Consider the following 135,291-nt stretch of genomic DNA (forward strand, 5'->3'; position numbering starts at 1 on the left):
AGAATTTGGCACTTGGGACGGATTCTAATCCCAGTTCCAGGCGACTCTTGCACAATACCGGGCTGCTTGGATCTGTGCCAACTCTTTAGGTGGCACAGATCCAAGTAGATTCACTGGCACTGCTGCCATGTTACCCATAGTAAGGGGAACAAATTCCCCTTGCCCTGGCTAAGCCGCAGGCAGCCACGACCCCGCACGGGATATGGGGTAGGCCAGCTGGCTTGCCTGTTCCAGTGTGGGTTAGGATTGGGCTACAACTAACTCACTCACTCACTCAAACTAGCCCAATCTTGAGCTATTCAGTGTCAGCTGTACAAGTGTACCACTGGCACTGGGTATCGCAAACATACCGTAAGGCACACCTGTGACACCCTGAGCTGATTCAGTGCCGCTTGCAGCTAGGTAAATTAAATTGTGTGTATATGTTGAGAGAGTGTATTTTGGTTTTGTTCCGCTTTGTCCACTATGGTGCCAGGGGACAGTGGGGAACAGCATTGACGTCGCACACCCAGGAAGCAAGAAAAGGACGAGAGAAACAGGGAGACATTATAGGAGAAGAGAACTTTGTGTGGTGGAATGGCGGTTGGGGAAAAGCAGTTGGAGGAGCAGTTAAAAGAGGCAGTTGGAAAGGAATGTGGGGGACACAGTGGCTCTGAGGAAAAGCTGCTGAGCAGATGGTTGGATGGGTTGAGGTACATGCCTTACGCTGTGCCACACTGCAGTGACCCCAATGGGTCTACCCAGATCTGGGTGACCTGATGAGGTGGCTCAGATGCTAACAGAACGGAGCAGCCACAGAGAATGGGGCTAGGATCCAGCATAATTGCCGGGCCCTGCCCGGCCTCCTGCTTCCCACCTGCCTGCTTTCCCCACACCCCAAAACGCCTCCCTCTCGCCTCCTCCCTGCCCTCCCCACCCCCACCCCCATCAGACCCCTGCATCAGCCGAACTTGGCCATTGCAACTCACATTCCCCCCAGGGCCTGTGTTGACCCAGGGAGGCCGGCACACATCCATGTGCCAGCCTATCTTCCTTCAGAGTGGTGCAAAAGTGCTTTATAGCACTTTTGTGACACTCCTGGGCTGGTGCAAGGGACTTGCGTCTGCCCAAGTAGTTGTTAGGATAGCACTCTTAGAACGCAATCCTAATCCGCACTGGAGCAGGCAAGCCAGGAGGCTTGCGCTGCATCCAACGTGGGTTACTGGCCAGCAGCAGCTCAGCCAGAGGCAAGGGGAACCTCTTCCCCTTACCCCTGGGTAAGGGCTGCTGGCGCCAATGGGTCTCCTTGGACCTGCACCACCTCTGGACGTGGTGGAGGTCTGAGGAGAATGGAGCAGCTTGAAGCCACTCCGTTCTCCCCGGTGACAGGGGTTGTGATGTGGCATAACTGCCGGGTCCCAGCCCTGCCCCTGGCTCCCTGCATGCCCATCACCCACCCTCCCCCCACCCAGAAACTCCCCCTCCCCGCCCCCCACACCTACCTTCGCCACTTGTGTTGGTGCAGGTGCACTGGCACAAGTGGCGGGGAGGAAGCCACCGCGGAGGCTTCTGCCAGCCTCTGTGCATCAGCAACATCTGGATGTGCTGATGCAGCTTCCTCCCACGGAGGTGCTAACGTACTTTACGGCACGTTTGCGACCCTCCCAGGGCTCCTATACTGGCATAAGTGCCGGTTAGGATTGCGCCCTTAATCCCTTAACTTTATAACTGTTAGGGTGCAATCCTAACTTCCACTGGAGCAGGCAGGCCAGTGGGCCTGAGCTACATTCAGTGCAAGTTTGGGGCCAGAATCGGCGCAACCTGAGACAAGGAGAAAACTCTCCCCTTACCCCATGTTGCACAGCACTGGGGTCTACTCAAATCTGAGCCACCTCAGGAGGTGATGCAAATCTGAGTAGACCAGAGAAGCCACAGGTTGCTCCACACCACTCAGGAACAGGGTCAAGATCTGGTATAACTACCGGATCCTGGCCCTGGCCCCCGCTCCCTGCCTGCCCACCCTGGGACTGCCCACCACCTGCTCTCCTCCCACCCAAAATGCTCTTGGTTTGCCTGTTCCAGCACAGGGTAGGATTACGCCCTTAATCTTTTAATTTTATACCTGAAGGATTCCCTGAAAACCATATGGAAAGTCCCATTGAGGAGCAAACCTCCTGTAGAATGTATGTTAATACATACCTCACTGCTGAAAAGTTTTTAGTAACATTATTTAGAAGAAATCCTACTGCATCAGCACTAACCTGCCAAGTCTAGTGTTATAGAAATTGACCAAGGTAACGTTACCAAATGGAAAAAGGGGGTTCCAGAATCTCTTTTGCATGAAAGTACATTTTCTTGAGATGCCCTGTATTATCAGATCATTTTCAGGACAAATTACTGACATGAGCCATAATTAATTATTATCTGATTGGGTACACATGTCTCTCCAGTTTATTACAAACTGAACAAAACATATCACCAAAAATGTTGCTTGGCATGGAATTTTGAGCAGGATTTTGAACATCAAGACACTACATCCTTGAAGAGTTTTGGTGCTCCAATATCATAAATGGGCCTATACTTGGTATAAGGCATTCATCTAGGCAAGGAAATTCTGACAACATCATTCCACAACTTTGAACTCTATTGCAGTGTTTCTCAAACTGTGGATCGGGACCCACTAGGTGAGACAATTTCAGGTGGGTCCCCATTCATTTCAATATTTTATTTTTAATATATTAGACTTGATGCTACCATGATATGTGACTGCATTTGGGGAAATGTCATGGACCTGTACTTTTAATAAACTACTATGTATATTCTTTTAACAATGATAGTAAAAGAAACTTACTCTTGGCTAAGTGTGGGTAAGATTGCAGCCTAGGACAGTTCAAAATTTTCCTGCTTGATGACGTCACTTTCGGTCATGACATCACTTCCGGTGTGTCCCGTCAGATTCTTTTTCTGTCCCAGTGGGTCCCGGTGCTAAATATGTGAGAACCACTGCTCTATTGAGATAGTAATAGGCACATTTTTCTCTTTCAGTTCTTTCTTTTTATGAGCTGTTGCCTACTATTCAGATCCGGTCTCAAAACAATAATATAACATTTTGGGAAAAAGATGCAACTTAGCAATCCAGCACTGGATACCAAGATAGAGAAGATCTCCACAGCCACCATGTACTTCCCTTTAGTGCTCAGGTATGTTGGCACGAAGGATAACCAAACACTGCAAAAGACCAACATGCTGAAAGTGATAAATTTGGCTTCATTGAAGCTGTCAGGTAACTTTCTAGCAAGAAAAGCCACAGTAAAACTGATAAGAGCAAGGAAGCCCATGTAGCCCAAGACACAGTAGAACAAAGTGACAGATCCCTCATTACATTCCAATACAATTTTTTCAATTACTGAATGCATATCAACATCTGGGAATGGGGGAGAGGTGGCCAGCCACAAAGTACAGATGCCTGCTTGGAGAAGAGAGCCACAAAGCACAATGGAGTTGGCCAGTTTTTTCCCCACCCATGTTCTTAGGTTGGATCCCGGCTTGGTGGCCATAAAAGCGAGAACCACAGTGATGGTTTTTGCCAGTACACAAGAAATAGCCACTGAGAAGACAATGCCAAAAGTAGTTTGTCGGAGGAGACACGTCACTTTCTTGGGATGGCCGATGAAAAGCAATGCACAGAGGAAGCAGAGCAGGAGGGAGATGAGGAGGGTGTAGGTGAGGTTGCGGTTGTTGGCTTTGACAATTGGGGTGTTGTGATACTTCATAAATATTCCTAGCACCGGAGCTGTGATGAAAAATAAGGAAACGGCAAAGCTGGCTAAACTAATCCCCATAGGTTCTTCATAGGACAAAACGTTTTTTTCCTTTGGAATACATACATCCTGTTGTTTGTTCGGATAGTTTTCATCAGTGCATTTAAAGCAGTCATTCATGTCTGGAAAATAAATTAAAATGCATCTCAATCTCTAAAATAAGCTATGTTTGTGAGTTGTTGCACTATTGTGACTAAGACCCAAATCCTAACCAACTTTCCAGCTCTGACATAGCTCTGTCAATGGGGCATGTGCTGCATCCTGCAGTTGGGGGGCAGTCACAGAGGCCTCCTCACGGTAAGTGAATGTTTGTTCCCTTACCTTGGAGTTGCATTGCCCTTAAGTCAGTGCTGGAAAGATGGTTAGGATTGTGCCCTAAAACAGTGAAAGCCATGCCTCTGGAGCAGGTGTGTTGTCCTGCAAGGAGAGGAAGTCCCATAGATTCGAGTAAAGGAACATTTGTTGCTAAATCTCTGCTGCTTGAATGGGTTTACTCAGATGTGTCCCAGAACTTTTGCTGATGCAAGACCGAGTGGACCAAGGAAGGTGGATTGACACAGGGGAAAGGGATCTGAAATACATACATATATAGGTATTTATATACCGCCTTTGTTTTTTAAGACAGACTTCAAGTCGGTTTACACAGGCAGGCTAATCTAAAACCACCATTTTTCAGTGAGGTTTTTACAATATGTTCTGTGGAAAGACTCACAGAACCCTCAACCGCCAGTTGTGTTCACAGTGTGGTTATCTCCTCTGGCTGTGTGCCATCAAGCTTCAGAAGGCAATCATAAATCACACTTAGACCTCAAATTCTTTGCCAGTTGACTTTCTCACACACTCTTTCGCTCTCTCTGCAGTGGTTTATCAACTCATCAGCGACTCCATTCCACCTCAGTGGGTACAGCAGCTTCTGACAGCCTGGCATTCTGTCTCCCATCCAGAAACAAGGCCACGATTTCTCGTGCTTAGCTCATCAGGCAGTATGGCAGCTCAACCATCAGACCACACGTCCTGCTCTGTCGCTGATACACCCCCCCTTCCGGGTGGAACCCTCCCTCTTCCTCAACCTAGTTTCCACCCTGCTTCCCCTCCCTGTCCCTTTCTGACCATTGTGCCTCCTGCCCAAGTGGCTTGAAGGAGGCCCTGAACAAGTTTCCAGAAGCTGTTTGGCCCAAAGTTGCAAGCTGATGATAACTCTGCCTGGGCTTGCAAAGCCTACTTAAAAACAAAACAAACAAACAAAAAAAAAAACTTAGCAGTCTGGGAAGAGCAGTACAATCCAACTTCCTTCACTCCTTATGGGGTTAGCAATCAGATGATAGGGTTATCAGAAGCTTTTTGCCAGGGACAAAACACTCAATGGGGGAAGAGACAATAGGCAGCTGCTTCCCCTAAGGTTTAAAGTTTAGGGTGGAAGGCTGGAGTTATCCCGATCGCCTAATTAAAAGGGTGATTGGAGTTTGTTTGGCCTGGCCTGGGACATGAGAGTCCCTCCCCAAGGGGGAGTGGAAGGGGGCTGGGTCTGGCAGCTACAGCGGGCCTTTTAAAAGGCACAGGACCCAGCCCCTCTTCCTCCTTTACACGTGGGCACCATGGGAATACCCACCCGCCCACCCGCCCTAGAGGCAGTCTGAGTCTAACTGGTCGCTGTTTGGGGACAGGTAGGAATTTTTTGCTGCCTGCCAAGATTGGCTGATGGGCAGGCAGTTTTTTCGCCTTCCCCAGACTGTCATGGGCCAGGGGGTTGCACCCCCCCATTTTAAGCTGCCATTGGTCATTTTAAGAGGGAAGGTGGTGCGGGTTAGGAGGTGTGAATGGGACTCTGGGTATGCACCTTCAGGCGGCATAGGCAGGGCAGAATCCTATTTCAGTCCTCAGGGGCTCGGCGGCATGAGGACGTAGATGGGGCCCTGACCGGGACCGCGGGGCACACCTCAGAGGCTCAGCGGCTCGAGGTGGAGCAGTCCGCGGTCCGGCTGCCTTCCCCTTAAGGGACAGACATGGATGAGACACACTGCCCAGCAGCGGGGCACGACTTGGAGTTGGGTGCATGCCTGCCTGGGGCAGAGGTTTCTGGTACCGCCCAGAGGTCCCAACCTGCACCACAGGGGCTTTCACTGCCTCAGATGCTGCAGGTCTCAGCCTCCTCTTCTCTTGTTAATGTGAAATAAAATGGCCCTTTCTCCCATATCTGTTGTCTCGAGTGTTCATTGGACAGTGTGGAAACAAAGAACCCCTGCAGCTTATAGTTGCATTCCCACAGCTTTGTGTCATGTTTTATTGAAGGGAGTGATGACAAATGGAAATTTCTTACCTTTCTGATTTGAAATCTTCCCTTCTGGGCATGGGATGCAGTCATAGCAGCAAAAGGGCTCTCCCTCCTTCACTTTCTTGCTCCAACCAGGAGGGCAACTCTCACTACAGACAGAAACAGGCCATGTCTAATAAATGCAGAACAAAAGGATCAGTGATTATTGCAAAAGTCATGCAATTGGGATGCATTCAGCACCAAAAACACATGTATATGCATCCATGTGCCAGTAAACCCTCTGTGAGAGGGGCACAATCAGCTTCTCCAACATGGGAAGAAACCATGTGAGGAGCACAGAAATCTGCTGCCCCAAGCAGATGACAACTCCGTTATACCTGGTTAAACCAGCGGTGCCATATGATAGCAGCCTCGTTGATGGAGAGCACTTGGTCTAGAGGAGCCCAGGGATCCACCTCCCCAACTTTGACTCTCTGAACGGAGTTGTTTGAGTAAACAATCCAGTTGATAAGATCAAATCCTGCCACCAGTTCCCCATCCTCATTGAAGGAGATCTGGTACCCAGCACTGTTGTTAAATGAGACACCTCTCAGAAACTGATGGAGCTAGATGGGGGTAAGGGGAGGAATTAAAAAGGCTAAAGTGAGACCACCTGTCTGGGGGATTTTTCAGTATAAACATTTTCTTTGCATGACTACATTATTTTGCTTGACCTGAGCACACTTTCAATTTTTAGTGTGCAGTCTAGACCAGTGGTTCTCACACATTTTGCACTGGGACCCACTTTTTAGAGTGAAAATCTGTCAGGACCCACCAGAAGAGATGTCATGACTGGAAATGACATCAACAAGCAGGTAAATTTTTAACAATCCAAGGCTGCAATCCTACCCACACTTACCCAGGAGTCAGCCCCTTTTATTATCATTGTTAAGAGTATACATAGTAGATTGTTAAAAATACAGGTCTGTAACATGCAGTCACATACTATGGCAGCATCAAGTCTATATAGTAAAAAAAAATATTGAAATGAATGAGGACCCACCTGAAATTGGCTTGTGACCCACTTAGTGGGTCCCGACCCACAGTTTGAGAAACACTGGTCTAGACTATTGTGAAAAGTTCATTTTCACTTCTTTTAGAAGTCTCACTTTTAATCATTCTTTTTAAATTTCTAATTTCAAATGTATACACATTCAGTGTTGTTAACTAGTATATTGATCACACCTCAGTGCAAACCACCAGACAATATCTGCCAGTGATTTCATTGAGATGGTTAAAACCATCTCTGATATGACCCTGTAGGGCACCAAGGGCCAAATGTCATAATTTTTAGCAGCAGTCTCTCAGCATCGACTTCTTGCATCTACCCATCAGGAAGGAAGCAGGAATGACTGCAAATACATGCCCAGCAGTGCCATCACAGCTAAGTTAACCAAAGGATATTAAGGTTGATAGCATGGAAAATGGTTGAGAGGTTCACACACTCAAGAGGGATTAACTCTCCAGTTCCCAGTGAGGATCATTGATAAGAGTGGCCAAGACAATTTCATTACTGAACTTAGGCTTCCAGGCACATTCAAAAGGATCCATAAAATCAGATTCAAGAATCTCAAGAGCTGAGAAGCCTCTACAATGGGAAATGGTACACTGTCTGGAAACTGCTGATGTGACAGGACAAAGGGGAGACCCTTAACTGCTGATTTTAGAAAGGATAGAACAACCGCTTCTGCAGCAAGAGATCTTATCTGTGAAATGTTTTATAAATTGGTCACAATGGACAATCAATGTATCCTCCAAGTCAATCTTGTTGACCATGATATATCAGCTCCTGACTCAAGAAGAACACCTCCACTCGACAGCTTTCTTGCGACACAATGGAGGCAAATGTCACCTTCTACATCAGGGGTCTCCAAACTCTTCAGACCCAGGCCCACATCATATATTTTTACATGGTGCTGAGGGCAAGCTGTGGCCTGCAGGGTGGGGTTTGCAGATCCCTGTTCTACAGTATTATTACCTGCCACAGCTTTTCATTCTGGAGTTCCAGTCGATCTCCACGCAACTTATCTCTGTGTTTCACTCGAGATGTGAACATGGCATGTAAAGCATGGGCCATAACATAGGCAGCATTGTAGATGCAGTAACTGTGCCCACTCATGCTTATTTCAAAAAAGCATCTAGGAAGGCTCTCCAGCTTCTCTTCCCCCGTGCAGATATTCCGATCTACATTGTCAACAACAGTGTTTGGGAATTCACAGGCAAAGGCTTGTTTCCAGAAATCCAAGATAAAAGTATCTCTTGTTATGCTGAAAGGTTTTGTATTCTTGACAAAGAGATGAAATCCTGGTACTTCATTGAAATGAGTTTTAAAAGATATGGTGCCGTGGAACAATGCTACGTCCCAATTCCTCTGAAAGACAAAGGACGAGACCTCCATCTGGGCTGTTGCTATCCATACTTTTCCTTTTGCTGTATTTGTCTCATTTTCGATTTCTGATAAATGAGGCAAGAATCTAAAATATGCCATGGAATAAGATTCTCCATAGGCTACCACCACACTGGCGGTGCTCTTCATGATTCTATAATTGATCTCCCCCCCATTTTGCAATGCGTCCATAAGTTCAGAAAACACAGGGATTCTTTCTATGAAGGCAAAGCAGATTCCACTCTGGGAAAACTCTGGAACCACCATTTGCACAAATCTTTCTCCGTTGTCATTCTCCATAACAGCAAGTCCAATCCAAGTCCAGCCAAAATGCAGAAGTAAAGAGAGGATCCCTGCATATTGGAGGGCTTCCTTGGGGGAGATCTGATAGAAGGGAAGTCCTGGGGTCTTCTCATTCATAACTGGTGCAGGGCCATAGATGAGCTGACAAAAGCCAGTAGAGACGGGAGGCAATGAGAATTTTAATTTTGTCTGTAAACTGCTTCATGAACATGTTGTTGAAAAGTGATATATAAATATAAGTATATGTGATATATAAATATTCTTTAATCATATTATTAATAATAATAATAGCATTTAAAAACATCTTCAGCTACTCAAAGCACTTCACAAGGCAAAAATCCTAGGGACAGTTCATGGCTTGCCTAAGTCCATGAAGCATGTTAATGGCTAAGAGTACCACTGCACTGTAAGACTACTTGGCTTACAATTCTTTATTCAGTACCCCTCATAAGATGTCTCAGAAAGCATTGTAATAAATAATGTTATTATGCTGGTAGTTATTGGCCTTCCTGAGTTATAGTCAAGGATTTTCTTTGCTATGCCTGAATATTCCAGACATTGAACCTGGAACCTTCCACACTCAATGCATAGGGTCTAGCACTGATACAAAATGTATCTACCTGTGAGATTTTGTAGATATCCACAACAGTTGCCACATAACGGGAGATTGGGGGATCCAGTCCCCCAATTACTCCTATCACTTGATCCTGCAAGTCACATTTGAAATTAGGAACAAATCTTTTTACTTTGAAGATCAGTAGAAGTGTAGCATAATACGTTGACTTGGCGTTGAAATAGCTGTCATAGACATGGACTCCCAAGGAGATGTTAGGTAAGAGCTGAGGGTTTTCATTGATCTCTTTGACTGCAAATGCCAAGGCCAGGATATGCTGAAAATTATTTGTCAATATGCTAGAATGAAATTTGCATTTTGCATCAATAGGGTTTTCCCAACCATGTCATATCATAATATTATGTGCTTGCATTATGATACTGCCAGTTGCCCATGTTCGTCTTTAGCATATTGTTCATTACAACTATATTCGGCTATATATTTTGTTGACCAACACAAAGATAATACAATCAAAGAATATCAACATTCATCTTTGGACTTTGACAGCCCCTGAATGTGGTGGTCATGAGTTTAGTTCTACAACAGTGATCAGATGAAAAATAAAACTACTGTATATGAAACTAAGGGTGCAATCCTACTCTGCGCTGGAGCAAGCAAGCCAAGAGGTTTGCACTGTATCCAGCGCAGGATAGGGGCCCAAAGCGGCTCAGCCAGAGGCAAGGGAAAACTTTTCCTCTTACCTCCAGGTAAAGCATGCTGACCCCTATGGTTCCCCTTGAACTTGCGCAACCTCCTAAGGTGGCACAAGTTTGAGGAGAGTGGAGCGGCTTAAAGCCAATCTCCCTGGGAACGGGGGTTGGTATCCAGCATCAGAAGTTAAGGATGTCATGAGTGCCCTCTTCCAGGTTTTGCCCAACACCACCCAGCAAACAATATCATTGAGCTTGATGATCTGATGCAGCATATCCAGCTTCATATAATTCTCTGAGGGCCCTGCTCATGAAAAATACTTTTATGGAATTTGGCAGAAGCTATAGGAATGTTGATAAATCAAGCATGACCCGCACAGAAATCCCTACAAATCTCCAACTTTCAGGGCATGGAAAAAGAGATCCATTCTTATAATTCTTAGGCACGCTAATAACTGTCCCATAGAGATGGCAAAGGTGACTTTGTAAATAATGAATTTTCCCTGTACTGACATTATATAATCACTATGAAAACCAGATGAATTTTTCAAGAAGAAAGAGAAAGGGAGCAGTGCAATGGCAGATTCAGACAGCAAGGCATAAGATGAGCAGGAGAAAGAACACGACTCAATCTGGCAAAGAAAAGTGTTTATCCATTGTAGATATATTCTTTTTTTCCATAAACCGTTGCTTCAATAAACCACTTTAGCTATAGTTTCAAGGACAGACCATGCAACAAAGCAAAATAACAAAGATTAATTTTGTTTCCATTCTTACTCCTTACAGAATTTCTTCAAACAAGGCAAAAAAAAATGGATATGGGAAACACAAAGGATTGGTAATCTGAAATAACTTACCCCAGGTCTTCGAATGAGGTTGGAGAGGGTTGTTCTGTGAAGTCTATTAAATTGTGCATATCGAAGCTTAGAGAAACAATGCCACCAAGAATGGCATCTCCTGACTGATGGTACTCATGGAGGGGAGGATGTGGATCACGGACCCTGCATGTGATTACATGAGGCTTGCATGCTGCTTGTGGGAGAAATACCAGAAGCAGCACTGCTATGATGATCATCATAGGTATAAACCTATTTTCTAAAGTCAAATTACCCTACTGTTAGCTGTTCATGCATGCTCCGGAGGATGGAGCATGAAATGTAAAGTGGTAGTGGTCATACAGACAGAACCTTATCTTATCCCACTCCCCAGACCTGTTTCTGACCCCTAGAGAGGATTTTTTTAATAACATCTTTAGCAGCCAGTAATTAGTTGCCTATGTGAATTATGTATCTCTGTAATACGTTTTGTTAGCAGTTGGAATAATTATGGACCTTTGGATAATTCAAGGTAAAGGTAGTCAATTATTCAAAGATAGAGATTCCCCTTAGACTTGCTGAACAAAACACGCTTGACACATCTGAAGAGAATTTTTCTTTCTTTCACTTAATTGGAGAGTGACTGGGCATGTGAAGTTCTGCAGAGAATCAGGAAATGGGACAGGCCTGTCAGAGAGCATGGCCTAGATCAGGGGTGCTCACGCTTTTTTGGCTCAAGAGCTACTTTGAAACCCAGCAAGGCCCGGAGATCTACCAGAGTTTTTTTACAATGTTCGCGCCATCATAACATATAACATTTATGTGTACAATGTATGTTGGTGTACCTTGCATAACCGCATGAGCCAATATTGCACAACACAACATAATTAACTATAAACATTTTTTGTAATTACTTGAGTTTACTTTGATGACTTGCACTGAAGTGAATCAGCCAAGGATGCATAGTCCGGACAGTAGCTGCTGACAGCCAGCCTCAAGCACACTTCCAAATGTTCATCAGTCATGGTGGGATGGTACTTGGACTTAATGATCTTCATGTAGGAAAAGGCTGACTCACATAAGTAAGTGGAGCCCTTCCTGCCTCAGGTGCTCTTATATCCCTGAGGGCCCTATTGCCTTCAAGTGGCTGCAGCTGTGGCCTTACCCTTAAAGGGGCCACTGCTGACACCACATCTACCTCCTCACCAGATCTTCCTCGATTCCAATACAAGTAGGGGGGGGGCAGATCTCTATACAGACCAGTCCAAAAACAGGGGAAAGGTGTGGGGGAGGGAAGATCTCTATATAGACATCACAGCAAGACCAGTGCAAAACCCCTTGCACACAGAACCAACAGATGGAAATTGGGGGGGGGGCAGATCTCCATACATACCAGTGCAAAAACAGGGGAAAGGTAAGTCAGCCCCAGTAGAGTCAACGGGGCTCACTCCTAGGGATGCGTGGTCAGGAGAGAAGCCTGCCAGCGGCTCCTCTCCTGGTCTACTTACAAGTCAGCCCCAGTAGAGTCAACGGGGCTCACTCCCAGGGATGCGTGGACAGGAGCTCACTCCCAGGGATGCAGCACTCCCAGGGAGGGTCACTCCCAGGACGGGGCTCACTCCCAGGGATGCGTGGATGGGAGAGAAGCCTGCCAGCGGCTCCTCTCCGGGACTACTCACGAGTCAGCCCCAGTAGAGTCAACGGGGCTCAAACCCAGGGATGCGTGGACAGGAGCTCACTCCCAGGGATGCGTCACTCCCAGGGAGCTCACTCCCAGGATGGGGCTCACTCCCAGGGATGTGTGGATGGGAGAGAAGCCTGCCAGCGGCTCTCTCCAGGTCTACTCATGAGTCAGCCCCAGTAGAGTCAACGGGGCTCACTCCGAGGGATGTGTGGATGGGAGAGAAGCCTGCGATTGACTCATTTTGCCTCACAATCGACCGGTCGATCGCGATCGATGTATTGAGCACCCCTGGCCTAGATAGATGCAACTTCTGTAATTGTTTGGAAAACTTTACCTGGTGTTTCAAACTTTACCTTGGTGTTCCATCAAGCACAGGAGACCATTGCTCGAACAGATCTTTTTTATTTGTTCTTCAAAGGAAAAGAACAATTAGGCCCCAATCCTAAGCCAGAGCAGCACTGGCGGCCAGCATGCTGCCCCAGCAACCACCATCACAAAAGGGCCACAAGGTACTCCTAAGTTAAAAAGTGGTTTGCCTTTTTCATGCCAAACACATCAAGCCACAGCATCCTTAGACAGTTTCTGTGATTTCAGTGTCCTAGGGCAGCATTCTACTGATATGAGACATTGGTTTAGGAAAAGGAGCACCTTACAAAGAATATCTCAGAAAAGTGTGGGTAGACATCTGTCTATATTTATGAACTCTATAGAAATGGACACATACACACTTTTTCAGTTTTTTTTTTTTCCTTTCAAGCAGTTCCTTGTTGTTTAGCTCAGGCCTCAACAACAAAATAGATGGAAGGCTATATGAAAAATAACAGATTTTTCAACCTTTTCTTCTTATAAGCTGTTCCCTCTTGTTCAGCTCTGGCCTAAACACAATAATGTAACATTTGGGGAAAAATATAGAACCAAGCAACCCAGCACTAGAGGCTAAGATTGAGAAGATCTCCACAGCTACCATGTATTTCCCCTTAGTGCTTAAGTAGGTTGGCACAAAGGTTAACCAAACACTACAAAAGAGCAACATGCTGAAGGTGATGAACTTGGCTTCATTGAAGCTGTCTGGTAGTTTCCTGGCAAAGAACGCCACAGTGAAACTGATAATGGACAGAAAGCCCATATAGCCCAGAATGCAGTAAAACATAGCCACAGAACCCTCATTGCATTCCAGTATAATTTCTTCCACCACTGAGTATATGTCAACATCTGGGAATGGGGGAAAGGTGGCCAGCCACATAATGCAAATTCCTGCCTGTATAAGGGAGCAAGAAAGAACAATGGAGTTGGCCAGTCTTGGCCCCACCCATTTCCTCATCCTGGATCCTGGATTGGTGGCCAAGAAAGCCAGAACCACAGTGATGGTTTTTGCCAAAACACAAGAAATAGCCACTGAGAAGATGATGCCAAAAGCAGCTTGTCGAAGAAAACATGTATACTTCTGAGGTTGGCCAATGAACAGCAGTGCAGAGAGGAAGCAGAGCAGGAGGGAGATGAGGAGGGCATAGGTGAGGTTCTGGTTGTTGGCTTTGACTATGGGAGTGTTGTGGTGCTCCATAAACGTTCCTAGCACTGCAGCTGTGATCAGGGAAAAGGAAAGAGAGAAACTGGCTAAACAGATCCCCAGAGGTTCTTTGTAAGACAAGAAGCTGACCACCTTTGGAATACAAGAGTCTTGGTTTTTGTTTGGATAGTTTTCGTCTGTGCATTGAAAGCAGTCGTTCATGTCTGAAAAAGGTATGTGATCTCAGTTTCAAAACAATACCATGAATCAGTCCAACATTCCACAGCTATGCATCCAATCTTAGAATATTCATTCAAAACAGAGGATTGATTCAATCAAGGCACAATCCAAAGTGCACTTTTGGCTGGTGCAAGCTGAAGAGTGTCGCAAAAGTGCCATAAAGCACTTTCCCACCACTCTCGGATGTGTGCGGGCCTCATGCTGATGTGAGCCCTGGGCCCAATACGTTCGTTCCGGCCAAGCTCGGCTGAGGTTCTGTAGGTGAGGTTGGGTGGGGGGCATGAGGTGGCAGGGAGGCTTTTCAGGGTGGGGGAGGGTGGGTGGCATGTGGTTCTGTGGGTGGGTGAGTGGGTGAGGAGTGGGAAGCAGGGCCAGGATTCAGCTCACATACCAGATCCTAACCCTGTTCCTGGGTAGCCTGGGACAGCTCTGAGTTGCTTGGATTTGCACCACCAATTTATGTGGTGCAGATCCAAGTAACCCCATTGGGGCTGCTGTGGCGCGACACAGGGTAAGGGGAAAAGCTTTCCCTTGCCTCAGGCCAAGCCTCAATAGCCCAAAACTTGCACTGTATACTGTGCATGCTTGCTGGCCTTCCTGTTCCAGCATAAATTAGGATTGGGCTGCCCACAATATGTAGCACCTGAAAGCCCAATCCTGTGGTCTGCGCTGCACCTCCGTGGCGCAGACCACAGTCACAAACGTGCCATAAGGCACATTTGCGGGACTTACCACTGAGCCAGCGCGCGGCGGGTGCTCGTGTTCCACGACTTGGTGGTCTCTGTGACTGCTGGACTGCAGAATGGGAAATGGGGGCATGGTCAGGGCTGTGGGGGAGGCATTCTGGAGAGGGGGGAGACATGGTTGAGGGCATGGGGGGCATTCCCGGAGGCTGGAGAGAGGCGGGTTCATGGAGCCGAGCTCTGCAGGATCCAGGGCGCTCGGGCAGGGCTGCTCGCCCTACATGAGCACCTTCACTTTAGCAGGGACCAAACAGTCACCGCTAAAGTGAGTAGTCCCATTGCGGGACTTCTTCCCTTACTCGGGGGAAGGGGATGAATGTCCTCTTCTCCCGAGGAGCCTCCCGCAGTAGCGTGGGAGGCTCTGGATCCAGTGGGAGCCCTTTGTGGAGCTGCCGGGTCCTGCAGCTCCGGGCAGCTCAGAATTGGGCTGCCCGAAGACAAAGTTAAAGATGACCTTTCATTTCTCACTGAATAGTCTTTGCAGTACAACAGAACTTATTTAAATACATCTGTATACCAGGGCCTAACATTTTCATAACTACAGCAGTGACAAATTATTAATGCCCTCAATACTGTCTATATTACCATGGTCTACACACCCCTATGCATGCTATCTACAAAAACAAAACTATGATTCTGAGCCGGTGCGGTGGTCTGGGGATGTGTGGGGAAGGTGGGGAGGGGGCATTTCAGGACCCAGGTGGGCGGGCCTGTGGGTGGGTAGGTGGCAAGTGGGAGGCGGGGCCAGGACCCAGCAGTTATGCTGGATCCTAGCCTTGTTCCTAGTGTTGTACCCTGCCCCGAAGGGCAGCCCCAGTTGGTAGACAGGGGTGGGTCTGTCCAGTGCCACTGAGACCAAATAAGCAAGACACTGAAAGGTGGAAGGCTATGAAGGCTGTTTATTGTTTCAGCAAGGCATGACTGTGGCCTCTGGGAGACTCAGCTCAAATCCAGAAGGCCCTTTTCAGAGGCGTGGGACACTTTTTATACGATTTTCGGCTCTTTGTCTGAAATCTAGACTTCTTATTTGCTGAAAATCCACATCATAGATGGGGCAAACACTTAATAGGCTGAAGATAACCTTAGAGACATCTGATAGGTATGTTTCAGGTTACAGGTTTCCATAAAAGGTAAAATTAGGCATTCAAACATATTGAATTACAAAGTTTTCATAAACCGGTAGGGGGTGCTACGATTCCATTTATCTAGTGTTGACCCAGTGTTGAACCTTATTCATATCCATCATTCCAATTATACAGATTGTTTGACAGGTAACATCATTAAAAGAGAACGGTATAACACAAAGACAGATGTGAAGGCTGACTTCATAAGATATTTTCCTGGCAGAGCTGACTAATCCCTCATTAGGATGGCCTGGTACCATTATCATATCTCTGCATACCTTTCCCTTGTGTTAATCCAAACATCTGAACACCTGTGAGCTTCTCTGCAAGACTGAGGCTTCCTGTCTTTTATTAAGATTTTTCTAAAATCAAGCAACTTTGGTTCCTTATAGTTCCTTATGGCCTGCTTCTAATGGCTACTATGTCCCCATATGTGAATTACAATTTGGGACAAGACTATCTTGTCCTAGCTTTGTCTATATGTGCCTTTTTCTATTTCAGTTGCAATTCAAACAAAGAGCCTTCAAAGGCAGAAGTTTCCCTGGTACTTTCCACTTCTCCCTTTCATCTTCTTGCCCCCTCCTTACTTTCAAAGAGGGAGTAGCCTTGTCTCAATTTGACTTGTTCAAGGATGGTTGCTTTTCTGATTAAAATGTGTGCTGTCTTCTAAAGTTAAAATGTGTGCTGTCTTCTAAAGTTCATCTCTTGCAGGTGTCTGTGGTTAGCTAGCTAGACACTTTGTTAGTTTGCCAAGAAACATTACCAACTAATAGGACTAGAAATGGGTTATGTCAGAATGCCAGATGCAAGGGAGGGCACCAGGATGAGGTCTCTTGTTATCTGGTGTGCTCCCTGGGGCATTTGGTGGGCCGCTGTGAGATACAGGAAGCTGGACTAGATAGGCCTATGGCCTGATCCAGTGGCGCTGTTCTTATGTTCTTATGACTACCTTGACATTTAGCAGAGCTGTTAATTCAGCAGAGCAGTTAGTTTTAATTTTTTTAAGCTTTCCCCTAAGTTCATGCTTTCCCTGTCTTCTCCTTTCCTTATCCCCCCCTTCTGTGTTACACTGTATTGATGGTTGCTACAGGTTCTTTTCTTGAGAGGGGGTCTGAGACAGGTAAGCAGGCGTCACTAGGCAGCACAGAGCAGCTTCAGGCTGCTCTGTTCTGCTTAGATCAGGATCCAAGTAGACCCATTAGGTCTACTTGGTTTCCCCTTGCCTTGGGCCGAGACTCAGCCAGCCCAAGACTTGCGCTGGATAATGTGCAGGCCCATTGGCCTGCCTGTTCCAGCGCAGGTTAGGATTGCCCTGTTAGTATATTTCAAAGTTTCAGCACAATGAAGTTTCAGCATGGCTGAAGTTGCCTGGGGACTGCACACTGAGGACGTGCCTATCCTTTGGCCTTGGTCATTAGTCAGAGGACTGAAGGCCCTAGTAGGTTGGTAGCTTGCATTCCCTACCTCTGAGCAAAGAACTCAGCAAAAGAAGTCCATGCTGGCTTCAGCTACAAGCCAGAGAAAGAGTAGCTTCTTGGAAGCATACTTGTGAGTTCCCTGCTAGTTGGAACTCTGCTCTGCTTCAACTGCCAATTCCGTGGAGACAACAGAACCTAACAGTAGCACTGTCTAGTTTCTTCCATGAGTCAGAGAAGATTAAAAGATGCTGGGTTGTATGTGAGTGTTTGCAAACTATTGCAAGCTATTGTGAACTGCCTTGAAGATACAGATTAAGGTTCTAAATTCAGTCCTGATTAAGGTACTGAATAAACAAGAATTAAATAATAAACAACACACATCCAATCTTTGCAGTCTGCTTCTTATTTCTCACCCTTCTGGTCTGAAATCTTCCCTTCTGGACATGGGATGCAGTCATAGCAGCAGAATGGCTCCCCCTCCTTCACTTTCTTGCTGAAACCAGGAAGGCAACTCTCGGTACAGACAGAAAGAGGCCGGGCCTAATCCACAAGTGGAAACGGAGATCTTGAGAATGATGAATTTGGAACCATTATGATTTTATACCACATGTTACGGAATAGCAGGGATGTGCGGTGTATGGCCAGCAGGTGAGGCAGAAGCTGAATCCTTCCAAAAGTGCCACCACTACAGCTGTGGGCACACAACCCACAGACTACAACTGCTGTTCCAGAGTGTGTTGTGAGAGCTTGTGCATCTCACAAGGCGTCAGCTGCAGTAGAGATTTTTGAAAGACTCTGGTGGAGTTCTGCCTCACTTGCTGCCCACACACCGCACCTCCCTGCGGAATAGGAGCTGCTATTCTGTGGTTTCAACTGATGCATCAATGGTAATATGGGAAATGCTTGGATAGATGAGGCCAAACGAATGATTCCTTCGCATTCAATTGCCACATGACTAAAATAGGAGAATGCCAACCAGGTAGAAAAAACTGCATGATGCCCCACAATTCCACAATTGTTCCACAATTTCAAATATTACCATAGCTGTGTGGGAGAAGCCCATGTCATAAATCCTTCCATTATGCAGTGTCTCAGCCCAGTGGCGTCACTAAGGTTTACATCACCCTGTGCAGGAAAGAAGCGCGCCACTACCTGATGGACCTCCACCCATGCAGTTGGTGGGGCAGTGCCCCAGGTAGTCAGAGTGGTGATGCACCATTTCCCTTCCCCTCTGGTTTTTTGGCTATAACTTTTGATAGAACAGAGTTATTTCAATGTAGTTTGTTTCATTGCATTCCGCATGAAATTACGCATCAAATGAGGTATAACATGTTGGTATTATTTGTAAAAACCAAGATTTTAAACATTTTGGCTTGCGCTGAATGGGGTTGCACTCCCTCTGAAGGAGCAGGTCCGCAGCTTGGGGGTCCACCTGGACTCGCAGCTGCTCCTGGATTCCCAGGTGGCGGCTGTGGCTAGGGGGGCCTTCGCTCAGCTTCGGCTGGTGCGCCAGCTGCGGCCGTACTTGGATCGTGCAGACCTGGCCATGGTGATCCATGCCTCAGTGACATCGAGATTAGATTACTGTAACGCACTCTATGTGGGGCTGCCCTTGAAGACGGTTCGGAAACTGCAACTAGTGCAGAATGCGGCGGCCCGTGTGGTTACTGGAGGTAGGCGGTTCGACCCTGTCAGTCCACTTCTCCAGCGGCTGCACTGGCTGCCCATTCGTTTCCGGGCCCAATTCAAGATGCTGGTATTGACCTTTAAAGCCCTATACTGCTCTGGACCAGGGTATCTTAGAGATCGCCTGCTCCCGTACAATCCGGCTCGCCCTCTCAGGTCATCAGAGAAGGCCTTTTTACAAGTGCCGCCGCCTAGGGAGGTACGTGGGGCGGCTGCAAGAAATAGGTACTTCTCAGTAGTGGCACCAACGCTATGGAACTCCCTTCCCCTTGACTTAAGAATGGCTCCCTCTCTTGAGACCTTTCGGCAAGGCCTGAAGACCCTTCTGTTTAAACAGGCCTTCTGAGTTCTTGGCCTTTTAACATTTTTTTTAACATCTTTTAATATTTTTTTTTACAGACCTGATTCTTTTATGACTTGCTGCTGCTCTATGCTCTTTTTACCTATTTTTACTCTGACTGCTGTTTTTAGTATGTGTTAATATGCTTTATTTGTTTTTAAATTGTTTTTAATATGTTGTAAGCCGCCTTGAGTCCCTTCGGGGAGAAAGGCGGGGTAGAAATAAAGTTATTATTATTATTATTATTATTAGTCAAAATATAACATTTAACTTAGTGCGGTCTGCACCCTGCACCCTCTAGCAACTAAGCACAATTCCAAACCACCCAGTAATAAAGCATTTGCATTCACAAAGCTGTTCCCAGGGAGGCCATCCCCCCTAATAAATAACACTGGACTACCACTAGGGCAGATCTTTTATGAAGAGGATCTCACCCTATTTTCAGCGTTTGCCTCAGCAAACAATGCTGTGGGATAGCCATATCATCAGCATGTCACCACGTGTTGCTAATTGTGAATCACAAATAAACAATTATAAATATGCACTGAAATTCATTTTAAGTTGCATCAGCGCAGGCTAGAAGCCAATGGAGCCAATTTGTTTGTTAATACCTGGAAGTCTTTCTAAAGAAAGAACAACTGGATCCTACCTGGTTAAACCAACTGTGCCATGTGATGGCCTCCTCGTTGATGGTGAATGCCTGGTCTGGAGGAACCTGGGGAGCCATCCTCCCAACTTTCACTCTGCGAAAGGACTGGTTGGAGGAAAAAACCCAATTGACAACCTCAAACCCAATCACTAGCTCCCTGTTTTGGTCAATGGAAAACTTGTGCCCAGCACTATTGTTAAATGAGGTGCCTCTCAGAAAATGATGGAGCTGGAGAAAAAGAGGGAAAAAAGCAAGGAAACAGTATTCCACAGCTGCAGAACAGTTTGCTTTACCATTTAGATTGAGATGTTCAAGTCTCTGCTATGCAGGGCCTAGGAAAGGGGGGGTAAAGGGGGTAATTTGTTCCCAGGCCCAGGGTCAAAAGGGGGGCCCAGGAACCAAAGGAGGGGGCCCAGAAATTTCCTGGGATCTTACAATTTCCTATCTACTCAGGTTTGTTGCCCACACAGGATGCTGGGGACACTACCACAATTAGGGATGCTGGGGACACTACTGATGCCGCATGGGTTGATAGACCAGGGCTCCAAAGAGTTTTCCAGCTGTCTCTACCCTCTTCCCACCCTGTTTTGCCCCTCTTCTGCTTCCCATCACCATCCTCCCCTGCTCTGTTTCACCTCTCCCTCTTTGCAAAGGGGCCCAAAAGAAATTTTGTACCCCCTGATAAAATTCCTGTCCGAGGCCTTGTAATTCCTGTACTATGCCTAGCCAATTGAAACTGCATGAACATTCACTGGTGAGATTATCATTAATAGGGAGGGCAACAAGAGAGAGGAGGAAGAATGGTGGGATGAATGGTGGGATGAATGGTGGGATTGAGAGCAGGCTTTGAGTCAAGATCATGGAATTTTCTATGACCTATCCTTGATAGGTCGGGGGGATGACACTTAGGGATGTGCAAAACTTTTTTACTTATCAGGAATTGTTTTGAGGCAGCAGCAAAAAGTCAAAAGAAAAAAAAAAGGAGCCATTAAATATTTTCCAAAGAGGTATGTAAAATTATTTCTTTCTCCTGTGTCCTGCTTCTCAGCCCAGTCCCAGACCCCAATTGTCCTTGGGGTCAATTCTAAGTTATAAATTTTTTGGCTTATAAACACGTATTAAAATAAATTTAAAAAAAACAAAACTCACCTCTTATTCCCTCACTTGAAGCTAGGGAGAGTTCAGCAACATGCCTTGTGAGGCAACCAAAAAGCTGCCTCTCCTGGTGCTTTAGAAAGTTGTTACATTGTGCAGGCTCCCAGCTTTTTCATGGCTTTTATTTTTAACAGTATGGTGGCAACTCTTCCTGCTGCCATCGCAGAGCTCACTGATACAGGTGTCCTGCTTTTTTTTTTTTTATTGGAAGCCATTCATGATTGCAGCCTAAGCTGTTGGAGGCAACTTTGCTTGCTGCCTCCCCATAGGTTGCTAACACAGGCATCCTGTCTGATTTTTTTCATCGGAAGTCAGCCGTGATTGCAGCAAATTGGCTGCTGGTTAATTCACTGTGTGTTGTAATGTGTATCCTGCTTAACTCACTGGTTCTGCTGCATAAAAAAAAGAAGCAGAATGGAAAGGCCAGGAACTTTTTCTTTTTGCTTGTTGGGTCCTTGGGCTTTAAAAAAAACAAAAACAAAAACTTGTGGAGTCTGGTGAGGCTGTGCATCCCCTGCCTCCCTGACTGACTTTTGCCTATATCTCTAAATAAATGACAAGCTTTTCATCTGCGTGTTATTGAGGACACAGCTATTTGAATGTGTTTGTGGCACAGGGGTATGTCAGAAGAGCATCAAGCAAAGAAAAAGCTTGTCAAACAAAAACAGGGGAGAGGATATGACGTGGATTTTCTCACCAGGTATCCTGTGTATATTGTATGCTTAAAAACCAAAAAGTGAAAAGCTGGCAATTCTGATTAAATGGTGACCAGTTCTACCATTTCTGGCTAGTGGAAGATGAAGAAACATCACAATGGAAACACAGAAAGAATTTGGTCACTTACTGCACAGATTGTGATTAGTTGTTACACCCACAGACGTATTGCTGTTGCATGAAGATGTTCAGACTCGTACATGCCAGGGCTGTTCTTTTAAGCATTTATTACATCTAACCCATTTTTGCCCAGCCCACAGGTGTACCCATTTGGCCCCTGTTGCGCATATGCAGCATTGGGCAGAAATGACTTAAACAAATATTTATTACCTGCCATAACTCTTGACGCTGAAGTGCCCATCTACCTCTGCCCGTCCGAGTTCTGTGTCCGAGTCTCAGTGAGGACATGGCATGTAAAGCATGGGCCACAGCATGGACTGCATTGTAGATACTGTAACTGTGGCCAGTCATCCTCATTTCAAAGAAAGGCCCAGGAAGGCTCTCGAGTTTCTCCTTACCCGTGCAACTGTCCCCCTCCACCTTGCCCAGAGATGGATTTGGGAATAGGCAGCCAAAGGCCTGTTGCCAGAAGTCTCGGATAAAACCATCTCCCTTCGTGGAGAAAGGGCGTCTGCTCTCAACAAACTGTCGAAATCCCGGTGGATCGCTGGAATCAGCTGTAAAGGACAGAACACCCTGGAAAGCATCCATATTCCAATTCCTTTGAAAAGCAGCTGAAGTGAGCTCCACCTGGCCAGTTGCTATCCACACTTTTGCAGTATTTGCTGCAAGGTTTCGTTCTGATATATACGGCAACCATCTGAAAATGATCATGGAGTAAGATTCTCCATAGGCAACCACGACATGAGCATTGCTCATCATGACCTTATCAATTATTGTCCCTCCCTGCTGAAACACATCCAAAACTTCGGGATCAAAAGGGATTTCAGGGACTCTTTCTATGAAGCCAAAACAAATGCCACTCTGGGAAAACGCTGGAACCACCGTTTGCACAAATCTTTCTCCATTGTCGTTATCCATTACAACAATCCCAATCCACGTCCAACGGAAATGCAGAAGTAAGGAGAGAATCCCTGCATATTGAATGGTTTCATTGGGAACCATTTGATAGAAAGGGAGTCCTGGAGTTTTTTCATTCATCACTGGGGCAGGACTATAGCTAAGCTAAAAGTAAAGGGGAGGCATAAATATAGTAAGTATTTGTTGTTGGCTGGAATACTGTTTTTGCTGATGATGGTCTGCCATAAAATAACTGCTACCATTGTTAAAGGAAGAGCACCCATCCAACTGGCACCTGCAATGCAATACTTGTATGTTGTATGTCTCCATGGCAGACATGGAAAATGTCACCATTGAACCCACAAGGTCACTGGGCATTCAGCAGCAATTCTGTGCAACATTTTTCTTAAAAATGAAAATTGAACTACCTCTTGAGGTCTTCTATTTCTTGGGCATCTATTTCTGAACCATAACCACACTAGTTTTTATTCTAACTTTGAACATTTTTAAAACCATTTTTGCCCAACATTGCAACAGGAATCAAACATGTACACCTGTTGGCCAGGCAAAAATGGGTTTAAAATGCCCATCAGTTCTCTTCAAATGCATGTCTCCCCCAAGCACAAAATTTCCTCTGGAGGAATGGAGTGTGAATATTGTGTTAAATATCAAGCTTCTCAAATGAATCCTACCTGTGGAATCTTGTACATATCCAAGAGAGTTGCCATGAGAAGAGAGGTGAGTGGGTCCAGTCCCCCAATCACTGCTAGCAGGTTATTCTTGCTGTCACATAGGTAGTTGGGGACAAATGTCCCCAGTGTAGATATAAGTAGTAGTGTTGCATAATATGTCAACCTTGCATTGAAATAGCTGTCATAGATGTGGAAGCCCAGGGTGACATTGGGTAAGATCTGAGGATTTTCATTGATCTCCTTCATTGCAAACGCCAAAGCCAGGATGTGCTGGTAATTCTTAGTCACTATGCTAGAATGAGAGTTGCATTTCTTAAAATCAGGCTGATATGCCAAACTCATAAGAATATTGCTACTGTATTCTGCATCTTTTTCACCATTATTAATAATACCCTCTGTTAGTAATCCTGTGTTGATCAGCATGTAGGCAAAACAGGGTCATAAATCAAGGTGGAGGAAGTTGCTGCATGCTTGAGAGAACAATGAGCTTTGCAGAGGTTCATGTCTATTAAAATTAGGTGCTACCTAGAGGGCAAAAATAAATAAATAATGGAAATTGAGCCCTGTGCATGCATGCATGTTGCCTCTTTACTCAGGGCTAGCAGGCTGGAGGGGAGAATGGCATGCAAGCATACTTTTTATTTTAAAAAATGGCTTCCAAGGTGGGTTGATGCATGCAGCTAATAGATCCTGACACCACCACAGGTGTCACCACCGGTGCCTGCTCCCCATAAATCCTGAGACTGGCTGACAACGAAGGAATGATTGTTCTTTCAGGTCCTGAAAATGTTCCTGATTTCCTCCTGGCAAAGCAAGAAGGTGACTCCTAACTTTGTCCATGTCTCCCTCAAAAGCAGAATGTGGCTTCTCTAGGCAGCTATTACATATCTACTATGGAAATACTGCTGAATTAAACTGAAGGAGTGGGTGGAGGATAGGTTCAGCAAGGAAGATAAGACAGAGGAATTGGTCTCAGTTAGAGGTAAAGGAACAAGGAAGTTGGTAAAGGAAAGCAAGTACCTTCTGCAACCCCAAAGGAAATAAAACAAAACATGGGAATGAAAAAAAAAATGTTTATTTTTTTAGGAACTCCACCTACTTACAGAAGCTCGTTGAAAAATGCTGGTGGGCGTTCACTGAAAGCTACTGTACTAGAGACAATGCAGGACTGAGAGGTAACAGCACCAATAATGAGGTCCCCTGACTGATGACACTCATGGAATGGAGAGTATGGATCACAGACCCTGCATTTCACAATATGAGTCTTGCACACCACATGAGAAAACAAAACCAGAAGCAAGACCACTAATACCGTCATCCTGAATCCAGAGCTTTCAAAATCCAGAATCTGTTATTGTCAGCTATTTTCATGGCTGAAGACCAGAGTTTAAAATATAAATATATCAAGAATGAGGCTGGTGCATTGTGGTGTCTGTCGTTAAGTCCCTAAGGCTGCAATGCTATCCACTTTCCTGGGAGTAAGCCCTCCCATTATTTTCATAATGGGACTAACTTCAGTGTGCACATCGCTAGGGTTTTGCTATTAGTCTAGTTCTGAATGTTATAGAGTATATATACATGGTTGGCTGGCAACCTTCAGTCTCGAAAGACTATGGTATAAGCCTACAGCACCCGGTATTCCCAGGCGGTCTCCCATCCAAGTACTAACCAGGCCTGACCCTGCTTAGCTTCCGAGATCAGACGAGATTGGGCATGTATATACATATGTGTGTAGGTTTATAATCTTTCATAACCAGTCATTCACTTTGTAAGTGGCCACTGAAGCTCTATGGCAGGTTTCATAGGCAGTTAAATTAATTACAGTGCTTATGATAATTAACACATTTTTGCCCAGCTCACATTTGGTCCCTGTTATGTATATGCAATGTTGGGCAGAAATGGCTTAAACAGAGAGAAAGATAATCACTATATCTAAACCGGAAATTCCATATGGAATTGCAGTAGAACACATAATTGAGCAGAACATCTGAACAGAAATTTTCTCCTCAACTTAGCTGGAGAAGAGGTGACCCTTGGAATGAACCTTGGCAAGAAGCAGACATTTTAATAGTGAGGCCTTAACCCAGAGTCAGAGAGGAAACAAACACATTTGAGCATAGTTCAGGCCTACTTAGGATATGATCTAGTTAGTGGTGTAGCTAAAGGGGGTACAAAGCACTAGGTTTTGCGTGGAGCTTCACCAAGGCATGAAAGTGGCCCCTGTCCCTCCCCTTTGGAACCATTTCGGGCAGTGGGAGCAAGATGGAGGCATTTACCTTTTTCACCCCTCCAAAAAGCATGGGGCTTGCCTTAACTGTCTTTTTCTAGAAGGTTAGGACCAAACCATGAGTTTGCATACTGGTGAGGCAAAGGTGTTTGAGACGTTGCAATCCCCCATCTCTCATCACAGTGCTTTTTCTAATTTTTCACAGCACTGATTAGTGATGTCCTCCAAAGTAGTTGTGTTAGTTCTTGTCAGCCGAGAACCGCTCTTGACAGTGTGAATCAAATGAAAGAAATTGACTTCAGTCAATTTGATTCCAATTCAGTGACTAAATATAAAGAGGTATCAAAACCTTGAACATGGGTTGACCTATGATGGGTTGTATATGAACAGCTGCATTCTCCCTGATAATATTACAGAGTCACCACCTTAAAATAAAATAAAAAAAACTCAGTGATTGTGAATTTGCTGTTCTTTATAGTGCTTAAATAGAAATAAAAAAAGAATGATTATGACTGCAATTCTATGCACAATAACCTGAGAGTCCCATTGTATCAAATATCGATCTGACTATTTTAACTCATGCATTAATTACAGCCAAACTGTGACATGTGTCTTTGTGGGGGCCCATGCATGGAAATGTATTACTCCATTATTCTCATCCCACATATCAGCTTCCTTGGTTGACGGTATGTTTCTGGAAGCCCAATCTTATCCTTCCCCCCCCCCCCACACACACACCAATGCAGCAGCTGCCACTGCATTCTGTGGGTGGGCAGTTGCAGAGGTTTCCTCTGAGTAAGGGAACGTTACAGATGTGGCTCAAGGGGAGATCTACTTAAATCTGTGCTTTAGTCATTGCTGGCACAGGTCCACATGTCTCGTCCATTCAGCATTACATTGAGACTCTCTAGCCCAGTGGACCACTGTACAGGGCTCCTGGCAGAGCATATGCATTTTCATGCCAACTCCCTGCTGTGGATGAACCCTGGCACCTACAGGCACCATTTACCGTTGTAGGCATGTGTGTCAAAGTTCTTTTAACAGTTACACTCAGTGTGTCTGAAGTCAGGAAGTGGGTGGGTGGCATGCTGCCTGCCAGTGACATCTGCTAGACTGCTATTTCTGAGATGTGTGGCTGCCTAAAACAAAAGTGGGCACTCCCCTCAATGAGTGGCAGCACTGCTGATGCAAGGCAGCTGGCAGACTAGGGGACCATACTACATCCCTTTGAGGGGGAGGTCACAAAACCCCAAGAGCCCTATGAGGCAAGCTTCAGAGTACAATCCTCTTGGCTTCTTGCAAACATTTTACGTGGTCATGTTTCCCCATAAAATAAAATCTTGACTGCTTGGCAGCTGCAAAGACAATCCTAGAGTTAGGAAAGCCAAGTGGCCACCCCAACTCAGTGGAATGGAGAAGACAATACTCAAGACAAGGCAGTTTTAGTACAGGTATACCTCTACTTATTTTACTAAGAGCAGCTGTTTGGTGTACATTACCAGTGGCACCACTAGGAAGTGCAGGGGTGCGAACCACACCGGATGACATCCTCGGGGGGGGGGGGATTAACACCACTAGTGGCCAAAATTTGGAACTCTTGAAAAATTTGCATTTATGAATAATACCACCATGTTATACATCTTTGGAAAGGTGATTTCATGCAGAATGTAATGAAACAAATCAAGCTGGATTATCTGTATTCTATCAAAGGTTATGGCCAATTAACCCAGAAAGTCAAAACACAACTGCCGTATGTAACAAAAACTGAATTTCTTTCACTCAAAACTAACCAGTGAGAATGATTGTTCTAAGAGCCAATGATGTGTTAGTATGACACAGCAGGGAACCAATAAGGTGTTAGTTTGAGTCAGGTCTCAGTTCCATGGAACAGAACCCTTATTCAGTTGGGTGAGTGTTATTAAGTTGGCCACTGGTTTTTTGTTGGTGTCGGGGTTCCCCTCCTCCCACAGGTCCCCAGCCTACCCAGGGAGAAGACTTATGGGCCAGAGGATCAGGGAGGAAGCCGGTAGAACATGGGGCCACCTACCCATATGCTGCTTGGGCACTCCTGTGGGCGGCAAAGCGCAGCAGAGGAACACTGTACGCCGAACCCCCCACTTCTCCCTCCACCTTGGAGGAGAGAGGGGGGAGATAGGATGCAGGCCATTCGGCTGCTGCGCAGCCACCCCTCCCCCACCTTGGGGGAGAAGGGGAGCACTCCCTCACCCAGCCAGCTGGGACCTGCCTTGCCAGGCAGGGCACATGGCTATGACTTCGGGAGCCCACAACTGGACCTCCCAACATCGTCTGCAGAGCTACAGGACCCAGGTGGGCAGGGCCAGCCCACCCCCAAAGGCAGAGACCAGAGCAGAGGCAGCAGCCTTCCCAGCCCTCTCAGGAACAACCCTGGCAGCTCCAGGCGAGAGGAGGTGGAGGGAAACAGAGAGAGGAAGGGGAGGAGTTGTGGTAAGCCCAGGGGAGGGCAGGCCCAGAGACAGGCCCTTTTTGTACCATCCCTGTGAGGGAAGGGGAGGGGCCAAATGGGAGGGGTCTGCCCTACATAAACCCGGAGGCCAGGGATGACAAGGCAGTTGGGAGTCAGAAGAGCAGGCAGGAGGATCTGCTGACAGCAGCCCCTGCTCCTGACTCTGGCAAATGCTGCCAACCCAAAGAGGGGGAGCCGGGTGATACAAGCCCCCTTCCTTCTGGTGAACTAGTCTCAGGCCTCCACAAGGGGGTCCCCCTCGGAAAGGCTGGGAGGGCCCGCCCCTCCCCCCACAGGGAGGCCTCACAGTTGGTTACTGATTCTTTGGGTGACCTATACTGTTACATATTAAAATAAATAAAATTAATGGGGTTTACACCAACCTTAATGATGCCTCTGCATTTAGGCTGTGTGTATTATATTGTAATATATTTTGTATGGCAGGAGGTCCATCATAGGGGTGACATAATGAACTCTTGGACCAGGTGATGCAAACCCTAGTGACACCTCTGCAGGGTTGCAAATGGAACCAGTGTCCCTTACTCGTCCTTCATAATTCTCTAAGTTGTGGGCCTCTGTTGCCACCATAGGCAGATCCAAGGGAAGGGCCATGGGTGTGTGCCCACCTACCCCAAAGCTGTCGTGCCAGTGGGAAAGGGCAGTGGCAGAGGGTAAGTGTGGATGCATGTTGTTGTATTTTTTGGTCTCATTGGCAGCCTAGTACTTCCTTGAGGTTTTTACTATGAGCCACCTAGTATTGGGGGGGGGGCATTGTGGCTCTCCCTCCCCCCTTAACTATGACCTCCTGCTGTGCCCTCTGTCCTGACTGCTTCTCCTTTGCACTCCTGTACCTGGGAGTAAGACCCATTGAACACAATGGTACTTACTTCTGAATAGACCTACTCAGTGACTTTTAGGCTCCATTGCCGTCCCCTTGTTTTCAGGCTCCATGGCTGGACAGCGCCTATCAGCCAAAGGTCTGCCCTCCTTCTGGAGCCTCGTCCCCTCCCCCCATTAGCCAATATTTTTTTAGAGCGGCAAGTTGATTTGCAACTCTGGTGCCTGAAACATTTTGGTGCAGACAGCAATGTTGCTGCACTGAGCAGTTCTACTCAGAAGTAAGTACCATTGTGCAGCCTAAAAGTCCTTATGAATTGATGCTTCAGGAGGGACAGAGAAAGGCATAAGAAAAGGTGGGGTGAACACAGAGAAACTTGGAGCAGTAAACGAGTTGGTGAAAAGAAAACTTAAGTCTAATTTTATTTTCCCTATGGACAAAAGGGAGAGTTTTTCCCTGGACATGTCTGTAAGGATTTTTTTTAATTTTTTCATTTTTTTCTGAGAGAAAAAAAAAAATACATTGAAGAACTCAATACAAATAAGAAAGGAAATTTGGATTAGATTGGAAGCATTAGGTTCTTCCGATTTTTCTTCTTATGAGTTGTTCCTTGTTGTTCAAGTTTGGTCTCAACAAAATAATATAACATTTGGGGAAGAAAATGCAACCCAGCAACCCAGCACTGGAGATCAAGATAGAGAAGATCTCTACAGCTACCATGTACTTTCCCTTAGTGCTCAGGTAGGTTGGAACAAAAGAGAGCCAAACACTGCAAAAGACCAACATGCTGAAGGTGATGAACTTGGCTTCATTGAAACTGTCAGGCAGCTTCCTGGCAAGAAATGCCACCATGAAACTGACAAAGGCCAGGAAGCCCATGTAGCCCAGGACACAGTAAAACATGATCACTGACCCCTCATTACATTCCAGCACAATTTCTTCCACCATGGAGTGCTGGTCAACGTCTGGAAATGGGGGAGAGGTTGCTAGCCATGCCACGCAAATGCCTGTCTGAATAAGAGAGCAGGAAACAACAATGGAGGTGGCCAGTCTTGTGCCCACCCACTGCCTTATCCTACTTCCAGGTTTGGTTGCCATGAATGCCAGAACCACCGTGATGGTCTTTGCCAGCACACAAGAAACAGCCACTGAGAAGATGATGCCAAAAGCAGCTTGCCGGAGGAGACAAGTCACCATCTTGGGTCGATTAATGAACAGAAATACACAGAGGAAGCAGAGCAGGAGGGAGGCGAGGAGAGTGTAGGTGAGATTTTGGTTGTTGGCTTTGACGATGGGAGTGTTGTGGTGCTTGAGAAATGTTCTTAGTACCAAAACTGTGATCAAGGAAAAGGAAAAAGCAAAGCCAGTGAGAGTGATCCCCAAAGATTCTTCATAAGACAGGAAGCTGATCTCCTTGGGAATACAGAAATCCCGAGTTTTGGCTGGATATGTTTCAGTCGTGCATTTGAAACAGTCATTCACATCTGCAAAAGAAAACATGGTGTTTTCTTTGAAGAAACACAGCACAAATGCAGCAACCTCCTACAACTCTTTCTTTCTCATATATTTAAGTTAGAGGGTTCATTTGATGATGATGGTGAGCAAGGACAGCACAATGTCCTTGCTCAAAACACATAGACAAACAGGCCTTGCTGAGGGAGAGTCAGCATGGCTTCTGTAAGGGTAAGTCTTGCCTCACGAACCTTATAGAATTCTTTGAAAAGGTCAACAGGCATGTGGATGCGGGAGAACCCGTGGACATTATATATCTGGACTTTCAGAAGGCGTTTGACACGGTCCCTCACCAAAGGCTACTGAAAAAACTCCACAGTCAGGGAATTAGAGGACAGGTCCTCTCGTGGATTGAGAACTGGTTGGAGGCCAGGAAGCAGAGAGTGGGTGTCAATGGGCAATTTTCAGAATGGAGAGAGGTGAAAAGCGGTGTGCCCCAAGGATCTGTCCTGGGACCGGTGCTTTTCAACCTCTTCATAAATGACCTGGAGACAGGGTTGAGCAGTGAAGTGGCTAAGTTTGCAGACGACACCAAACTTTTCCGAGTGGTAAAGACCAGAAGTGATTGTGAGGAGCTCCAGAAGGATCTCTCCAGACTGGCAGAATGGGCAGCAAAATGGCAGATGCGCTTCAATGTCACTAAGTGTAAAGTCATGCACATTGGGGCAAAAAATCAAAACTTTAGATATAGGCTGATGGGTTCTGAGCTGTCTGTGACAGATCAGGAGAGAGATCTTGGGGTGGTGGTGGACAGGTCGATGAAAGTGTCGACCCAATGTGCGGTGGCAGTGAAGAAGGCCAATTCTATGCTTGGGATCATTAGGAAGGGTATTGAGAACAAAACGGTTAGTATTATAATGCCGTTGTACAAATCGATGGTAAGGCCACACCTGGAGTATTGTGTCCAGTTCTGGTCGCCGCATCTCAAAAAAGACATAGTGGAAATGGAAAAGGTGCAAAAGAGAGCGACTAAGATGATTACGGGGCTGGGGCACCTTCCTTATGAGGAAAAGCTACGGCGTTTGGGCCTCTTCAGCCTAGGAAAGAGACGCTTGAGGGGGGACATGATTGAGACATACAAAATTATGCAGGGGATGGACAGAGTGGATAGGGAGATGCTCTTTACACTCTCACATAATACCAGAACCAGGGGACATCCACTAAAATTGAGTGTTGGGCGGGTTAGGACAGACAAAAGAAAATATTTCTTTACTCAGCGCGTGGTCGGTCTATGGAACTCCTTGCCACAGGATGTGGTGCTGGCGTCTAGCCTAGACGCCTTTAAAAGGGGATTGGACGAGTTTCTGGAGGAAAAATCCATTATGGGGTACAAGCCATGATGTGTATGCGCAACCTCCTGATTTTAGGAATGGGTTAAGTCAGAATGCCAGATGTAGGGGAGAGCACCAGGATGAGGTCTCTTGTTATCTGGTGTGCTCCCTGGGGCATTTGGTGGGCCGCTGTGAGATACAGGAAGCTGGACTAGATGGGCCTATGGCCTGATCCAGTGGGGCTGTTCTTATGTTCTTATGTAATGTGAAATACAGCCCAATTACCCCTTGGGTCTCCCACCTCTGTCCAATTAAAGAAAAAAGAAGAGCCACTTACCATGCTCCTCACATGGTTTATTCAATTGCTGAAGTGCATGGGATTTCTACCTATGTTTTAATGGGATCATGCAAATGATGGACGTCCTTTGTTTGTTCAGTTCAAACAAATCAAACTTGAATCGCACATTCATGACACTAGCTTGATAGACCTGCAGTCACTTGTAAGATATGGAGCAGCATGTACTATTCCCTGAGCCAGTCAGGGAGACATGGGTTTTAAGCTGATAAATCTGTGCAGGCTACTTCTTACCCTTCTGACTTGAAATCTTCCCTTCTGGACAGGGGATGCAGTCATAGCAGCAGAAGGGCTCCCCCTCCTTCACTTTCTTGCTGGAACCAGGTGGGCAGCTTTCAGAACATATAGAATGAGGCTGTACCTAGTCTCCAAATGAAAGAGAACAATGAGTCATCAATAATGGAACTGACATTCTAAAGGTGCTGGGGCATTTTCATATTTCATTCTGCATGGGAGCTGTTATTCCATGACACTCCTCTAGGGCCATGTAGATCAGGCCCAATGCATTGGTGCTTTTCAATGATTATCAGCTGATTGGAAAAAGAAGGGCTACAGTGGCGGGGATGTGTGTGAATGATATTCAAAGAGGGTTTCAAAGATATAAGAAAATTTCTGCAATCATAAAACAAGTCGTTAAAATTATAGAGGAAAATTATAAGATATTCCGACTCAATCTGTGGAAGGTTCAGATAATCATGTCTGCTGGCCTCATCCACTGTCTGATTAGTTACTAGTTGACGGGACTTTCAAACCAGTCCAATATGGAAAACTTCTGAAAAAAGGACAGGGAAAATGTGAGTGTATTAAAGGTCACTCTCTTCTCTGCACCTCACTGCTCTCCCTCCCCAAATCAACTGTGGGAAGAAACAAAGAGGAATTCTATATAAGTTACTGTGCGGGTCTAAAACAGGATCTGGAATATCCTACCTGGTTAAACCATCTGTGCCAGATGATTTCATTCTCACTGATGGTGAATGCCTGGTCTGGAGGAGCCTGGGGGTCCACACTCCCAACTTTCACTCTCTGAAAGGATTGGTTGGAGGAAACAACCCAGTTGATGATGTCAAATCCAGCTACTAACTCTCCATTTTCATCAAAGGAAAAGGTGTCCCCTGCACTGTTGTTAAATGAGACCCCTCTCAGAAAGCGATGAAGCTAGACCAGAAAGGAAATATACCAGAATTTCGAAGCGCATTTACACAGCATTGTGTTGAATCCTTCACAAGGAGAGATACACAAACATCTGCTGTGGAAGACTGCATGTTTCATTCATTTTAGAGATCTAGCCATGCTTCAGATATTTACACCAAGTCCGGATTATTGCCAATAAATAATATTGAATTTTGCAGCAGAATGTCAGCTGAAATAAATATATTTTCACTGCTTTCTAGAATGTAATCTGTGATGGAGCTAGACGCAACTCACCCAAAAGGGTATTTCACACTTTGGGTATATTGCATACGTGGTCCAATGTCTTATGCCACCCCCACCCCCAAAAAAACATCTGATGTTGATGGGAAACATTACCCTTGTTTTAGCAGATGCTAGCAAATGGCCAGACCAGTAATGTGGGTATTACAGAACTGATGGCAAGAAGGCCGCACTTGTCATTTGGACCACATATACGCACACAACTCCTTTTCTGCCAAAATAAATAAATAAATCCACAGAGTTCATTGCTCCAGATATGAATGGAGACCTATCCACTCCATTCTATTCTTTTGTGCAAATGCAAGTGAAGTTATTAAACCTCCAAAATGCCGATTAATCCTTCCATTCCCAAATCCAGCTGGAACATCATATTTGGAGGAGCCCACCTCAGGAAAAAGAGTGTTTCTAAAACAAAGAAAAAAACTTCACAATTCCAATATCTCACCCTGGTCTCAAACTAAGCTCCAATCTAGAATTAATCCAGCAGCCAGCAACTGTTACCCTGCACATGCTTGATCTTGTCTGATCTCGGAAGCTAAGCAAGGTCAGGCCTGGTTAGTACTTGGATGGGAGACCACCTACGAATACCGGATGCTGTAGGCTTATACCATAGTCTTTCGAGACTGAAAGTTGCCAACCACCATCCAACTAGGAACCACACTCTCATCCTGCAGGGAAACATGGCATAACCCTGCAAAGATCCTTGGACTTTCTGATTAACAGCTCAATTCTGAAGGCGGCTCCGTTGAAGGGTGCAGCAGTGCCAAAGCGGCTACAGTTGCATCCTGCGGCCACACAGCAGATGCCAGGGGTCTCCTCAGGGGAAGGGGACTTTCATTCCCTTCCCGTGGGGAAAGGCCCAAGCCCTGCAATGGGGCTTTTCAAGTCTGTTCCAGCTATTTTGGACTTCTGTATCTAATGGGGCAGAGCCCCGCCAGTCCTGCCTCCCTCCTGCCCCACGTCCTCCCCTGTCCCATCCTCCGCCACTATCTTCCCACCCTGGAACACTTCCCCCCACCCCGATGAACTATACCACTACCAGTAGCTCGTTCCTTACTCTGGGTGGTGTGTGATTGGTGCTGGGATCAGTACTGACTAGCGATTGGCTGGCGCAACCACTGATTCAACACAGGTGGTCACACCCGTGGCCTGCAGCACATTTGCGACATCCATGTCTGACTGTACACCTGCGCTATGAGTTCAGGATTGGGCTCTGACTACCCCATAGGATTCTGTGGAGAAGAATCCTGCACATATTTTTGGCATTAGAAACTGAAGTTACTGATTCCACTGGGCATCTCCTTGTCCACTGTCCTGCCTTGCTGTCCTTCTGGATCTTTGGTGCTGCATCAAGTCAACCTCCTTTCAGCCTCCATCTGAGAACCAACATGCCAGCTGGCACCCAGGATCAGTAGCATCCCACAACCCTTTCTCTTAACCTGCCACAAATGTTGATGCTGAAGATTCAGTCTTTCTTTGTCCATGATTTTTCTATGTAGGACTCTAAATGAAGACATGGCATGTAAAGCATGAGCCACAGCATAGACAGCACTGTAGATGCTGTAACTGTGGCCAGTCATCCTCATTTCAAAAAAGGGACCAGGAAGGTTCTCCAGCTTCTCCTCCCCTGTGCAAATATCTCCCTTCACTGGACCCAGGACCGAATTTGGGAACACACAAGCAAAAGCCTGTTGCCAGAAGTCCCGGATGAAGCCATCTCCCTTTGTGTTGGAAGGGTTTCTGTTCTCGATGAAAGGATGGAATCCTGGTAGATCATTAGAGTGAATTGTGAAAGCAAGAGCACCATTGATTATTTCTGTAGTCCAATTCCTTTGATAGACAAATGAGGTGAGCTCCATCTGGGCTGTCATGATCCAAACTTTACCATTTGGTTGATTGGTCACACCTTCCTGTCCTGATAGATATGGCAGCCATCTCAAGAATATCATGGAATAAGATTCGCCATAGGCCAATACTACATTGGCTTTGTTGCTCATGATAAGATCATGAATTTTTGCCCCGTGAAGCAGCATGTATTCGACTTCTGTGATGGAAGAAAATAGGAGACTTTTGGCTATGAAAGCAACACAGATACCACTCTTGGGAAACAGTGAAAACACAGTTTGCACAAATCTTTCTCCATTGTCAGTATCCATAGTAAGGATTCCAATCCATGTCCAGTGGAAATGCAGAAGTAAAGAGAGAATTCCTGCACACTGGAGGTCTTCGTTGGGGACCATTTGATAGAAGGGAAGACGTGGGGTTTTGTCCTTCATTAGTGGAGCAGGACCATAAATCAGCTATAGAGTTGGGAGGTGGGAGAACAAAAGCAACTGTATCATTCGGTTCACTCCCAAGTATTCTAAGCACCTCAGATATATTACTGATCTCTTCTTGTTTGTTTGTGTTCTGACTACTATTAAATAATCAATAATCACCCCAAACAATAATTGATAGATCTTTATTGGAGAGTGCCCTGTCTGCAGAGACACAGCAAACTGTAAGCCCTTCAGTGTTCCAGGATCAGCCCCCCTTCCTTATTTCTTCCAGCATTTATTTATCTTCTGGCTCAAGCATAAAAAAGTGTGGATTCAATTAATAACTCCTCACGCAATAATAATATGAAAATCATTTTTGGAAGGGTTCCCTGGCTCTTTGACTCTCTACTGCTTTTATCTTCCCTTCTCCACATTTTATTCTGACCTTTCAAAGTCCAGGCTGCTGTCCTACCAAGATTTTGCTTTGCCTAAAACAATAGATGGTAGGACATTTTATTACTAACCGAGAGAAGCCATTTAACAGTGTAATGTTTTAATCTGGTAAATATAATTTGGAGAATTATATATCAATACAGTACAATTCTTACTATAACTGATTGCCACGTGGCAATGCACATGGCATTTTATTCATTTAAAATGCATATAGTGTATTTCATTGGTTTTCATATCTCTCATTTGTTTCCATTTCCCATCTCTTTCAACAGACACTCGACTGCTGGAGAATGAGAAATTGCCCATTCATTCAATGAATTTATGTGGGTTTAGAGACATATAACCCAGAATGTGTTACATGACCCCGTTTTTCTTTTAAAGAAAAAGTAAAAACAGACGTGAAAGCACAAGGGTGGCAAAGCAAGCCAGAGGGGCTTAGGCTGTTGCCGCTTCTTAAGTTAAAATCACAATTGAAAAACAACAGAATGTGTTTTTCCCCCAAATTTAAATTGTGCGTGCGTGTTTTTGGATTGCAACCATCATGGGTTCAAATCTCTGAAGTCCTCCCTATTACTCCTTTGCAGATTCACTCCATTTTAACCACCATAATGCAGTATTTATATTAAAAACAGTAGCAACCATGTCATGTGACTTGAGATTGTTAATGTCAAGTTTGTCTGCAAGAAAGCAAAGCTTTCCAGGCACCCAACAAACTGAAAAGGTTGCTGGAGAGGAGAGAATCCATATCAGGATTGGAAAAGGAACCCTTCCCATCAACCATTTCCTGGGATCTTGAGTGCTTAGGTGATCCAAACACTCTAGTGAGAGTTCAAGACACAGTGGATCTATGAAGTTGGCTGGTTGAAAATAAATCTTTGGCATTATAAACATGGAGTTTTGGGGGTTAAAAATCAAAATTTCTCATTCAAATGAGCTTTCTTGAGGAAGAAGAAAAAAATTAGCTGCTAGGATTTCTAAATGAATAACTCAAATATCATTTCTAGTTTTTTTCTAACATTTATTATTATTATTATTATTATTATTATTATTATTATTATTATTATTATTATAGGTATTTATAAACCACTTTGCAACAAAAAGTTCACAAAGCAGTTTACAGAGGAAATCAAATAACTAATGACTCCCTCTCCCAAAATGGCTCACAATCTAAAAAGATGCATAAAGAACACCAGCAGACAGCCACTAGAAAAGACACTGCTGGGGTGAGGAGGTTGTTTGCTTTCCCCCTGCTAAATAAAAGAGGAGCACCCACTTGAAAAAGTGCCTCTTACCCAGTTAGCAGGGGTTTAATTAGCATGGGGTTACTTTAAATTAATAAGGGTCACCTGATTAAATCCACACATTTTTGCTTCCAGATTACCAAATATGTCTGGAAGGACAAAGAAAATATGAATGAAACATTACATTTTTATTCACTGTACATGATCCGACATATCCTACCTGTGGAATCTTGTAAATATCCAAGATGGTGGCCACATGAATGGAGGTCTGTGTATCCAGTCCTCCAACGACTGTAATCAGGTTGTTCCTGAGTTCACATACGTAATTGGGGATAAATCTTTCCAGTTTGGATAGAAGTAACATTGTAGCATGATAAGTTGACTTTGCAGTGAAATAGTTGTCATAGACTTGGAAGCCCAGGGTGACATTGGGTAAGAGCTGAGGGTTTTTATTGGTCTCCTTTATTGCAAAGGCTAAGGCTAGGACATGCTGGTAATTCTTAGGCACGACACTAGAACAAGAGTTTTATTCCATTTCAGAAGGAGATTTCACTCACATTTAAATGGCTTTTTCAGAACTGTACTATATCGTGTATATTCATAAGAACTATCTGAACCAAAATCATTCAGTGGCATGATTTAATGGTACCAGTGAGAGTGATGTGCTAATCATGCACTAGAGCCAGTTTCCAACAACTGTGCCATACAATGAGCTGTAAAGAAAATTAAATTTAAACTATTTGGGGATTGTCCCATCTTCATTTCAGGAGCAAGGAAAGACTTTTGGAGGTGTCTTTCATTCCTACCATGCAAATCTGATCAAACAAAATCTACTGTAATGGAAGCCAAATCATAGTGGTGTTAGGAAGAGTAGAGAGTGAAAATTAGAAACTGGATGGACCTTTATAAAAATGAATAAACTTTGTAAGAAGGTTTTGTTTATAAGAAAGGTTATGATAAGTTATAATAACCTTTGTGAAGTTTGGACATGGCGGAAAAGTCAATCCCAGCAATGTGCTAAGAACTGAGAACATGTTTCCGAGCAACATCCTGTACCTAAAGGATGGATAATTTGAAGAAGTACTTTTTTTTCTGTCCCAGATCTATTACACTCTAGTGTTCTGGGAGAAGGAAAACCCTGCTCTCTACCTATTTTCTCCACTCCATGTATAATGTCAGTCTGCACATCACATTCCAATATGTGAGCTGATCTTGCTCAGCTTGCTCATTTCATGAGATCAGGGGCTGAGCCCATGGGCAGCTCATTGGTGCCTGGGGTCTTGAGAGTAGAGCCTAGCCAAGCAGGAAGTAGCATGACAAGGACTGTCAGCCTGTCCAGTTCAGGCACATTTATTGGGGGTAAATTTCTATCATGAGATTTCTTCCCTATTTACCCCTTTACTGTACTAAAAAACCTTTTTCATAAGGAAGTTGCTAAAAAGATACAAATGCTCATTCTACCACTGCTCCCACATATAGATCTAGATTTCCTAGATCTTATGAGGGGATGCATTTATTTTTCATTCCGTGGAATTCCTCTTTTCAGTGATTCATTCCAACCCCCCCCCCCCCCACTGAATATGAAAACACCAAGAAGATACCAATCTTCACTCCTTACTTAACTTCTTCCAACGACGGTGGTGGCGGCTCTTTGATGAAGTCTGTTGGATCAGAGATGATGAAGCTGTGAGAGGCAATTCCACCAACCACAACATCTCCAGAGAGATGATATTCATGAAGTGGAGAGTGCGGATGCTTTATCATGCATTTAACAATGCCAGCCTGGTATACCAGCTGAGGATGAATCAGCATCAATACCACAAATGGCACCATTCCAAATGCTCTCCTGTCTGGATGTGGAATAAGGTGCACTGCAATAACAGTGAATGAAATGCTCAATGTGCATAACTGATAGTATAAAGGCTGTACTTGCAATAGTGCGTAGTATGAGAAAACAAACTTGGATCCTCCTCTGTTCCTTGTCCTTACCCCAAAGTGCTGCCAAGTGCCATCTGTGTCCTTGTTTTGCTTGAGGCCATGGAAATTCCACAGAGCCTTTCAAGAAGTAGCAGCCTTAATTAAAGCACTCAAGATGATTGAAGGGGAAGGTCGCGGCAATTCCATGTCCGGCATTCCCTAGTGAGTTGTAGAAGAAAACATGCTTGTGTATGAATGAACTTTTTCATTTTCACTTAGTTTGGTAGGAAGGGACACTTGGGATCCAAATGATCAACAGCAGGTAGAGGAACCTTGATGTATCAAGGATAATTCCCTTGAGAAATTCTTCAGCTGGTCAATGATGGAACAGGTAAGGCCTGCCTGGCTGCTGTCCCCTTGCACACAGCACTTGGCAGCCAGGCTCCATGTGGATGTAGGCAAACCTACTGATCTGGGCACACCCATTGATATTATATATCTAGACTTTCAGAAGTCATTTGACACAAACCCTCACCAAAGCCTCGTGTGAAGTCTCCATAGTCATGAATAAGATATCATGGACTACCTCTCATGGACTACTAACTGGTTGGTAACCAGGAAACAGAGAGTAGGTGCCAATGGACAATATCAGCATTGGAGAGAGGTGAAAAGACTTGATCTTGGGAAAAGTGCTTTTCAACTTCTTCATAAATGACCTGGAGTTGGGGGTAAACAATGAGGTGGCCAAGTTTGCAGATGACACTTAGGTTTTCCAGGTGATGAGGTTGAGAAGGAATTTTGAAGAGCTCCCAAATAATCTCTCTTGATTAGATGAATTGGCAGCAAAATGGCAGACATGTTTCAATGTAAGAAAGTCTAAAATGATGCATATTGAAGCAAGAAATCAAAATTTCACGCATATGCTAATAGGTTTTGAGGAGTATGTGGTGGCTCAGGAGAGAGGTCCAGGGTGCTTGTGGAAAGCTCAATGAAAGGGTCAACCCAGTGTGCTGCTGCTGTGAAAAAAAGGCCAATTCCATGTTCAGGATCATTAAAAGAGGGATTGGCCAACAGTATTATGCCATTGTACAAGTCAATGGTAAGGCTACATCTGGAGTATTCTGTCCAGTTCTGGTCACCACATCTCTAAAAGGATATAGTGGAAAAGGTGCAGAAGGGAGTGACTAAATTGAATAATGGACTGGGGTATTAGAGGAAAGGCTACAGCATTTGGGGTTTCAGTCAAAAAGGAAGGTGCCCATGGCCCCCCACAGTTGCCTTCTTCCTAGACTATAGCACCAAAGGCTGAGGTCGTCTTTCATAAGGGAAATGCTCCAGTCCACTAATCATTTTAGTCACCTCTTTCTGCACCTTCTCAAATGTGTGAATGAAACAACATGAGTGAGACATATACAATTATGTATAGGATGGGTAGAGTCAATAAATGCAAGGGAGTGGCAAGAGGACATGGACATCTTGTTGTCTTGAGTGCTCCCTGAGGCATCTGATGGCCCACTGTGAGAAAGCTGGACTAGTTCACCCTAAATTTATGTATTTATCATATTTCTACCCTGCCTCTCCCCCCCCCCAGAAGACCTAAGGCAGCAGATCCTTTAGCCTGATCCAGCAGTGCTCTTCTTCTGTTCTGATATGAAGCAAGAGTCAGAAGGAGAACTAGAGCTGATTGCAAGAGACTGCATGACTGCAGATGCAACTTGGATAAGAAGGTCTATCTCAAAGACTTTTGGGCTTCAGAAAGGTGGAGCAATTCATCTTAAAATACGCACAAGAAGTTATCTCTGAAAAACTGGGATCACCCTTAGGTGAGCTCAAGTTGGATCCCGGGAGATGTTGCCCAAAAGGGAAAAGAGAATAATTGATTTATCTTGGTTAGGTGCCTATATTTGAGGTGGGTGAAATTTGTGTACATAGAATCTGTGAAGTGAAAAAGCAGTCAAATGATATCATCAATAAATGTTGAGTATTTTATTCCTGTTCACCTTGTCTCATGCAATTTATGGTAAAGCTCCTTGATTTAAATTTAATTTAAAAAAAATACCTTCAGATCTTTCTTCTTATCAGCCGTTCCCTGTTATTCAGGTCTGGTCTCAACACAATGATGTAACATTTGGGGAAGAAAATGCAACCCACCAGCCCAGCACTGGAGGCCAAAATAGAGAAGATCTCCACAGCAACCATGTGCTTTCCCTTTGTGCTCAGGTAGGTTGGAACAAAAGAGAGCCAAACACTGCAAAAGACCAACATGCTGAAGGTGATGAACTTGGCTTCATTGAAGCTGCCAGGTAACTTCCTGGCAAAGAAAGCCACAGTGAAGCTGACAAGGGCCAGGAGACCCATATAGCCCAAGACACAGTAAAACATGGTCACAGACCCCTCATTACATTCCAGCACAATTTCTTCCACTATAGAGTATTGATCAACATCTGGAAATGGGGGGGGGGGAGGTTGCCAGCCATACTATGCATAAGCCTATCTGAATAAGAGAACAGGAGAGAACAATGGAGGTGGTCAATCTTGTCCTCATCCACTGCCTCATCCTGCTTCCTGGCTTGGTGGCCATGAAAGCCAGAACTACTGTGATGGTCTTTGCCAGCACACAAGAAATAGCCACTGAGAAGATGATGCCAAAAGCTGTTTGTCGGAGGAGACAAGTCACCATCTTGGGTCGGTGAATGAACAGGAATGCAGAGAGGAAGCAGAGCAGGAGGGAGACGAGGAGAGTGTAGGTGAGATTTTGGTTGTTGGCTTTGACGATGGGAGTGTTGTGGTACTTCATAAACATTCTTAGTACCAAAGCTGAGATCAAGGAAAAGGAAAAAGCAGAGCAAGTTAGAATGATCCCCAAAGGCTCTTCAAAGGAAAGGAAGCTGACGTCCTTGGGAATACAGAAATCCCGAGTTTTGGCTGAATATGTTTCAGCTGAGCATTCGAAACAGTCATTCACATCTGCAAAAGAAAACATGGTGTCTTCATTGCAAAAACACAACCTCCTACAACTCTTCCTCTCCCATATGACACTTTCTTCATTTAAATTACTCATTTGAGGATGATGGGGAGCAAGGGCAGCACAAAGTGAAACATCTCCCGATGCCCTTGTCTCTCACTTCTATACATTCAGAAATGGAGCCATCTACCATGCTCTTCACATAGTCTCCAATTGCTGAAGTGCATGGGATTTCCAACTCTGCTTTAAAGTAGGGTCTTCCAGACCGTGGCCCGGCGCCCTTCAAAAGCTCTCCCCAGCATGAACGGCACTTAACATTCCACGGGGGAGCATCCACTAAATGCCTCCAAGGGCCCCCATTTTCAGTTGTGTTCAGCTGCTTCTGCCCCGAAATCCAGACTCAAAGCCTACTGGTGTATCCAAGGCCAGAAGCAACTGGAAGCAACTGAAAATGGAGGCACGTGGGAGCATTTTGTGGAGGAGCCCCATGGCACTGAAGCCTTTGCTAGCACACAGCGGTCTCCATTTTGGAGACCGCTGCTATAAAGGAACTTTTCAAATGATGGATCTTCTTTGTTAATTCCAGGTAAATCAAACCAGGACACTTGCACATCTATTCTTGAAGAAAACTGCACCAGGAGCAAGGTGTGGAGGTGAATGTCCACTTCCTTTTCAAGGGCAGAAAGCAGTCTGGGTGCAGCTGATTATGTACTGCAGCACTGATTTCTGGGATCCTAATAAAGATTGAATTTGGTCTGTGTGGTGCATATCTGTGGCATGCCGGAGGGAGAAAGGGGCAGAAGCGTATTCAGGCTGGAGGGCAACCCAAACCCTCTGCCCTCTCGTCACCCTGCAAACCGCCGCTAATGCAATCTGCATCATCTCCCTTAATGGCTTGGACACCCCCAGGGCACTTGAGAGGGGGTAAAGGGGGTAACTTTTACCTGTGCTCAGGGTCTAAAAGAGGCCCAGGAGCCAATGCGGTGAACCTAAAAATTTCCTGGGATTTCCTGGGACTCTGGGATGCAGGGTGTGTGGAGACAGCTGCTACCACAAGTCTTATCTGCTGGGCAAGGAATGCATACATGAAACTCCTTATTACTATGTCGGATCTGGAAGGAAACTGGCCTGCTGCAGTAGCTCTTTTGCTTGTAGATCTGCTTACCATGAAGGAGTGTACAGGAGCTCAGGGACACAGCTGTGGGGCTACAGCTACTGCAGAAGATCACTTTGGTACACACAGGACACTTTCCATTCTAGTGTCTAAATACTATGATGCTAAATTTCTGCAATACTTTCTATATTTAAAAGATTTTGGAGAGAAACTTTAAAGTGTCTTTGGTTTTTCATATTACTGTATCTGGCTGCCAGCACTGTGCAGGCAGGCGGATTCAAGCTCTGCATTGGGAAGCCGAGGAGACCTGCACTCTAAAGATTTCTCTGGCTCACTACCTTCCTCCTGCCCTGTTTTGCTTACTCCCCACCCGTGTTCTGCTAACCCCTCTCATCACCCTCCTCTTTCACTCCTCCCCAGCCCTTTGGAAAGAGGCCCAAAAGAAAATTTGCACCCCCAGATAAAATTCCTTTCGGAAGCCATGGCCATCCTTGCCAGTGAGGATTGCTGTCAATTATATGCTGAGTTATCTTTAGGGTATTAATGCCTCATGCAGTTGAGAGCTTTTTAGGTGTACAACAGCAGGATTCTCATGTGTTTGCCAAGCTATGGGCAAACCAAGCTGGATCCACACTATTTCATCCCAAAATGCACCATCCTCATTTCAATTGTTGTTCCCGAGGTGGTGAATGCAAGAAATAGGAGGCATTTGAAACAGATTGAAAAGCAACTAAAAGACAGGCGTTGCAATGATTCTTTTTTGTTTTAAGGCATCCCATTCTGCTGAAGATTGAAAGGGGAGGCGAGAAACAGGTGTCAGATTGGATCAAAAGAAAATTAGGCCAGCCCTATGGTCACACATTGCCAGGTCACTGCTACAAACGGTGAGAGATGCAGAACAGCACCTCAAGGAGTCTCCACAGTTTAAGTGGGTAGCAGAGACAGGGAGGAGGTGAGGTGACATTATGGGGTGGGGTGGGGGAGGTGAGGACAGTGGCAGGGAGCAGGCCCTAGTACAAGGGTCTTGGTAGCCAACATACATGTTGGATCTTGTCCCCCCTTTCTCTCCTAGGAGTTTTGCCAGCAATGTAACTGTCACGGGTCCAAGGAGACCCAAAGGCTATCGGGGCTTGTGCAGAGTTGAGTAAAACACATTTTGCTTACCTCTGGCAGGCCTCCTGATCTCACACCCCCGTTGAACGCAACACATGCGCTACCTGTGCATGTGCACTGGGGCCAATGGTGGGGAATTGGACTGGACATTTAGACATGACTAGGTCTGTTGAAATTAATGGGATTTAACTGGGTCACACACTGGACTTTGTTGCCTCCTTGATTTCAAGGGTACTTCGGATTAACTTGGATTTCCTTGGGGAAGTTTTCCTTGGACTTCCTTGGTGCAACCTTTGGGGGAGTATTTGCTATCTTCCGCTAACAGACATGTGCAATGATCATGACACTATTTTGATTGCCCCACAAGCCCTTGAAAGATTTGGAGCAGCATACACTGTTCCCTGAGCCAGTGAGTGAGGCCATGGGTTTTAAGCTGATCTCTCAGATAATCTGTACAGTCTACTTCTTACCCTTCTGGCTTGAAATCTTCCCTTCTGGACATGGGATGCAGTCATAGCAGCAAAAGGGCTTCCCTTCCTTCACTTTCTTGCTGGAACCAGGAGGGCAGCTCTCAGAACATACAGAATGAGGCTGTACCTAGTCCCCAAATGAAAGAGAGCAATGGTAGTCTTATGAATAATGGGGTTGACATCCTAAAGGTGCTGGAGCATTTTCATATCTCAACCTGCGTTGGAGCTGTTTTTCCATGACACTCATCTAGGACCACGTGGATCAGGCCCATCACATTGGTACTTTTAAATGAGCATCACTTGATTGGAAAAAAGGGCTACAGTGATGTGCACACGTGTTTATGTGTGTGTAATATTCAAAGATGGTTTCAAAGATATAAGAAAATTTCTGCAATCATAAAATGAGTGGTTGATCTTAGAAGAAAATTACACAGGACCTTACAGAAAGGTTCAGATATTAATGTCTGCAGTTCTTATCCACTGTCTTATTAGTTACTAATGAACAGTATTTTTCAAACCAGTTCAATATGCCAACATTATGGGAAATGGAGAAGGAAACTATGAGAGTATAAAAGGACACTGTTTTGTATGCACCACACACCTCCCTCTCCATGATCCAACTGTGAAAAGAAAGTAAGAAGAGTTCTATATATGTTACAGTGTGCCTAAAACAGGGGTATCAAACATAAGGCCCGGGGGCCGGATGCAGCCGTGGAAGCTTTTTATTCGACACTCACTCTCAGCTGCTGAGCAGTGCTGAGGTGTAACTGCTGAAAGGGCAGCCCACATGAAAATTGGGCTCTCCCATATCTTGAAATATGAGAAAGATTTGTGTATTTTCTCTTCTGTCATTTGCAGCAGAGTCCCTAAATGAGAAAAAGTGCTTATTTTTTGTTAAGACCTGTTTAATGACATCACTTCCTGCCTAATGACATCATTTCCGACCCACAGCCAGCATCTTGAACACTATTTGGCCCTCTGTATAAAATGAGTTTGACACCCCTGGTCTAAAACATGATCTGGAATATCCTACCTGGTTAAACCATCTGTGCCAAGTGATGGCATTCTCATTGATGGTGAATGCCTGGTCTGGAGGAGCCCGGGGGTTCACACTCCCAACTTTCACTCTCTGAAAGGATTGGTTGGAGTAAACAATCCAGTTCATAATATCAAATCCAGCTACTAAGTCTCCATTTTCATCAAAGGAAAAGGTGTCCCCTGCACTGTTGTTAAATGAGACTCCTTGCAGAAAACGATGGAGCTCCAGTGGAAAAAGAACACCAGAGTTTAGAAAAGTCCACACTTACACTGCCCGGAGTTGAATCCTTCGCAATGAGATATAAACACAAATCCCTGCTCTGAAGAACTACATGTTTCACTTAGTTTACAGATCTAGTCATGCTTCAGATAATTGCTTAGCCTAGACTACTGCGAAGAAATCATACTGAACCTTGCAGCAGAACATCAGTTGAAATAAATTTCACTGCCCTCTGGAAATTAATCATTAATGGAGTTTGACAAAATTCTCCAAATGTGTATTCCATACATGGCCCTATGTCAGAGCCCCACCTGAACCTGAACATCTGATGTTGATGGGACAGAGAAATGACCCTGAACTGCTGATCACAGAACTTGGAGAAATCAAAGTGGTGTTTCTGCTCATTTTGTTTAATGCAAGACATGCAGGAAACTTGAGTCTTGTTTTTCTTGATGCTAGCAAATGGCCAGACCAGTAATGTGGCTAATACAGAATTGATGGCAAGAAGGCCACACTTGTCATTTGAACCATGTAATCATATGCATCTCCTTTGGTCATTAAATTCATGGAGTTCATTGATGCAGATTTGAATGGAGACTTATCCACTCCATTCTATTCTTCTCCACAAATGGAAATGGAGTTGTTAAACCTCCAAAATGCTGAAGAAAACTTCCATTCTCAAATCCAGCTGGAACATCATGCTTTGTGTGACCAGATATTTAATGGAGTAAACGTCTTGATTGAGTCAGCCAACCTAAGAATCCTATGAGATTCTAAGGGGCAGAACCCTATAAATATCCTTGGCATTAGAAACTTCTGTTGTTTGTTCCACTGTCCTCCCTTGCTGTCCTTTTGAATATCTGGTACTTCATCAGGTCAACCTCCTTCCAGTCGCCATCTGAGAACCATCATGCCAACTGGCACCCAGGGTTGGTTGCATTCCACAACCCTCTTTCCTTTCCATCTCTTTCCCCCCACCCCAGTGCTACAAAAACTTTTAAAGGCAGTACAGGCTGTTCACTAAAAGATTTGGGCACACAAATCTGGTGCCCAAGCATAAGTGGACCATAAGAGGTAGCTGATTACCTGCCACAAGTTTTGATGCTGAAAATCCAGTCTTTGTTTATCCATTACAGATTTATGTTGGACTCTAGATGAAGACATGGCATGTAGTGCATGAGCCACAGCATAGACAGCATTATAGATGCTGTAGCTGTGGCCAGTCATACTCATTTCAAAAAAAGCACCAGGAAGGTTCTCCAGCTTCTCCTCCCCTGTGCAAATATCCCCCTTCACCGGACCCAGGACCGAATTTGGGAACACACAAGCAAAAGCCTGTTGCCAGAAGTCCCGGATGAAGCCATCTCCCTTTGTGTTGGAAGGGTTTCTGTTCTCAATGAAAGGATGGAATTCTGGTAGGTCATTGGAGTGAATTGTGAAAGAGAGAGCACCATTGATTATTTCTGTAGTCCAATTCCTTTGATAGACAAATGAGGTGAGCTCCATGTAGGATGCCATGATCCAAACTTTACCATTTGATTGATTTGTCTCACCTTCCTGTTCTGATAGATATGGCTGCCATCTTAAGAACACTATGGAAACAGATTCTCCAGAAAATAACATGCATTGGATTTGCTGCTCATGACTCTGTCACGTATTTTTGCCCCCTGGTTGATCATGTCATTAATTGCTGTGATAAAAGTAACAACAGGATATCTTTCAATGAACGCAAAACAGATGCCACTCTGGGAAAACATTGGAACCACTGTTTTCATAAACATTTCTCCATTTTCATTATCGACATTAAGGAGCCCAATCCATGTCCAGTGGAAATGCAGAAGTAAAGAGAGAATTCCTGCACACTGGAGGTCTTCCTTGGGGACCATTTGATAGAAGGGAAGTCCTGGGTTTTTGTCCCTCATCATTGGAGCAGGACCATAAATGAGCTGTAGAGGTGGGAGGTGGGAAAACAACAGCAACTGGATCACTGTGGATCACTCCCAAGTATTGAAAGCACTTCATACAAATTACACAGGCCAACACACATTTTGCTTCCTTAAATGTTACACCAATTCCTTGGTATAGTTAGGGTGCGGATTCCAAAAATGGCATCCGTTTTGCCCTATCACGTCTAGTTTTGGAGGCACAGCATAGCCTCATTAGTGAATGGTTCAAGCAGCTTCCTCATGAGGAAGCCTACACCATGGCTTCCTCATGAGGAAGCAGCTTGAACCATTCACTAATGAGGCTATACTATATCTCCAAAACTAGACATGATAGGACAAAACGGATGCCATTTTTTGAATTGGCACCCCAAATTCATATCAAACCACCATAAATTTTGGGAGAAACTTTTCTGACCCTCAATTTTGTCGGCCTGTGTATTGCTCTATTCTGATTTGTTTGTGTTTTGACTACTATCAAATAATCAACAATCATCACCAACAATATTTTGATAGATCTTTATTGGAGAGTGCTCTATCCACAGACACAAAGCAAATTGTAAGCCCTTCAGTGTTCCAGGGATCAGCCCCCCTTCCTTATTTCTTTCAGCATTTATTTATCTTCTGACTCAAGCATCAAAAAGTATGTATTCAACGAAGACCTCCTCTTGCAATAATAAGAGAATTATTCTTGGAAGACTTCCCTCTCGCCTTGATCGTCTACTGCTTTTATCTTCCCCTCTCCACTTTTTATCCTGACATGTCAAAGTCGAAGCTGCTGTCCTTCCCAGATTTTGCTTTAGGTAAAACAAAACTTGAGAGCAAAACTTTGGAGTTTTAAAACTTGGGGTAAACGTTTAGGATTAAAAATCCAGGTTTCTCATTGACATTTGCTTTCTTGCCAATGGGGCATGTGCTGCATCCTGCAGTGAGGATGCAAACATGGAAGCCTCCTCCAGATAAGGGAGCATTTGCTCCCTTTCCCCAAGGCTGCATTGTAGCTGCACCGGCACTGGAAACTTGGATAGGATTGGGCCCTTAATTAATAAGGATCACCAGATCACTTTAAATACACACATCTTTGCCTCTAGATTATAACTTACATCTGGAAGGACAAAGGAACTGTGGATGAAGCATAAATTTTTATTCACTGTACACTGTCCTACATATCCTACCTGTGGAATCTTGTAAATATCCAAGATGGTGGCCACATGAAGGGAGGTCTGTGTATCCAGTCCTCCAATGACTGTAATCAGGTTGTTCCTGAATTCACAGACATAATTGGGGACAAAGCTTTCCAGTTTGGATAGAAGTAACAACGTAGCATGATAAGTTGACTTTGCAGTGAAATAGTTGTCATAGACTTGGAAGCCCAGGGTGACGTTGGGTAAGAGCTGAGGGTTTTCATTGATCTCCTTTATTGCAAAGGCCAAGGCCAGGACGTGCTGGTAATTCTTAGGCACGACACTAGAACAAGAGTTTTATTCCATTTCAGAAGGAGATTTCACTGATATTTAAATGGCTTTTTCATAACTGTACTATTATCATGTATATTCATCAGTACTATATGAATCAAAGGGTGCAATCCTAACCCCTTACGTCAGTGCTTTCCAGCACTGGCATAGTGGTACCAATGGAACATGTGCTGCATCCTGCAGTTGGGTATCACTCACGGAGGCCTCCTCAAAGTAAGGGAATGTTTGTTCCCTTACCTCAGTGCTGCACTGCTCTTATGTCAGTGCTGGAAAGCACTGACATAAAGGTTAGGAATGCACCCAAAATCATTCAATGGTGTGACTTAATGCTGCTCTTAATGCTTAATGGTATGACTTAAAGAAAAAAGGGCTGGTGGTGAAGGGGCAAAATGGAAGTCATACAGCAATTTTTAAAATGGATTCTGTATACTGGAATGGTGTATGTCAATATATCCAATCAAGAATGACCTAAAGGAAGCATATAGATTCTTAGAAATACATATTAGAATAATCAGGCAGAAGTTGGGAAAGGAAAAGAATATCTCAATATATCATATCAAGAAGCATTTTCTACCCAAGAAACAGGATTCTTTCTTGAAATATTTCCATTGTACCAATACCTACTTCAGGAAATCCGTGGTTAAGAACTCCCTTGGTTAATCCTCTTAAAATCAGGGATCTACCTATGTCACATTTGAATGGGCCCCTTACCATGTTAAATTTTTCTACCGCCCAGTTCAAGATGCCAGTATTCTTAGGCTGCAGCTCCTGAACAGCTCTTTTCAGCGATCCAGGTCAACCCCCCACTGAATATGAAAACACCAAGAAGATAGCAATCTTCACTCCTTACTTCACCTCTTCCAATGATGGTGGCAGCGGCTCTTTGATGAAGTCTGTTGGATCAGAGACGATGAAGCTGTGAGAGGCAATTCCACCAACCACAACATCTCCAGAGAGATGATACTCATGAAGTGGAGAATGTGGATCCTTTATCATGCATTTAACAATGCCAGCCTGGTATACCAGGTGAGGATGAATCAGCATCAATACCACGAATGGCACCATCCCAAGTGCTCTCCTCTCTGGATGTGGAATAAGGTGCACTGCAATAACAATGAAATGCTCAGTGTGCCTAACTGATAATCTAAAGGCTGTATTTGTAATAGTGTGTAGTATGAGAAAACAGACTGTTGGATCCTCCCGTTTCTTGTCCTTACCCCAAAGTGCTGCTAAGTTCCATCTGTGCCATTGCTTTGCTTGAGGCCATGAAAATTCCACAGAGCCTTTTGAGAAGCAGCAACCTCAATTATTACACTCAAGCTAATTGAAGGGGATGGTCGCAGCCAATTCCAAGTTGGGCATTCCCTAGGGAGTTGTAGAAGAAAGCATGTTTGTGTACAAAGAAACTTTTTCATTTCCACTTAGTTGGATAGGAAGGGACACTTGGGATCCAAATGAACTACAGCAGGCAGAGCAATCTTGATGTACCAAGGATCATTCCCTTGAAAAATTCTTCTTCAGCTGGTCAATATTGGAACAGGCATGACCTGCTTGGCTGCTGTCCCCTTGCACATAGCACATGGCAGCCAGGCTCCATGTGGATGTAGGCCAACTGACTGATGTGGGCAAACCCATTGATATTATTTATCTAGACTTTCAAAAGTTATTTGACACAGACCACTGGCATTGCTAGGGAGGTGTGGGGGGTGCGGGCCGCACCAGGTGATGCGCCGGGGGGGGTGACACGCCCTGGCAGAGGATGCGCTAACATCGCAGCCTTAGGAGCTACTGTGTCATGCCATACACCGTTGGATGCAGAATGACAAGCAGAGTGCAATTCAAAAAAACAGAATTGAAATTGCTCCTTTCCTTCAAAAGGTATGGACAAAAAACTGGAAGGAAAAAAAATGAATGGATCCCTATGGAAAGTGAAAGTGAGCTGTATTGCGCGTTTACTCGCAATTGGGCAGATTTGCCTTAGTCCATCAAAAAGGGCAGGCTGAGAGGACTCCAAGGACATCAGAATAGTCCTGATCCAACGAGTGCAGCCCCAAAAATCACCAGAGAAGGAGGTCCCTCCCTCCCAGCTGCAGTCTATGGAGACCTATGGAAAGTAAAGCAGCCTCACAGTCGCGTTTACTCAGGAGTAGGCAGACATGCCTTGGCTGGTGGTCAGGCCAGGGAAAGGGGAATGTGAGGACACCAGAAGGGTCCTGATCCGATGGAGCTGGAGTGCAGCAGAAGGCAGCCACCCTCCCCCCCCCAAAAAAAAAGCAAGAAAGAGGCTTGAATTGTAATGGGAAAGTTTTCTGTTTTGCACTTGCAAAGCCAGGAGGGTCTTTATCTTGATGTGCTTGAAATAGAAGCACTGGGCACTGGGGAGGCACTGGGTACTGGGGAGGGAGGGAAACCTCACTGATTCTTTTTGGGGGGGTTGTTATTGCAGGCAGACTACAGAGTAAGCTCCATTGACCACTATGGGACTTAGTTCAGAGTAGACATGCATAGGATTGGGCTCATAGGCTGCAATCCTACCCACACCTTCCTGAGAGTAAGGCCTATTGACCACAATAGGACTTACTTCAGAGTAGATTCACTTGGTGGAACAGGACTGACTCCCCTTTATTTAATTATTTCTTTTATTTTAATTATTTATAATTATTTATTTTAATTTGCTTGATGATGTCACTGCTGGCCATGACATCACTTCCTGGACAGTGGACGGTCCTGGACAGATTATCATTCTAAAAAGTGGGTCCCAGTGCTAAAAGTTTGAGAACTGCTGCAATAAGGTGTTATTAAGTTGACACGGGGTGTGTGTGCGTGTGTGTGTGCATGTGTGTGAGAGAGACTCTACAAGTTTTCAAAAATCACTAAAATCAGAATTTGGAGGAATATTGTATTGGCAACCTTCAGTCTCGAAAGACTATGGTATCGCGCTCTGAAAGGTGGTTCTGGCACAGCGTCTAGTGTGGCTGAAAAGGCCAATCCGGGAGTGACAATCCCTTCCACACCGGGAGCAAGTGCAGTCTGTCCCTGGTCTGTCTCCCTGACCATCATGTTATATATCAATCAATGCGTAATTTCATGCAGCATGCAATGAAACAAACCACATTGAAATATCTGTGTTCTAACAAAAGGTACAGCCAAAAAACCAGTGGGGGTGGGGCAATGGTACATCACCACGCCCACCACCTGGGGCATTGCCCCGCCCACTGCATGGGGTGATGCACAAGTCTCCTGCACTGGGTGATGCAAATCCTAGTGACTGACACAGACCCTCACCAAAGCCTCGTGAGAAGTCTCCATAGTTATGAATTAGATAGCATGACTTCTCATGGACAGGAAAGTGGTTGAAGACCAGGAAACAGAGAGTAGGTGTCAATGGAAAATACCAGCTTTGGAGAGAGGTGAAAAGGAGTGATCTTGGGAAAAGTGCTTTTCAACTTGTTCATAGGTGACCTGGAGTTGAGGGCAAACAGTGAGGTGGCCAAGTTTGCAGAAGACACTAAGGTTTTCAAGCTGGTGAGGTCGAGAAGGAATTCTCAAAAAGGACCTCTCTTAATTGGGTGAATCAGCAGCAAAATGGCAGGCAATCTTCAATGTGAGAAAATCTAAAATGTTGCATGTTGAAGCAAGAAATCAAAATTTCACACATATGCTAATGGGTTTATTAACAGTATTTAACAGTGTTTAAATAGTGTTTAAATTTAACAGTGTTTACCTCCTTTCAACTAAAAGTTCACAGGAGTTCTGAGGAGTATGTATGTGATGGATCAGGAGAGAAGTCCAGGGTGCTTGTGGAAAGCTCAATGAAATGGTTAACCCAGTGTGCTGCTGCTGTGGAAAAAAAAGGCCAATTCCATGCTTGGGATTATTAAAAGAGGGATTGGCAAATATTATTATGCCATTGTCCAACTCAAAGCTAAGGCCACATCTGGAGTACTGTGTCCAGTTCTGGTCGCCACATCTCAAAAAGGATATAGTGGAACTGGAAAAGTTGCAGAAGAGAGTGAATAAAATGAATAATGGACTGAGGGCCTAATCCTATCCATCTTTCCATTGCAATGCAATGTTCCCTTATCTGGAGGAGGCCTCCATGATTGCCTCCCCACCACAAGATGCAGTGCATGCCCTATTGGCATGGCTGCACTAACACTGGAAAATTTGGATAGGATTGGGCCCTCACAGCCCAAACCTGAGCTGCCTGCGGCGTAGGACTGCAGTAGTGCCAATATTGGCTGCCAACACATCCTGCTTGCTCTGGGCTCTCTTCTCCTAAGGGGACTTTTGTCCCCTTCCCCCAGTAAAGCAAATAACCCCGCAAGAACCTCTGCGTCAGGCAGTGAGCACAACACAGATGTTCTAGATCCAGTGGAGCTTCGCTTCACCAGTCCTGCCCTGCTCCCTTCCTGTTCCCTCCCTGCTCTCTTCCCGTGAAAGCCTCTTCCCTGCCCTCTCCACACCTCCCCACCAGAACACCTCCTCCCCACCCTCTCCCCACCTCCCCCTCCTCCGAAAGCCTCCTCCCTGCCTCCCCCCATGCCGCTACTTACCTCTCTGCTGTTTGGGGGTCCACACGACTGCTGAGTGGCGGAGCTCTGGGGGCCACCCCGCGGTAGCCCAGATCTGGTGCTAGGGCCTGTAAACATGCCTTACAGCACATTTGGAACAGTATACACCAGCGGTAAGCCAGCACACACTGTTCAAGATTGGGCTCTGAGGCATTAGAGGAAAGTCTACAGCATATAGGGCTTCGGTTCAGAAGGAAGGCACCTGTAGCCACCAAAGGTGTCTTTCTTCTAGACAGTAGCACCAAATGCTGAGGCCTTTCTTCTTTAGGAAAATATTCCAGTTCACTAATCATGTTAGTTGCTCCTTTTTGCAGCTTCTCCAATGTGTGGGTGAAACATTATGAGTGAGACATACACATTTATGCATGGGCTGAATAGACAGGGAAGTTTCCCTCTCACATAACACAAGGGGACATCCACTAAAATTTAGTAGCAGGAGCATTAGTACAGACAAAAGGAAATATTCATTTACCAGTGTGTAGTTCATCTGTGGAACCTCCTGCCAAAGGATATTATGCAGGCACCCAAAGGGCAAAATGCTTTTAATCAGATTTATGGAAGAAAAGTTTGAATACCAGATTCAAGGGAGTGACCAGAGGATAAGGATGTCTGGTTGACTTGGGTGCTCCCTTGAGTTTTCCTTGGTACCCACTGAGATATAGGAAGCTGGACTAGTTTGGCAATTATTTATTTGTCATATTTCTTCTCTGCCTCTCCCCCACTAAGAGGATGTAAGCCAGCTGATCCTTTAGCCCAGGGGTGCCCAAACCCCGGCCCTGGGGCCACTTGCGGCCCTTGAGGCCTTTCAATGCAGCCCTCACGGAGCCCCCAGTCTCCAATGAGCCTCTGGCCCACCGGTGATTTGTTGGAGCCCACACTGGCCTGACTGCTCTCAGCGTGAGGGCTCCCTCCACTTCTTGCTGTTTCACGTCTGTGATGCAGTATCGGCAGAAAAGGAAAGGCCAGCCTTGCTTTGTGCAAGGCCTTTTATAGGCCTTGAACTATTGCAAGACCTTCATTCATTCATATAAGTTCATCTTTAACATATTCATTTATGTAAACGTATGTAAATTTATTCAAATTTGAAATGTGAATTAATTCTTTTTTTCTGGCCCCCGACACAGTGTCAGAGAGACTATGTGGCCCTCCTGCCAAAAACTTTGGACACCCCTGCTTTAGCGTGATCCAGCAGGGCTCTTATTCTGTTCTGATACTAAGCAAGATTCAGAAGGAGAACTAGAACTGGCCTCAAGAGGCTGCCTGGCTTGCAGATGCAGCTTGGATAGTAAGGTCTGTCTCAAAGACTGTCGGGCTTCGGAAAGGTGGAGCAATTCATCTTAAACCATTTACAAAAAGTTAGCATTGGAAAACTGGGGTGACCATGAGGTGATCTCACGTTGGATACAGCGAGGTGTTGCCAGGGGCATTACTAGAATTTGCGTCACCTGGTACAGGAGGCCAGTGTGTCACCCCCATGATGGATCTCCTCCCATGAGTTCAGTGGGGCAATGACCTGGATGGTGGGCGTGGTGATGTACCATTGCCCTGCCATGCTGGTAGGGTTAGCTACCAGCTATACCTTAGTTATACCAGCTATTTCTTAGCTATACCTTTTGATAGAACACATATTTCAATGTGATTTTTTTCATTTCATTTTACCAAAAATAACTCATCAAATGGTATATAACATGATGGTGTCATTCTTAAAAATCACAATTTTAGATATTTTGGTCACTAGTGGTGTCACCCACCCCCCAGGATGTCACCTGAATGACACCTTATTGGTTCCATGCTGTGTCATAATGACATATCACTAGCTCTTTGAACAGTCATCTCACTGGTCTGTTTCGAATTAAGGAAATGTACTTTTTTGTAACATAAGACAGTTGCATTTTTGCTTTCTGATTTTTTGGCCATAATTTTTGACAGAGATATTTCACTCCTATTTTTTTAATTGCATTCCCCTGTAAATTATGCATCGAATGGTATATAACATGATGGTATTATTCCTACAAACCACGAGTTTAGCGATTTTGGTCACGAGTGCATCCCCCACCTGTGTGCATCACCCCATGCAGCCCGCACCCTCCCCCACCTATGTGCATCACCCCATGCAGCCCGCACAACCAAGCCCCCCTAGCGAAGTCACTGGGTGTTGCAAAAGGGAAAACAGAATTATTGATTTATCCTGGTTAACTTCCTGCAATTGAGGAGGGAGAAGTCTGTTTACATAGGATTTGTGGAATTAAAAACAAATCAAATATCATAAATAAATGTGGAGTATTTTATTCCAGTTCACCTTGTTTCATGCAATTTGTGGTGGGATGCCTGGATTTAAATTTAAATTAAAAAAAACAAAAAAACCACAAACTTTTCTTCAGATCTTTTTTCTTATGAGCTGTTCCTTGCTGTTCAGGTCTGGTCTCAACACAATGATGTAACATTTGGGGAAGAAAATGCAACCCAGCAGCCCAGCACTGGAGGCTAAAATAGAGAAGATCTCCACAGCTACCATGTACTTTCCCTTTGTGCTCAGGTACGTTGGAACAAAGGACAACCAAACACTGCAAAAGACCAACATGCTGAAAGTGATCAATTTGGCTTCATTGAAGGTGTCAGGTAGTTTCCTGGCTAAGAAAGCCACAGTGAAGCTGACAAGGGCCAGGAGACCCATATAGCCCAGGACACAGTAAAACATGAACACAGACCCCTCATTGCATTCCAGCACAATTTCTTCTCCCATGGAGTGCTGGTCAACATCAGGAAATGGGGGAGAGGTTGCCAGCCACACAGTACAAATTCCTGTCTGAATAAGAGAACAGGAAAGAACAATGGAGGTGGTCAATCTTGTCCCCACCCACTGCGTCATCCTGCTTCCTGGCTTGGTGGCCATGAAAGCCAGAACTACTGTGATGGTCTTTGCCAGCACACAAGAAATAGCCACTGAGAAGATGATGCCAAAAGCTGTTTGTCGGAGGAGACAAGTCACCATCTTGGGTCGGTGAATGAACAGGAATGCAGAGAGGAAGCAGAGCAGGAGGGAGACGAGGAGAGTGTAGGTGAGATTTCGGTTGTTGGCTTTGACGATGGGACTGTTGTGGTGCTTCATAAATGTCCTGAGCACCAGAGCTGTGTTCAGGGAACAGGAAAAACCCGAGCAAGTTAGACTGATCCCCAAAGGCTCTTCAAAGGAAAGGAAGCTGATCTCCTTGGGAATACAGAAATCCCGGGTTTTGGCTGGATATGTTTCAGCTGAGCATTTGAAACAGTCATTCATGTCTGCAAAAGAAAACATGGTGTCTTCATTGCAAAAACACAGCACAAATGCAGCAACCTCTTACAACTCTTCCTCTCCCATATGACACTTTCTTCATTTAGAGGACTCATTTGGGGACAATAGTGAACAAGGGCAGCACAAAGTGAAATCTCCTGATGCCCCTATCTCTCACTTCAGTCCATTCCAAAGTGGAGCCATCTGCCATACTCTTCACATGGCCTCTTCAATGCTGAAGTGCATGGAATTTCCACCTTTGCTCTAAAGCAGGGCCCCCCAGACTGAAGCCCATGGACCAGATCCAGCGCTCTTTGTAAGCCCTCCCCTGTGTGAATGGTGTTTACCATTCTGCAGGGGACCCTCCGCAAAACGCCTCAGGGCACCCACATTTCTGGTTGTGTCCAGCTGCTTCTGCCCTGAAATTTGAGCACATATCCAGTTGAGGTGTCAGAGGCCAGAAGTGGCTGGTTGAGGCAAAAATTGGGGGGGGGGGGGACACAGTTGCATTTTCTGGAGGCTGCATCTGCACCAGGGAATCTTTAGCTGTCGTGCAGCAGTCTCCACTTTGGAGATGGCTGCTTTAAAGGAACCTTGCAAATGATAGATCTCCTTTGTTCATTCCACATACATCAAACCAGGAGATTTGCACACCTACAGTTGGGGTAAAGGGGGTAACTTTTAACCAGGATCAGGGTCAAAAAGGAGGCCCAGGAGACAAAGGATGGGGCCCTAAAATTTCCTGGGATCTTACATTTTTCTGATCTCCCCCAAACTTGCTGACTGTGAGAGATGCTGGGTGTGTGGTGACAGCTGCTGCCACAAGTCATATCTGCTGGGCAAGGAATGCATACATGACACTCCTAAACACAGTGTCAAATCTGGGAGGAAACTGACCTGCTACAGTAGCTCTTTGTCTTGTGGATCCTCTTACAATGAAGGTGTGTACGGAGCTTAGAGATACAGCTGCGGGACTACAGCTGCTGCTGAAGTACATTTTGGTACACACAGGACACTTTCCTTCCTAGTGTCAGCTTAAGGGCACAATCCTAACTGCGCCCTGGTCAGGCGCCCTTGAACTGTGCAGTAAAGCACATTTGCGCATCCATGGGAATAAGCTGCGCCAAATCCAGCCTTTGTGGTGGCAGGAGACGGTAGGTCTGTGCCAGCCAAGTTCAGCTGGCACAGGCGTTGGAGGGGGCATGCAGAGGGCAGGGAGGTGGCAGAGAAAAGGATCTGGGGTGGGGGAGGGGAGGCCCATGGGCGGGTGGGCAGGTTGCAGGAGGTGGGGCCAGGACTGGCAGTTATACAGAATCCTAGCCCCCATTCCTGGACAGTACAGAGCAACCCCTGGGTGATCCATTCTGCTCAGATCTGCACCACTTCATCAGATCCAAGTAGACCCATTGGGGCTGCTGCGGCTCTCCCCAGGGTAAGGGGAAAAGTTTCCCCTTGCTGAGCCACAGTTGGTCCCAAACTTGTGCTGGATACAGCACATTGGCCTACCGGTTCCAATGCAAGTTAGGATTGCACTGCCCATACTAAATAGTAGGATGCTCATTTTCTGCAATGAATTTCTATAGTCCAAATATTTTATAGAGAAACTTAGAAGTTTGCTTGGTTTTCCACATTACTGTATCTAGAATCCAACGCTGTGCAAGCAGGTAGATCTGGGCTTAGTGGCTCATGCAGTTGAGAGCAAGATTCTCTTGTATCTGTCAAGCTACGGGAACCAAATCAGTACTATTTCATCCCAAAATGCACCGTCTTCATTTCAACTGTTTTTCCCAAGGTGGTGAATGCAAGAAATAGGAGACATTCAAAACAGATTTAAAAGCATTTAAAAGACAGGTGTTGCAATGATTCTTTTGGTTTTTAAGGCATCTCCAGCCATCACAGAAGAACCTTCAAGGAGATTAAAGGGTGAATTCTGCCAAATGATGATAGCACAAGTCTCCGTCTGCTGAAGATCGGAAGGGTAGGAGAGAAACAGATGTCAGATTGGATCCCAAGGAAATGTGGCCGGTCCTATGGTCATGCATTGCCAGGTCGCTACCACAAACAGTGAGAGGTGTGATGTGCAGAACAGCACTTCAAGGAGGCTCCACATTAAGTGTGTGGCTGGGGCAGGGATGGGGAGATGAGGGGGTATTCTGAGGTGGGGAGAGGGAGCTGAGGACAATGGCAGGGAGCAGGCCCAAGTGGAAGGATCTTGGCAGCTGATGTGCATGCTGGATCTTAGCTTCCATTTTCAGCTGACCACTTTCTCTCCTCAGACTCATGCCAACGATATAACGGGGACCAATCAAAGGAGACTCAGAAGCCATCAGGAGGCACATGCAGAGTGGAGTAAAAAATATTTTATTTACCTCTAGCAGACCTCCTGAACCTGCTCCCCCACTGAACGCAACACATACTCTTCCACGGCAACCACACTGGTGCCAGTGGTGGAGGTTGGATGGGGCATTGAGTCACGACCCGATCTGTTGAAATTCATAGGATTTAACTGAGTCAAGCATTGGGCTTCCTTGCCTCCTTGATTTCCAAGGTATTTAGGATTCATTGAGCAGGTGTGTCCTTTGGTAGAGTATTTGCTATCGTTCCACTACCAGACATGTGAAATTTTCATGACACTATTTTGATTGCCCCACAATCCCTTGAAAGATTCGGAGCAGCATACACTGTTCCCTGAGCCAGTCAGTGAGGGCATGGGCTTTAAGCTGATCTCTCAGATAAATCTGTTTAGTCTACTTCTTACCCTTCTGGTCTGAAATCTTCCCTTCTGGACATAGGATGCAGTCATAGCAGCAAAAGGGCTCCCCCTCTTTCACTTTCTTGCTGGAACCAGGAGGGCAGCTCTCAGAACATACAGAATGAGGCTGTACCTAGTCCCCAAATTGAAGAGAGCAGTGTTAGTCTTATGAATAATGGGGTTGACATCCTAAAGGTGCTGGGGCATTTTCATATCTCAAGCTGCCTGGGAGCTGTACTTCCATGTCACTCATCTTGAAGCATGTGGATCAGGTCCAACACATTGGTACTTTACAGTGATTATCATTTGATCGTAAAAAGAAGGGCTACAGTGATGTTTAAACAGCCATGTGCCACATTACTGGAACATGACAAATTCCAGATAGTTCAGTAAGACCTTTATTGGCATAAAATACAGAGAAAGAACAAAACAAAACAAAAATTTACAAAGACAACACAACATAAGCATAAACATCAGTCACTGCCCAGAGTCCCAGGGCTCTGCCTGGCTATTACCCCAGATAAAAAGGAAGCAACATTATCCAGACCAGATATCAAGATAGAAAATAAATTTCTGCAACCATAAAATGAGTGGTTAATCTTAGAAGAAAATTATATAGAACCAGCTACGAGATCAGCTTAAAACCCATGTGCTCACCTACAGAAAGGTTCAGATATTAATGTCTGCAGTTTTTATCCACTGTCTTATTAGTTACTAATGAACAGTATTTTTCAAACCAGTCCAATATTCCAAAATTATGGGAAATGGAGAAGGAAACGATGAGAGTATAAAAGGACACTGTTTTCTATGCACCACACACCTCCCTTTCCATGCTCCAACTGTGAAAAAAAAGTAAGAAGAGTTCTATATATGTTACTGTGCATGTCTAAAACTTGATCTGGAATATCCTACCTGGTTAAACCATCTGTGCCAAGTGATGGCATTCTCATTGATGGCAAAGGCCTGGTCTAGAGGAGCCTGGGGGTCCACACTCCCAACTTTCACTCTCTGAAAGGATTGGTTGGAGTAAACAATCCAGTTCATGATATCAAATCCAGCTACTAACTCCCCATTTTTGTCAAAAGAAAAGGTGTCCCCTGCACTGTTGTTAAATGAGACTCCTTGCAGAAAATGATGGAGCTACAATGGAAAAGAACACCAGAGTTTAGAAAAGTCTTCATTTACACCATCCCGAGTTGAATCCTTCACAATGAGATATAAACACAAATACCTGCTCTGAAGAACTACATGTTTCATTTAGTTTACAGATCTAGTCATGCTTCAGATAATTGCTTGGCCTAGACTACTGCAAAGAAATCGTACTGAATCTTGCAGCAGAACATCAGTTGAAATAAATTTCACTGCCATGTGGAAATTAATCATTAATGGAGTTAGACAACACTCTCCAAAAGTGTATTCCATACTTTGGGTATGGCAAGAAGGTCACACTTGTCATTTGAACCATGTAATCATATACAACTCCTTTGGTCATTAAATCTATGGAGTTCATTGATGCAGATTTGAATGGACACTTATCCACTCCATTCTATTCTTCTATTCTTCTCCACAAATGGAAATGGAGTTGTTAAACCTCCAAAATGCTGAACAAAACTTCCATTCTCAAATCCAACTGGAACATCATGTTTCATGTGACCAGATATTTAATGGAGTAAACTTCTTGATTTATTCAGCCAACCTACGAATCCTATGAGATTCTATGGGGCAGAACCCTATAAATATCCTTGGCATTAGAAACTTCTGTTGTTTGTTCCACTGTCCTCCCTTGCTGTCCTTTTGAATATCTGGTACTTCATCAGGTCAACCTCCTTCCAGTCTCCATCTGAGAACCTTCATGCCAGCTGGCACCCAGGGTCAGTTACATTCCACAACTCTCTTTCCTTTCCATCTCTTTCCCCCCACCCCAGCGCTACAAAAAGTTTTAAAGACAGTACAGGCTACTCACTAAAATATTTGGGCACACAGATTTTGTGCTCAAGTATAAGTGGACCATAAGAGGTAGCTGACTACCTGCCACAAGTGTTGATGCTGAAAATTCAGTCTTTCCTTGCCCATTAGGGATTTATATTGGACACTAGATGAAGACATGGCATGTAGTGCATGGGCCACAGCATGGACAGCATTGTAGATGCTGTAGCTGTGGCCAGTCATACTCATTTCAAAAAAGGAACTAGGAAGGTTCTCCAGCTTCTCCTCCCCTGTGCAAATATCCCCCTTCACTGGACCCAGGACTGAATTTGGGAACACACAAGCAAAAGCCTGTTGCCAGAAGTCCCGGATGAAACCATCTCCCTTTGTGTTGGAAGGGTTTCTGTTCTCAATGAAATGTTGGAATCCTGGTAGATCATTGGAGTGAATTGTGAAAGCAAGAGCACCATTGATTATTTCTGTAGTCCAGTTCCTTTGATAGACAAATGAGGTGAATTCCATCTGTGCTGTCACGATCCAGACTTTACCATTTGGTTGATTTGTCACATCTTCCTGTTCTGATAGATATGGCAGCCATCTCAAGAATACCATGGAATAAGATTCGCCATAGGCCAACACTACATTCGCTTTGCTGCTCATGACTCTGTCATGTATTTTTGCCCCATGATTGAACATGTCATTAATTGCTGTGACAAAAGTAAAGACAGGATAGCTAGCAATGAACGCAAAACAGATGCCATTCTGGGAAAACATTGGAATCACTGTTTTCATAAACCTTTCTCCCTGTTCATTATCAACAACAAATAGCCCAATCCATTTCCAACAGAAATGCAGAAGTAAAGAGAGAATTCCTGCACACTGGAGGTCTTCCTTGGGGACCATTTGATAGAAGGGAAGTCCTGGGGTTTTGTCCTTTATCAGTGGAGCAGGACCATAAATGAGCTGTAGAGGTGGGAGGTGGGAAAACAACAGCAACTGGATCACTGTAGATCACTCCCAAGTATTGAAAGCACTTCATACAAATTACACAGGCCAACACACATTTTGCTTCCTTAAGTGTTACACCAATTCCTGGGTATATTTAGGGTGCGGATTCCAAAAATGGCATCCGTTTTGCCCTATCACATCTAGTTTGGAGACACAGCATAGCCTCATTAGTGAATGGTTCAAGCAGCTTCCTCATGAGGTCGTACGAGGCTCCGTGAGCCTCAGGTGGGGGGAGCAAACCAGTGCGCGGGAGCGGCGACAGCCCGCCAGGGGTTGCCATCACAGGCGTATGCCCCGAGTTGCTCTGCTAGGGAGGTTTGCTACTGTTATATTCTCAACAGCAATGATGATTTTGAAACTATGAGCTGGAGTCCGGGAAAAAAGTTTAATTATTTATTCATTTAAAATGCATGCAGTTTGTTGCGTTAGTTTTTATATCTTTCCATTTTCTATCTCTTTAAACAGGAAACTGGACTGCTGGAGAATAAGAAATGGATGCAATGCAAATTGCCATTCATGCAATGAATTTGTGTCACTTAAGAGACACATATAACCCAGAATGTGTTTCCCCCCCCCAAATTAAAATTGTGCACCGAATTGTGTTAGTTTGCAATCACAATGGGAGCAAAACTCTGAAGTCCTCCCTACTGCTCCCTTGTAGATTCACCCTGTTTTAACCTCCACAATCCACTATTTACATGAAAAACAACAGCAGCAGCAATGTCATGTGACATGTGATGTCTAGTTTTTCTGCAAGAAAACAAAGCTATCTGGGGACCTAATGAACTGAAAAAGTTGCTGGAAAGGAAAGAATCCATATCAGGATTGGAAAATGAAACCATCCCATTAGCTATTTCTTGGGGTCCTGGGTACAATCGGTGAGCCAAACACTATAGTGAGAGTTCAGTACAGTACGCCTGAGAAAATTGGCTCATTGAGAATAAAACTTTGGAGTTCTTAAACATGGGGTAAATTTTTGGGATTAAAAATCAAGATTTCTCATTCACATTTGCTTTCTTGAAGAAAAAGTAAAAACTGGGAGTTCTAAATGAATAATAGCCCAATCCTATGCTTGTCTACTCAGAAGTAAGTCCCATTAAAGTCAATGGGGCTTACTCCCAGGGAAGTGTGAATAGGATTGGGCTGTCAGTCAGTTATCATTTTTTTTAGTATTTTTCCTAACATTTTAATTAATTAGGATCACCAGACCACTTTAAATATATACATTTTTGCCTCCAGATTACAAATTATGTCTGGAAGGACAAAGGAACTGTGGATGAAGCATTAAATTTTTATTCACTGAAATGGTCCTACACATCCTACCTGTGGAATCTTGTAAATATCCAAGATGGTGGCCACACAAAGGGAGGTCTGTGTATCCAGTCCTCCAATGACTGTAATAAGGTTGTTCCCGAGTTCACAGACGTAACTGGGGATGAAGCGTTCCAGTTTGGATAGAAGTAGCATAGTGGCATGATAAGTTGACTTTGCAGTGAAATAGTTGTCAAAGACTTGGAAGCCCAGGGTGACATTGGGTAAGAGCTGAGGGTTTTCATTGATCTCCTTTATTGCAAAGGCCAAGGCCAGGATGTGCTGGTAATTCTTAGGCACGACACTAGAAAAAGAGTTTTGTTCCATTTCAGAAGGAGATTTCACTCACTCATTTAAATGGCTTTTTCAGAACTGTACTAAATCCTGTATACTCATATGAAAATATGAATCAAAATCATTCAATGGTGTGACTTAGTGGTGGTCATGGCAGTGATACTCTAATCATGCACTGGAGCAGTGTTTCTCAAACTGTGGATCAGAACCCACTAGGTGGGTCACATGCCAATTTAAAGTGGGTCCCCATTCATTTCCATATTTTATTTTTTTAATATATTAAACTTGATCATGGTATGTGACGGCATCTGGGGAAATGTTACAGTTCTGTAGCTTTAACAGGCTACTATGTATATGCTTTTACCAATGATAGTAAATGGGACCCACCACTAGGTAAGTGTGGGCAGGATTGCAGCCTAGGTTTGTTAAAATTTTTACTGCTTGATAATGTCACTTCTGATCATTACATCACTTCTGGTGGGTCCTCACAGATTCTCATTTAAAAAGTGGGTCCTGGTGCTAAAAGTTTGAGAACCACTGCACTAGAGTCAATTTCTAATAACGGTGTCATACAATGAAATTGAACTGTAAAGGACATGAAATTAGAATGAATTGGGGATTGTTCCATCTTCCTTTGAGAAGCAAGGAAAGATTTTTGGAGGTGTCTTTCATTCCTACAATGTAAATCAGATTAAACAAAGTCTGCTGTATTGAAAGCCAAATCATATAAGTATTAAGAAGAATAGAGAGGGAGAATTAGAAACTGGAGCAACCTTTATAAAAATGACTAACCTTTGTAAAGTTTATAGTAAAGGTTATTATAGGTTATAATAACCTTTGCAAAGTTTGGAAATGGTTGAAAAATCAATCCCAGCAATCTCCTTAGAACTGAGAACATGTTCAGTGCACTGAACATGTTTCAATGCAACATCCTAAAACAGAGAATTCTGTACATAAAGAATGGACAATGTGAAGAAGTACTTTTTTGTTGTCCCAGATCTATTACATTCTAGTGTTATGGGAGGAGGAAAAACCCTGCTCTCTACATATTTTCTCTACACCATGTATAATGCCAGTCTGTGCATCACTTTTCCATATATGAGCTGATCTTGCCCAGCCTGCTCATTTCATAAGATTGGGGGCTGAGCCCACAGACAGCACATTGGTGCTTGGGGACTTGTGGGCAGAGCCTGACAAACTAGGAAGTAGGATGGCAAGAACTGTGACCCTGTCCAGGATGAAGCACGTTTATTTGGGGATACATGGGCAAGCCTCTCCATCTATATCATGAGATTTCTTTCTCATTTACCTCTTTAGTGAACTTCCCTTTTCATAGGGAAGTTGCTAATAAAATTTAAAAGAAAAAAGTTCATTTCACCAGCGCTCCAACTCATAGATCTAGATTCTCTAGATGTTAAGGGAGGATGCATTTATTTTTCATTCCTTGGTATCCTAGATATGGTTCTATGAAAGTGACATGGGAGGTTTCATTTGCCAATGAAAGGTAGCTACTCAAAGGTAGCGTTCTCTGAAGTGCTACCTGTTCCACGCGCAGGGCCAGCTAGGCAGGCGGAGATCAGGGGTCTCAATGAGTGGATGAGACGGTGGTGTAGGGAGGAGGGGTTTAGATTCGTTAGGCACTGGGGAACGTTTTGGGACAAGCGGGGCCTGTACAAGAGGGACGGGCTCCATTTGAACCAGAATGGAACCAGACTGCTGGTGCATAACATTAAAAAAGTGGCAGAGCAGCTTTTAAACTGATCCCTGGGGGAAGGCCGACAGGAGCCGAGGGGCATCCGGTTCGGGACTCCTCATCCCTATGGGATGAGGATGGGGAGGTTAGAGAACAACAAGACAAAGGCAGGGTAGGAGAAGAAATTGGGAAAGGTAGGGTGATGGGATGTGATAGACGGTTTGGCACAATGAGAGGATGCGGGGACAAAGGAGCGAATAAGCAGCCCATTCTGGGGCATTCCGTGTATAAATGCTTTTATGCGAATGCCCGAAGTCTATGAGCAAAGGTGGGAGAACTGGAATGTCTGGTGACAAGGGAAAATATTGACATAGTGGGCATAACGGAAACCTGGTGGAATGCGGAGAATCAGTGGGATACCGCAATCCCGGGCTATAAACTCTACAGGAGGGACAGGCAGGGGCGTGTTGGAGGTGGGGTGGCCCTTTATGTTAAGGAAGGGATAGAATCCAGCAAAGTAGAGATTGAAGGTGGGTCCGACTCCACCGTAGAATCTCTGTGGGTTAAATTACCAGGCTTGTGCAGCAATGTAATACTGGGGGCGTGCTATCGTCCTCCAGACCAGAAATCGGATGGGGACCTTGAAATGAGGAAACAGATCAGGGAGGTGACAAGGAAGGACAGGGTTGTAATCATGGGGGACTTCAATTATCCTCATATTGACTGGGTCAATTTGTGTTCTGGACACGATAAGGAAACCGGATTTCTTGACGTGCTAAATGACTGTGGCTTAGATCAGCTAGTCACGGAGCCCACCAGAGGACAGGTGACTCTGGATTTAATTTTGTGCGGTATGCAGGACCTGGTTAGAGATGTAAACGTTACTGAGCCATTGGGGAACAGTGATCATGCTGCGATCCGTTTTGATGTGCACGTTGGGGGAAGAATACCAGGCAAATCTCCAACAAAAACCCTTGACTTCCGACGGGCGGACTTCCCTCAAATGAGGAGGCTGGTTAGAAGGAGGTTGAAAGGGAGGGTAAAAAGAGTCCAGTCTCTCCAGAGTGCATGGAGGCTGCTTAAAACAACAGTAATAGAGGCCCAGCAGAGGTGTATACCGCAAAGAAAGAAGGGTTCCACTAAATCCAGGAGAGTGCCCGCATGGCTAACCAGCCAAGTTAGAGAGGCTGTGAAGGGCAAGGAAGCTTCCTTCCGTAAATGGAAGTCTTGCCCTAATGAACAGAATAAAAAGGAACATAAACTGTGGCAAAAGAAATGTAAGAAGGTGATAGGGGAGGCCAAGCGAGACTATGAGGAACGCATGGCCAGCAACATTAAGGGGAATAATAAAAGCTTCTTCAAATATGTTAGAAGCAGGAAACCCGCCAGAGAAGCGGTTGGCCCTCTGGATGGTGAGGGAGGGAAAGGGGAGATAAAAGGAGACTTAGAGATGGCAGAGAAATTAAATGAGTTCTTTGCATCTGTCTTCACGGCAGAAGACCTCGGGCAGATACCGCTGCCCGAACGGCCCCTCCTAACCGAGGAGTTAAGTCAGATAGAGGTTAAAAGAGAAGATGTTTCAGACCTCATTGATAAATTAAAGATCAATAAGTCACCGGGCCCTGATGGCATACACCCAAGGGTTATTAAGGAATTGAAGAATGAAGTTGCAGATCTCTTGACTAAGGTATGCAACTTGTCCCTCAAAACGGCCACGGTGCCAGAAGATTGGAGGATAGCAAATGTCACGCCTATTTTTAAAAAGGGAAAGAGGGGGGACCCGGGAAACTATAGGCCGGTCAGCCTAACATCCATACCGGGTAAGATGGTGGAATGCCTCATCAAAGATAGGATCTCAAAACACATAGACGAACAGGCCTTGCTGAGGGAGAGTCAGCATGGCTTCTGTAAGGGTAAGTCTTGCCTCACGAACCTTATAGAATTCTTTGAAAAGGTCAACAGGCATGTGGATGCGGGAGAACCCGTGGACATTATATATCTGGACTTTCAGAAGGCGTTTGACACGGTCCCTCACCAAAGGCTACTGAAAAAACTCCACAGTCAGGGAATTAGAGGACAGGTCCTCTCGTGGATTGAGAACTGGTTGGAGGCCAGGAAGCAGAGAGTGGGTGTCAATGGGCAATTTTCACAATGGAGAGAGGTGAAAAGCGGTGTGCCCCAAGGATCTGTCCTGGGACCGGTGCTTTTCAACCTCTTCATAAATGACCTGGAGACAGGGTTGAGCAGTGAAGTGGCTAAGTTTGCAGACGACACCAAACTTTTCCGAGTGGTAAAGACCAGAAGTGATTGTGAGGAGCTCCAGAAGGATCTCTCCAGACTGGCAGAATGGGCAGCAAAATGGCAGATGCGCTTCAATGTCAGTAAGTGTAAAGTCATGCACATTGGGGCAAAAAATCAAAACTTTCGATATAGGCTGATGGGTTCTGAGCTGTCTGTGACAGATCAGGAGAGAGATATTGGGGTGGTGGTGGACAGGTCGATGAAAGTGTCGACCCAATGTGCAGTGGCAGTGAAGAAGGCCAATTCTATGCTTGGGATCATTAGGAAGGGTATTGAGAACAAAACGGTTAGTATTATAATGCCGTTGTACAAATCGATGGTAAGGCCACACCTGGAGTATTGTGTCCAGTTCTGGTTGCCGCATCTCAAAAACGACATAGTGGAAATGGAAAAGGTGCAAAAGAGAGCAACTAAGATTATTACGGGGCTGGGGCACCTTCCTTATGAGGAAAGGCTACGGCGTTTGGGCCTCTTCAGCCTAGAAAAGAGACGCTTGAGGGGGGACATGATTGAGACATACAAAATTATGCAGGGGATGGACAGAGTGGATAGGGAGATGCTCTTTACACTCTCACATAATACCAGAACCAGGGGACATCCACTAAAATTGAGTGTTGGGCGGGTTAGGACAGACAAAAGAAAATATTTCTTTACTCAGCGCGTGGTCGGTCTGTGGAACTCCTTGCCACAGGATGTGGTGCTGGTGTCTAGCCTAGACGCCTTTAAAAGGGGATTGGATGAGTTTCTGGAGGAAAAATCCATTATGGGGTACAAGCCATGATGTGTATGCGCAACCTCCTGATTTTAGGAATGGGTTAAATCAGAATGCCAGATGTAGGGGAGAGCACCAGGATGAGGTCTCTTGTTATCTGGTGTGCTCCCTGGGGCATTTGGTGGGCCGCTGTGAGATACAGGAAGCTGGACTAGATGGGCCTATGGCCTGATCCAGTGGGGCTGTTCTTATGTTCTTATGTTCTTATGTTCAATGTCTAAGTATGACCCAGATGTAAGCCCTGTCTGTCAATGCTATGCATTTATCTAGAATTCAACTAAATTTTAAAAAACACACACAAAAACCAGCTATTGGTGAAGGGGCAAAATGGGTGTCATAAAGCAATTTTTAAAATGCATTTTGTAAATTGGAATGGTGTATGTCAACACATCCTATCAAGAATGACCAAAAGGAAGCACATAGATTCTTAGATATACATATTATAATAATCATGCAGACGTTGGGAAAGGAAAAAAATATCTCAATATATCCTATCAAGAAGCATTTTCTACCTAAGAAATAGGATTATTTCTTGGAATATTTCCATTGTACCAATAAATACATACTTCAAGAAATTCATGGTTAAGAACTCCCTCAGTTAATCTTCTTAAAATCAAGGATATGCAATATCACATTTTGGGCACAATCCTAACCCCTTAAGTCAGTACTTTCCAGCGCTGACATAAGGGCAATGCAGCTCTGAGGTAAGGGAACAAACATTCCCTTACTTTGAGGAGGCCTCCGTGAGTGACACCCAACTGCCGGATGCAGCACACGTCCCATTGGCACCGCTATGCCAGTGCTGGAAAGCACTGACATCAGGGGTTAGGATTGCGGCATTTGTTGGCCATTACCATGTTAAATTTTTCTACTGTCCAGTTCAAGTATTCGTAGGCTGCAACTCCTGAACTGCTGTTTTCAGTGATCCAGGTCAACCCCCCACTGAATATGAAAACACCAAGAATATACCAATCTTCACTCCTCACTTAACTTCTTCCAACGATGGTGGTGGCGGGTCTTTGGTGAAGTCTGTTGGATCAGAGATGGTGAAGCTGTGAGAGGCAATTCCACCAACCACAACATCTCCAGAGAGATGATATTCATGAAGTGGAGAGTGGGGATCCTTTATCATGCATTTAACAATGCCAGCCTGGTATACCAGGTGAGGGTGAATCAGCATCAATACCACGAATGGCACCATCCCAAGTGCTCTCCTGACTGGATGTGGAATAAGGTGCACTGCAATAACAATGGTTTCAATGAAATGTTCAGTGTGCCTAACTGATAATCTAAAGGCTGTATTTGTAATAGTGTGTAGTATGAGAAAACAGACTGTTGGCTCCTCCTCTGTTCCTTGTCCTTACCGCAAAGTGCTGCCAAGTTCCATCTGTGCCATTGCTTTGCCTGAGGCCGCAAAAATTCCACAGAGCCTTTTAAGAAGCAGCAACATTAATTGAAATAATTAAAGGGTAAGATCATGATCAATTCCAAGCTGGGCATTCCCTAGGGAGTTGCAGAAGGAAACATGCTTGTTGTATGAAAAATGTTCTCATATCCACTTTGTTGGTTAGGAAGGGACACTTGGGATCTGAATGACGTTCAGCAGGAAAAGGAGGTCCTTTTAATGGAAATGGAAAAAATATTGAAGAGAGCAACCAAAATGATTACTGGGCTGGGGCGCCTTCTTTATGAGGAAAGGCTACAGTGTTTGGGCCTCTTCAGCCTAGAAAAGAGGCGCCTGAGGGGGGACATGATTGAGATATACAAAATTATGTATGGGAAGGATAAAGTGGATAGAGAGATGCTCTTTTCCCTCTCACACAACACCAGAACCAGAACTTTTCCAAGTGGTGAAGACCAGAAGTGATTGTGAGGAGCTCCAGAAGGATCTCTTCAAACTGAGAGAATAGGCAGCAAAATGGCAGATGTGTTTCAATGTAAGTATGTGTAATGGGGCAAAAAAAATCAAAACTTCACTTATAGGCTAATGGGTTCTGAGCTGTCTGTGACAGAACAGGAAAGGGATTTTGGGGTGGTGGTAGACAGCTCGATGAAAGTGTCAACCCATGTGCGATGGCAGTGAAGAAGGCCAATTCTATGCTTGGGATCATTAGAAAAGGTATTGGAATAAAACGGCTTATATTAAAATGCCATTATACAAATCAATGATAAGGCCACACCTGGAGTATTGCATCCAGTTCTGGTCACCATATCTCAAAAAAGGAAAAAGTGGAGATGGGAAAGGTGCAAAAGGTGCAAAAATGATTACTGGTCTGGGGCACCTCCCTTATGAGGCAAGACTACAGCATTTTCGGCTCTTCAGTCTGGTAAAAGGGCGCCTGAGGGGGAACATGATTGAGAAATACAAAATTATACAGGGGATGAATAGAGTGGACAGAGAGATCCTCTTTTCCCTCTCACACAACACCAGAACCAGGGAACATTCAATAAAAATGAGTGTAGGGAGAGTTAGGACAGACAAAAGAAAATATTTCTTTACTCAGCATGTAGTTAGTCTGTGGAACTCCTTGCCACAGGATGTGGTGATGGCATCTGGCCAAGATGCCTTTAAAAAGTGAATTGGGAAGATTTCTGGAGGAAAAGTCCATTGCAGGTTATAAGCCATGATGCGTATGAGTAACCTCCTGATTTTAGAAATGGGCTACATCTGAACCAGATGCAAGGGAGGGCACCAGGATGCAGGTCTGTTGTTGTCTCGTGTGCTCCCTGAGGCATCTGGGGGAGCCACTGTGAGATACAGGAAGCTGAACTAGATGGGCCTTTGACCTGATCCAGCAGGGCTCCTCTTACGTTCTTATGTTCATTGCAATGGAGAAATGGGAGAGCTGGTGGACCACATGATTAAATTGTACATTAAATGTAAATCTTAAAGAGAACTTTTGCAAAATGATGTATAGATTGTATTTGACATCAGTTTAATTAACAACAATGTATGAAAATGTACTGAATAGATGTTGGAAGTGTAAAAGACAAGATGGAATGTTTTATCATATATGGTGGACTTGTACAAAAGTGAAAAAATATTGAACTTTGTTTCACCAGCAAATGCAGTTGATATTTAAGGTAAATTACAAATGAAACCATAAGCTTTTCTGTTGGGAATATTGGATGATTCAATTCAGAAAGACTGTGAAACTATGTTTTTATATATGACAACTGCCTCAAGAATATTGTATGCTCAATACTGGAAGATTCCAGAGATACCTTCAGTGGAAGAATAGTGGTTAAAGTCACTGAACCTTGCAGAAATGGACAAACTTACAATTCTTCTTAAAGACAATTCAGTACAAATTTTTGTGGACAACAAGAAACCACTCTTGAACTTCCTGCGAGTGAAGGGAGAAATGGGTCAAATGAACAATGGATTTGATGAGTAGACAATGGTTATATAACTTGTTGTCTCTTTTTTATTGTTGAAATTGTACTTTAGAATAATTATCAGACAGTTTAAGATGTGATAGCTAATATGTTATATGATTTTGTAAAAGAACAAAGAAATGTAGATTAAGAACTCCGCACCTGCCACACAACTTTCAATAACTCTCTTTTTTCCTTTTTTAAATTTAATGTTCACCTATTTCTAATTGGTATTTCTAATTTACTGAGTTTGAATATTTTAGGGCACAATCCTAACCTGATATTAGGTTAGTCCTAATCCTAATCCTAACCTAACCTAACCTGGGAGGGTCACAAATGTGCTGTAAAGCATGTTTGCGCCTCCATGGGAGGAAGCCAGGCCAGTGCTCCCAGAAGCGCCGGCCTGCAGAGGCTGACAGAGGCCTCCATACCGGCTTCCTTCCAGCTCCTTGTATTGGCTCGGATGAGCCGACACAAGGGTGACAGGTACATGTGGGGGAGGTGGGGAGGGGGAGGGAGGGAGGTGTTCCTGGGCGGGGGAGGGAGGGTGATGGGCGCCCCTGGGGTCGGGCGGGCGGAGAGCGGGAGGTGGGGCTGGGATCCAGCAGTTATGCCAGATCCCAACCCCTGTCCCCAGGGGGAACAGAGCGGCTTCAAGCCACTCCGCTCCCCTCAGATTTGCGCCACCTTAAGAGGTGGCGCAAGTCCAAGGAGATCCGTAGGCGCTAGCAGCCCTTACCCAGGGGTAAGGGGAAATGTTTCCCCTTGCCTCTGGCAAAGCTGCTTCTGGCCACAATCCTGTGCTGGATACAGCACAAGCCTCCTGGGTTGCCTGTTCCAGCGTAAGTTAGGATTGCGCCCTTAATCTTTGATCTTTTAAAATAAAACTATAACTTTTTTAAAAAAGATTTTTAAAAAGGAAGAGCAATCTAAATGTGCCAACGATCATCCCCTTGAGAAATTATTCGGCTGGTCAATGTTGCAACAGGCACGACCTGCCTGGCCACTGTCCTCTTGCACATGGTAGTGGGCTGCAGCCATGATCCTCTGTCAACACTGGGAAAGGTAGGCCTCTGAAGTACTGAAAGTGCTTTTGAACTTTTGTTATGCGTCGGTGTGTTGGAAAATTGTGTTATTTTTATAAAATGCAAAATGTGGAGATGGTGTTTGTTTTCACACAAACATCTTTATTTCACTTTATTTTGTTATCAACAAACGCCTCTAACCACTGCAAGAGAATTATTTCTGACTACAGCAGTTTTTCCTTCAGGTGGATTTAGCAGGGTTGCCCAGACTAGCAGGTACAGTGTGGGACAGGGTGTAGGCATGAGAATTTGGTGTCTGCTCTTAGGTAAGCAGTTTCCAAAGTTCATCTTTGAAAAGGTAAAAAGGGGCATGGATGTGGGCAAATCCATTGATATTTTATATCTGGACTTTCAGAAGGCATTTAACACAGACCCTCACCAAAGCCTCCTGAGAAATCCACACAGGAATAAGAGGGTAGGTCTTCTCATGGATTAGGAACTGGTTGAAGACCAGGGAACAGAGAGTAAGTATCAGTGAATAATATGGGAACTTGAATTTATTCATCTCTCATCCAACCTCAATCCTACCTGCTCTCCGTGGTTTTTTGGCCTTCTTCCTTCATCTGGCCATCCACACAACTATTTTACTATGTTGATTAATCCCGTTAAGAGGAGGGCATTTATGTTGGTGAAATTTAACATTTTTCCATCAGCCGTTCATTCTGGCAGATTTTCTAATATCCCCTTGGAACATAGATTGTGTCCCCTTTGCTCTTTGGAGCCGGACACAGTGGCCCACATTTTGCTCTGTTGTCTGTCCCTTCAATTACTCTGAGAAATTCATTTACATTCTGTACTTTCTTTTCCTCTAAGTTCTTTGTCAGAGACCTTATCTGCACTTTTGAGTGACTCGGTTGTAGCCACCACTGGTGCGGTAGCAGAATTTCTATCTGCAGTTGCTAAGTTAAAACCTTTAACATGATGTATCTCTGTTTCGTTGTGATCTTTTCTCGGTAGCACAGCCATTGTCTTGATTATTTTCCTGTACTGTATTTTAATGTTTTATTTAACTTTTGTTTATGCCAATAAAGGTTTTGGAATGGAATGGATGGATAATATTCGCATTGGAGAGAGGTGAAAAGGTTTGATCTTGGAAAAAGTGCTTTCTAATTTGTTCACAAATGACCTGGATTTGGGGATAAAGAGTGAGGTGGCCAAATTTGCAGATGACACTAAACTTTTCCAGGTGTTGATGTCAAGAAGGAATTGTGAAGAGCTGCCGAAGGTTCTCTCTCAATTGGCAGCAAAGTGGCAGGCACGCTTCAATGTAAGAAAGTCTAAAATGATGCACGTTGAAGCAAGAAATCAAAATTTCACGCATATGCTAATGGGTTCTGAGGAGTATGGGATGGATCAGGAAAACAATCTAGGGTGCTTGTGGAAAGCTCAATGCAAGGGTCAACATAGTGGGCAGCTGCTCTGAAAAAAGGCCAATTCAATGTTTGGCATCATTAAAAAAGGGATTGGCAAATGTTATTACACCATTTTCCAACTCAATGGTAAGGTCACATCTGAAGCATTGTGTCCAGTTCTGGTCACCACATCTCTAAAAGGATACAGTGAAACTGGAAAAGGTGCAGAAGAGAGAGACTAAAATGAATAATAGGCTTAGGCATTCGATACAAGGCTACAGCATTTGGGGCTTTGGTCTAGAAGGAAGGTGCCAGTGGCCCTTCACAGATGCCTTCTTTCTAGACCAAGTTTTCAGCAGGAGGGCCGCATCATCTCTCTGACACTGTGTCGGGGGCCGGGGGGGGGGAAGAATTAATTTACATTTAAAATTTGAATAAATTTACATAAGTTTACATAAATTAATATACTAGAGGTGGAACTTATATGAATGAATGAAGGTCTTGCAATAGCTCAAGGCCTATAAAAGACCTTGCATGAAGCAAGGCTGGCCTTTTCTTTGCTGCTGCTACTGCATCACAGACATGAAACAGCAAGCAGAGGAGGGAGCCCTCATCCCACAGCTAATGCAAGAGGTCAAACAGTCGCCCTCATGCTGAGAGCGGTTGAGTCAGGCCAGTGCGGGCTCCAGCAAGTTTCCGGAGGGCCAGAGGCTCATTGGAGACTGGGGTCTCCCTGAGAGCTGCATTGGGAGTCCTCAAGGGCCGCAAGTGGCCCCAGGGCTGGGGTTTGGGCACGCCTGTTCTAGACTATAGCTGCAAAGGCTGAAGTCTTTCTTCATAAGGGAAATACTCTAGTCCATTAGGATGCAGTCCTATCCTGTGCTGCAACAGGCAAACCAGGAGGCTTGTGCTGGATCCAGTGCAGGGTAGTGGCCAGAAGTAGCTCAGCCAGAGGCAAGGGGAAACATTTCCCCTTACCTCCTGGTAAGGGCTGCTGGCCCCTATGGGTCTCCTCAGACTTGCACCACCTCAAGAGGCTTGAAGCCGCTCCATTCTCCTTGAGAATGGGGTTTGGGATCCGGCATAACTGCTGGATCCCAGCCCCGCTTCCCACTCCCTGCTCACCCGCAATTCATCTTAATATACTTACAAAAATTATCATTGAAAAACCAGGCTCATCATGAGGTGAGCTCAAGTTGGATCCCGGGAGCTGTTTTCCAAAGGGGAAAAAAGAATAAGGGTGCAGTCCTAGGAGTGCCCCGGGCTGGTGCAAGTCCCTTGCGCTGGCGCAAGAGGGTCGCAAATGTGCTGTAAGGCACATTTGCGCCTCTTCGGGAGATGGTTGGGCCAGCGCAGGAATGCGTGCAGGCCTGTGGAGGCTGAATTCAGCCTCTGCATCAACTTCACGGAGAAGCCATGCATCAACCGAGTTCAGCCAATGAAAGGCTCTGGGGAGGGCAAGGAGGAGAAGGCGGGATGGAGGCATTCCGGGGCATGGGTAGTGTGGTACCGGGGTCAGGCGGGGAGCAGGAGGCAGGGCTGGGACCTGGCAGATATGCTGCATCCATGCCTGCATTCCTGAGCAGCATGGAGTAGTTACAAGCCGCTCCGCTCTTCTCAGACTTATGCCACCTCCAGAGGTAGTGCAAGTCTGAGGAGACCCATTGGGGCTGTGGTGGCTTCTCAGGGGTAAGGGAAAGATTTTCCCCTTACCTATGGCTGAGCCACTAGCCTCTTACCTTGCGCTGGATAGAGTATAGGCCTCCAGGCCTGCCTGTTCCAGTGCAAGATAGGCTTGTGCTGTAATTGATTTATCTTGGATAGATGCCTACATTTGAGGTGGGAGAGGTTTGTTTACATAGGATTTGTGGAGTGAAAAATTAGTCAAATGATATCATCAATAAAGGTTGAGTATTTTAGTCCATTTCAGCTTGTCTCATGCGATTTGTGGTGGACCACCTTGATTTAATTTTTTTTAACCCTTTCTTCAGATCTTTCTTCTTATCAGCTGTACCCTGTTGTTCAGGTCTGGTCGCAACACAATGATATAACATTTGGGGAAAAAGATGCAACTCAACAGCCCAGCACTGGAGGCCAAAATAGAGAAGATCTCCACAGCAACCATGTACTTTCCCTTAGTGCTCAGGTAGGTTGGCACAAAGGAGAGCCAAACACTGCAAAAGACCAACATGCTGAAGGTGATGAACTTGGCTTCATTGAAGCTGTCAGGTAACTTCCTGGCAAAGAAAGCCACAGTGAAGCTGACAAGGGCCAGGAGACCCATATAGCCCAGGACACAATAAAACAGGGTCACAGACCCCTCATTACATTCCAGCACAATTTCTTCCACCATGGAATGTTGATCAACATCAGGAAATGGGGGAGAGGTTGCCAGCCACACCGTGCATATGCCTATCTGAATAAGAGAGCAGGAAACAACAATGGAGGTGGCCAGTCTTGTGCCCACCCACTGCCTTATCCTACTTCCAGGTTTGGTTGCCATGAATGCCAGAACCACCGTGATGGTCTTTGCCAGCACACAAGAAACAGCCACTGAGAAGATGATGCCAAAAGCAGCTTGCCGGAGGAGACAAGTCACCATCTTGGGTCGGTGAATGAACAGAAATGCACAGTGGAAGCAGAGCAGGAGGGAGAAGAGGAGAGTGTAGGTGAGATTCCGGTTGTTGGCTTTGACGATGGGAGTGTTGTGGTGCTTCATAAATGTTCTGAGCACCAGAGCTGTGATCAAGGAAAAGGAAAAAGCAGAGCAAGTTAGACTGATCCCCAAAGGCTCTTCAAAAGAGAGGAAGCTGATCTCCTTGGGAATACAGAAATCCCGGGTTTGGGCTGGGTATGTTTCAGCTGAGCATTTGAAACAGTCATTCACATCTGAAAAAGAAAACATGGTGTCTTCACTGCAAAAACACAGCACAAATGCAGCAATCTCCTAATAGATGGGTTTCGGATCTTGTCCCCCATTTTTCAGCCCACCCTGCCCTCCTTCTCTTCTCAGACTTATATATGACCCAACAGGCATGGGTCCAAGAAGAGCAAAAGGCCATCAGGGGGCCTATACAGAGTTGAGTACAGTTGTTGAGGTCTGAAACCTGAGAAATCCCTCAGGTCTTGTTCACAGGAGAAAAGTTACAGGCATTGTATCTGATGTAGCCTGTTGGTGTTTAATTCTGTTGTGCTCCATGTACCTAAGTGGCAGGTGATACTAAGTGTAAACCCTGTGCACCTGAGTTTGGGCATGCCCTATGCATAAAGCAGGCCTGCAAACAAATGCTCCCGGGGGCACAGGAGAATGTGGAGCCAGATGTGTTGTTGTCTGTTTGACCAGTGTTGCTGTCTGCTATGTTGCTGTCAATATCTCCTGTAAATATACCTTGGTGGTTGAACCCAGCCTTCTGTTTGGAGTGGTTATTTGCAACTGTCGTGCCTCCTGTGGGACTGCCTTGAGCATTGGCTTCAAGTTTCTGCTGCGCAACCATTTGCATTGCTCTGCTGGAAACTCCTACACTCCACAACAAAAGTATTGCATGCAACACATGCTCTACCAATGCAAGTGCACTGGTGCCAATGTTGGGGAATAGGATTGGGCAATTAATCATGACTAGGTCTGTTGAAATTAATGGGATGTAACTGAGTCAACATTGGACTTCCTTGCCTCCTTGATGTCAAGGGTATTTAGCACTCACTTGATCAGGTGCATCCTTTGCTGGAGTATTTGGTATTTTTCCACTAAGAGACATGTGAAGTGTTTATGACATCGCTGTTTTGATTGCCCTACAATCCCATGAAAGATTTGGAGCAGCATACACTGTTTCCTAAGCCAGTGAGTGAGGACATGGGTTTTAAGCTCATCCCTCAGATAAATCTGTTTAGTCTACTTCTTACCCTTCTGGCTTGAAATCTTCCCTTCTTGACATGAGATGCAGTCATAGCAGCAAAAGGGCTCCCCCTCCTTCACTTTCTTGCTGGAACCAGGAGGGCAGCTCTCAGAACATACAGAATGAGGCTGAACCTAGTCTCCAAATTGAAGAGAGCAATGTTAGTCTTATGAATAATGGGGTTGACATCCTAAAGGTGCTGGGGCATTTTCATATTTTGAGCTGCCTGGGAACTATACTTCCATGTCACTCATCTTGAAGCATGTGGATCAGGTCCAACACATTGGTACTTTTCAATGATTACCACTTGGTTGGAAAAAGAAGGGCTACAGTGATGACTATGTTGCTATGTGCCACATTACTGGAACGTGACAAATCCCAGGTATCAAAATCAGTGTATCCTCTAATCCAGTGTTTCTCAAACTGTGAGGCGTGGCTCCCTGGGGAGGCGCTACAAATGCATAAGGGGAGGCACAGGATGTCCTCTCGCAGCGATACAGTCACACCACTGTTCCTGGGCAGAATACGAGCCCCTCCGTCTTCTGCGCTTTTTTTTTAAAGCAGGAGAAACAGGGGTTGCTCAGCTGCTCCTTCCGAGAGTGACTGCGAGAGTGGCTGCTGCCTCCCCCCCCTTCTCTCCGAAGCTGCCACCTTCTGTGTTCACTGCATGCTGTTTCCAAAGCTCTTGGACTCCAGCTGGCAAATACCAAGCTTGCTCAGTTTGCAGTCCTTGCCCTTACTGACTGTCAGAAAGAAACCCTCGCTGATCCTTGTCTGGTTGGTTCCTAGTTCCCAGCCTGGGATCGCTTCTCATCAAAGTGAAATCTCTCTTTTCAAACCCCTCCCTCTTCTACTCCCCTCTTTCAATCTCCAAACCTTCCTGCTTTCCTCCCCCTCCCCAAATAAAACACTTCCTATTTCACCAGTCACCAGAAGTCTTAAAGTTGTTTCCATGCAGTTGGCAAAGGGGTGGGGGGGAGAGAGACAAGCACACACTTTACTTGGCCAGGAGCAGAAAAAAGGGTATTGTTTTGAAAGTGATTTATTAATCTTGTCATTTGACTGAAGAGGAAAGGCTGTATTTTTAAAGTGATGCATCTTACTATTTGAAGGGAATACTTATCAGCCATTGATGAATTGATTGCTGCTCCTAGTATAGGAGACAAATCAGCCTCCTAACCAAACCCTGGTGGAAGCTGCTGGAAGAATTTAATTTAATTTAATTTAATTAATAAAGGGTTCAATCCTATCCAAGGAGAATGGGAGAAATAACTAGTTGGATTGGGGTCCACGGGGGTGTGCGTGTGTAATGTTGGTCAGACTGGTTGTTCATAAAGTTCATTTGATAAAACAATTCTATTGGTATGCTTACAAAGTTAAAAAAAAAAAAAAAAAAGAGTCCTCCTGGACCAAACAAAATCTACCTACTCCAGCATCCTGTCTCCAACAGTGATCAGCAGCTGATCATTTATAAAGTATATAGATTGCTGTGTATTAATAATATATATTTTAAGATCTGCATTTAATTAATGAGATGATTAATAAAATTAATATTAATATAGTTAATATTTCTGACCACTTCCTATTTAATGATGTCACTTCCAGCCCTCAGGAACATGATGGGGAGCCATGCCAACAGCCACGGGGGTCAAGGGAGACATGGGCCAGTAAAGTTTGAAAACCACTGCCCTAATCTTTAAGATAGAATTAGTCTCTCTCTCTCTCTCTCTCTCTCTCTCTCTCTCTCTCTCTCTCTCTCTGTGTGTGTGTGTGTGTGTGTGTGTGTGTGTGTGATATTCAAAGAGGGTTTCAAAGATGTAAGAAAATTTCTACAACCATAAAATTTTGTTATTCTTATTTGTTTATTAATCTTATAATGACTCATTTTTTGTTATCTGTTGTCCTGCCGCCTGGACGATGGGGCTGCCCACAGCATCTTCCGGACCACACTTGTGGGCTCTCTGCGCATGTGGCCCCCACTGCAGTATGAGGAGCACATGCCCAGTGTGGCTCACAGCAGGTTGTCAGGCTACAACTGACTGCTACTCTTGTGAGAACCAGGAGTGAGATGGCAGCCAGAGGGGGCGAGGCTTCAGCAGCCATCATGGGCCTCATATGGGGCTGGCCAGCCTGCTGGAGAGGAGACTTGCTGGGTGACTTTGAGCTCCAAGTAAGGGAAAAAAAAATAAAAACCAAACAAAACAGTAGCACTGTTTGAAGGAACTTGAAGCAGGGATGCACTAGTCCAGCACAGCTTGACTTGGGTCTCCACCCCCAACTCGACTCTAAAAACAGGTCATAACAGGTGGGATTTCCCAGTCATACACAGTGCTTTGGCAACTCAAAAGACTTGAGTCACAACTCTTTTCCTTTAAAAAGTCAGTCGCGTCTCTGGGGAAAAAAATCGAAGCTGCTGTGTTTTAGAGCATGTTACAGAGTGTGTTTTAGCATTCTCTTTATATACTCCATGCCCATCCCATCAGTAAGGTAGCAGTGCAGAATTGGTTCCTTCCATACCAGTGGCATAGCTAATGATCATGTAGCCCAGTGCCAAGCTCAAAATGTTGCCCCAGAAGTGATGTCACAACCAAAAAGTGATGTCACCCCTGGGCTTTTAAAAAAGTGAAAATTGGGAGGAACTTACCTCCTCCCCCCAGCAGCTCCCCACCCACTTGCTCTGCTGCCTCCACCCAGTCAGTGGCATAGCTAAGGCATCTATCTGCTACCCGTGGTCAAAGAAGATTTGTAGCCCTCCCAGACAAAATCAGATTTAATTAACTAAATAAAAATTGTGCCTCTGATTTGTTTGAGACACTGTGCTGGGTTAAAGAGAGATGGTTATTCTCCCCCTGCTAAATACAAGAGGGGCGCCACTTGTAAAAGTGCCTTTTTACCCCGTTAGCAGGAGTAACAATATTATGACACATGGAAATGAGGGCTGACTCATATTAATGCCTTATTGGTTTCATGTTGAATCATGAAAACATGTCATGGCAACATGTCAATAACATAATAACATGTCATTGGCTCTCAGAACAATCAGTCTCATAGGTCAGTTTTGAGTGAAGAAAATCCACGTTTTGTTCCATAAAGCAGTTGTGTTTTCATTTTCTGGTTATTTGGCCATAACATTTGATAGAATACAGATATTCCAATGCAGTTTGATTGATTGTATTCTGCATTAAATTACCTTTCCAATGATATATAACATGATGGTATTATTCATACATACCAAGATTTTCACAATTTTGGTCACTAGTGTCAAACTCAGTCTGTTGCTCCCCTAAAGCTGTATAAGGTACTGCCCCTGTCTAAAACAGGATCTGGAGAATCTTACCTGGTTAAACCATCTGTGCCAGGTGATGGCGTTCTCATTGACTGTGAATGCCTGGTCTGGATGAGCCCGGGGGTCCACACTCCCAACTTTCACTCGCTGAAAGGATTGGTTGGAGTACACAATCCAGTTCATAATATCAAATCCAGTTACTAATTCCCCATTTTCATCAAAGGAAAAGGTGTCTCCTCCACTGTTGTTAAACGAGACTCCTCTCAGGAAGTGATGGAGCTAGAATGGAAAAGAAATACTAGCAATCCTCCTTTACACAGAACTGAGTTTAATCACAATGGGATAGAAACGCAGACATCTGCTCTGAAAGAGCATGTTTCATTCAGTTTACAGATCTAGCCATGCTTCAGATATTTGAACTAAGCCTAGAATATCACCAAGAAATCATAATGAATTTTGCAGCAGAACGTCTGCTGAAATAAATTTAACTGAATTCTGGAAAATAATCCATAATGAATTTAGACACAACTCTCCAAAAGGGAATTCTATACTTTGGGTATATTGCAGGGGTGTCCAATGTTTTTGGCAGGAGGGCCACATCGTCTCTCTGACACTGTGTCGGGGGCCGGGGAAAAAAATAATTAATTTACATTTAAAATTTGAATAAGTTTACATAAGTTTTCATAAATGAGTATATTAAAGATGAACTTATATGAATGAATGAAGGTCTTGCAATAGCTCAAGGCCCATAAAAGGCTTTGCACAAAGCAAGGCCGGCCTTTCCTTTGCTGCCGCTTCTGCATCACAGACATGAAACAGCAAGCAGTGGAGGGAGCCCTCATCCCACAGTTCACACGAGAGGTCAAACAGTCGCCCTCACGCTGACAGCAGTTGTGTTGGGCCAGTGTGGGCTCCAACAAATCTCCAGAGGGCCAGAGGCTCATTGGAGACTGGGGGCTCCCTGAGGGCCACATTGAGAGGCCTCGAGAGCCACAAGTGGGCCCAGGGCCAGGGTTTGGGCACCCCTGGTATATTGCATATCCTATGCCTTATCCCCCACCCCCAGAACATCTGATGTTGATGAGACAGAGAACTGATCCTGAAATGCTGAACACATAAGAACTTGGAGAAGTCAATATTTTGTTTCTGTTAATTTTGTTTAACGCAAGACATGCAGGAAACATGAGTCTTGTTTTTCTTGATGCTAGCAAACAGCCAGACCAGTAATGTGGCTATTAGAGAACGGAAGGCAAGAAAGTCATTTGAACCACAAAATTGTACTCAACTCCTTCTGGTCAATAACTCCATGGAGTTCATTGATGCAGGTTTGAATGGAGACCTATCCACTCTATTCTGTTCTACTCCACAAATGCAAATGGAGTTGTTAAACCTCCAAAATGCAGATGAATCCTTGCATTCCCAAATCCAACTGGAACATCATGTTTGGTGTGACCATAGCCACAGTGTTTCTGAAACAAAGAGAAGACTTCACACTTCCATTGTCTCACACCGGTGGAATAATTAAGCTCCAATCTAGAATTAATCCAACTAGTTACAGCACCCTCATCTCAGAGGGAAACATGGCAGAACCCAGCAGGGCTCATTGACTAGCAAACGTGGACTTCCTGATTGAGGGCACAATCCTAACCAACTTTCCAGCACTGACATAGCTGTGCCAATGTGGTGTGCACTGCATCCTGCAGCAGGGAGGCAGTCAAGGGGGCCTCCTCAAGGTAAGGGCATGTTTGTTACCTTACCTTGGGGGCTGCATTGTGGCTAAGACAGTGCTGGAAAGTTGGTTAGGATTGCGCCCTGACTCAGTTAACATAAGGAATCCTATAAGATTCTATGGGGCAGAACCCTATAAATATCCTCGGCTTTAGAAACTTCTGTTGTTCATTCCACTGTCCTCCCTTGCTGTCCTTTTGGATCTCTGTTACTTCAACAGGTCAACCACCTTCCAGCCTCCATCTGAGAATCACCTTGCCAGCTGGCACCCAGGATCAGTTACATCCCACAACTCTCTGACCTTGCCATCAAGCCCCACTCCCCAGTGCTACAACAACTTTTAAAGACAGTAAAAGATTTGGGCACACAGATCTTGTGCCCAAAGTATAAGTGGACCATAAGAGGTAACTGATTACCTGCCACAAGTATTGATGCTGAAAATCCAGTCTTTCTTTATCCATTACGGATTTATGTTGGACTCTAGATGAAGTCATGGCATGTAGTGCATGAGCCACAGCATAGACAGCATTATAGATGCTGTAACTGTGGCCAGTCATCCTCATTTCAAAAAAAGGACCAGGAAGGTTCTCCAGCTTCTCCTCCCCTGTGCAAATATCTCCCTTCACTGGACCCAGGACCGAATTTGGGAACACACAAGCAAAAGCCTGTTGCCAGAAGTCCCGGATGAAGCCATCTCCCTTTGCGTTGGAAGGGTTTCTGCTTTCAATGAAATGTTGGAATCCTGGGAGATCATTGGAATGAATTGTGAAAGCGAGAGCACCATTGATTATTTCTGTAGTCCAGTTCCTTTGATAGACAAACGAGGTGAGCTCCATCTGGGCAGTCATGATCCAAACTTTACCATTTGGTTGATTTGTCTCACCTTCCTGTTCTGATAGATATGGCAGCCATCTCAACCACACTATGGAAAAAGATTCTCCAGAAAATAACACTACATTGGCTTTGCTGCTCATGACTCTGTCATGTATTTTTGCCCCCTGATTGAACATGTCATTAATTGCTGTGACAAAAGTAAAGACAGGATAGCTAGCAATGAACGCAAAACAGATGCCATTCTGGGAAAATATTGGAACCACCGTTTTCATAAACCTTTCTCCATTTTCATTATCTACAGCAAGGAGTCCAACCCACGTCCAATGGAAATGCAGAAGTAAAGAAAGGATCCCCACACACTGGAGGTCTTCCTTGGGGACCATTTGATAGAAGGGAAGTCCTGGCGTTTTATCCTTCATCATTGGCACAGGAGCATAAGTGAGCTATGGTGGTTTGGAGTGGGACAGGAACAACAAAATCACTTTTGATCACTCCCATGTATTCAAAGTACTTCAGATATTTTATGTGATCTGTTCTTATTGCCACACTGTAGCATAACTGACATTTGTTGCTCACATACTACAAATGGGAGTGCGAAATGAGTGGGGCGGAGAGAACAGGGAGATGAGATGCTTAAAAATAATGATTCCAAAATAAAGAACTTGATTCCATGAAAAAATTTATTTGCTTAGTTATTCATTTGTTATAAATATCAGCAGACTGTTTCATTAGTGTTTCTATCTCCCATTTGTTCCCATTTCCCATGTCTTTTCACAGGAGACTGGATTGCCAGTGAATGAGAACTTGCCCATTTATGCAACGAACGTGAATGAGAGGGACATAACCCAGAATGTGTCATGCAACTCTGTTTTTCTTTTAAAGGGAAAGCCCAAAAACAAATACGAAAGCAAGCTGGGAGGCTTCCGGGTTTTGCAACTACTATAGGTCCAATCCCAATTGAAAACCAATGGAATGTTTGTCCCTATTAAAATTGTGCACAGAGGTGTGCCATGCGGGTTGCGACCACAATGGGGGTAAAAATCTACTGCCCTTCCTACTCCTCTGCTACAGATTCACCCCATTTTAACCTCCACAATGCACTCCACTGAAAACAACAACAGCATGTTACATGTGATAGTCAATGTTGAGTTTGTTCACAACAGAGCAAAACTATCTAGGCACCCAAAAAACCGAAAAGGTTGCTGAAGAGGAAAGAATCCACATCAGTTTTGGAAAAGGAAGCCTTTCCGTTAGCCATTTCCTGGGGTTCTGGGTGCTTTGATGGTCCAGGCACTCTAGTGAGAGATAAAGACTGTGAACATGAGAAAATGGCTGATGGGAAATAAAAGCAACGGACTCCTGACAATCCTCTGGTCTGAATGGTCTTCATGGGACAGTTGCATGTTTACCTCCACTATGTATTTCTTATATATTTCATATGAATGTCTCAAAAGCTGTCACAGGATTTAGTTAGTGGAAGGGTGGGTTTTCAACACTCTGTTTCATGCCACAGCCCTGATCCAAACTTCTCCCCCTCTCCAATGCTGGTAAAATTCACAGGGAAAGCTTTTGGGATTAAACATCAAGACTTTTCATTCCCATTTGTGGGCTTTTTTGGGTGGGTGGAGGGGAGAAGATGCCAAGGTTTCTAAACAAATAACTCAAATATCATTTTAGTTGTTTCCTGGCATTTAGATTACTAAAGATCACAAGATTACTTTAAATTCTCACATTTTTGTCTCTAGATCCACACATTACTTTAAATCCACACTTTTTTTGCTTCCAACTGGAAGGACAAAGGAAGTGTGGATAAAACATGAAATGTTCATTCACTGTACATGAATGGGTTCCATTCTACCTGTGGAATCTTGTAAATATCCAAGATGGTGGCCACATGAAGGGAGGTCTGTGTATCCAGTCCTCCAATGACTGTTACCAGGTTATTTCTGAACTCACAGATGTAATTGGGGATGAATTGCTCTAGTTTGAATAGAAGTAGCATCATGGCATGGTAAGTTGACTTTGCTGTGAAATAGTTGTCAAAGACTTGGAAGCCCAGGGTGACATTGGGTAAGAGCTGAGGGTTTTCATTGATTTCCTTCACTGCAAATGCCAAGGCCAGGATGTGCTGGTAGTTCTTTGGCACTACACTAGAACAAGAGTTACATTCATTACATTTCAGAAAGAGATTTCACTCATATTTGATTGGTTTTTCTTCAGAACTGTACTGTAATCCATATACTCATATGAATTATATGAATCAAAATCAATCAATGGCGTGACTAAACTCACACATGGATGCTCATGGCAGTGAAATTCTAATCACATGCTAGAGCCATTTTCCACCAACTGTTTCATACAATGAAGCTGAGCTGTAGAGAAAATGGACTTAGAATCAATTGGGAATTATCCCATCTTTGTTTCATGAACAAGTAAAAAATTTAGGTGGTGGGTTTTGTTCCTAATCTTTATAAATTTGGAAATGGCTGAAAAATCAATCCCAGCATGGCAAAGACTGTGATACAGTCTAGCTCAGGTATGTTTATTGTATGTACATGGCCAATTCTTTCCATCTGTATCATGAGATTTATTTCCTCTTTATTGCTTTACTAAAGTAACATCCCCTTAGGGAAGATGTTAAAGAAATAAAAACTTTCATTCCACCACCACTACAACCCATACATTTTAATTCCCTAGATCTTAGGATGCATTTATTTTTCATTGCCTGGAATGGTAGATATGGACCTATGGAAGTGACATGGAAGGTTTTGCTTAACAATGTCTAAATATGATAAAGAGGCCCTTTCTGCCTCTGCTATGTACTCATCTAAAATTCTGCAAAATAGAAAATGGTTGGTGGAGAAAGTGCAAATGGGAGTCATAATATTTTGTGCATAGTGTAAATTGGAATGGCTGTATTGAACAAAAGGGACCATATGAATTCTTAGAACTAGATAACAGAATAATCAAACACTGTTTGGGAAAGGAAAGGTATATATCATTACCATGCATCCCCCCAAAAAATACAGCCGACAACAGGTATGGGATTAAAATGGGCCACTTTATTGAATTACAACAAGAGCAACAAGGCAAAAACAGGGTAAACAATACCCACCCCAAGTGCGGGGTTCTAAGTGGGGGAAACGGCACTAGCCGTCTACGTCCCCCAATCTCATAGGGCATCCACCCGACTCCAGGCGTAGCTCAATTGTTATTAAGCCCGCCTTTCACCGTTGCCTGAAGAGGGTAAGTCAGCCGAACTGCTATGCCTTCAGGTCACCCCTGCAAGGCCCCCAAGTTCAGACAATGGGCTAGCCAGCCTGCCTCCCTGAGCCGGTCAAGCATCTTGAGAGCGGTTCTGGTTCACCCCTGTCCTTGCTGACTTAGATTGGACACCGCGAAGGTCTTCTGCCTACCCCCCCCTCCACTCCTGGAAAGCGTCCATACCTGTCGCTTCCAGGAACAAACTGAACTAGATCTAGCACCTGCGCACTAGATCTAGCCAGTTGTCCCACCCCCTCAGGCCAGCCAGCCAATCAGCTGGCAGCAAGCCCTGCTGCCGACTGATAGGGGAGGAGGCATGGCAATCTTTGCTAGCGCGCCATACAGGCGCACTAGCAGCCTTTATATCCTATCAAGAAACATTTTTCCCCCATGGCCATAAAAAGAAGATGCTTTCTTGAAATGTTTCCTTTGTGCTGATAAATACCTACTTCGAGAAATCCATGGATAAGAACTCCCTCGGTTAATCCTCTTAAAATCAGGGATGTTCTGTGTCACATTTAGTGGGCACTTTACCATATTAAATTTTTCTACTGCCCATTTCAAGAGACCACCATTCCCAGGCTGCAGCTCCTGAACTGCTCTTTTCAGTGATCCGCTCCAACCCCCCACTGAAAATGAAAACACCAAGAAGATACCAATCTTCACTCCTTACTTCACCTCTTCCAACGATGGGGGTGGCGGCTCTTTGGTGAAGTCTGTTGGATCAGAGATGATGAAGCTGTGAGAGGCGATGCCACCAACCACAACATCTCCAGAGAGATGATACTCATGAAGTGGAGAATGTGGGTCCTTCATCATACATTTAACAATGCCAGCCTGGTATACCAGGTGAGGATGTATCAGCATCAATACCACGAATGGTACCATCTCAAGTGCTTTCATCTCTAGATACGGAATAATACACACTGCAATAACAATTGCCTCAATGAAATGCTCAGTGTGCCTAACTGATAATATAAAGGCTGTATTTGTAATGACGTGTAGTATAAGAATCCAGACTGATGGACCCTACTCTGTTCCTTGTCCTTACCCCAAAGTGCTGCCAAGTGCCGTCTATGCCATTATTTTGCTTGAGGCCACAGAAATTCCACAGAGCCTTTCAAGAAGCAACAACGTTAATTGTAATCCTTGAGATAATTAAAGGGGAAGGTCATGGCCAAATACAAGTTGGGCATTCCCTAAGGAGTTGCAGAAGGAAACATGCTAGTTGAATGAAAAATAGTTTCACGCCACTTACAGCCCAATCCTAACTTGCGCCAGAAACAGGTATGCTGGCATGTCTGCACTGTATACAGCGTAAGTTTGGGGCCAAACCAGTGCAGCTTGAGGCAAGGGGATTTGCTTCCCCTTACCCCCGCGACACACGGCAGCAGCGCTAATGGGTTTACTCTGATCTGCACCACCTCAAATCTGAGCAGAACAGAGCAGCCAGAAGCTGCTCTGCACCACCCGGGAACAGAGGTCATGATCCGGCATAACTGCTGGGTCCTGGCCCCTCTTCCACTCCCTGCCTGCCTGCCAGCCCCTAGGAACAATTGCCACCTGCCCTCCTCCTCAGAACGCCTCCTTCTCACCTCCTACCCACCCTCCCCATGCCCTCCCTGGACCCCTGCATCAGCCAAGCTCAGCCAGCACAACTCACCCAACCCCCAGGGCCCGTAGGCAGTGTGGGAAGGCTGGCGCACGTCCATGCACTGGCCTAATTTCCTTCAGAGTGGTGCAAAAGTGCTTTAGTGTGACACTCTTGGGCTGATGCAAGGGACTTACACCAGCCCAACTCCCCCTTTGGATTTCACCCTTAGTTGGATAGGAAGGGATGCTTGGGATCCAAATATCCTACAGCGGAGGAGAAAACTAGACATAACCAAGTATTACTTCTTTGAGAAATTCTTCTTCAGCTGGTTAGTGCATCACCAGAGGTCCTTTTTAGAACATACAAAACATGCACATGTGGAGGGAATCTATTGCATGTGCTGGGAACATGTGCCCATGGCTCAGTTTAGTGGTTTGGTATATTTATTTATCCATTTATTTATTTAAGAAATTTATACCCCGCATTTCCCAAGCCAAAGCAAATGCCCAAAGCAACTTACAGAGCTTTATAATCAAGTACAAAATGTCACAACCAGTAAAAAAAAATCAAATAAGGCATTAAAACATTAATTTTAACATTGTGTGGTGAAAAGCTATATCAAAATAGAGCAAAGAAAAAAGTTTAAGGGGAAAGTGAAAAGAACTTAAAGAGCCAATGGGGAAGCGATAAGTCCAGGGAGGCAGTCAAGTCACCACAGTATATCAGAGATATAGATGGCAAGAATCCACTCAGCAGAAGAGGTATATAAGAAAGAGGGAAGCAAGCTGTGGCACACCTGGTGGGGGGGGGGTCCAGGGGACCATGTAGTCCTGCGATGCAGATGGGTAGGGGAACCATTTACCAACCCCCTGCTCCCGCCTCCTTCCCCCAGAAGGTCTTCTGAGGGCCAGGAAAGATGCCACCCCATCCCTGATCCTTAGAAGGCCTTCTGGAGGCCAAAAACCATCACTTCCGATTGTCAACCAAAAACGAGAAGTGACGATTTTCAGTTCCAAAATCCTTAGAAGGCCTTCTGAGGGTCAGGGAGTGTGCAGTTTCTCTGGCCACCTCTAGGAGGTGGCAGCAGGCATGAGGGGTACACTTCCAGGTGAGGGTTGGCACCACTAGAGGTGTGCCCCCGGGAACCACAGTGGTGTGCAATGCCACTGGAAGCAAGGGTGAAGGTAGAACAACCATAATGTTTTTACTGGGATAATAATACAAGTGCAGTAATGCAGAATGCAACATAAAAACCAATGGAATGTTTCCATAGCCATTCATATGAACAGACCCTAATGTAAGCAGTGCCTGTGTAAAGAGAAAAGCAAGGAAGAAGAGGAAATCCTTAAAAGGGGGATGAGAAATGCCACAAACAAGGAGAGAAAGAAGCAGAGCAAGGATACATGGATGACAGGAGAGTTACCCAGGGAATTGGGGCTGGAAAAGTGAAATCTCTCTGTAAGTAATTAGTCTGCAGAGGCCCTTCCCACAGGATGCTGTGATGGCACCTGAAGGCCCAGATGCTTTTAAAAGTGGACTGGACAGATTTGTGGAGGAAAAGAACATAACAGGTTACAAACCATGATGACCCGATGCAACCTCCATGTTCTAGACGTAGCCTATTTCTGAATGCTAGGTGCAAGGGAGTGGCAACAGGATGCATACATGTCATTGCCTTGAGTGCTCCCTGAGGCATCTGGTGGGCCACTGTGAGATACAAGAATCTGAACTAGACAGACCTGATCCAGCAGGGTTTTTCTTTTGATCTCATATTAAGCAAACACAGTGGCGTCACTAGGATTCGCGTCACCCGGTGTGGGAGGCCTGTGTGTCACCCCATGTAGTGGGCGGGGCAATGCCCCAGGTGGGCGTGGTGATGTACCATCGCCCCACCCCCACTGGTTTTTTTGGCTGTACCTTTTGTTAGAACACAGATATTTCAATGTAGTTTGTTTCATTGCATTCTGCATGAAATTACGCATTGATTGATAGATAACATGGTGGTCTTAATCCTCCAAATTCTGATTTTAGTGATTTTGAAAACTTGTAGAGTCTCACACACACACACCACCCTATGTCAACTTATTAACACCTTATTGCAGCAATTCTCAAACTTTTAGCACTGGGACCCACTTTTTAGAATGACAATCTGTCCAGGACGCATTGGAAGTGATGTCATGGCCAGAAGTGACATCATCAAGCAAATTAAAATAATTATAAATAATTAAGAACATAAGAACAGCCCCACTGGATCAGGCCATAGGCCCATCTAGTCCAGCTTCCTGTATCTCACAGCAGCCCACCAAATGCCCCAGGGAGCACACCAGATAACAAGAGACCTCATCCTGGTGCCCTCCCTTGCACTGGCATTCTGACATAACCCATTTCTAAAATTAGGAGGTTGCACATACACATCATGGCTTGTACCCCATAATGGATTTTTCCTCCAGAAACTTGTCCAATCCCCTTTTAAAGGCATCTAGGCTAGACGCCAGCACAACATCCTGTGGCAAGGAGTTCCACAGACCAACCACATGCTGAGTAAAGAAATATTTTCTTTTGTCTGTCCTAACCCACCCAACACTCAATTTTAGTGGATGTCCCCTGGTTCTGGTATTATGTGAGAGTGTAAAGAGCATCTCCCTATCCACTCTGTCCGTCTCCTGCATAATTTTGTATGTCTCAATCATGTCCCCCCTCAGGCGTCTCTTTTCTAGGCTGAAGAGGCCCAAATGTCTTTCCTCATAAGGAAGGTGCCCCAGCCCCGTAATCATCTTAGTTGCTCTGTTTTGCACCTTTTCCATTTCCATTTAATTTCCATTAAATTAAATTAAAATAAAATAAATAAGGGGGAGTCAGTCCTGTTCCACCAAATGAATCTACTCTGAAGTAAGTCCTATTGTGGTCAATGGGGCTCACTCTCAGGAAAGTGTAGGTAGGATTGCAGCCTGTGAGCCCAAGCCTATGCATGTTTACTCTGAAGTAAGTCCCATAGTGGTCAATGGGGCTTAGTCTCAGGAAAGTGTGGGTAGGATTGCAGCCTGTGAGCCCAATCCCATGCATTTCTACTCTGAAGTAAGCCTCATAGTGGTCAATGGAGCTTACACTGTAATCTGCCTGCAATAACAACCCCCAAAAAGAATCAATGAGATTTCCAGCCCTCCCCAGTGCCCAGTTTAAAGTTCTTCTATTTCAGGCACATCAGAATAAAGACCCACCTGGCTTTGCAAGAGCCAAATAGAAAACTTTCCCCTTACCATTCAAGCCTCTTTTTTTTTGGGGGGGGAGGCTGCCTTCTGGAGCAGCTGCATCGGATGAGGACCCTTCTGGTGTCCTCACATTCCCCTTTGCCTGACCTGACCACCAGCCAAGGCACATCTGACTACTCACAAGTAAACACGACTGTGAGGCTGCTTTGCTTCCCATAGGGCTCCATAGACTGGGAGGGAGGCAGCTGGGAAGGAGGAACCTCCTTCTCCAGTGTTTTTTTGGGCTGCACTCATTGGATGAGGACCATTCTGATGTCCTTGGAACCTCTCAGCCTGCCTTGACTAAGGCAAGTCTGCCTACCCGCAAGTAAATGTGACCACATGGCTTCGTTTAGGGCTCAGACTCGCAGCCGGGAGGGGGGGCTTCTCGGGTGCTTTGGGGGGGCTACATTCATTGGATTGGGACCATTCTGGTATCATTAGATTCCTCTGAGCCTGCCCTTTCCAACGGACTAAGGCAAGTATGCCTACTCATGAGTAAACACGCGATACGGCTCACTTTCACTTCCCATAGGGCTCCATGTATTTTTCCTTCCGGTTTTTTGGCCATAATCTTTGAACGAAATGACCAATTTCAATTCTGTTTATTGCACTGTACTCTGCTGCCATTCCACATCCAACAGTGTATGGCATGACACGGTAGCTCCTAACCCCGTGATGTTTGTGCATCCTCCCCAGGGCGTGTCACCTCCCCAGCGTGTCACCTGGTGCGGCCTGCACCCCCTGCACCCCCTCCAGCGATGCCAGTGAGCAAACATCAGAGGAAGCACCAGAACCATTTGTTTGTGTACTGTTTGTGTACAGTTTATGGAGAATCTGCAGTCGACAGAAGTACGGTTAGTCGCTGGGCACAGAGGGTGAGGCCATTAGAAGGCGGTTCGGCAGAGCTCCAAGATTTGCAGCGTTCGGGGCGGCCATCCACGGCTGTCACACCTGACAAGACGCAGCTTGCTGATGTGCTCATTCGCGAGGACCGACGCATAACGACTAGGCAGTTGGCGCTGAAGCTGTCAATCAGGAAAGGAAGTGTGGATGCAATCATCCGTGCTCTTGATTACTCAAAAGTGTGTGCATGATGGGTTCCATGCTGTCTTACGGTGGACCACAAATCTCTCAGAAAAAACATTTCTTCTGAGTTGCTGAAACGTTTTGAAGATGAGGGGGAAGCGTTCTTGTCCAGGATTGTGACAGGTGATGAAACCTGGGTTCACCATTTTGAGCCGGAAACAAAATGACAGTCGATGGAATGGCGTCATCCTCAATCTCCACAGAAGAAAAAATTTGAAGCAACTGCTTCCGCCGGTAAGGTCATGATCACTGTGTTTTGGGACTGTGAGGGCGTCATACTCATTGAAGTGATGCCAAGAGGCAGCACCATTAATTCTGAAGCTTATGTGAAGACATTAACCAAACTCAAGAAGCGCTTCCAGCGACTTCGGTGCCATAACAACCCAGTTGAATGTTTGATTCAACATGATAACGCTCAGCCTCACACAAGTTTGAGGACTTTGGAACACATCACTAAACAGGGTTGGACTGTGTTACCCCATCCACCCTACAGCCCTGACCTAGCTCCCTCAAACTTCCACTTGTTTGGGCCATTAAAGGATGCCATTCACGGAAGACATTTTGAGGATGACGAAGAGGTGATTCGCACAGTGCAGAAATGGCTTCGTGACCAGAACAAGGAGTGGTACCGACAGGGCATACATGCCCTTGTGTCTCGCTGGAGGAAGGCCATAGAACTGGACGGAGATTACATAGAAAAATAGGGAGTGTAGCAGAAACATCATTCTTTCTTGTGTGTAAGTTTCATTGTGTTCAATAAATAATTGTTGAAGAAAAAATGTGGTGTATTACTTTCTGGGCGACCCTCGTAATTTCTTTTCTTTTAATATCTGCAACAATGAAAGCTCAGTAATACTGGCACCAATGATGGGGATTGGATGGGGCAATTAGTCATGACCAGGTCTATTGAAATTCATGTAACTGAGTCAACATGTAACTGGGATATAACGGGCAGCCTCCGCCTCACCCTCTCTCCACCCTCTGCCTGCTTCCCCCCTCCACAGAATGCCTCCTCCCCAACTAACACCTGCTCCCACTTACTGTGCTGCAGCTCAAAGGTCCGTGCTAGCACGGGTGCTCGCCTGGCGGTAAGGCTCACAAACGTGCCTTATGGCACGTGTGCGACAGAGTGCGCCTGCGGTAAGCCAGAGTGTCGAGTCTGGGATTGGGCTCTGAGTCAACAATGGACTTCCTTGCCTCCTTGATTTCAAGGATATATAGGATTCACTTGATCAGGTTTGTCCATTTGTGGAGTCTTTGGTATCGTTCCACTATCAGACCTGTGACATGCTCATGACACTATTTTGATTGCCCCATAGTCACTTGAAAGATTTGGAGCAGCATGTGCTATTCCTTAAGTCAATCAGGGCGGAAATGGGTTATTAGCTGATACGTCAAATAAATTTCTGCAGTCTACGTCTTACCCTTCTGACTTGCAATCTTCCCTTCTGGACATGGGGTGCAGTCATAGCAGCAAAATGGCTTCCCTTCCTTCACTTTCTTCCTGGAACCGGGAAGGCAGCTCTCAGAACATACAGAAAGAGGCTGTACCTGGTCTCCAAACAAAAGAGAACATGGGTAACCTTGTGAATAATAGTGGCGGTATTGTAAAGATTCTGGGGCATGTTCATTTCTCAAGTCACACGGGAGCTGTTATTCCATGGCTTCCGTCATATGACCACATTGGTCAGATCTCAGATCTGCCTGCTTATAGTCTTTCTGTGATTCTCAGGGTGGTATTGGATGAAACTGTCAGAAGAATAAAACAATCTCCCTCATAGTTTTGATATCTGACAGAGGGGCTCGTAGACAGCCCTTGGCATTTTATTTATTTAAAATGTTTCTATTATTGTTATGTTTTAAAAATATGTTTTAATAATATAAATGCCAAGAGTCCAGACAATGAAAAGCAACTATATGGGACACAATCCACTCAATGTCTTGCTACTGAGCATTATTCATCTCCCATCTCCTTCTCATGATGAGAGAAAAACAGAACTGGGTGTGAGAAATGATGCTACGGAATTACCATCCCTTTCTAATTTCAAGACATTATTGATGTTGGGCACATCATTTCTCTACTGGGGTCGCACAAGGGTGCCTCATCAGAAGTGTTGTGTTCAACACTAATGGAATTAGTGTCCCAGCAGCACAAACCCCTTTGTGGCTGTCGCAAAAGGTTTCACACCGTATTGCTCAACATGGCCTCCGCTGCAAGCAGTAATCATCCGTGGATGTGTAGCCCTTCAAAGACACCTGGCCTTGTCAGGGGGTTAGCATGGGAGGCAGTATCTGGGACAGGGTGAAGAGTGGACCGAGGCCAGGAAGGGGCTGGTATTAGTGACAGTGGCAAAGCCAATATCTTTACTCCTTCCTGGCCTCAATCCACCTTCCTGGGTCCAGATAGACGTGTACCAGCTAAATCAATGCCAAAAGTCCAAGTAGAACCAGTGGGATAGCAATTACCCCACGGGCAAGAGAACAAAAGAGACATCTAGGATTGCCCTCACACTCCAGTGCAATTGTTGCCTTGGGGGGGGGGGATAGATTGTGATAGGGTTGGGCAGTTAAGGTACAAAACATACCTTATGCAAAAGTTTGCCAGATATAGCTGACATTATCTGTACAAAAACAGAAGAAGGATGGTTTCCATACATATCTATTTCAACAACTGTCTACTCTTGTGGTCTCTAACAAGGACATTAATCTATAACCATATGTGTTTAAATCTATTGTATGAATTATTTCCTGTTTCTCTGAGCATTTTTTTTTATGTCTGTTTAATCACAGACACTGTTCATCACATCTTAGATAAGCACTCCAAAATGGATGGTGTGGTCTTACCATCCCATTTGGTAACAGTTATCATTTGGGCGGCACTTCATAATTTCCTACAAGGTCCTATACTGATGTGGCTAGCATGGAGTCCAGGACATGAACATGGCAGATCCCAGATATCCAGATATCCACCTCATCTCTCTGTATTATAATGCCAGGAAACAAAAAATGAGTGATGAATCTTAAAGAAGAAAATGAAGCAGAAGAAGCGGTGAGAGGATGATTTCCCCTTAAATGGAACTGAGGAATGGTTCAAATAGTAAGGTCTGCAGCCGCATTCACTGTCTGATTAGTTACTAGTAGCAGTATTGTCTAAATCAGTCCAGTATGGCAAAATTCTGGCGAGGGGCAGGCAACCTGTGAGTGGATAAGCTTACTCTGGTCTATGCACCACCACACAACTCTCCATCCCTGATCCAGCTGTGAAAAGAAGGTAAGAAGCATTCTATAAGTGCAAGTTACTCTGCTTGTCTAAAAGCTGTGCTGGAGGAACCTACCTGGTTAAACCATCTGTGCCATTTGATGGCATTCACACTGATGGTGAATGCCTGGTCTGGAGGCGCCTGGGGATCCACACTCCCAACTTTCACTCGCTGAAAGGATTGGTTGGAGGAAACAACCCAGTTGATGATATCGAGTCCAGCGACCAACTCCCCGTTTTCATCAAAGGAAACTATGTCCCCTGCACTGTTGTTAAATGAGACCCCTCTCAGAAAGTGATGGAGGTGGAGTGGAAAGGAAACAGCAGAGTTTAGAAAAGAGTCTGCACAGCACTGTATTGAATGCTTCACACTGAGATAGAAACATCTACTCTGAAAGATCGCACGTTTCAGTTTGTTTACACATCTAACCATGCTTGAAATGTTAGTGCTCAACTCAGATTAATGCCAAGAAGTCACATGGCATCTTGCAGCCGCTGTCAGTTGAAATCAATATACTTTAAGTGTGTTATGGAAAGTAATCCATAATGGAGCCAGACAGCACTCTCCCAAAAGGATATTCCGTGCTTTGGAAATAATTGCAGACATGGTCCTATATCATCAGATCACCCACTGAACATCTGGTGTTGATGGGACACAGAACAGACCCTCAGATATTCTTCATAGAGCTTAGAGAAGTTCGTGTTCTCTAACTTCTCCCTCTTAATGCCCTCTCCTGGGAGGGTTCTTACGGTATCTAGATCCCAAGCCATTGGAGATTTCAGGGTGATGCTCAGAACTTTTCATTGAGTCTGGAAATGAATTCATAACCTCTGAAGATTATAAGATGTGATCCAAGCTACGGCCCTACTTGAAACTCTGGTTGCCACAGAATACATCATATTACGTTATGTACGAGGAACTTATTAGAACAGTTTAAACTGGATACAACTGAAGTCACTATGGGTGCAATCCTAACCCCTTATGTCAGTTCTTTCCAGCACTGACATAAGGGCAATGCAGCTCTGAGGTAAGGGAACAAATGTTCCCTTACTTTGAGGAGGCCTCCATGAGTGACACCCAACCGCAGGATGCAGCACACGTCCCATTGGCACTGCTATGCCAGCGCTGGAGAAAACCGACATAAGGGGTTAGGATTGCGCCCTAACTGAAACAGGTCTAGTATCTCTAGCAAGGGCCTCAGCCCACATTTCTGGCTATTGTCATTAGCTGGCTATCTAAGGAGAACCCAGGTGTGGTAGTATGCCCATAATGCCAACCTGGTCCCTTAGAAGTGGTGTAGCTTTATCCAGAGTGTCATCTGGATAGAGTGGCGTCATCAATGTGTGGATGCCGCTTCAGTCCAAATCTCGGGAAGACTTCATCTTGAGGTTTCATATAGATGTTAAAGATCATGGGAAGCGGGAGGGTAAATGTGAAATATTTTGGAAATCCAAGAAACCCTGGGAGTGTAAGAGCTAGAAGGTCTCCTCCTGGCACTAAGAATACATGAGAATAAGTGCTGGGAAGGCACCAGAAAGACAGCAAAGGCCTTCCTGTCAGCAATCTTTACTGTCATTTACAACAGGTAGCACTGGTGCAGTGGCTGTTGTGCTGGCACTGTCAACCCACAGAACTGAGCCATAAATCCCTTTGCTGGATACATTTTACCTTCAGGGTGCAGTTTAATCTTCTCATCTTTACCTTCAAAGCCCCCAAAGACTTTCCGGTAGTAGTTGGCAACCTTCAGTCTCAAAAGACTATGGTATTGCGCTCTGAATGGTGGTTCTGGAACAGTGTCTAGTGTGGCTGAAAAGGCCGATTCGGGAGTGACAATCCCTTCCACACTGGGAGCAAGTGCAGTCTGTCCCTGGTCTGTCTCCCTGCCTGTGGGCTTTCCTTCTTTGCCTCTTTACCTCAGCCTGTTGGCCAAGTGTCTCTTCAAACTGGGAAAGGCCATGTTGCACAGCCTGCCTCCAAGCGGGCCGCTCAGAGGCCAGGGTTTCCCACCTGTAGAGGTCCACTCCTGAGGCCTTCAGATCCCTTTTGCAGATGTCCTTGTATCGCAAGGAAATCCAGTATAGAAGACTTTCCAGTACAGAAGATTTTCCAGTATAGAAAGAAAAGACCTCTTGAATTTCCCCACAAATACATTGAAATTATTTGAGTGGCAACACAGAATTATCTTGTGACTGGGCTTTACTATGAAAACTATAGAAGACTGGGTCCTGTTGCTACATCCAGGGACCTGGACCACAAAACATTGTCCAGCAAATTTACCTGCCACAACTGTTGATGCTGAATCTTCAGAACCCCTCCATCCGTCATTGCTTTGTGATGGAGTCTACCTGAGGACATGGCTTGTAAGGCATGGGCCACAGCATAGACAGCATTGTAGATACTGTAACTGTGGCCCGTCATGCTCATTTCAAAAAAGGGTGCAGGAAGGTTCTCCAGCTTCTCCTCCCCTGTGCAAATATCCCCCTTCACTGTAACCAGGTCTGAATCTGGGAACACACAAGCAAAGGCCTGTTGCCAGAAGTCCCTGATAAAGCCATCTTCCTTTGTGTGGGAAGGGCTTCTGCTCTCAATGAAATGGTGAAATCCTGGTAAAATATTGGCATGAATTTTGAAAGAGAGAGCACCATTGATGATTTCGGTAGAAGAATTCCTTTGATAGACAAATGAAGTGAGCACCACTTGGGCTGTCATGATCCAAACTTTACCATTTAGTTCTCTTCTCATGTCATCTTTGTCTACCAGATATGGTAACCATCTCAGAAATGCCATGGAGTAGGAGTCTCCATTGCCCAAAATAACACTTGCTTTACTACTTATGATTGTCTCACGTATTTCCATCCCCTGAACCCACACGTCTTCTATTTCAGAGGCAAAAGAATAAACAGGAGCTCTGGCAGTGAATTCAAGACAGATGCCTCTCTGGGAAAGCATTGGAACCACCATTTGCATAAACCTTTCTCCATTATCGTTATCCATATTAATGAGTCCAATCCATGTCCAACCAAAATGTAGAAGTAAAGAGCAAATTCCCACATACTGAACATCTTCCTTGGGGACCATCTGATAGAAGGGAAGTCCTGGGGTCTTCTCATTCATCACTGGAGCTGGACCATAAATGAGCTACAGAGATGTTGGAGGTGGAACAAAAACCATCAGCATTTGAACTTCAGCTCCAAGTGTTTGAAGACATTCAGGCCCAAATCCTAATCCAGTTTCCAGCACTGGCATAGCGGTACAAATGGGACATGTGCTGCATCCTGCATTTGGGGGGCACTCACAGAGTCTCCTCAAAGTAAGGGAATGTTTGTTTCCTTATCTTGGAGCTTTGCTCTTATGTCATTGCTGCAAAGTGGGTTAGGATTGCGCCCTTAGATATACAGGTATGTGCCACTTAACAATGGACCACATAACAACAGACCGTATATATCACTGTGGTCAAAACACAACAAAAATATTCATAAAGTATTCCTATTTATTTCAGCATGAAGAGCTACTATGACATTCAGAATTATACAAGAATTTCTTATTAGAGACTCATATTCAGAGTTCTGTTCATCATGATTAGTTGCCCTCTGTCAAGGAAAGAAATGAAGTTTGTCCAGTTACTTCATATCCATCAGTTTGTGTCTCCAGGCAAAAAATGTCCAGCCTGCAAGGACAAAGGAAGTGTTACATTCCCATTCTCTGTGCAACAACATGGATATCTTACCTGTGGAATCTTGTAGATATCAAAGAACGTGGCCACATATAGTGAGGTCTGGGCATCCAGTCCTCCAATAATTGCTATCAAGTCATGCTGGAACTCACAAATGTAATTGGGGATGAATCTCTCCAGCTTGGACAGAAGTAGCATTGTGGCATGGTAGGTTGACCTTGCAGTGAAATAGTTGTCATAGATCTGAAAGCCCAAGGTGACATTGGGCAAAAGCTGAGGGTTTTCATTGATCTTCTTGATCGCAAATGCCAAAGCCAGGATGTGCTGGTAATTCTTAGGCACTACACTAGAACAAGAGTTTTGTACCATTTCAGAAGGAGATTTCATACATACTTAAATGACTTTTTCGTATCCCATATATTCATGAATTATGAGAATCAAAATTGTTGTGTGGTATGACTTACGTCACACATGTATACGCATAGCAAGGATGTTCTAATCATGTCATAGAGTCATTTCTCACCAATCACCTCATACACACAATTAAATTAAGCTGTAGAAAATATGAAATCAGAACAAATTGGGACTTGTCCCATCCTAATGAGGAATGAGGAAAGGATCGAGGAGATGGTGGTTTTCATTCCCACAATGCAAAGCAGATGAAACAAAGTCTACTGTATTTAAAGCCAAATGACAGAAGCGTCAATAAGGATAGAGACGGAGAACTAGGAAGTGTCTTTTCTGAAGATTGGACATGACTGAAAAATCAGTCCCAGCAAGGCGGTCAGACAAGAACTTGGGATAGAGAACCTTTCAGGGCAACATAAGAAGAGCCCTGCTAGGAGAGACTAAGGTCCTGTTTAGTCCAGGATCTTGTTCACCTCAATGACCAATCAGACGCATTTGGCAAGCCTAAGAACAGGACATGCAGACAATTCTCCTTCTCCCGTCACGGCTTCCTAGCAGTCTTGTATGCGAGGATTTAGAGTCAATCCTACCTAAATCTCTCAGCGCCAATGCAGTTGTGCCAGCGATGCAAATGTTGAATCCTGCAGGGGAGCTGCTTGTCCAGGAGGCCTCCTCAAGGTATGAGATCATTTGTTCCCTGGCCCAGGGCGAGTTTCCACTGCCAAAATGGGTCAATTTCTATCTGCACCACCGCATTGGCTGGCACAATTCTGAGTGAGGTTGGGGATGTTGACTGCTACCTGAGATACTGTCCCCTTCCTGACCGCAATACACCCCCCCTGCCCTGGTCTCCATCCCATTCATTCCCTCCCCATTCCCCACACCCAACCATCCACACCAACTGACCAGGACAGGGGCTTTTCTGGTGGACACTGGTGCACATCCGCTCGCTGCTTCTGGCCTGACTGCACTGACCCCAATCATTGGACCAACCTAGCAGCAGGAAGGTGAAGACAGGCACTATTCTTTAATTTTTCCCTTGCTCATGGCAGCAAAATCCCCCCCTTCAGCGATTGTCTGTGTCAGAAGTACTGAGAAACCTATGGTTGTGTGACAAGGTCAGTTGCATAGGCTGAGTGCCCTGCCTCTGCCCCATCATCCCATGGCAGGCCATAGCAGTCTCATCAGGTCACCATTTCCCATTTTAAAAACATGTAAATGAGTGGCAATCACTACGTCCTGAAAGAGGGAATTATGTACCTAAGGAGGGACAATGCGGTGAAATAATTCCTTTTGCCTGGCCTGATTCTCCTGCCAATCCATTTTCCTGGATGAACACTGTTCTAGCATTATGAGAGAGGAGAAAACCTTTTCTCCACAACATGCATCATTCTCCACATGCATCAGTAAATAAATAACAGAATAATCACACAGAAGTTGGTAGAGGAAAGGAATGCACTCATATCATGATTCCTCCCCCCCCTCCCAAATGTGCTAAAAAGATAATTCTTTCTCGGAGCATTTCCTTACTCAGAAAAAGAATACCAAGAATCCACTGGGCAGTGAGGTGGCTATGTTTGCAGATGACACCAAACCTTTCCGAGTGGTGAAGACCAGAAGTGATTGTGAGGAGGTCCTGAATGATCTCTCCAGACTGGCAGAATGGGCAGCAAAATGGCAGATGCGCTTCAATGTCAGTAAGTGTAAAGTCATGCACATTGGGGCAAAAAATCAAAACTTCACATATAGGCTAATGGGTTCTGAGCTATCTGTGACAGATCAGGAGAGAGATCTTGGGGTGGTGGTGGACAAGTCAATGAAAGTCAACCCAATGTGCGGCAGAAGTGAAGAAGGCCAATTCCATGCTGGGGATCATTAGAAAAGGCACTGAGAACAAAACAGCTCATATTATAATGCCGTTGTACAAATCGATGGTAAGGCCAAACCTGGAGTATTGTGTCCAGTTCTGGTCGCCGCATCTCAAAAAGGACATAGCGGAAATGGAAAAGGTGCAAAAGAGAGCGACTAAGATGATTACGGGGCTGGGGCACCTTCCTTATGAGGAAAGGCTACAGTGTTTGGGCCTCTTCAGCCTAGAAAAGAGACGCCTGAGGGGGGACATGATTGAGACATACAAAATTATGCATGAGAAGGATAAAGTGGATAGAGAGATGCTCTTTGCACTCTCACATAACACCAGAACCAGGGGACATCCAATAAAATTGAGTGTTGGGAGAGTTAGGACAGACAAAAGAAAATATTTTTTTACTCACCGTGTGGTTGGTCTGTGGAACTCCTTGCCATAAGATGTGATGACGGCATCTGGCTTGGATCCCTTTAAAAGGGGATTGGACAAGTTTCTGGAGGAAAAATCCATTACGGGTTACAAGCCATGATGTGTATGTGCAACCTCCTGATTTTAGAAATGGGCTATGTCAGATGCAAGGGAGGGCACCAGGATGCAGGTCTCTTGTTATCTGGTGTGCTCCCTGGGGCATTTGGTGGTGCCGCTGTGAGATACAGGAAACTGGACTAGATGGGCCTATGGACTGATCCAGTGGGGCTGTTCTTATGTTCATGAGTAAGATCTCCCTTAGTGAATACTTTGAGAATAAGGAGCAAAGATTTCCCATGTCACAAGTGTGTGGACTATTAAGCCATTTCTGCCCAACATTGCATAGATGCAACAGGGACCAAATGTGTATACCTGTGGGCTGGGCAGAAATGGGTTAAATTGTTCAACCTCCCAGCTCAAGAGGCCAATATTCACAGGTTGCAGCTCCTGAATGGCTCTTTTCAGTGATCGAGTCCAACTCTCCACTGCATCTGAAAACACCAAAATAACAATGTTAACTCCTTACTTCACCTCTTCCAGCAATGGTGGAGGAGGCTCTATGGTGAAATATATGGAATCAGCAAGGATGAAGGCATGAGAGGCAATACCACCGACCACATATTCTCCGGAGCGTTGATACTCATGAAGTGGTGGGTGAGGATCATTTACCATGCAGTTAAGAACGTGAGCCAGGTATACTAGGTGAGGACATATCAGCATCAATACTTCTAACAGAACCATCTCAAGCACAGAACAACACACACCACAATGACAAATGGCCTGAATGGAATGCTCAGTCTGTCTACTGATAAAGTCTGTATTTATAATAAGGAAAAGTACAATGATTTAGACTGGTGAATGCCTCCCCGTGTTTACCCAAACCCCTAAATGCTGCTAAGTTCCATCTCTTGCAGACTGTGCAATTTAGTTTTCTTGTTACCACTGAAATTCCACAGATTGCACTCCAAGGAGCAGCAATATAAATTATAGACCTTGACAAAACAGAAGGCGAAGATCATGGCTGTTTTGAAGTTAGGCATTCCCTAAGGAGTTGGAGAAGGAACCATGATTGCTGCATCATCAAAAAGTTCACCTTTGCTTAGCTGGATAGGAAGGGGCATTTGGGATCCAAATAACCTAAGTAGGAAGAGGACATGAGAGCAGTGGTTCCCAAACTGTGGGTCGGGACCCATCAGTGGGCCGTGATCCAATTTTTGGTTGGCCGCAGAACTGACAGGCTGACAGTTTACAAAAGAAAACGTATTGAGCCCTATGGAAACTGAACTGGAGCCGCACATGCACTTTTACTTCCAAGTAGATAAATGTGCCTTGGTCATAAGAACATAAGAACAGCCCCACTGGATCAGGCCATAGGCCCATCTAGTCTAGCTTCCTGTATCTCACAGCGGCCCACCAAATGCCCCAGGGAGCACACCAGATAACAAAAGATCTCATCCTGGTGCCCTCCCTTGCATCTGGCATTCTGACATAGCCCATTTCTAAAATCAGGAGGTTGCACATACATATCATGGCTTATACCTCGTAATGGATTTTTCCTCCAGAAACTTGTCCAATCCCCTTTTAAAGGCGTCCAGGCCAGTCGCCATCACCACATCCTGTGGCAAAGAGTTCCACAGACCAACCACACGCTGAGCAAAGAAATATTTTCTTTTGTCTGTCCTAACTCTCCCAACACTCAATTTTAGTGGATGTCCCGTGGTTTTGGTGTTATGTGAGAGTGTAAAGAGCATCTCCCTATCCACTCTGTCCATCCCCTGCATAATTTTGTATGTCTCAATCATGTGCCCCCTCAGGCATCTCTTTTCTAGGCTGAAGAGGCCCAAACGCTGTAGCCTTTCCTCATAAGGAAGGTGCCCCAGCCCTGTAAAGCTCCTCTTCAGAAGGCACGATGAGGGGAACACAAGGCCACCACACCATGTTCAATCCAATGAACATGGAGCTCAACAAACATTCCAGAAGGTCCCTTATAGTAAAAAAGCTAAAAACAGAGGCTTGAAAAGCTGCTAATTTTTTTTTTAAGTCTCATAAAGCTTGATGGGTCCTGATGGACTATTAGTGGGTCCCAGTGCTAAAACGTTTGGGAGCCATTACATCAGAGGCATTATTTCCTTGGGAAGTTCTTCAGCTGTTCAACAAGGTTCTAAATGTGAGTTGTGGCCAACAGATTATGTATCTCATCAGCACTTCTGTTGGAGGATAAGCTCTTTAATATCAGACTTTTACACTTGATCAAATGATCATTTATTGATGTGACGCTGAAGATATGTAAAAAGCCCAGAATGTGTAAAAAGACCTTGTGTCTTATTTTGTAATAGTGTGCCTTGTTGCGAGGCAATGAAGAAAGAAGCAATAGAATGGAGGGTCTCAGGACCTCTGTGGAAAGTTAGCAAGGAGAGAGTTCTAAAAGCCCAGCACTACATGTGTGATTGTCTGAGGAGGGAGTCTTTCATTTGCATCTGACTAAGAGGGGAGGGTGTGAACAATGGTCAGAAAGGCCACCAGCCCACACTGCCTGCCTGAACTACTCCCCTTAGCGAGTCTTGATATACTTCTCTCCTAGTCCTGTTGATCTTAGCAGGACTTGCCACTCCCTGCAAAACCTGCTCTGGAGGAGATCAGGCTAATCTACCTCCTCCCCGGATGCTGCAGTGCCAAAATGGTGACTGCTGCATCCTATGTGGGAGGGGCGGTCTAGGAGGTCACCACTGGGTAAGGGAACATTAGCATATCAGAGGCACCAATCCCACTCCTCCCAAATCCAATTCACCCATCCTCCTCCCTGTGCCGCCCTCACCTGCCTATTTTGTCCCCTCCCACCACCCACTCATACCTCGCCCACTGACTTACTTTCACTGGCTAGTGGTGGGAGAAGCAGGGAGTAGGAGGAAAGGTGCAGGCGGATTTGCAACTTTCCTACTGATTTGGGGCTGTCAGTGCCAGCTTAGCATGCCTTTGGTGGCATGCATAAGATTGGGTTCTAAATGTCCATGAATACATGAGATAGATGCACAGCTCCTAAATACATGCACATTTAGGAGACAACACTGGTATGGATCAACACAGACTTGCATCAGCAATATCACTGGAGCAGGTCCAATGTGACTCTTTGTGGCTACTGGGGCATACCACAGGGCAGTGGGAAAAATGTCCCCTTATCCCAAGGAGACCTTTGATTGCCAAAAATCCCCATAGGATACTGTGGCAGCCAGGCCAGCACTGATGCATCTCCACACAAGGTTTTAGGTAGGGTGGGGCTAACTGAGTAGTCCTCACAACAACTAGTGGGGCAAACCGGCAAACAGTTGAAAAGAGCACCTGGCAATGGAGAAGTTCCCAGGAAAAATTATCACTATTATCACTATCACAATAGCCTATGACAAACCATCGCTCTTCAGGAACAGCCACTCTGACCCCTACTACCAGTATTTAAAACCACTGCTATTGATACAGAGGGTATCAACCATTGTGTTCGTTAGTACTATCTTCTAATGAGTTGTTCCCTATTATTCAGCTCCGGTCTCAGCACAATAATGTAACACTTGGGGAAGAAGATACAACCCAGAAGCCCAGCACTGGAAGCCAAGATAGAGAAGACCTCCACAGCCACCATGTATTTTCCCTTTGTGCTTAAGTAGGTCGGCACAAAGGAGAGCCAAACACTGCAGACAACCAACATGCTGAAGGTGATGAACTTGGCTTCATTGAAACTGTCAGGGAGCTTCCTGGCAAGAAATGCTACTAAGAAACTGACAATGGCCAGGAAGCCCATGTAGCCCAAGACAGAATAAAACATGGTCACAGACCCCTCATTGCATTCCAGCACAATTTCTTCCACCATGGAGTGCTGGTCAACGTCTGGAAATGGGGGAGAGGTGGCCAGCCACACAGTACAAATGCCTGTCTGAATAAGAGAACAGGAAACAACAATGGAGGTGGCCAGTCCTTTCCCCACCCACTTCCTCATCCTGCTTCCTGGCTTGGTGGCCATGAAAGCAAGAACCACAGTGATGGTTTTTGCCAGTACACAAGAAACAGCCACTGAGAAGATGATGCCGAAAGCTGTTTGTCGGAGGAGACACAGCACCTTCTCAGGTCGGTGAATGAACAGAAATGCACAGAGGAAGCAGAGCAGGAGGGAGACGAGGAGGATGTAGGTGAGATTCCGATTGTTGGCTTTGACGATGGGAGTGTTGTGGTGCTTCATAAATGTTCTGAGCACCAGAGCTGTGATCAAGGAAAAGGAAAAAGCAAAACTAATTAGACTGATCCCCAAAGGCTCTTCAAAAGAGAGGAAGCTGATGTCCTTGGGAACACAGAAATCCAGGGTTTGGGCTGGATATGTTTCAGCTGAACATTCGAAACAGTCATTCACATCTGAAAAAGAAAACATGGTATCTGCATTGTAAAAACACAGCACAAAAGCAGCAATGTCCTCCAACTCTTCCTCTCCCATATGACACTTTATTCATAAGAAAAAATAATAAGATTAGAGGTCTTATTTGAGGATGACCTGCTAACTGGGTAAGAGGCCCTTTTTCAAGTGGGTGCTCCTCTTTTTAGCAGAGGAAGAATATCTGAGCTGCCCCACCCCTGCAGTGTCTTTTCTAGTGGCTGTCTGCTGGTGTTCTTTTGCCCCTTTTAGATTGTGAGCCCTTTTGGGACAGGGAGGCATTAGTTATTTGATTTTTTCTGTAAACCGCTTTGTGAAGTTTGTTGAAAAGTGGTATAATAATAATAATAATAATAATAATAATAATAATAATAATAATAATAATAATAATAATAATAAAAATACATGGTTTCTTCGTCACAAATAATTACCATAAAAATTGCAAACTCCTACAAAGCTCCCACATAAAGTGGTCTTCATTCAAATAAGTGATACCCTTAAAGGAGGATGAGGATAAATGGGATGAGGATAAATTAATAAATTCTATGCTGAGTCATCCTTAAAGTATCAATGCCTCATGCGATTGAGTGCTTTTTAAGCTCAAACCGCAGGATTCGCTCATGTCTGCCAAGCTGGAAGGACCCAGCTAGATCTCCAGAGTCTCACAGAATTCCTTTCTAAAGTGTAACCTTCTTGTTTCAACTCTTGATCCCAAGGTGGTGAAAGCAAGAGATTTAAAAGAATGCTTTTTTTTTTTTTTTTTTTAAATATAGAAATAGTTTTTTTAACAGTATAATTTCTTTTCTTTTAATATCTGGAACAACGAAAGCTCAGTAATACTGGCACCAATGGTGGGGATTGGATGGGGCAATTAGTCATGACCAGGTCTATTAAAATTCATGTAACTGAGTCAACATGTAACTGGGATGTGAAGGGCAGCCTCCTCCGTGCCCTTTCTCTGCCCTCCAACTGCCTCCCTGCTCCCCAGAATGCCTCCTCCCCACCTAACCCCTGCCCCCGCACACCATGCTGCGGCTCCATGGTCCGTGCTAGTACGGGCGCTCGCGTGATGGTAAGGCTCGCAAACGTGCCTTATGGCACGCGTGCGACAGAGTGCGCCTGCGGTAAGCCAGAGCATCGAATCTGGGATTGGGCTCTGAGTCAACTGTGGACTTCCTTGCCTCCTTGATTTCAAGGATATATAGGATTCACTTGATCAGGTTCGTCCTTTGGTGGAGTCTTTGGTATCGTTCCACTATCAGACCTGTGAAATGGTCATGACACAATTTTGATTGCCCCATAGTCACTTGAAAGATTTGGAGCAGCATGTGCTATTCCTTATGTCAATCAGGGTGGAAATGGGTTTTGAGCTGATCTCACAAATAACTTTTTGCAGTCTACATCTTACCCTTCTGGTCTGAAATCTTCCCTTCTGGACATGGGGTGCAGTCATAGCAGCAAAAAGGCTTCCCTTCCTTCACTTTCTTCCTGGAACCGGGAAGGCAGCTCTCAGAACATACAGAAAGAGGCTCTACCTGGTCTCCAAACAAAAGAGAACATGGGTAACCTTGTGAATAATAGTGGCGGTATTGTAAAGATTCTGGGGCATGTTCATTTCTCAAGTCACATGGGAACTTTATTCCATGGCTTCCATCATGGACTATGTGGATTGGTTCCATCACATGGATGCTTTCCAATGATTGTCATCTGACTGGGTAAGGAGACCGACAATTGTGTGGAAAGGATTGTGATTGGACAAATCTCAGATCTGCCTGCTTATAGTCTTTCTGTGATTCTCAGGGTGGCATTGCATGAAACTGTCAGAAGAATAAAACAATCTCCCTTACAGTTTTGATATCTGACAGAGCGGTTCGTAGATAGCCCTTGGCATTTTATTTATTTGCAATGTTTGTATTATTGTTGTGTTTTAAAAATATGTTCTAAATATATAAATGCCAAAAGAGTCTAAACAATGAAAAGCAACTATATGGGACACACTCCCCTCAATGTCTTGCTACTGAGCATTATTCATCTTCCATCTCCTGCTAATGATGAGAGAAAAACAGAACAGAAAAACAGTGTAAGATATGATGCTACGGAATTACCATCCATTTCTTATTTCAAGACATTATTGACTTTGGGAACGTAATTTCTCTACTGGGGTTGCACAAGGGTGCCTCATCAGAAGTGTTGTGATCAACACTAATGGAACTTGTGTCCCAGCAGCACAAACCCCTTTGTAGCTGTCGCAAAAGGTGTCACACCGTATTGCTCAACATGGCCTCCGCTGCAAGCAGTGATCAGCCGTGGATGTGTAGCCCTTCCAAGACACCTGGCCTTGTCAGGGGGTTAGCATAGGAGGCAGTATCCAGGACAGGGTGAAGAGTGGACTGAGGCCAGGAAGGGGCTGGTATTAGTGGCAGTGGCACTGCCAATATCTTTACTCCTTCCTGGTCTCAATCCACCTTACTGGGTCCAGGTAGACTTGTACAAGCTAAATCAATGGCAAAAGTCCAAGTAGAACCAGTGGGATAGCAATTACCCCACGGGCAAGGGAACAAAGGAGACATCTAGGACACAGGATGCATTGTACACTCCAGTGCAATGGTTGGCTTGGGGGGGGGAATAGATTGTGATAGGGTTGGGCAGTTAAGGTACAAAACATACCTTATGCAAAACAGTTTGCCAGATATAGCTGACATTATCTGTCCAAAAACAGAAGAAGGATGGTTTCCATACATATCTATTTCAACAACTGTCTACTCTAGTGGTCTCTAACAAGGACATTAATCTATATCCATATGTGTTTAAATCTATTGTATGAATTATTTCCTGTTTCTCTGAGCATTTTTTTTTCTGTATGTTTAATCACAGACATTGTTCATCACATCTTAGATAAGCACTCCAAAATGGATGGTGTGGTCTTACCATCCCATTTGGTCACAGTTATCATTTGGGCGGCACTTCATAATTTCCTACAAGGTCCTATACTGATGTGGTTAGCATGCAGTCCAGGACATGAACATGGCAGATCCCAGATATCCAGATATCCACCTCATCTCTCTGTATTATAATGCCAGGAAACAAAAAATGAGTGATGAATCTTAAAGAAGAAAATGAAGCAGAAGAAGCGGTGAGAGGATGATTTCCCCTTAAATGGAACTGAGGAATGGTTCAAATAGTAAGGTCTGCAGCCGCATTCACTGTCTGATTAGTTACTAGTAGCAGTATTGTCTAAATCAGTCCAATATGGCAAAATTCTGGCGAGGGGCAGGCAACCTGTGAGTGGATAAGCTCACTCTGGTCTACGCACCACCACACAACTCTCCATCCCTGATCCAGCTGTGAAAAGAAGGTAAGAAGAATTCTATAAGTGCAAGTTACTCTGCCTGTCTAAAAGCTGTGCTGGAGGAACCTACCTGGTTAAACCATCTGTGCCATTTGATGGCATTCACACTGATGGTGAATGCCTGGTCTGGAGGCGCCTGGGGATCCACACTCCCAACTTTCACTCGCTGAAAGGATTGGTTGGAGGAAACAACCCAGTTGATGATATCGAGTCCAGCGACCAACTCCCCGTTTTCATCAAAGGAAACCATGTCCCCTGCACTGTTGTTAAATGAGACCCCTCTCAGAAAGTGATGGAGCTGGAGTGGAAAGGAAACAGCAGAGTTTAGAAAAGAGTCTGCACAGCACTGTGTTGGATCCTTCACAATGAGATAGAAACATCTACTCTGAAAGATCGCACGTTTCAGTTTGTTTACAGATGTAGCCATGCTTGAAATGTTAGTGCTCAACTCAGATTAATGCCAAGAAGTCACATGGCATCTTGCAGCAGGCTGTCAGTTGAAATCAATATACTTTAAGTGTGTCGTGGAAAGTAATCCTTAATGGAGCCAGACAGCACTTTCCCAAAAGGATATTCCCTGCTTTGGAAATAATTGCAGACATGGTCCTATATCACCAGATCACCCACTGAACATCTGGTGTTGATGGGACACAGAACAGACCCTCAGATATTCTTCATAGAGCTTAGAGAAGTTCATGTTCCCAGAGAGGGTTCTTACGGTATCTAGATCCCAAGCCATTGGAGATTTCAGGGTGATGCTCAGAACTTTTGATTGAATCTGGAAATGAATTCATAACCTCTGAAGATTATATGATGTGATCCAAGCTACGGCCGTACTTGAAACTCTGGTTGCCACAGAATACATCATATTACGTTATGTAGGAGGAACTTATTAGAACAGTTTAAACTGGATATGGCTGAAGTCACTATAGATATGGATATGGATATGGAATGGATGGATATGGATATGGATGGAATGGATGGATGGAATGGATGGAATGGATATGGATATGGATATGGATATGGATGGAATGGATATGGATATGGATGGAATGGATGGATGGAATGGATGGAATGGATATGGACATGGATGGAATGGATATCCACTATGGATATGGATATGGAATGGATATGGCTGAAGTCACTATGGGTGCAATCCTAACCCCTTATGTCAGTGCTTTCCAGCACTTCTGACCAAGTGCTTTCCAGTGCTTTCCAGCACTTCTGACCGAGTGCTTTCCAGTGCTTTCCAGCACTGCTTTCCGAGTGCTTTCCAGCACTGCTTTCCGAGTGCTTTCCGGGTGCTTTCGAGTGCTTTCGAGTGCTTACCAGCACTGACATAAGGGCAATGCAGCTCTGAGGTAAGGGAACTTTCCCTTACTTTGAGGAGGCCTTCGTGAGTGACACCCAACTGCCGGATGCAGCACACGTCCCATTGGCACCACTATGCCAGTGCTGGAGAGCACCTACATAAGGGGTTAGGATTGCGCCTTAACTGAAGATCATGGATCAGGAGAGAGATCTTGGGGTGGTGGTGGACAGGTCGATGAAAGGGTCAACCCAATGTGCGGCTGAAGTTAAGAAGGCCAATTCTATGCTTGGGATCATTAGGAAAGGTATTGAGAACAAAACGGCTAATATTAACATGCCATTGTACAAATTGATGGTAAGGCCACACCTGGAGTATTGCGTCCAGTTCTGGTCGCCACATCTCAAAAAGGACACAATGGAAATGGAAAAGATGCAAAAGAGGGCAACTGAGATGATTACTGGGCTGGGGCACCTTCCTTATGAGGAAAGGCTACGGTGTTTGGGCCTATTCTGACTAGAAAAGAGAGGCCTGAGGGGGGACATGATTGAGACATACAAAATTATGCATTCGAAGGATAAAGTGGCTAGAGAGATGTTCATTGCACTCTCACATAACACCAGAACCAGGGGACATCCAATAAAATTGAGTGTTGGGAGAGTTAGGACAGACAAAAGAAAATATTTTTTACTCAGCGTGTGGTTGCTCTGTGGAACTCCTTGCCACAAGATGTGGTGACGGCATCTGGCCTGGATGCCTTTAAAAGGGGATTGGACAAGCTTCTGGAGGAAAAATCCATTACGGGTTACAAGCCATGATGTGTAAGCGCAACCTCCTGATTTTAGAAATGGGCTATGTCAGATGGAAGGGAGGGCACCAGGATGCAGGTCTCTTATCTGGTGTGCTCCCTGGGGCATTTGGTGGGCCGCTATGAGGTACAGGAAGCTGGGCTAGTTGGGCCTATGGACTGATCCAGTGGGGCTGTTCTTATGTTCATGAGTAAGATCTCCCTTAGTGAATACTTTGAGAATGAGGAGCATAGATTTCCCATTACACAAATGTGTGGACTATTAAGCCATTTCTGCCCAACGTTGCATAGATGCAACAGGGACCAAATGTGTACACCTGTGGGCTGGGCAGAAATGGGTTAACTGTGTTAAATTTTTCTACCTCCCAGTCCAAGATGCCAATATTCACAGGTTGCAGTTCCTGAAAGGTTCTTTTCCGTGATCGAGTCCAACCCTCCACTGCATCTGAAAACACCAAAATAACAATGTTAACTCTTTTCTTCACCTCTTCCAGTGGTGGTGGAGGAGGCTCTATGGTGAAATCTATGGAATCAGCGAGGATGAAGGCCTGAGAGGCAATGCCACCGACCACATAGTCTCCGGAGCATTGATACTCATGAAGTGGTGGGTGAGGATCATTTACCATGCAGTTAAGAACATGGAGCTCAACAAACATTCCAGAAGGTCCCTTATAGTAAAAAAGCTAAAAATAGAGGCTTGAACAGCTGCTTATTTTTTTTTAAGTCTCATAAAGCTCGATGGGTCCTGATGGACCATTAGTGGGTCCCAGTTTCTAAAACGTTTGGGAGCCATTGCATCAGAGGAATTATTTCCTTGGGAAGTTCTTCAGGTGTTCAACAAGGTTCTAAATGTGTGTTGTGGCCAACAGATTATGCATCTCATCAGCACTTCCGTTGGAGGATAAGTAGATGCCCTTTAATGTCAGACTTTTACTTGTGATGAGATGATCATTTATTGATGTGATGCTGAACGTTAAGTTAGTAAAAAAAACCAGAATGTGTAACAAGACCTTGTGTTTTATTTTGTAATCGTGTGCCTAGAGGTGATGATGAAAGAAGCAATAGAATGGAGGGTCTCAAGACCTCTGTGGAAAGTTAGCAAGGAGAGAGTTCTAAAAGCCCAGCACTACATGAGTGATTGTCTGAGGAGGGAGTCTTTCATTTGCATCTGACTAAGAGGGGAGCATGTGAACAATGGTCAGAAAGGCCACCAGCCCACACTGCCTGCCTGAACTACTCCCCTTAGCGAGTCGATATACTTCTCTCCTAGTCTGGTTGATCATAGCAGGGCTACGCAGTCCCTGCAAAACCTGCTCTGGAGGAGGTCAGACTAATCTATCCGTTATCCCCCTCCCCTGATGCTGCAGTGCCAAAATGGTGACCGCTGCATCCTATGTGGGAGGGGCGGTCTAGGAGGTCACCACTGGGTAAGGGAACATTAGCGTATCAGAGGCACCAATCCCAATCCTCCCAAATCCAATTCACCCATCCTCCTCCCTGTGCTGCCCACAACTGCCCATTTTGACCCCTCCCACCACCCACTCCTGCCTCTCCCACTGACTTACTTTCACTGGCTAGTGGTGGGAGAAGCAGGGAGTGGGAGGAAAGGTGCAGGCGGATTTGCAACTTTCCTACTGATTTGGGGCTGTCAGTGCCAGCTTAACATTCCTTTGGTGGCATGCATAAGATTGCATATATATTCCATAAATATATGAGATAGATATTTGGTGGCATGCATAAGATGCATATATATATTCCATAAATATATGAGATAGATGCACAGTTCCTAAATACATGCACATTTAGGAGACAACACTGGTATGGATCAATACAGACTTGCATCAGCAATATCGCTGGTGCAAATCCAATGTGACCCTTTGTGGATACTGGGGCATACCACAGGGCAGTGGGAAAAATGTCCCCTTATCCCAAGGAGACCTTTGATTGCCAAAAATCCCCATAGGATACTGTGGCAGCCAGGCCAGCACTGATGCATCTCCACACAAGGTTTTAGGTCGGATGGGGCTAACTGAGTAGTTCTCAGAACTAGTGGGGCAAACCGGCAAAAGGTTGAAAAGAGCACCTGGCAATGGAGAAGTTCTCAGGAAAAATATCACTATTATCACTCTATCACAATAGCCTATGACAAACCATCGCTCTTCAGGAACAGCCACTCTGACCCCTACTGCCAGTATTTAAAACCACTGCTACTGATACAATGGGTATCAACCATTGTGTTCGTTAGTACTATCTTCTAATGAGTTGTTCCCTATTATTCAGCTCCGGTCTCAGCACAATAATGTAACACTTGGGGTAGAAAATACAACCCAGAAGCCCAGCACTGGAAGCCAAGATAGAGAAGATCTCCACTGCTACCATGTATTTTCCCTTTGTGCTTAAGTAGGTCGGCACAAAGGAGAGCCAAACACTGCAGAAGACCAACATGCTGAAGGTGATGAACTTGGCTTCATTGAAACTGTCAGGGAGCTTCCTGGCAAGAAATGCTACAAAGAAACTGACAATGGCCAGGAAGCCCATGTAGCCCAAGACAGAATAAAACATGGTCACAGACCCCTCATTGCATTCCAGCACAATTTCTTCCACCATGGAGTGCTGGTCAATGTCTGGAAATGGGGGAGAGGTTGCCAGCCACACCAGGCAAATGCCTGTCTGAATAAGAGAGCAGGAAACAACAATGGAGGTGGCCAGTCCTTTCCCCACCCACTTCCTCATCCTGCTTCCTGGCTTGGTGGCCATGAAAGCCAGAATCACAGTGATGGTTTTTGCCAGTACACAAGAAACAGCCACTGAGAAGATGATGCCAAAAGCTGTTTGTCGGAGGAGACACAGCACTTTCTCAGGTCGGTGAATGAACAGAAATGCACAGAGGAAGCAGAGCAGGAGTGAGACGAGGAGGATGTAGGTGAGATTCCGGTTGTTGGCTTTGACGATGGGAGTGTTGTGGTGCTTCATAAATGTTCTGAGCACCAGAGCTGTGATCAAGGAAAAGGAAAAAGCAGAGCAAGTTAGACTGATCCCCAAAGGCTCTTCAAAAGAGAGGAAGCTGATGTCCTTGGGAATACAGAAATCCTGGGTTTGGGCTGGATAGGTTTCAGCTGAGCATTCGAAACAGTCATTCACGTCTGAAAAAGAAAACATGGTGTCTTCATTGTAGAAACACAGCACAAAAGCAGCAATGTCCTCCAACTCTTCTTCTCCCATACCCTGCTAACTGGGTAACAGGCCCTTTTTCAAGTGGGTGCTCCTCTTTTTAGCAGAGGAAGAGTATCTGAGCCGCCCCACCACAGCAGTGTCTGTTCTAGTGGCTGTCTGCTGGTGTTCTTTTGCATCTTTTAGATTGTGAGCCCTTTTGGGACAGGGAGGCATTAGTTATTTGATTTTTTCTGTAATCCGCTTTGTGAAGTTTGTTGAAAAGTGGTATATAAATAATAATAATAATAATAATACATGGTTTCTTCGTCACAAATAATTACCAAAGAATTGCAAACTCCTACAAAGCTCCCACATAAAGTGGTCTTCATTCAAATAAGTGATACTCTTAAAGGAGGATGAGGATAAATGGGGATGAGGATAAATTCATAAATTCTATGCTGAGTCATCCTTAAAGTATCAATGCCTCATGCGATTGAGTGCTTTTTAAACTCAAACCACAGGATTCGCTCATGTCTGCCACGCTGGAAGGACCCAGCTAGATTTTCAGAGTCTCACAAAATTCCTTTCTAAAGTGTAACCTTCTTGTTTCAACTCTTGATCCCAAGGTGGTGAAAGCAAGATCTTTAAAAGAATTTTTTTAAAAAAGGAATTAGAGAAAGTTTTTTAAAAAGTGTAATTTCTTTTCTTTTAATATCTGCAACAACAAAAGCTCAGTAATACTGGCACCAATGGTGGGGACTGGATGGGGCAATTAGTCACGATCAGGTGTACTGAAATTCATGTAACTGAGTCAACATGTAACTGGGTTGTAAAGGGCAGCCTCCTCCCTGCCCCCTCTCCACCCTCTGCCTGCTTCCCCCCTCCACAGAATGCCTAATCCCCAACTAACACCTGCCCCCGCTTACCGTGCTGCAGCTCCACGGTCCGTGCTAGCACGGACACTCGCCTGGCGGTAAGGCTCGCAAACGTGCCTTATGGCACGCGTGCAACAGAGTGCGCCTGCGGTAAGCCAGAGCGTCAAGTCCGGGATTGGGCTCTGAGTCAACAATGGACTTCCTTGCCTCCTTGATTTCAAGGAAATATAGGATTCACTTGATCAGGTTCGCCCTTTGGTGGAGTCTTTGGTATCGTTCCACTATCAGACCTGTGAAATGGTCATGACACAATTTTGATTGCCCCATAGTCACTTGAAAGATTTGGAGCAGCATGTGCTATTCCGTAAGTCAATCAGGGTGGAAATGGGTTTTGAGCTGATCTCACAAATAAATTTCTGCAGTCTATATCTTACCCTTCTGGCTTGCAATCTTCCCTTCTGGACATGGGATGCAGTCATAGCAGCAAAACGGCTTCCCTTCCTTCACTTTCTTCCTGGAACCGGGAAGGCAGCTCTCAGAACATACAGAAAGAGGCTGTACCTGGTCTCAAACAAAAGAGAACATTTAATCTTGTGAATAATAGTGAACATATTAATCTTGTGAATAATAGTGGCGGCATTGTAAAGATTCTGGGGCATGTTCATTTCTCAAGTCACATGGGAGCTTTATTCCATGGCTTCCGTCATGGACTAAGTGGATCGGTTCCATCACATGGATGCTTTCCAATGATTGTCATCTGACTGGATAAGGAGACCGACAATTGTGTGCAAAGGATTGTGATTGGTCAGATCTCAGGTCTGCCTGCTTATAGACTTTCCGTGATTCACAGGGTGGCATTGGATGAAACTGTCAGAAGAATAAAACAATCCCCCTCCCTCATAGTTTTCATATCTGACAGACGGGCTCGTAGACGACCCTTGGCATTTTATTTATTTACAATGTTTCTATTATTGTTATGTTTTAAAAATATGTTTTAATAATATAAATGCCAAAAGAGTCCAGACAATGAAAAGCAACTACATTTGACACAATCCACTCAATGTCTTGCTACTGACCATTATTCATCTTCCATCTCCTTCTAATGATGAGAGAAAAACAGAATTTGGTGTGAGAAAAGATGCTACGGAATTACCATCCATTTCTAATTTCAAGACATTATTGATCTTGGGCACGTCATTTCTCTACTGGGTTCGCACAAGGGCGCCTCCTCAGAAGTGTTGTGATCAACACTAATGGAACTAGTGTCCCAGCAGCACAAACCCCTTTGTGGCTGTCGCAAAAGGTGTCACACCGTATTGCTCAACATGGCCTCCGCTGCAAGCAGTGATCGGCCGTGTAGCCCTTCCTGGCCTTGTCAGGGGGTTAGCATGGGAGGCAGTATCCGGGACAGGGTGAAGAGTGGACTGAGGCCAGGAAGGAGCTGGTATTAGTGGCATTGGCAGCGCCAATATCTTTACCCCTTCCTGGCCTCAATCCACCTTCCTGGATCCAGGTAGACTTGTACAAGCTAAATCAATGCCAAAAGTCCAAGTGGAACCAGTGGGATAGCAATTACCCCACGGGCAAGGGAACAAAGGAGACCTCTAGGATTGCCCTCCCCCAGGACGCACTGCACACTCCAGTGCCATGGTTGCCTTGGGGTGGGGGTAGATTTAGATAGGGTTGGGCAGTTAAGGTACAAAACATACCTTATGCAAAACAGTTTGCCAGATATAGCTGACATTATCTGTACAAAAACAGAAGAAGGATGGTTTCCATACATATCTATTTCAACAACTGTCTACTCTAGTGGTCTCTAACAAGGACAATAATCTATATCCATATGTGTTTAAATCTATTGTATGAATTATTTCCTGTTTCTCTGAGCATTTTTTTTCTGTCTGTTTAATCACAGACACAGTTCATCACATCGTAGAAAAGCACTCCAAAATGGATGGTGTGGTCTTACCATCCCATTTGGTCACAGTTATCATTTGGGTGGCACTTCATAATTTCCTACAAGGTCCTATACTGATGTGATTAGCATGGAGTCCATGACATGAACATGGCAGATCCCAGATATCCAGATATCCACCTCATCTCTCTGTATTATAATGCCAGGAAACAAAAAATGAGTGATGAATCTTAAAGAAGAAAATGAAGCAGAAGAAGCGGTGAGTGGATGATTTCCCCTTAAATGGAACTGAGGAATGGTTCAGATAGTAAGGTCTGCAGCTGCATTCACTGTCTGATTAGTTACTAGTAGCAGTATTGTCTAAATCAGTCCAATATGGCAAAATTCTGGCAAGGGGCAGGCAACCTGTGAGTGGATAAGCTCACTCTGGTCTATGCACCACCACACAACTCTCCGTCCCTGATCCAGCTGTGAAAAGAAGGTAAGAAGAATTCTATAAGTGCAAGTTACTCTGCCTGTCTAAAAGATGCTCTGGAGGAACCTACCTGGTTAAACCATCTGTGCCATTTGATGGCATTCACATTGATGGCAAATGCCTGGTCTGGAGGCTCCTGGGGATCCACAGTCCCAACTTTCACTCGCTGAAAGGATTGGTTGGAGGAAACAACCCAGTTGATGATATCGAGTCCAGCGACCAACTCCCCGTTTTCATCAAAGGACACCATGTCCCCTGCACTGTTGTTAAATGAGATCCCTCTCAGAAAGTGATGGAGCTGGAGTGGAAAGGAAACAGCAGAGCTTAGAAAAGAGTCTGCACAGCACTGTATTGAATGCTTCACAATGAGATAGAAACATCTACTTTGAAAGATCCCACGTTTCAGTTTGTTTACAGATCTAGCCATGCTTGAAATGTTAGTGCTCAACTCAGATTAATGCCAAGAAGTCATATGGCATTTTGCAGCAGGCTGTCAGTTGAAATAAATATACCATATTTTTCACTCCATAAGACACACTTTTCCCCCCAAAAAAGTGGGGGGGGGGGAGTGTTTGCGTCTTATGGAGCAAATACTGCAAAAAAGAGTGCATGTTGGGGACCTTAATGAAGGGGGGATCTTCATGCGAGTTTATGATCCCATTCACCCTAATAAAGGGGGATCTTCATGCCAGTTTATGATCCCATTCACCCTAATAAAGGGGGGATCTTCATGCCAGTTTATGATCCCATTCACCCTAATAAAGGGAATCTTCATTCCAGTTTATGATTCCATTCACCCTAATAAAGGGGGGATCTTCATGCCAGTTTATGCTCACATTCAAAAAACGTCATTTAAAAAATGTGGCATTAGCAATGCCTTAGATCAGGGGTGCAAAATATGTCGATCGCGATCGACTGGTTGATCGCGAGGCAAAATGAGTCGATCGCAGGCTTCTCTCCCATCCACGCATTCCTGGGAGTGAGCCCCTTTGACTCTACTGGGGCTGACTCATGAGTAGACCTGGAGAGGAGCCTCTCGCAGGCAACTCTCCTGTCCACGCATCCCTGGGAGTGAGCCCCTAGCAGGTGAGTGAGCCCAGGGAGGGAGCCCAGGGAGGAAGCCCCTGGCAGGCTTCTCTCCTGTCCACGCATCCCTGGGAGTGAGCCCCCGTTGACTCTACTGGGGCTGACTCATGAGTAGACCTGGTGAGGAGCCACTGGCAGGCTTCTCTCCCATCCACACATCCCTGGGAGTGAGCCCCGTTGAATCTACTGGGGCTGACTTACCTTTCCCCTGTTTTTGCACTGGTATGTATGGAGATCTGCCCCCCCAACTTCCATCTGTTAGTTCTGTGTGCAAGGGGTTTTGCACTGGTCTTGCTGTGGTGTCTATATAGAGATCTTCCCTCCCCCACACCTTTCCCCTGTTTTTGTACTGGTCTGTATAGCGATCTGCCCCCCTTCCATCTGTTGGTTCTGTGTGCAAGGGGTTTTGCACTGGTCTTGCTGTGATGTCTATATAGAGATCTTCCCTCCCCCACACCTTTCCCCTGTTTTTGCACTGGTCTGTACAGAGATCTGCTCCCCCCCCCACTTGTATTGGAATCGAGGAAGATCTGGTGAGGAGGTAGATGTGGTGTCAGCAGTGGCCCCTTTAAGGGTAAGGCCTGGGCATCCAGCAGAGTGTGCTGCACAGCTGCTGCCACTTGAAGGCAATAGGGCCCTCAGGGATATAAGAGCACCTGAGGCAGGAAGGGCTCCACTTATTTATGTGAGTCAGCCTTTTCCTACATGAAGATCATTAAGTTCCAACATGACTGATGAACATTTGGAAGTGTGCTTGAGGCTGGCTGTCAGCAGCTACCGTCCGGACTATGCATCCTTGGCTGATTCACTTCAGTGCAAGTCATCAAAGTAAACTCAAGTAATTACAAAAATGTTTATAGTTAATTATGTTGTGTTGTGCAATATTGGCTCATGTGGTTATGCAAGGTACACCAACATATATTGTACACATAAATGTTATATGTTATGATGGCGTGAACATTGTAAAAAAACTCTGGTAGATCTCCGGGCCTTGCTGGGTTTCAAAGTCGCTCTCGAGCCAAAAAAGTGTGAGCACCCCTGCCTTAGATGGAAGTTAAGATGGTATCTTATATGAGGACAGCGAAGAAAGTGATGTCAGAGATTGTGAGCAAATGAGCTTCATAAATTCTGACTCTAGCGATGATGAGTTCTTGGGGTTTCCAGAAAACTACAGTACTCAAACCTTTAACTTTCTCCACTTGTTAATGACAGTGATAATGGTTCTTAATGCCACTGTTGACTGCTGTTCACTTTACATGGTTCAAATGTTATTCTGTTATAGTTTATTAAATATTTTATTACACTATTTGGTTCAGAATATTTTTTTCACTGTTTTCACTGTTTTCCACCTCTAAAAAATAGGTCAGGTGCGTCTTATGGAGCGAAAAATATGGCACTTTAAGTGTGTTATGGAAAGTAATCCATAATGGAGCCAGACAGCACTCTCCCAAAAGGATATTCCGTGCTTTGGAAATAATTGCAGACATGGTCCTATATCATCAGATCACCCACTGAACATCTGGTGTTGATGGGACACAGAACAGACCCTCAGATATTCTTCATAGAGCTTAGAGAAGTTCGTGTTCCAGGAGAGGGTTCTTACGGTATCTAGATCCCAAACCATTGGAGATTTCAGGGTGATGCTCAGAATGTTTCATTGAGTCTGGAAATGAATTCATAACCTCTGAAGATTATATGATGTGATCCAAGCTACGGCCCTACTTGAAACTCTGGTTGCCACAGAATACATCATATTACGTTTTGTACGAGGAACTTATTAGAACAGTTTAAACTGGATATGACTGAAGTCACTATGGGTGCAATCCTAACCCCTTATGTCAGTGCTTTCCAGCACTGACATAAGGGCAATGCAGCTCTGAGGTAAGGGAAAAAATATTCCCTTACTTTGAGGAGGCCTCCGTGAGTGACACCCAACCGCAGGATGCAGCACACGTCCCATTGGCACATAAGGGGTTATGATTGAGCCCTAACTGAAACAGGTCTAGTATCTCTAGCAAGGGCTCAGTCCACATTTCTGGCTATTGTCATTAGCTGGGTATCTAAGGAGAACCCAGGTGTGGTAGTATGCCCATAATGCCAACCTGGTCCTTTAGAAGTGGTATAGCTTTATCCAGAGTGTCATCTGGATAGAGTGGCGTCATCAATGTGTGGATGCCGCTTCAGTCCAAATCTCGGGAAGACTTCATCTTGAGGTTTCATATAGATGTTAAAGATCAGGGGAAGCAGGAGGGTAAATGTGAAATATTTTGAAAATCCAAGAAACCCTGGGAGTGTTAGAGCTAGAAGGTCTCCTCCTGGCACTAAGAATATATGAGAGTATGTGCTGGGAAGGCACTAGCAGGACAGCACAGGCCTTCCTATCAGCAATCTTTACTGTCATTTACAACAGGTAGCACTGGTGCAGTGGTTGTTATGCTGGCACTGTCAACCCAGAGAACCGAGTCATAAATCCCTTTCTGGATACATTTGACCTTCAAGGTGCAGTTTAATCTTCTCATCCTTACCTTCAAACCCCCAAAGACTTTTCAGTAGTAGTTGGCAACCTTCAGTCTCGAAAGACTATGGTATTGCGCTTTGAATGGTGGTTCTGGAACAGTGTCTAGTGTGGCTGAAAAGGCCGATTCAGGAGTGACAATCCCTTCCACACTGGGAGCAAGTGCAGTCTGTCCCTGGTCTGTCTCCCTGGCTATGGGCCTTCCTTCTTTGCCTCTTTGCCTCAGTCTGTTGGCAAAGTGTCTCTTCAAACTGGGAAAGGCCATGCTGCACAGCCTACCTCCAAGCGGGCTGCTCAGAGGCCAGGGTTTCCCACCTGTTGAGGTCCACTCCTAAGGCCTTCAGATTCCATTTGCAGATGTCCTTGTATCGCAAGGACATCCAGTATAGAAGACATCCAGTATAGAAGACTTTCCAGTATAGAAACAAAAACCACCTCTTGAATTTCCCAACAAATACATTGAAATTATTTGAGTGGCAACAACAGAATTATCTTGTGACTGGGTTTTACCATGAAGACTATAGAAAACTGGGTCCTTTTGCTACATCCAGGGACCTGGACCACAAAACATTGTCCAGCAAATTTACCTGCCACAACTGTTGATGCTGAATCTTCAGACCCCCTCCATCCGTCATTGCTTTGTGATGGAGTCTACCTGAGGACATGGCTTGTAAGGCATGGGCCACAGCATAGACAGCATTGTAGATACTGTAACTGTGGCCCGTCATGCTCATTTCAAAAAAGGGTCCAGGAAGGTTCTCCAGCTTCTCCTCCCCTGTGCAAATATCCCCCTTCACTGTAACCAGGTCTGAATCTGGGAACACACAAGCAAAGGCCTGTTGCCAGAAGTCCCTGATAAAGCCATCTTCCTTTGTGTGGGAAGGGCTTCTGCTCTCAATGAAATGGTGAAATCCTGGTAAAATATTGGAGTGAATTTGGAAAGAGAGAGTACCATTGATGATTTCTGTAGAACAATTCCTTTGATAGACAAATGAAGTGAGCACCACTTGGGCTGTCATGATCCAAACTTTACCATTTAGTTCTCTTCTCATGTCATCTTCGTCTACTACATATGGTAACCATCTCAGAAATGCCATGGAGTAGGAGTCTCCATTGCCCAAAATAACACTGGCTTTGCTACTCATGATTGTCTCATGTATTTTTGTCCCCTGAGCCCACATGTCTTCTATTTCAGAGACAAAAGAAAAAACAGGAGCTCTGGCAGTGAATTCAAGACAGATGCCTCTCTGGGAAAGCATTGGAACCACCATTTGCATAAACCTTTCTCCATTATCGTTATCCATAGTAACCAGTCCAATCCATGTCCAACCAAAATGTAGAAGTAAAGAGCAAATTCCCACATACTGAACATCTTCCTTAGGGACCATCTGATAGAAGGGAAGTCCTGGGGTCTTCTCATTCATCACTGGAGCCGGACCATAAATGAGCTACAGAGAGATTGGAGGTGGGACAAAAACCATCAGCATTTGAACTTTAGCTCCAAGTGTTTGAAGACATTCAGGCCCAAATCCTAATCCACTTTCCAGCACTAGCTGTGCCAATAAGATGTGTGCTGCATCCTGCAGTTGGGGGGTGTCATGAATATGTACAGTTTAGGCCTAGTAACATGTAAAGCCTGAACCAAGCTATAACAGTAGCACAGAAGTGGCTTGCATTTCCTAGCTGCTAGGAATTTACAACTCAATGGAAGGTGATTATGTAGGACCTAGGCAGCCAGAAAGACACCCATCAAGGATGGAATGCAGCTGTAGATCTCCAGGGGGGAGGGAAGAGCTGAGAGGGCGAGCTTCCAGCCCCACTTCCGGAGGACAGGGTCTTTTGGTCTTGTGGTCTTTGGTCTTTGTCTCTTGGTGAGATAGGTGGTGGGTGCACATCCTGCCCTGCCAGGACCATGTGGCCCATAGATAACTGGCCTGAGGATCTACAAAAGAAGCTGACCCAGGTGAGAGTCAGAGAATAATAGAGTTAGCCAGTTAGCTTTGTTTTTTTATGCTGATATGTTTCCTAGAAGTTTTTATGCCTCTAGCATTTGCTGCCTTTATAACTTTTTGGAATCCCTATGTACTTAATAAAGTAAAAAAAAATTTTTTTTAACATGTTGGTTCATTGTCTGCTGGGGACAAAGTTTCAAAATCCTGCCTAGCCGTTCAGCAAGCTACCAAAAATCCTCATTGTGGACTAGTAACTTGAGGACTGAGACTTTAAGTAAAGAAAGTGCTCAGTGCCTACAAGGGATATAGTTAAGCCTAGAGGGTCTCGGTGTCCCTGGACTGAGGCACTGGCTCTTACAGGGTGGTGGCAGTACTACTGAACAGGGATCTTTGAGGGCTCTAGGGTTCAGAACCAACAACACTGAGCACCCAAAACCCTGGGAGTGTGAGACCAAGTGTACGACAGGGGGCACTCACAGAGGCTCCTCAAGTAAGGGAATGTTTGTTTCCTTTTTTCAGAGCTGCATTGCCCTTATGTCATTGCTGCAAAGTGGGTTAGGATTGTGCCCTTAGATATACAAGTATGTGCCACTTAGCAATGGACCACATAACAACAGACCATATATATCACTGTGGTCAAAACACAAAAAAGAGATTCATAAAGTACTCCTATTTATTTCAGCATGAAGGGCTACTATGACATTCAGAATTACACAATAATTTCTTATTAGAGACCCATATTCAGAGTTCTGTTCATCATGATTAGTTGCCCTCTGGCAGAGAAGGAAATGAAATTTGTCCAATTACTTCATGTCCATCCGTTTGTGTCTCCAGGTAAAAAAAGTCCAGCCTGCAAGGACAAAGGAAGTGTGAAGGAAGTGTTACATTCCCATTCTCTATACAACAACATGCATATCCTACCTGTGGAAGCTTGTAGATATCCAAGAAGGTGGCCACATATAGTGAGGTCTGGGCATCCAATCCTCCAATAATTGCTATCAAGTCATGCTGGAACTCACAAATGTAATTGGGGATGAATCTCTCCATTTTGGATAAAAGTAGCATTGTGGCATGATAGGTTGACTTTGCAGTGAAATAGTTGTCATAGATCTGAAAGCCCAAGGTGACATTGGGCAAAAGCTGAGGGTTTTCATTGATCTCCTTGATCGCAAATGCCAAAGCCAGGATGTGCTGGTAATTCTTAGGCACTACACTAGAACAAGAGTTCCATTTCAGAAGGAGATTTCATACATATGTAAATGACTTTTTCATATCCCATATATTCATAAATTATGAGAATCAAAACTGTTCAGTGGTATGACTTAAGTCACACATGTATACACATAGCAAGAAATGTTTTAATCATGTCATAGAGTCATTTCTCACGAATTGCCTCATACACACAATTAAATTAAGCTGTAGAAAATATGAAATCAGAACAAATTGGGACTTGTCCCATCCTGATCAGGAATGAGGAAAGGATCGAGGAGGTGGTGGTTTTCATTCCCACAATGCAAATCAGATGAAATAAAGTCTACTGTATTTAAAGCCAAATGACAGAAGCGTCAACAAGGATAGAGACGGAGAACTAGGAAGTGTCTTTTCTGAAGATTGGACATGACTGAAAAATCAGTCCCAGCAAGGCGGTCAGACAAGAACTTGGGATAGAGAACCTTTCAGGGCAACATAAGAAGAGCCCTGCTAGGGGAGACTAAGGTCCTGTTTAGTCCAGGATCTTGTTCACCTCAATGACCAATCAGACGCATTTGGCAATCCTAAGAACAGGTCATGCAGACAAATCCCCTTCTCCCAGCACCGCTTCCTAGCAGCCTTGTATGCAAGGATTTACAGTCAATTCAACCTAAATCTCTCAGTGCCAATGCAGTTGTGCCAATGATGCAAATGTTGAATCCTGCGGGGGTGCTGCTTGTCCAGAAGGCCTCCTCAAGGTATGAGATCATTTGTTCCTCTGGCCCAGGTCAAGTATCCGCTGCCCAAATGGGTCAATTTCTATCTGCACCACCTCATTGGCTGGCACAATTCTGAGTGAGGTTGGGGATGTTGACTGCTACCTTTGATATGTCCCCTTCCTGACCACAATATACCTCCTCACTGCCCTGGTCTCCATCCCATTCCCTCCCATTCCCTCATTCCCCCATTCCCTCCCCATTCCCCCACACCCAACCATCCACACCAACTGACCAGGACAGGGACTTTTCTGGTGGCCACTGGTGCATAACCACTCGCTGCTTCTGGCCTGACTGCACTGAATGGTGGGTCATGTTTTGTGACTACTGTAAAACACACTGTACTTCTGGTCGGTGATGCAGAGGTCGAATAGGATTAGGCCCTAAGTGTTTTTCCTGGATACTCCTGTGGAAACCTGCTGACCCCAATATTTGGACCAACCTAGCAGCAGGAAGGTGAAGACAGGCACTATTCTTTAATTTTTCCCTTGATCATGGCAGCAAAAGCCCCCCTTCAGGGATTGTCTTTGTTAGAAGTACTGAGAAACCTATGGTTGTGTGACAAGGTCAGGTGCATAGGCTGAGTGTCTTGCTTCTCCCCCATCATCCCACGGCAGGCCATAGCAGTCTCATCAGGTCACCATTTCCCATTTTAAAAACATGTAAATGAGTGGCAATCACTACATCCTGAAACAGGGAATAATGTACCTAAGGAGAGACAATGCAGTGAAATAATTCCTTTTGCCTGGCCCGACTCTCCTGTCAATCCATTTTCCTGGATGAACACTGTTCTAGCATTATGATAGAGGAGAAAACCTTTTCTCCAAAACATGCATAATTCTCCACACACATCAGTAAATAAAGAACAGAATAATCACACAGAAGTTGGTAGAGGAAAGGAATGCACTCATATCATGATTCCTCCCCCCCCCCCCGCCCCCTAAATTGTGCTAAAAAGAACATTCTTCCTCGGAGCATTTCCTTACTCAGAAAAAGAATACCAAGAATCCATTGAGCAGTGAGGTGGCTAAGTTTGCAGACGACACCAAACTTTTCTAAGTGGTGAAGACCAGAAGTGATTGTGAGGAGCTCCAGAAGGATCTCTCCAGACTGGCAGAATGGGCAGCAAAATGGCAGATGTGTTTCAATGTCAGTAAGTGTAAAGTCATGCACATTGGGGCAAAAAATCAAAACTTCACATTTAGGCTGATGGGTTCTGAGCTGTCTGTGACACATCAGGAGAGAGATCTTGGGGTGGTGGTGGACAAGTCAATGAAAGTGTCGACCCAATGTGCAGCAGAAGTGAAGAAGGCCAATTCTATGCTTGGGATCATTAGGAAGGGTATTGAGAACAAAACGGCTAGTATTATAATGCCGTTGTACAAATTGATGGTAAGGCCACACCTGGAGTATTGTGTCCAGTTCTGGTCGCCGCATCTCAAAAAGGACATAGTAGAAATGGAAAAGATGCAAAAGAGGGCAACTAAGATGATTGCTGGGCTGGGGCACCTTCCTTATGAGGAAAGGCTACAGCGTTTGGGCCTATTCTGCCTAGAAAAGAGAGGCCTGAGGGGGGACATGATTGAGACATACAAAATTATGCAGGGGAAGGATAAAGTGGATAGAGAGATGCTCTTTGCACTCTCACATAACACCAGAACCAGGGGACATCCACTAAAATTGAGTGTTGGGAGAGTTAGGACAGACAAAAGAAAATATTTCTTTACTCAGCTTTTGGTTGGTCTGTGGAACTCCTTGCCACAGGATGTGGTGACGGCATCTGGCCTGGATGCCTTTAAAAGGGGATTGGACAAGTTTCTGGAGGAAAAATCCATTATGGGTTACAAGCCATGATGAGTAAGTTCAACCTCCTGATTTTAGAAAGGGGCTATGTCAGATGCAAGGGAGGGCACCAGAATGCATGTCTCTTGTTATCTGGTGTGCTCCCTGGGACCATTTGTGGGGCCGCTGTGAGATAAAGGAAGCTGGACTAGATGGGTTTATGGACTGATCCAGGACTGATCCAGTGGGGCTGTTCTTATGTTCATGAGTAAAATCTCCCTTAGTGAATACTTTGAGAATGAGGAGCAAAGATTTCCCATGTCACAAGTGTGTGGACTTTTAAGCCATTTCTGCCCAACGTTGCATAGATGCAACAGGGACCAAATGTGTACACCTGTGGGCCAGGCAGAAATGGGTTAACTATGTTAAATTGTACAACCTCCTAGTTCAAGAGGCCATATTCACAGGTTGCAGCTCCTGAATGGCTCTTTTCAGTGATCGAGTCCAACCCTCCACTGCATCTGAAAACACCAAAATAACAATGTTAACTCCTTACTTCACCTCTTCCAGCAATGGTGGAGGAGGCTCTATGGTGAAATCTATGGAATCAGCGAGGATGAAGGCATGAGAGGCAATACCACCGACCACATATTCTCCGGAGCGTTGATACTCATGAAGTGGTGGGTGAGGATCATTTACCATGCAGTTAAGAACGTGAGCCAGGTATACGAGGTGAGGACATACCAGCATCAATACTTCTAATAGAGCCATCCCAAGCACAAGCCTCTCTGGATACGGAACAACACACACCACAGTGACAATGGCCTGAATGAAATGCTCAGTCTGTCTACTGATAGCTGTAAAGTCTGTATTTATAATAAGGAAAAGTGCAATGATTTAGACTGGTGAATGCTTCCCCATGTTTACCCAAACCCCTAAATGCTGCTAAGTTCCATCTCTTGCAGACTGTGCAATTCAGTTACAACTGAAATTCCACAGATTGCCCTCCAAGGAGCAGCAATATAAATTATAGACCTTGAGAAAATAAAAGGGGATGATCATGGCTGTTTTGAAGTAAGGCATTCCCTAAGGAGTTGGAGAAGGAACCATGATTGCTGCATCATCAAAAAAGTTCACCTTTGCTTAGTTGGATAGGAAGGGTCATTTGGGATCCAAATAACCTAAGTAGGAAGAGGACATGAGAGCAGTGGTTCCCAAACTGTGGGTCGGGACCCATCAGTGGGCCGTGATCCAGTTTTTGATTGGCCGCAGAACTGACAGGATGACATTTTACAAAGGAAAATGTATTGAGCCCTATGGAAACTGAAATGGAGCTGCACATGCGCTTTTACTTCCAAGTGGATAAATGTGCCTTGGTCCTCTTCAGAAGGCACGGTGAGGGGAACACCAGGCCACCACACCATGTTCAATCCAATGAATATGGAGCTCAACGAATGCTCCAGAAGGTCCCTTATAGTAAAAAGGCTAAAAATAGAGGCTTGAACAGCTGTTAAACTTTTTTTTAAGTCTCATAAAGCTCGATGGGTCCTGATAGACCGTTAGTGGGTCCCAGTTTCTAAAACGTTTGGGAGCCATTGCATCAGAGGAATTATTTCCTTGGGAAGTTCTTCAGCTGTTCAACAAGGTTCTAAATGTGTGTCATGGCCAACAGATTATTTATCTCATCAGCACTTCTGTTGGAGGATAAGTAGATACCCTTTAATATCAGACTTTTACTCGTGATGAGATTATCATTTATTGATGTGACGCTGAAGGTTAAATTAGATACGTAAAAAAACCAGAATGTGTAACAAGACCTTGTGTCTTATTTTGTAATAGTGTGTCTAGAGGCGATGATGAAAGAAGCAATAGAATGGAGGGTCTCAGGACCTCTGTGGAAAGTTAGCAAGGAGAGAGTTCTAAAGGCCCAGCACTACATGAGTGTTTGTCTGAGGAGGGAGTCTTTCATTTGCATCTGACTAAGAGGGGAGGGTGTGAACAATGGTCAGAAAGGCCCTCAGCCCGCACCACCTGCCTGCACTACTCCCCTTAGCGAGTCTTGATATACTTCTCTCCTAGTCCTGTTGATCTTAGCAAGACTCGCCACTCCCTGCCAAACCTGCTCTGGAGGAGATCAGCCTAATCTACCCCCTCCCCCGATGCTGCAGTGCCAAAATGGTGACCGCTGCATCCTATGTGGGAGGGGCGGTCTAGGAGGTCACCACTGGGTAAGGGAACATTAGCGTATCAGAGGCACCAATCCCAATCCTCCCAAATCCAATTCACCCATCCTCCTCCCTGTGCTGCCCACAACTGCCCATTTTGACCCCTCCCACCACCCACTCCTGCCTCTCCCACTGACTTACTTTCACTGGCTAGTGGTGGGAGAAGCAGGGAGTGGGAGGAAAGGTGCAGGCGGATTTGCAACTTTCCTACTGATTTGGGGCTGTCAGTGCCAGCTTAACATTCCTTTGGTGGCATGCATAAGATTGCATATATATTCCATAAATATATGAGATAGATATTTGGTGGCATGCATAAGATGCATATATATATTCCATAAATATATGAGATAGATGCACAGTTCCTAAATACATGCACATTTAGGAGACAACACTGGTATGGATCAATACAGACTTGCATCAGCAATATCTCTGGTGCAGGTCATAAGAACATAAGAACATAAGAACAGCCCCACTGGATTAGGCCATAGGCCCATCTAGTCCAGCTTCCTGTATCTCACAGCGGCCCACCAAATGCCCCAGGGAGCACACCAGATAACAAGAGACCTCATCCTGGTGCCCTCCCCTACATCTGGCATTCTGACTTAACCCATTCCTAAAATCAGGAGGTTGCGCATACACATCATGGCTTGTAACCCATAATGGATTTTTCCTCCAGAAACTTGTCCAATCCCCTTTTAAAGGCGTCTAGGCTAGACGCCAGCACCACATCCTGTGGCAAGGAGTTCCACAGACCGACCACACGCTGAGTAAAGAAATATTTTCTTTTGTCTGTCCTAACTCTCCCAACACTCAATTTTAGTGGATGTCCCCTGGTTCTAGTATTATGTGAGAGTGTAAAGGGCATCTCCCTATCCACTCTGTCCATCCCCTGCATAATTTTGTATGTCTCAATCATGTCCCCCCTCAAGCGTCTCTTTTCTAGGCTGAAGAGGCCCAAACGCCATAGCCTTTCCTCATAAGGAAGGTGCCCCAGCCCCGTAATCATCTTAGTCACTCTCTTTTGCACCTTTTCCATTTCCACTATGTCTTTTTTGAGATGCGGCGACCAGAACTGGACACAATACTCCAGGTGTGGCCTTACCATCGATTTGTACAACGGCATTATAATACTAGCCGTTTTGTTCTCAATACCCTTCCTAATGATCCCAAGCATAGAATTGGCCTTCTTCACTGCCGCCGCACATTGGGTCGACACTTTCATCGACTTGTCCACCACCACCCCAAGATCTCTCTCCTGATCTGTCACAGACAGCTCAGAACCCATCAGCCTATATCGAAAGTTTTGATTTTTTGCCCCAATGTGCATGACTTTACACTTAGTGACATTGAAGCGCATCTGCCATTTTGCTGCCCATTCTGCCAGTCTGGAGAGATCCTTCTGGAGCTCCTCACAATCACTTCTGGTCTTTACCACTCGGAAAAGTTTGGTGTCGTCTGCAAACTTAGCCACTTCACTGCTCAACCCTGTCTCCAGGTCATTTATGAAGAGGTTGAAAAGCACCGGTCCCAGGACAGATCCTTGGGGCACACCGCTTTTCACCTCTCTCCATTGTGAAAATTGCCCATTGACACCCACTCTCTGCTTCCTGGCCTCCAACCAGTTCTCAATCCACGAGAGGACCTGACCTCTAATTCCCTGATTGTGGAGTTTTTTCAGTAGCCTTTGGTGAGGGACCGTGTCAAACGCCTTCTGAAAGTCCAGATATATAATGTCCACGGGTTCTCCCGCATCCACATGCCTGTTGACCTTTTCAAAGAATTCTATAAGGTTCGTGAGGCAAGACTTACCCTTACAGAAGCCATGCTGACTCTCCCTCAGCAAGGCCTGTTTGTCTATGTGTTTTGAAATCCTATCTTTGATGAGGCATTCCACCATCTTACCCGGTATGGATGTTAGGCTGACCGGCCTATAGTTTCCCGGGTCCCCCCTCTTTCCCTTTTTAAAAATAGGCGTGACATTTGCTATCCTCCAATCTTCTGGCACCGTGGCCGTTTTGAGGGACAAGTTGCATACCTTAGTCAAGAGATCTGCAACTTCATTCTTCAATTCCTTAATAACCCTTGGGTGGATGCCATCAGGGCCCGGTGACTTATTGATCTTTAATTTATCAATGAGGTCTGAAACATCTTCTCTTTTAACCTCTATCTGACTTAACTCCTCGGTCAGGAGGGGCCGTTCGGGCAGCGGTATCTGCCCGAGGTCTTCGGCCGTGAAGACAGATGCAAAGAACTCATTTAATTTCTCTGCCATCTCTAAGTCTCCTTTTATCTCCCCTTTCCCTCCCTCACCATCCAGAGGGCCAACCGCTTCTCTGGCGGGTTTCCTGCTTCTAACATATTTGAAGAAGCTTTTATTATTCCCCTTAATGTTGCCGGCCATGCGTTCCTCATAGTCTCGCTTGGCCTCCAGTATCACCTTCTTACATTTCTTTTGCCACAGTTTATGTTCCTTTTTATTCTCCTCATTAGGGCAAAACTTCCATTTACGGAAGGAAGCTTCCTTGCCCTTCACAGCCTCTCTAACTTGGCTGGTTAGCCATGCGGGCACCCTCCTGGATTTAGTGGAACCCTTCTTTCTTTGCAGTATACACCTCTGCTGGGGCTCTATTACTGTTGTTTTAAGCAGTCTCCATGCACTCTGGAGAGATTGGACTCTTTTTACCCTGCCTTTCAACCTCCTTCTAACCAGCCTCCTCATTTGAGGGAAGTCTGCCCGTCGGAAGTCAAGGGTTTTTGTTAGAGGTTTGCCTGGTATTCTTCCCCCAACGTGCACGTCAAAACGGATCGCAGCATGATCACTGTTCCCCAATGGCTCAGTAACGTTTACATCTCTAACCAGGTCCTGCATACCGCACAAAATTAAATCCAGAGTCACCTGTCCTCTGGTGGGCTCCGTGACTAGCTGATCTAAGCCACAGTCATTTAGCACGTCAAGAAATCCAG

At 44.9% G+C, this 135,291-nt stretch overlaps 6 protein-coding genes and 1 pseudogene across 6 annotated transcripts; all 7 read right to left on the reverse strand.

Annotated features, from left to right (window-relative positions):
* Positions 1–3,020: 3,020 nt before the first annotated feature.
* LOC136653380 (vomeronasal type-2 receptor 26-like) lies at positions 3,021–20,347 on the reverse strand. Its single transcript, XM_066630285.1, has 5 exons — positions 20,270–20,347; positions 15,042–15,152; positions 6,450–6,677; positions 6,118–6,244; positions 3,021–3,922 (listed from the first exon to the last, which is right to left on the reverse strand). The coding sequence occupies exons 1-5, from the start codon at positions 20,345–20,347 to the stop codon at positions 3,021–3,023; spliced, it is 1,446 nt and encodes a 481-aa protein (XP_066486382.1).
* A 9,626-nt stretch (positions 20,348–29,973) lies between these two features.
* Positions 29,974–39,685, reverse strand: LOC136653382 (vomeronasal type-2 receptor 26-like). The gene is made up of 3 exons (XM_066630286.1): positions 39,540–39,685; positions 32,773–32,852; positions 29,974–30,734 (listed from the first exon to the last, which is right to left on the reverse strand). Exons 1-3 carry the CDS (start codon positions 39,683–39,685, stop codon positions 29,974–29,976), a joined length of 987 nt encoding a protein of 328 aa, XP_066486383.1.
* Positions 39,686–41,899: 2,214 nt separating this feature from the next.
* Positions 41,900–51,241, reverse strand: LOC136653383 (vomeronasal type-2 receptor 26-like; annotated as a pseudogene).
* A 5,886-nt stretch (positions 51,242–57,127) lies between these two features.
* LOC136653384 (vomeronasal type-2 receptor 26-like) lies at positions 57,128–58,027 on the reverse strand. Its single transcript, XM_066630287.1, has one exon. The coding sequence runs from the start codon at positions 58,025–58,027 to the stop codon at positions 57,128–57,130; it is 900 nt and encodes a 299-aa protein (XP_066486384.1).
* On the reverse strand, positions 58,024–105,177 carry LOC136653385 (vomeronasal type-2 receptor 26-like). The gene is made up of 13 exons (XM_066630289.1): positions 105,032–105,177; positions 101,817–102,108; positions 101,145–101,227; positions 100,936–100,997; positions 100,367–100,593; positions 98,165–98,260; positions 89,572–89,735; positions 87,591–87,784; positions 77,908–78,782; positions 71,065–71,228; positions 65,031–65,322; positions 61,686–61,913; positions 58,024–58,029 (listed from the first exon to the last, which is right to left on the reverse strand). Exons 1-13 carry the CDS (start codon positions 105,175–105,177, stop codon positions 58,024–58,026), a joined length of 2,829 nt encoding a protein of 942 aa, XP_066486386.1.
* A 2,827-nt stretch (positions 105,178–108,004) lies between these two features.
* LOC136653386 (vomeronasal type-2 receptor 26-like) lies at positions 108,005–115,008 on the reverse strand. The gene is made up of 4 exons (XM_066630290.1): positions 114,868–115,008; positions 112,336–112,563; positions 110,325–110,451; positions 108,005–108,750 (listed from the first exon to the last, which is right to left on the reverse strand). Exons 1-4 carry the CDS (start codon positions 115,006–115,008, stop codon positions 108,005–108,007), a joined length of 1,242 nt encoding a protein of 413 aa, XP_066486387.1.
* Positions 115,009–116,629: 1,621 nt separating this feature from the next.
* Positions 116,630–130,804, reverse strand: LOC136653387 (vomeronasal type-2 receptor 26-like). The gene is made up of 6 exons (XM_066630291.1): positions 130,659–130,804; positions 127,373–127,566; positions 124,989–125,215; positions 120,871–121,098; positions 118,845–118,971; positions 116,630–117,525 (listed from the first exon to the last, which is right to left on the reverse strand). The coding sequence occupies exons 1-6, from the start codon at positions 130,802–130,804 to the stop codon at positions 116,630–116,632; spliced, it is 1,818 nt and encodes a 605-aa protein (XP_066486388.1).
* Between the last annotated feature and the right edge of the window lie 4,487 nt (positions 130,805–135,291).

Source organism: Tiliqua scincoides, chromosome 5, assembly GCF_035046505.1.
Source record: "Tiliqua scincoides isolate rTilSci1 chromosome 5, rTilSci1.hap2, whole genome shotgun sequence".
NCBI classification, from domain to species: domain Eukaryota; kingdom Metazoa; phylum Chordata; class Lepidosauria; order Squamata; family Scincidae; genus Tiliqua; species Tiliqua scincoides.

Coding starts and splice junctions, on each gene's coding strand:
- LOC136653380 (XM_066630285.1), bottom strand. CDS start 20,347: ATGGCTCCCCAGGTTCCTCCAGACCAGGCATTCACCATCAACGAGGAG. Junction 6,678..15,041: donor CGCCGCGCGCTGGCTCAGTG/GTAAGTCCCGCA, acceptor ACCCCCATCTAG/CTCCATCAGTTTCTGAGAGG. Junction 6,245..6,449: donor GGCACCGCTGGTTTAACCAG/GTATAACGGAGT, acceptor TGCATTTATTAG/ACATGGCCTGTTTCTGTCTG.
- LOC136653382 (XM_066630286.1), bottom strand. CDS start 39,685: ATGATAAAGCATCCGCACTCTCCACTTCATGAATATCATCTCTCTGGA. Junction 32,853..39,539: donor CCGTCGTTGGAAGAAGTTAA/GTAAGGAGTGAA, acceptor ACCTGGTTCCAG/CAAGAAAGTGAAGGAGGGGG. Junction 30,735..32,772: donor GAAGATTTCAAGTCAGAAGG/GTAAGAAGTAGC, acceptor CCTTGATCACAG/TTTTGGTACTAAGAACATTT.
- LOC136653384 (XM_066630287.1), bottom strand. CDS start 58,027: ATGAATGACTGTTTCAAATGCTCAGCTGAAACATATCCAGCCAAAACC.
- LOC136653385 (XM_066630289.1), bottom strand. CDS start 105,177: ATGGTAAATGATCCTCACCCACCACTTCATGAGTATCAACGCTCCGGA. Junction 100,998..101,144: donor GTCCCCAAGGAAGATGTTCA/GTATGTGGGAAT, acceptor ATTCACTGCCAG/AGCTCCTGTTTATTCTTTTG. Junction 100,594..100,935: donor GGTTCAGGGGATGGAAATAC/GTGAGACAATCA, acceptor GTGTGTTCCCAG/ATTCAGACCTGGTTACAGTG.
- LOC136653386 (XM_066630290.1), bottom strand. CDS start 115,008: ATGGTAAATGATCCTCACCCACCACTTCATGAGTATCAATGCTCCGGA. Junction 112,564..114,867: donor CTCCACCACCACTGGAAGAG/GTGAAGAAAAGA, acceptor TTTCCACTCCAG/CTCCATCACTTTCTGAGAGG. Junction 110,452..112,335: donor GGCACAGATGGTTTAACCAG/GTAGGTTCCTCC, acceptor TTTGGAGACCAG/GTAGAGCCTCTTTCTGTATG.
- LOC136653387 (XM_066630291.1), bottom strand. CDS start 130,804: ATGGTAAATGATCCTCACCCACCACTTCATGAGTATCAACGCTCCGGA. Junction 125,216..127,372: donor ATTCATCCCCAATTACATTT/GTGAGTTCCAGC, acceptor GTGTGTTCCCAG/ATTCAGACCTGGTTACAGTG. Junction 117,526..118,844: donor GAAGATTGCAAGCCAGAAGG/GTAAGATATAGA, acceptor TTTCTTTTTCAG/ACGTGAATGACTGTTTCGAA.